Source organism: Tyto alba, unplaced genomic scaffold, assembly GCF_018691265.1.
Source record: "Tyto alba isolate M040663 unplaced genomic scaffold, T.alba_DEE_v4.0 Super-Scaffold_40, whole genome shotgun sequence".
Taxonomy (NCBI): Eukaryota; Metazoa; Chordata; class Aves; order Strigiformes; family Tytonidae; genus Tyto; species Tyto alba.
In genome coordinates, this window is record NW_024881316.1 from 40785204 (window position 1) to 40922788 (window position 137585).

At 37.5% G+C, this 137585-nt stretch overlaps 1 protein-coding gene across 1 annotated transcript; it reads right to left on the reverse strand.

Moving 5' to 3' along the window:
* Positions 1-57480: 57480 nt before the first annotated feature.
* APOB (apolipoprotein B) lies at positions 57481-95518 on the reverse strand. The gene is made up of 29 exons (XM_009964358.3): positions 95405-95518; positions 93691-93729; positions 91056-91171; positions 90066-90211; positions 88879-89032; positions 88540-88695; positions 87450-87574; positions 87177-87262; positions 86206-86425; positions 85001-85228; positions 84772-84889; positions 84503-84649; positions 83220-83431; positions 82630-82867; positions 81910-82086; positions 81420-81611; positions 80562-80729; positions 79166-79377; positions 78452-78634; positions 78140-78261; positions 77065-77275; positions 75640-75815; positions 75318-75505; positions 74907-75052; positions 71903-72279; positions 63422-71002; positions 62502-62616; positions 61488-61671; positions 57481-60393 (listed from the first exon to the last, which is right to left on the reverse strand). Exons 1-29 carry the CDS (start codon positions 95460-95462, stop codon positions 58567-58569), a joined length of 13902 nt encoding a protein of 4633 aa, XP_009962660.3. The 5' UTR covers positions 95463-95518; the 3' UTR covers positions 57481-58566.
* Between the last annotated feature and the right edge of the window lie 42067 nt (positions 95519-137585).

Consider the following 137585-nt stretch of genomic DNA (forward strand, 5'->3'; position numbering starts at 1 on the left):
ACTGAAAAAAACTTTTTGTTGATTTTCAAATGAATTTGTTATTTGTTAGTAGTCAGTTTTCCCAATAGCATTGTGAAGATCAAATAGACTGAAAGTACTAGTAATTTGTGGATCCTATATGTTCACTGTACTGATGAAGTTTAAAAGTGCAATCATTTCAGATCCCAGCTGAATCACTGCCGTCAGTTACAGTAGTCCTTAAAATTAATATCTGCACTTACCAATAAACAGGAAAAGAATTAGTGGAGAATGACTTATTTTTTTAGTTCAGGAAGTGTCATGGACATCCTATATGTTCATCTGTGGGTTTTTTTCCCAAGGTCAGTGTTATTTTTTCACTCAGTTCCATCTCTCAGGATGACTAATGCTGCGAGTGTTGTGAATCAGCTCTGCTGCTTGTGTCTCCACAATGGATTTCTTCTCCAGTGGAAACAAAAAATCACGGGCTTACTTTGACATAAGCATTGAACCACTTCTAGTTCCTCAATACGAACAAATTCGTAGTTCATTCTCATCTTTCCTACTAAAAAACAATAAGACTGAAGCAGGATCAACAAGTTGAGAGCAACCTGTATTCATGATTGCTTTTTTCTTATATTTGACAGTAGACTTATATTACTACATTTTGTCCCATCGGGATTTCTGGTGAATTTAGAATCATAGAATAACAGGTTGGAAGCGACCTCAAGGATCATCTGATCCAACCTTTCTTGGCAAAGGCACAATCTCGGTAAGATGGCCCAGCACCCTGTCCATCTGAATCTTAAAAGTGTCCAGTGTTGGAGAATCCACCACTTCCCTGGGGATATTATTCCAGTGGCTGATTGTTCTCACTGTGAAAAATTTTCCTCTTGTGTCCAGTTGGAATCTCCCAAGGAATAACTTGCACCCATTTCCCCTCACCTTCTCCATGTGACTCCTTGTAAAAAGGGAGTCTCCATCTTATTTGTAGCCGCCTTTTAGATACTGGAACATGGTCATCAGTTCTCCCCTAAGACTTCCCTTCTTAAGGCTGAACAAACTCACTTTTCTCAAATTCTCTCAGCCTTTTCTCACATAGCAGGCTTGCCAGTCCTTTGATCATCATTGTGATCCTTCTCTGGACCATCTCCATCCTGTCCACATCTTTTGTTGTATAGCGGGGACTAAAACTGAACACAGTATTCCATGTGTGGCCTGACAAGTGCTGAGTAGAGTGAGACAGTGACTTCTTTATCTCTGCTGATGATTCCCTTGTTGATGCAACCCAGCGTCCTGTTGGCTTTCTTTGCCTCTGCAACACACTGTTCACTCATACTGATCTTGCTCACCAGGATCCCCAGGTCCCTTTCCGCAGAGCTGCTCTCCAGCCAAGTAGATCCCAGCCTGTGCTGCACTCCTGGATAATGTTTTCCCAGGTGCAAGACCTTACACTTGTCATTGTTTAACTTTATAAGGTTCTTGTTAGCCCACTCTTCCAACCTATCCAGGTCTTCCTGCAGGGTGGCTCTCACTTCCCAAGTGTCCACTTCCCCACTCAGTTTGGTACCATCAGAAAGTTTCATCAGCGTACACTTGACCCCAATATTCAGATCACTTATGAAGGTATTAAACAGAATTGGGCCCAATATTGATCCCCGGGGGACCCCACTTGTGACAGGTTGCCAGTTTGAAAAAGAGCTATTTACCAACACCCTCTGGATACAGCCTGTCAGCCAGTTCCCCACCCACCACACAGACCACTTGTCTAGACTGTGACTAAAGAAAACTCATAAGTACTTTGTTTAAGGTTTCATGAATTTTTTTTTACAGTAACCAACATATTCCATCAAAATGGTCTCAGTATGTTTTAATGTGGTGACTTTAAGAAATGCTGGCTTTTTAAAAACATGGCAAAAGCAGTCTATTGTAAAGATTTTAAAATTAAAACAAGTTTGGAACTGTGTTTCTTTGTGAAAAAGTATTCATTTTTATCAGTCACTTATATCCTGAATAGATATTTTAATAACTAGAACAGACTGAAAGAGTCTAAAATTTTAAAAATGGAAAGAGATCATAATTATATTTATTGGTGTGCTGAGTTCTAGATGCTAATAGAAATTAATTAGACTGAATATTTTCCTCAAGGAATATGAAAATAGAATAAAAATAGACTCCTCCATTTATTGTAAAATATATTATAAGGATTGATACTGTAATTACAAGTCTTGTGTAACCTTGTGTGACAGTTATCTGACTGGGCTAAGCATATTTAACTGACAGAGAAGTCAAGCATTTTGCAAAACAAGTCAAAGATCTTCTCAGCTGAGCCATGGTGATGGTTAAAGTCCTGTCCTTTGGGAGAGTGGGAGCTAGTTACAAGCATTCAGCATAGACGTTTTTGAGTAATTTCCTTTTTGACTTCCATAAATCATGGAGTACTTTAATTGCGAATGCATTACCAGCAGACCATGGCTTAAGCAGGATTATGGATTTCCATTTGTTCATAAGATTAGCCCGTGTTTTTGTAGTTTACTTAAGATCCTTTCAAATGCTTTTCTCTTATCTGTAAACTATAATAATGATTGCATTTCAGGCTGATTAATTATTAATCTTTATTTAACAAACGTAGTAATTAGATATTATTTGATATAAAACATACTTCTGTTGAACACTGAGTTCATTTTCTGAATAAATAAAAAGAGAAGTGGGAGAGGAAAAGACAAATATTTGAATTTTCTCATTTAAGCCTCACTTTTTCTAAGTTCACAAAGTAGTTGTAAAAATGGATTAATTTTGCAAACTTATGATATTTTACAATGACATTTCCATCCAAAATACAACTGGTCTGCAAGCTCTAGAAATTTTTTTTTCAGCGTAGTTTGAAATAAGATGATTGGTTCAGATTGATCAAGCCAGTCATATGGTATTAATTCTGTTAATTAAGTCATTCCAGATATGCTGAATCCATATATCCAGGGGACTTCAAAAACAAGTGTTTTGTTTTGTTTTTTTTTTAGGAGTCTTTAGAATACAGGAAAGTGGAATAATCTGCTCTTCACAGACATGATGCATAGAACAAGAAGTAACCAGTTGAACATGCAGTGAGGGACAATTTTGTTATATATCAGGAAAAAAAGCCACAGTCAAGAATGGAATAAACTGTCTGGAGAGGCTGTAGAGTCCTGGTCACCAGAGGGTTTAACACCAGATGTGCACATGTCTGTCATGGTGAATATATGGATCCTGTGTGGATATCTAGATATATTAAATATTCTACTTATATACTTTTTGACCCTTTTTTGTGGTATCCTCTGATTTTATGTCCTTTTCCTGAGCCACTCTCAGATAAGCAGTAGGATACTTAGTGGTGCAGTATGGAAAGAAGTATTTAGAGAAGGAAATATGTACTGCTTCTGAAGCAGTATGGGAAAGAAGAGTAATAAATGAGAATGAGCAGGAACTCACAGTATATATAACAGATACTTCTTGTATCACTTAACATACCACTGGCAAATGTTTAGAATTTAGTGATGAAAAGGGTATAAAAACTAGACTAGAAGAACTCACCCAGACCAGTGTAGTAAGGAGGGGAGACATTCTTAACTGTTCCTTCAGACACTGGAAAAGAACAATCCATCAGCAAAAGCTGGTCCAGAGAAAGGTAGGTAATAGGCCCTTTTCCAGCATAAGACTCACCAAATGGTGACAAGGAAATGAAATTTTCTGTTTCAAAGCAGGATATGTGATAATACAGTTAGATGGAAGTGTCCTTGATAAGGGTGGTCTGCGTGGAACAGGGAACGTGATTTGGTATAGTCTTTTGTGGACTCCAGCAGCCATCCGTCATGGGATAATATTTAGAATTTAGAGATGATTAAGCTAGCTGAAAGCTTGCCTTTGCTCAGCTTTTTTGCTGTTGTTTATATTTGCTGTGCTTGTATATTTTATGACTTGGATAAGTAAACAATAAAATCTGCCTTAACTCTATTTTATAACTTTCAGTCATAAATAATATTTTGGACATATTTTGGGATCCTGCTGGGTTACAAATTAGCCTGCCTGCTGCTCTTCTGTATCAGCATTAATGCCATCTAGTTTCCATCGAGTAGTGCCAGAGGTACTTGGAGGTCATCCACTCTGATGCTAACTAGTTTTGGTTCCTGTCTCATGTTGAATACTGGTGAAGATGTTATATTTCAAGACAGGAGTATGCCTTGGAGAAGCTGTTGCTGGCAACATCATCTACAAGCTAATCAGCAAAGATCAAGTGTCTGCTGCTAAATTTGCAGGGTTTGCATTGTTTTTTTCCCTCTAAATATCCTGGCCCAAAGTTTTAATGTAACTGCTTATTAGTCAAAACAATGAGAGGAGCTTTAAGGAACTGGACGCAATACACTAAGGGCCCTGTGAAAACACTGACAATTAAGTAAAGCCGTGTGAAAGCGGAACATTTAAAAGACTGTACACAGCCACAGGACTCGCAGTATTGAAATAAAATTGTGGAAATGAGTGTCTACATGTACATGTTTATCAAAGGACATTGTAGAGGCTGAACTTACTCCAGGATTTATGTTTGGGAGAGGGAAATGTGGTCTTGCAGAGCAGTGAGGATCCTGTACCTTTAAGCTGAAGTAGTACCAATTGAAAACTATGTACAGAAGTAATTAATTGACCAAGTCTTCCTGGAGAAAATGTTCAGCTCCAGAAAGACTATTAAAAAAATCAGAGGATATGAAGGTATCTTATATCCATCTGCAACATATTACATGCATATATGTGGTTCTTGTGTGCACGTCTGTTTATGTGAATATTATGTGTATATTATATAGTAAATAAATGTAATGCATGATTTTTTATATACAATGCAGAGCTGTCATTGAAATAGATGGTTATAGAGCTGTACCTGTCTGCTGGTAGGATCATAGGGGAGTTGAGGAGGTCCTACTAGGGGTAGGCGCCAGTTCCCAGAAGGTGGTTTATTGCTCTGTAAACCAACAGAAGGTGCATCTGCTCCCAGAGGCCAGAGCTTTTGGTATTTCTTCATAGGACTAAGAATAGATACTTGTATTCATGAGCAACATAGTTTTGAATAGAAAGTTCTGTAAAGCTTCGGAGCAATCAGTCACCAATAAAATTCAGATGATATGTGCGTATGAAACATCCAGGACAGGAAGAGCTGTTAGAGTATAGGTTATTTAAGAAGCCTCATGCTAATGTTTTTTTGTTTATGGTATCTGCTAAGCAAAGTCACATGGCATCTACAGGCCAGATTTCAGGAGGACATGAAGATTCACTTGTTTGATCCATTTATCCATCCACTTCTGGTGAAATGTTCATGCAAAACACTTCATGAGTTTCCGTATTTTTCTCTCTTCCACCCGACTCACCACAATATCACATATCCTAAAGGACAAAATGACCAAAGCAGCACAATGCAGCTGTTTCCTTGCTGCATACTAAATTTTTTTTTTGCAGGTATCGACCCTGTGCAAAGTTGAGAAATGTGTTTAGTCCAGGTTCATCAATTTGGAGCAACTGTTTAAGAGGCCATTGGCCCTGAAGATATCTTCCAGTCCTGGGGATGTGACTCACCCAGCAGGCCTCAGTGGACTCCAGCAGTCTCTCCTGTTTGACTTGCTGAGTGAAAATGAGCGAATGGAGGTAGTGGAATCCAAGTCAGTGCCTCGCATGTCATTTGGTGGTCTTTCAGTTGTTGATTGCTTTCTCCATTGTAAGGTCTTTGATTTTAATCGGATCATTGTGTGCACATATGGATATTCCTGGTGGCCTAACCAGTGAACATAATTAAAAGAAATGATTGCCTTTCACTTTAAGAAAACATCTGGTTTTACTTGAAACAAGATGACTTAGCTGTTTCAGAAACATTCTTGTAACCCTGGATTCACATTTTCATCTTAAAATATATATTTTCTCTGTTCAAGCAGCATGTTAATGTAAACACTATATATAACTGACAACCAAAATTTTCAGAAGTATTTGGTGCTCTGAGCATTAGTGAAACCACAAGAATTATTACATTTTTGATTTGATCTCTGTAAATCTGTTTCAACAGTCACTCTGATTTAAACAATTATTCTGATTTATACTCCAAGAACTATAATTTGCAGAAAATGTAACCATGTGAAAACATGTTTTTGTATAGTATATCTTGGCAACCTTGTTTTGTTGTGATGTCATTGCCTTAGGTTTCATGGAAATACTGAGGGAATAAAAGGAAAACAAGGCCCTCTCTTTGAAGTATATTCACATATCCCCTCTCTCCACCCCTAAAAAGGTTTTAATGTCTTTTTTCCATAATGACACTGAGTTTTCTCTTATTGCTTGACTGACACTATAATCAGAAGTGTACTAAAGATTCTCATGAAAGGAATTTAATTCAGAGGGAAGGATTTGTCACCTTTCACTTCTTCCTATCAGGTAGGAATCATCATTTGTATAACTATTTTGAGCTATTTTGAGACCCTAGAGTTCTTTGCTTTCATGTTGTTACAGTGCCAGATTCTAAATAGTTAAACACAAGCACGTATGCAAGATACACAGAGCAAAGAAAATGAAATTTCAGACCATTTATCAACAGCAGAAGTAACATTGGGGCTTTCTCCATTAGAGCTCTATCTAATCTGGTTTATTGTAACATCTGAGGGAAGATGACTGTGCTTTATTAAACCAATAGCTCTCATTCACTTCATCACATCTGCTCTTTCTAAAAATAAATAAAATAAAATAAATACAAGGTTATTAAGAGTAGCCCTTCATTATAAAAAGCATACGTTACAGATACGTACAATAGAATGAAAAATGGCAAAAGAAAATGTCTTCATATGGAAGCAATCCATCTGGATACACCTAGATATGGTATATGGGGATTTCCAGTACTATTAAAAAGGTTATCCCTAGTACAAGATATTAAAAATATGCCTCATATGATTTAGGGATTTTAAACTTCTCCAGTGTTTTTACTGCAAGAAAGGAAAAAGAAAGGGGAAAAAAGGAGAGCATCACATTCACAGACATTCCTAACTAGCTTCACATTTTTCTTCTTTCCAGCACCAACAAGAAAACACATCAGAGACAAGCTCATGCCTGTCAGATGTGATCATAGCCTAAAACAAATGACACCACTTGCTAATTTCATTTCCCCCGCACGTGCATTGGTGCATGTCTCTGGCTGTTGTGTGTCTGAGATGTTTGAAAACAGCAGCTTTTTCTTATCTGCTTAGTTGCACAATGAACTATAAGAAATTTTACTTGTGGGGTTGATTCCCCACTCAGTCACTTTACTGTTAATCTTGAGCAATTTCATTGATTTAATTGTATTTTTTACCTGACTAAGAGAATCGCTAGAGAACTGAGCTATCATTACTGACCCTGTAAATATCATCAGTCACACTGCTTAACTACTGGGAGTAATCCCTTTAGGCACTCTCTACCAGATATGGGACTAGTCAAGTAATATGTCCTTTGACTAGTATTGAGTCTTCGTAAGATCAGACCATTAATAGATTTTAATTTATTTTTTTCTTTTTCAAGGATAAAAAAACACAAATATTTTTTATTGTTTCTGAGTTTATGTGTTTGTTATTAAGTAACAGGCTTGTTTAGTCTATCTTCACAAATCTACTTTTCAATATATTATTATATAAAAAAGAAACCCTTTCACTTTGTGAATTGGCAACTATTTCAACTCCACCTGCAAAAGTAAATGAGCAAAATGAACATTGGACATGACCTCAGCACTAGTCATATATCATGTTCTAACTATTGAAGGCAATGTTTTATAAATCTCTACAGCTATATCCATAGATTTGAGTAATTTACCATATTTCCTTCAAAATGCCAATCATGGACTATGTCTCTAGTAAATTTGTTTCTTGGTACAATAAATAAAATTAATGTTCATGTATTAAGAAGGGTTACTGTAAATTATTGCTCCCTCTTTCGGGACTATTGCTTTAGCAGTTGGTGTAGGAAATGAAGTCGTTTTGGGGAGCAGGGAGCAGCAAAGGTTGTAGAGTACATTTAAAACTCAGGTTTAAGCTGATCTCAGCCTGCCTCCATGTTAGTCGTTTCAAGGTCTGCTGCAGGTGGTCTTCACACAGAAGCTCAAAAGAGGCCATTTGTGCCAAAACATGGAGGTGGGAGGCGTAAGTGATGGAGCATTCACAGGGAACAATTAAGCTTTCATACTATGGAGAGACTGAAGAACCAAGCTGAGCAACTTGGAAAAGTATTAGCAAATAGAAAGTAAATAGATTTTAAGAAGGATGTAAGAAAAAGAAGGACAGGCTTTGTCTTTGGACAAGTGTGGAGACAACTTTCAGAAGAGATACTGCTAAATTGCTTTTGTTTTGCTAAAGTATTCTTCATAAAATAAATAGAATCCAATCCCAGCTGAAACAGCACTATCAGTATTGACAGTTTTTCCTCGTTCTACCTCACTTGAAATTCATTATTCATTTTGATTGTCAGTGCACCCCCAACTTTCTAATTTCTCCTTCTTCCCAGTCCCATCACCTTCTCCAGAGCTGGCTTTCTATCCTGCTGAAACTTAAAGCTGAGGGAGAAATCTTGGCACTGCTGAAGTTAATATAAGTTTGGCCTCTTTTGCATAGATATTTAAGAGGTTCTGTGGAAGAATTTGTGCCTTCACTCAGGCATTTGGCAGTAAGGTATTAAAGTCTCTTTCTTTCCACTGACCTACAAGGATCCCAGCTTATTATTTGATATTAGGCACTTACCTTGGATTGCAAAGTGTCAATGTTATTATTTTATTATGAATTTCAGTAGTTAAGTGCCTAAGAAGGAGCTATGAGCTGAATATGGTTGTGTCCTCCAAGCTTTGTGTAAACCTGAGGTAGAGGAGGTAGCAATCCCTCCAGATATGACAAACACGGGATGAAGGCAGAGTAGTAGTGAAGCAAAAGAGCACATAACATTGTGGTGACAAACATCAAACAATTTTCATGACTTATGAGAGCTAACGTCACTGAAAAGGGTGGGTATCATATTGGGGGTATATTTGACTATTCTCTTTGCTATGCTTTCCCAAAGTAGACCCTATCTAGTTGTCCTGGACCTCACATTTTCATGACAATGGTAGAAGGTAATAGAGTCAGGAAATCACATTTTTCACAGGAGAAAAGTGAACTCAGCAAGTCGTCCACTTTCAAATAAACTATTTTTCAAGAAAACATTTGGGACTTTGCCAACATCTTCTGGTTGGGCAGTTTGCTGTTTCTCCACTTACGCTAGGAGTCATAGTGTAGCTCAGAGCAGAATAAGAGATTAGATTTTATGACTTGTCTTCTGTGGGTAAAAACTACTTACTACATGCCCTTAGTGTTGCAGACTAAATTTTGTTACACAGATATGGCTTCATCAAAGCAAAGCAAATTCAGCAAACAATTCATCATGACTTCAGTCGTGTTACTTGTGCAATGGAAAATAACTACATTCTTGGATTTTTTCTGAATTAGGGTCTAATTCTTCTGTTGTCTTCTCAGCAGGTATTTGAAACAAATTTGGAATGAACGGGTAGAAAGAGAGCCTGAACGTGACATAGTTGATATTCCACATGACAATCTTAATGTATTTTCCTGTAGAAGTTGTCTGTGACTGACTTTGCTTTTGAGCACTGTCACTGATGTAAGTATCATATGTAGTGTCATTCCCAAGTGACAGAATAACAGTGGTACAAGGAGTTCACTTAAGAGCATCAGAACAAGTATATGAATGAAAGACCAACAGTGTCATTCACCTGTTGCTAATGGAGGCTTATTGATGCTCTAATAGAGGGACTGTCTTCACAAAACTTGAAATTCAGCAATGAGAAAAACCCCACACTATTTATAGGGCTCAGAAACACTGCTTTTGGCATCTTCAAGTGCTATTATTGCTTTGGTACAGTATAGTCAAGTGATCAGAAAATAATCATATATTGTCGGCAGGTTATAGTGTACATAGCCAAGTTTTTCACAGGACAAAAGGACACTTGGAGTACCCCAACACAAACTGAGTTTAAGATTTGTTTTACTGTGGGGTCACACAGGGAGACTGACTGCAGTATTGAGGCTGTGGGTTTGAAAATTTTCATAACATATTCTGTATGTAAGATAAAATGCACTCTTTCACTGTCTGGGATTTTTAGGCCTTCTGAAGTTTAGCAGAGCTGATCATGGACCTGAACTCTGCTTCTATTAAATAAACCAGTGAATCAGTGATTAACACTAGAACTGAGCCAGCATGGGATTAGAGTGCATGAAAACTGTTGCTGCTGCAGTAATATGTGTGGTTAAAATGGGTATGGAGTATTTGTAGGGCTCCTGGAAGTATTTGTACCATTTGTTACATGTTTAACAGCACTGGTCAAGGTAGAAGTAGAGGGCAAAAGCAGCATCATGCTCTGCAACATGTCATGAGAGAGGCTGTGACATTCTGCTACTACAATGAGCAAGCGTCAGTTGTTGAATGCTGCTCTGGCTAGAAAAATTGACATCCTCACCAGCTATATCATGGCTGAACTACACTGTCTCCTTTTCTCATTAAAGCCATATATACAGTAGACATATGCTTATACTGGCTTATTGCCCTGTCCTATAGGAAGGGGAGTATGGAAGACTGGTTTGAGACACTCGTACACCTGTGTGCATGCCAGGATATACGTATAATATTCCTTGCAATGTGAAAATTACACCCTGCATTCTTTACAAAGGAACCTATTAATGTAGAATGTCATCGAGCCATTTAATGCTACGAGGCAAGCAGAGGCTGAAAACATCACAGCTGTTAAGTACCAGGGCATCAGTGGAGAACCAGCAGGAAAGCAAAGAGAATAATTGATTATGGCCCCAGGCAGGCAAATCACAATTCCCCCACCATCCCTCAGTTTGTGTTAACCGGCACCGACTGCGTTCACAGGTCTGCACACCAAGTTCACCTTCTGGGAAGGGAACATTAATTTATTTGACAGCACCGTGTGGCAGCGGTGCAGTGGTTTCACTTTCCCCTTCCACAATCAGCCTTTTCCATTTGTATGGGAAACAAACCACTTCTTTGAAAAATCCCCAAATCTCTCAGTGAGTCTAGTCAAAGCTGGAGTACATTAGCATACCTTCATTAGTGTTAATTGGAATTTAGACAAGCTGAAGGTCAAATGAAGCAAACTGTGATCTTAAACTCCCAGAACAAAGGAAGAGAAACAAGAGGGCAGGTACATTGTCTGAAATATTGCCAAGTTATTTAATAAACTAACTTAAATTTATATTAGTATGCTTTTAAATGTGACAGCTTTGCTCACTACTATGCAAACCTAAGAATTTTGTAGCAGTGCATTGGGTGAGTCAGTCTCTTTTTTTTTTCTGATGTTTTAAACTGTCTCACCTTGTGAGTGGACAAGCCTGACACAGAGGCCCTATATCCAAGTATTCTGAAAGATATTGCATATATCCTACCAGTTTGCTCCTTCAAGACCTGAAGAGACTACTGTGACCATAATGTATGATATACTACAAAGAACACTATAAAAAATTACTCAGGTAAGGCTGAATCATTTGTGTTACCCATGTGTGAGATAAGGCATACCACTTAGAAGACCATCAGTCTTGAATCAAAGGATGGAGGGTCTGTCCTACAAAAGCTGTTTCAAACATGAGTTGTTCTGACTGTGTGAAATGTTTGTGTCGCTTTTACTTTGAATATTGGCAGAGATTTTTCAGGTTGAAAATGCATTGGCACTGAAAATATTTATTTCTCAGGTTAAATTGAACATTTCTAAAATAGACATAGCATTGTGTCCCCTCCATCATCCCTGAGATGTGCCAGTTTATATACAGTCCTTCACACCCTTTTGCTAATGTGTAATCTGACAGCAAGGACGGAGTTACATAAATAGTGGCAGCACTTAAGCTGATTTATGTTATCTGTTTAAACTTGTTTTAAATGATGAATCAATGAGGATAACAATGAAAATAAAGCTGCTCCTGGATTTCAGTACTATTCTACGCAATTCTAATTCTTGTAACTATGCATTTGAATTACATGTGTCTAATACACATATATCTATACAGCAGATATATATTTCTGTATTTATGAATTCCCTTACAAGTATAAATCCCTGTATATAATAAACTATATTTATCATAAGAAGGGCCTGGCTGATTCACATCCTTTCAGTCTGGCAGAGGAGCATCATGTCTTGGACTAAACCAGAAAACATTTCATGCTCACCTACTTTTTTGGCCTTTCTGCAGATACAGTTATTATATGTGTGTTCAGAGCTGCAGGTTCCTCTTTGTGCTCAGGATTTGGATTGGATGACTACGGTAGACATGAAGTTAAAAAATACCCTGACTCTTATTCTTTTTGCTTTAAGGAAATTCCTTTCCTTGCAGTGTGTCACAGCCTGCTCCAGTTTTCCTGTTATCATTATCAGTCCACTAGGCAAAAGGAATGAAATAACTAAGAAATTTCACAAAACTCAACAAATATCTCTAAGCTTTCATCCTTTTGACCCCCTTTGTCCCCTACTAGTGTGACCTTAAACTTATGATGTATAAAAATCCAGTCCCAAGAATCTCTTCAACTCTTAAATAATGAACTATACCTTTGTTGTCACCTATCTGATTTGGATAAATACAAATGAACTCAGAGGTAATAAACCTGATCAAAGAAAGGATTTTACAAACACTGAAGCAAAGTGAAGCCTTTTTACAGTGAATTGTTAGAGAGAAACTTATACTGATGAAAAATTAAAATACAATACAAAATTGAACTTTTTGAGATATATTAAACAGCTGCATATTTATATATATTAAACCACAAAATATTCCATAAAACAATGGTGCCCTCTTTAATGAAACTCTATTAAAGAAACAGAGTTGTCAAGGGAACATATTTTTATATCCAGTTAGGTTTTGTATTTAACAGATTCCCACTTTGTATATTTTTCTGTGGTAGCTGCTAAGTAAAATATATATACTCTTGAATATTTGCTTATTTCTGGAATGGGAAATTTCCACACAATTTAGTGAGTTAAGAACTGATTCTAATCTAATAAAAAACCCCCTTTGGGAATACTTAATGTCACTCAATCTGTGGAACAACAGCCCTTGTTCAATTAGGGCATCATCCAGTTCCCAGAGTCTTTTCACAGATTTCAAGGCGGGGCTGAACTGCACCCTGGAGCCACCAGTGTGCCAAATTGCTAATCTGACTGATGCTTGGGCTTCATTAGACCTTCTGAAGAACTGCTCTGGGAGTTTATCACCTTTCAGTGATTACTCAGTCACTCTTTCTTGCTTTCTTAAGTAGATTAATAATAGAGGAGATTAATAATGAAGGTAGTCAAAGTTCAGAAAGGACAGGAAGGCTTAGATAGATCATCATGTCACCATTCCTTGACAAGCTACAATACATCCGAGATGTTCCCGCTGACTGTGAACATACTGTTAGCACATGGAAAGGGCAAGGTAATGCAGCTTGGCTGTCATGGACAGAGCATTTAACGCTAAATTAGATTATATTTGCAATAAGGAAGGGTGCATGCATGGGGAATTGCAGCAGCTCCATCGATATCTTTTAACTTGTTGACTAGCTGTCACCATCAGGGATTTGGGCACCTTTCAGGTTCACACACCAATCCAGCCCCTCCTTGTTGATGAGAACAAGGTCCCGCATAGCACCTCTCCTTGTTGGCTCCTCTATTACTTGGAGAAGGAAGTTATTATCAACGCATTCCAGGAATCTCCTGCATTGCTTGTGCCCTGCTGTGTTGTTCCTCCAAAAGATACCAGGGTGGTTGGAGTCTCCCACGAGGACAGGGGCTTGTGAACCTGAGGCTACTCCTGTTGGTCTATAAAGGGCTTCATCTCCTCAGTCTTCCTGGTCAGGTGGCCTGTGGCACACCCCCACTATAACATCTCCTGCCCTCCCTTTAAATCCTGACCCATAAACTCTCAGTTGGCTCCTCATCCATCCCCATGCACTCCAGCTGGTCACTGGCATTGAGGGTGCCACCCCCAACTCATCTCCCCTTCCTGTCCTTCTTAAAGAGCCTGTATCCTTTTATCCCAACAGTCCAGTTGTAGGATGCATCCCACCTCATCTCTGTGATGCAAGTAAGATCGTAGCCCTGCAGGCATGCACATAACTCTAACTATTCCCCATGCTTTGTGCATTTGCATACATACTGGTAGTTGCCTCTTAAAAGATTTTGAAAAGAAGATACCCAGAATCACTAGTCATTCACACAAATCCTGACCTAATATCAACAATCATGAGATAATACCATACTTCTGAATAGCAAGTTTGATTAGGAGTTTGAAAGGCAAAGGTCAGGAAAATTTAATACATTTCTTCCCAATTAAAATAAATAAATCGCAGCAATTTATATATTATATTTTACTACTCATAGAATCACAGGATAATTTAGACGTGGAGGTCATCTAGTCCCATCCCCTGCCAAAAACAGGGTTGAATCCAAAGCTAGACTATATTGCTCAGTGCCTTTTTCTACAAAGGTTATGAATATATCCACAGATGGAAATTTAACAACCTTTTCATAGTATTGGTTTCTAATCAACAATTATCATAAATTGGCAGTGCTTTCTGAAACCCTAGCCTGGTAGATAAAATTGTTATTTTTAGTCTCTGGACTAAAACACAGAGTTCAACCACAAACCTGATATGGAGTTTAAATCAATTTTATTTTTTTTTCTGAATGATTGAAATAATTCAAAATGTCTTTGCATCTTAAATCCACAACCGGAGTTCCAATCTGGGTAGTGTATTAGGCATTATTTTAATAGTAGAAAGTGCAGAAAAGGTGTAAAATATAAGGTCCAGATCACTGTTCAGGTTAAGTCAGCATTTTTTCCTTTGACCTAGTAGATCAGCAGCTTCACTACTCATCTCTGCCATTTTTCTCTGAATTCACTTTGTCTTCTGTAATATCTTGTTCAGCTATGAAAAAAGCAGAAGGAATACCTTCACTCTACAACTTTAAACACATTTTAAGGAAGAAAACCTTTCCTGTGAGGGTGGTGAGACACTGGCACAGGTTTCCCAGAGAAGCTGTGGCTGCCCCCTCCCTGGAAGTGTTCAAGGCCAGGTTGGACGGGGCTTTGAGCAACCTGGTCTAGTGGAAGATGCCCCTGCCCATGGCAGAGGGGTTGGAACTAGATTATATTTAAGGTCCCTTCCAACCCAACCCATTCCATGATTCTATTATTTTTCATGTGTTGCTTTATCTGCTGTACACACATTAACAAAATTTCTCGTCAGTGGATTGCAGAAAGTTAGTTCCTGTTGGTTTCACTTACTATGATTCCAGACATTTTATCACCTTCGTAAATGATAACAGAAAGTCCATAAAAAGTTATCTGCAAATACCTCCCATAGTGCCTGATTCAGAGCAAGGTGATTAGAAAGAGTGATGGCTATTTAATGAAAGTCAGAAAATGTGGCTGATGCCATCAAGCATTCCTTCCCAGGTTCTTGAAATGCTTGTTCTGTAAGTAACACTGTAGGTGTGTGCAAGTATAAGAAGTAAACTGAAGTGCAGCTGCTGAATGTTCTCTATACAAAAAATGCAAGATGCCACAAACTGTAGATGGAAAATGTCATCTCATCTGTCCTCCCTTGAAGCCAGACCAGCTCTAGCTGTGCAATCCCTGGCAGATGCTTGTTCTTAAAACTTAACGGAGATAAGGATTCATAGCCTCTATGTCATAAAATATTCTATAAAATGTCTATGAAATGTTCTGGCAATGTAAAGAGGCTGTAAGACACCCATTATATTATTTCAAGGTCTTCTTACATTAGCATAGTGGATATAAAAAGCCTATAATATATATGAGAATACCTGTACCAGATTTAAAAGCCTTTACTTATAGATGGGAAAAGGTTCTTCTTTGTCAGAGTCATTCAGTGCCTTTGAGGAAAACTTACTGACTGGACCACTCCAACACAATGGCACAAGTTAAATTGTACCTCAAGCATTTTCTTCTGTTAAGTTATAGATGAATATTCGTACTTGCAAAATCCCTTTGCCATAACCAAACAGAACTTTTTCTGAGGAATGCCTGTACAAGGGGGATAAGAAGAAAGGAAAATAGTCATCTGTAGAACAATTTCCCTACTCAACATTCTCTAGTTGTGTATACATTGGTTTCATTCATCTGTACCTCTGCTGAAGCTGAGCACTTCACTGAAACATCTCATTCTCTTCACCACTTTATTTACAGAGAAAGATGAGCCTTAAACCATTTGGTCCAGTTTTGCTGAAATTTTTTCTTAAGTGATTTTTCCTTAACTGTTTGTTTTCATTTCTTCACAGAAGACTTGCAGTATGTAAGATGTTTGGTTGCCAGCAGAGAACCTCGATTATCAAAGACAATGCCGCTATAGAGTACAAATGTACATTTGTATGGCATTTGGCTCAGTTTCTTCCAGAAGAAGACAACTGAGCATTTCTTCTTGGGCTAGCCATTAAAATGGAATCCCCAAATAAACTTGGTAACCAACAAGGCCAGCACTTCTCACAGGAGTGATTGCAGAGAACTCATTTCAGCTTCTTTTTTTCAGCCCTGTTAGATGGCCAAGAGCTTAGAGCAAACACAATATCAGGAAGGGAAATAGATGTGGACCAGGCTAGGTTCAGGCAATACATGAAAGGAAGACATATGTAAGCCTCTATCCTGTCATATTCTTCACACTGGGAGTAACCATACAAAATGGACAATGAGTCCAATTTACTAACTTTTTGTGGCTATGCTTCACTGCCATTTCTTTCTACTGTCTTTCAGATTTTGTATACCTGTTACTCTGTCACAGAATTTTTTGAAGGGTGAACAGTAGCAGACCAAGCTGTATGCCTAAAATATAGCTAGCTAGTACTGTCCTTAATTGTCCGGGTGTGGTGGATTGACCCAGGCCAACAGCCAAACAACCCCCCCACATTTGCTTACTCTCCCCCAGCAGGGTGGGGAGAAAGTAGAAGGCAAAAAGACTCACAGATTGATAAAGTGATGGTTTAATAGAGAAAGCAAAAGCTGTGTGCACAAGCAAAACAAAAAGAGGACTTTGTTCACTGTTTCCCATCAGCAGGCAGATATTCAGCCATTTTGAGGAAAGCAGGGCTTTGTCACATGTAACGGTTATTTGGGAAGACAAATGCCATACCCACAGAAGTCTACCTCCCATTTCTCCTCCCTTCCCTGAGCTTTCATTGCTGAGCACAATGTCAAATGGTATGTCATATCCCTTTGGTCACCTGGGGGCAGCTGTCCCAGCTCTGTCCCCTCCCAGCTTCTTGTGCACCCCCAGCTTGCTCACTGGGGAGCAGAGCGGGAAAGAGAGAAAGCCTTGATGCTGTGCAAATTGTGTTCATGAATAGTAAAAACACCGGTGTGCTCTCAGCACTGTTTCAGCCACCAGTTAGAAGCACAGCATCATACAGGTGGCTATGAAGGAAGCTACCTCCGTTCCAGCCAGTTCCAGTACACCAGGGTACTCACAGGAGGGTGGCACATAAGACGCAGAACCTGCCGAAGCCTGCAGCCTTCTGAAGCAGCAGGTAAATGCCAGGTAGGATGACCTGAAACACCTAAGGCAAAAATAGATACCTATTTTAGTCATACCTCTGTTACGTATCACTTTGGGTCTTACCTTTGTCTCATTCCCATTAGATTCTTACCTCCCAAGAAGCCATATTGCTGCATTTTGGTGAACCCTGATTGTGTTTGATCAGGGATTCCTGAGTTTAAGCTGATCCCTGTTTACCACTGTTGAGTGAAAAAAACCCTTCAGAACACAGAAAGCACTTTTGGGGAAAATGTACGTGAAGTTATGTGCATACGGATATTTATCTATCTAGCCACAGATAATCATGTTTTAGCCCAGTTAAGCCCATTTATGAACCTGCCAGAGATGTTGTTATCCCATATTGTGGATCACTTATAGAGGCTGTGTGTCTTCCACAGCAAATTCTACCTAGGTATGAGGCATATAGGCAAAGAAACATAAAATGGTAATTTCCAGTCCTGGGACAGGATGTGGTGTATCTAGTGCAGAGGGGCAGTTTTGACATGACATCTTTATGCCTACTCTGTTAGTACCTTCAAAATGTGTGCTAGCATCTGGATAGGAGTTTAGATGCCGAAGTACTGTTGGTGTTCTTGATTTAAACTGTAAATCCACATTTCTAGTGGAGAATTTATTTGCTATAAACTAAGGAGATTAATGTAACACACATAGTCTAGAAGAATTATAACTCTTGACATACTTTTACTGGCTGGAGGGTAGCATTTCTGGCTTAGTATTGCTTCAGAAAGGATTTAAGTAAATTGTACTTAAGGAGTGTTTAATAATGAGAGAAGAGGACAAGTGGAATTTACCTGTCTAGACAACTGTATCTGCATGGGGTAACCCCATCTGGCAGTATAAAACTATGAATGCACATGAAGTGGATATCAAGATTTAAACCCACAAATAAATTAGCTTTCCACTTCAAAAAGAGGCATTTGAAAGTGTGGGACAGTCACCCTTGACTTGTCCAGGGGTGCCTCTGCTGCTGTGGAAATACATCAACTTCACCAACAAGCCTGTCCCACCCTTCCCTAGATGAGATGGCTCCTGGTGCTGCAGGTCTGGGAGATCACTGCCCATGGGCTCAGTACTGAAACTCTCCCACCTATGCAGGCCCTTGTTTTCAAACTGTTTGATAATTTATTAGCACCCAAATGCTGTTGAAAAACACATCATTCATAGCTTTAGCACCAGAGTAAGTGTTAAACAGCTGGCAGGAGGACTATCTGCAAGAATAAGGCTGGCGTGTAACACCTAATTATCACTTTCCAGTGTCCTCAGGCTAGATAATTGAGAACTGCAATATGGAAAGGTTTCAGATAGATTTTGGAAATGTAATTACCTAGCTAACAGAAAATTAAGCTGTAATAAAGTCTCTTTTTTGTCCTTTTGAAAATGTTCTCTATTTTCCTATTTTCTGGAAACATAAAATGGCAGAGGCAAGGTCAGTTGTTGTTATACAAACCAGCGACAACTGTGTCTCAGCTCTCTTCCTTTGGAAGAGGTCTTGACATATTTACTGCAAAACACAACCAAAAATAAGATCAAAGGAGAAGAGGGATTCAGTAATGTCATATAACAAATGGGTGGCAAGACAGTATGAAAAGAATGGGGAGACTTCTTTCTTGCCATCAGCTTTGTCCTTTCTAGGCTGCATGGGGGAGCTGGGTGATGACTGTAGAAGTAGTGGGCCTGTGTGAAGGAGTATGAAAAAGGCCTGAAAGAGACACCACTAAACCCAGGACTGTCACAGGCAATCCCATCTGAACACTCTTTTGATAAAATTAGAAACTCTTGAGTGGAGGTAGAAATTATTTGTATTCCACTCTCGCCATTTCAACATTGCTCCACTCCAAAGTTGTTTGTTTTTAATTTGCTACCTGAATTATTTATAGAGTTTATAATGATTTATTCTTCTGACAACATTTTCTTCAGCTTCAAGCAGATTTATTTTCCTGATGCCTGTGTTGCTCCTGTAGATTTAAAGAATAATTACATATTTTCTCCTTTTTTTACAACTAGATCAACAAGTTCTAGATTGTGCAGGTGGTGATTGTGTCTTCCTATAAAAACAGACTTTGTTTCTGTAACAACTTAGATTAATCTTACTGAACATGATGATTCTGAAAGGGTTTTAAATAATCCAGTCACACATGTCTTCCCAGCAATGTTATTGCTGTTCTCTACAGTCCTGCTGGAGCTATTGCCTGTTGCTTGTATGCTATGTCAGGAAGAAGTTTCTATGAGAAATTACCAAGAGAAATTGGAGGAAGAAGCTCCTGGAAGGACTGGTGGTCTGCTGGGATCCAGAGGAAATGAGTTGTGAGATGGAAGGTTGGATGGCTCCTCTCTCATAGTAAAGATTAATGGGATAACCCAGCTACTGATTAAAGGCAGCTGAAAAGGGGATTATCAACAGTAAGGGACCTGTTTGTGCACTTACTGTTTTCAGCAAGACACTTTCTGAAGCTGAGGAGTGAAATATGTAATATAGAAAGTCATTGTGTTGGCAAAATAGGATCTGTTACATGGAGGAGACAGATACTTTGCCATGGTGCTGTGTAGGTCACACACCTGTGCTCAGTAATTTCCATAATTATTACTGCTGATAAACTCTGTGCTAATGGGACAGCTAGGGCTCCAGATCTTGACAATTTTATGCTAAAGTCTATAGACATAGCTTAAGGGAGTTAAAGCCTCCCCACATGCATCTGAATGGCAAAGCCTTGGAATGTCAAAATCAATCCTAAAATGAGTGACAGGATTTATCACAGCCTGATTACAGAAACTTGTGTAACTGTGTCAAGTGGCGAACTTCTTTAGATAGTGCACAAAGTTTTTTTTCCGCTTCAAAAATACCTGAAACCAGACTTTTCTGAAACCTGAATTTTTACGCATTTTATTGCAGAGGTCACAGTATACAAGTAACTGCTATATAAAACAGAATAACAGTTCAGAAAGAAAGATGATACTTTAACTAAATTGTACAGTAATACTGACACTTCCAAGTCAGCAAGTCTGAGGCTATAATGCTGAATCCTAATATTTCCATTTAGACTGATGTTTGACAGCATTATAAAAAATGGTGATGTCAAAAGGACTACTGTTCCTGTGGCTGACAAGGAAACCATTTTGTATAATTGTTTCAGCCTACAGAAGAGGGTAATTCCTTTGGACATTGCTGGGTTTTATTTTCATAACGAGTGAATAAATTATCTCAGTCCCCTGGATCAGAGGATGTTAAGTTCAAATCCTGTCGCTGGAATAATCACTACAAAATAGTTCAGTGTTGATTCTGCAATTTGTGGGTAGTTTTGGTGGGAAAGGCATTTTTCCAAGTTTGCTCTCTTGATGTGTTGAAATTACAGAAAACCTGAATTGTCAAAAGGGTGGCCAGAATAGTCAAAATGGCAATTGGCTGAAATATGTACAATAAAAAACAGACTAAATTCAATAAAATACTACCCTGCTGTTAGATTTTCATCTCTACAAAAAGCTTATGACAACTTAACTAGATCTGGCTATTTTTATGATTCTTAAGACGTCTCCCTTAGAAGTCCTAGGTAAAGACACTGTCTAAATGTTAGGAAATCTCACACTGGGTTTCTGCAAAATTTAAAGGTGTTCTCTTGTGAGGTTCTGCTTCACTGAAGGTTAGGGAAAACAATGATCGGTCATATCAAAACATCTGATCCCTATTACTTTATTTAATGTGGACTTATTTTAGTCAATTCACATTTCTACAGGGTTTAAATTTCAGATTTATTAAATTTTTATTTTAGTATTATTTTTGGTCAATCAGTGATTTAGAAAGTTAAGAGTAGGTTCTTATTAGTTTACAAACACCATTACAGGGAAAATAACCAATAAAACAATGCAGAGACAGAAATAAGAAACCCCTACTTTCTAATGATTCATTATTATTAATATGTGAAGATATTATGAAAATGTCTCTTTTCATATCCTTCTAGTCTTTTTGTCTTTGTTGTTGAAGAACAAAAAAGGTTGTTCTGGGCTTTATGAGATTTTATAAGGTATTTCTTGGGTGCTGTATTAGAAGAGTAACATTACTGATCACAGCCAATGTGGGATCACCACTGTAAACCAACTATCGGCACTTTACCACTCTATCATTGTGCACACAGCAGATGGAAAAAGCATAGCAAATGATTTGTCAGTTCATTTGATATGCAAACTGGACTTCTATTGATTATTTCTTTTTTTTTTTTTAGGGCAAAAATAGGAATATATTAGCAAAAATTCTCCTAAGCAAGGTATAAAAAAAATTCCGAGAAAGTTCATTTTGCCCAGCTAATAAGAATGCAGAAAACAGCCTTTGAGTTAATCCTTGATGATGAAATGATAACTGCTGGGCCACAGTTACCCCTGGTGTTGTCTCCACCAGAAGGAGTAGGATTGTATTTAGATTAAATTTGCATTAAGTCTTGAAAGGGTGGGAACAGGTGTAAACGGTGCTCATTAATGTTGACAATTTTTTTGTATATCATAACAAATAACCTTTTTGCATCATATTAATTTGGTTGGGTTTATGTGAAGTAATTATTTTCACAGACAGTCCGTTCTGAGCAACCTGCAAGATCAATGTCAGTTATAACAGAGAAGTCATAGAGATTTGAATGGTGAGTAGCTCACTGTTTTGTTATGGTTGTGGCTAATTACTCTTCAAGCTCTGATACTTCACAGGGATTTCACTCTTAGGGTCTCTAAACAGAAATCTGTTAGCTTTGGCAGCTTTTGGTCTACTGTGTAACATTCATCAGTGTCTTTCTCTGGAGTTTCAAAGCCAACACTTAGATGTAATGGTTTTACTGTGAACTAAAACAGAGGAGGAGTATTGTGGTGTTGAAAACACATTTCACAGAGTTGTTACAGGCTTTTTGGAAGGATGCCCTTTATTTAATTAATCTTTCTGCATTTTGTTTTTGCATTTTCCCTCACCATTTTATTATTCTCTGAAGGACTTGGTCCCCAGAGCCGGCTGCGGGGAAAGGTCTGCTGGATTAGACTGTGGTGCCTTCCACCTGGTGCATTTCCATGAGTCCTTCATGATTAGTAGTGTGGCATGCAGGCCTACTGCAAACGATCAAATGATCTGTTTTCTTTTCCCTTGAGGTGAACCACATTCGGTTGTATAAGAAAGCAAAACCTCCACAGTAGACCTGAAAAGCAGCCTACTGCTTTGGAGAGGGCTCTCACATGCATTGATGTAAAACCCTGACCCCTGTTAATGTGATTCTTTTGCCATGAAGCCTCCTTTAGACATTTATTTATTAGACATGTATTTATTATATAAGTAGGTGATGCCAGCATGCTCTGCTGGATTAAAGTTTGTTGAGCTAAATGACTATTCTAGAAAGATTTATTTTCCTCTGAACATAGTAACACACCAGTCCAGTGAAATGAGCACAGTGGAAACTCTCACTCCACTGCTTTGATGGACTAAGCTGGTGCCGTCCACACTCTGTAGACAAGGGCTGAAGAAACTGGGACGTTTTCATAATGTCACTAAATGACAGCTTAGGTGTTAAGTAATTTCTGTGGTAGACAAACACCTGGAAGCAAAGAAGGAATTTGTCTTTGGCAGAGCTATGGCTGAACTCATTGTCCAGGCTGGGATCTATCCAGACACCTCATGGGTTTGGCTACATCTAAATAAACAACTTTGAATGCTGACTTAGAGATATTAATGGGTTTCTTGCATCATTTATGACTATGTGTAGTGTCAATTGTGATACAACAAATCTACCACATAAATCAGGTGTGTATTTTGGCATGGTCAATCCTGCATGGAAGACAGCTTTTAAGTAAGGAAAAGAAAAGTTGCCTCATAAATGTCAATACGATACTCACTCCATCAGACTCCAGGATAAAGAGAAACACCCCTAGCAGTACAGCAAGGTTACCATCCATGAATGCTGATGAACTATCAGGAACTGAATGGACATTAAAATTAACCTTTCATTGTCATTACTACACAGTCTGAGAGATTAAAAATTAAGTTGGCATCACTTTCTTTTATTACATATTGGGCTTATATATATCTATCTGTGCATACTTGTCACAAGGCAACCTAACTGCAATTTAAATAAACTGTTTGATGGAGATATGTATTTAATATTTGGTTTAAGCTCTATTTGCAAGCTAGCTACTGGCTGAATATAGCTATAGCATAAGATTGAAAGGAAAGTAGAAAACATGAGAAGGAGAGAAAATGCCACCATTTTCATAAATGACGGATGTGTATCCTCATTACCATAAGTGCATTGGTGGAGAGGTGGAATGATATTAACAACACATAACCGGTGACAGAGTAACATATGATAACTTGTTAAGCTACTGATTGTAGGATTGAGCTCTCAGTTGTTTTTCTCTGTGAGTATAGTCTTCATGAGCTCAAAGGCTAACAGGTTTTCGAGAACTTATATGAACAATTTCTACTTATTTTTAGAATAATAGCAATTTTGAAACGAGGTTGACATTTCAAATGATTCAGAGTTCTGCAACCTAGATCCATCCTGTGTATCCAGGTCCATTTAAAAACTAGGAGACTGTAGACCTCAAACAGACAGTGAAAAAAAGACAAAAAAGACTCTTCCAGGGGACAATTCAAAAGCTGCACCATGCTCTGGAACTTTCTCTCCATCCTCTGGCCACAGGAGGAACATAAAGACATGTCGGCTCCTCTGTCTTGGTTGCTGGAGCTAAATGCCTGAAATGAGATGTCTTGAATCTAAGTTTAAGTAATAGGAAAGATGTAGGGAGGCATATTTTGTGAAAAAAACAGACTTTTTCCTGATTTCTTTTTGTCCCCATCTTCTTTCAAAAAGATTTATAAGCTGCTTCACAGGTTTGATCATTTTCTACTGGCTTACAAGCAATTGTCTTTGAGACATATCATTTACAGGTTCTTTTTTCCAAGATCAGTCTGTGAAATGGATTTTCAGGATATTTGATGCCAGACTCTAGACCAGCTCTTTGACCAAGTTATACCGTCTTAACCAAATTGGAGCTGCCTTCTTTGAGAACCAACACTACAAATCCTTGCTGTGGACTAAATCACATTTTTCTCTTCTTAAAAACATGAGCAAGCATTCTACAAAAATTCCATAAAAATAAATATTTTACATAAATAAACCTAACTTTTCCAAATATTTCACTTATCTACAACATAGTGCTCTCAGACACTCCCCCGTTCTAGCTTCTAATAGCTGTGTGAAAAACAAAGAAAAAAACCAAAATCCAAACCACAAACTTGTCAAAAAATAACAACTTGCCACAACCTATAGTATCCTCTTCAAGCAAGAAGAGGTGACCCTCTGGATGCTATAATTTCTAACATCTTAGCCATGGCAAGCTGAACTTTAAGTTACACTTTACTACTTGCTGCATATTAAATAACATCAGCATATATTGCACTAGCAGAAGATATAACACTCAGAGTGTGCCTTTCAAAAAGCCCCCCACCAAGAAATGAGTCCTTTGGGGAATCAAAACTGTCTGTGGAAGCATATAAAACACAAGCTCTGTGATTTGGTGGCTTCACTTGAAAATGACTGACTTGTGTTTCTTTCTCATGGAATGACAATATAAACTGCAAACGCAGAGTGTGTCCACTTTGAAGGCCGTCTGACTCTCCAGTGTCTTGCCAGTTCTTGTAAAAGCTGGGCTTACGTTATGAATAGGGTACCTAGCCCTCTGCAGATCCCAGGGAAGCAGAAGCAGGTTTCTCTAAACTGCTTCAATCAGCAAGGGGTCATTTCCCCCGGCGGGGAGAGTGAGGCAGGTCTTAAGATGGACTCACTTTTTGACCTCCCTTGTTATTTATGAAGTCTTCTGGGAATGCACTCATGGAGTGAATTTCAAATGAGGAGTAGGATGAGCAAATATATTTGCTCAGCATATGGCTACAAGTTGTCATTAGAAAATAAACCTGTGGGAGGATGCAAGATGGATGTGGTAAAGGCTGGAAAAAGTTAGTTTGGGTAGGGTACACCTTTATTTCTGACTATAGCCACTTCTGATGATTATATGAATGTAGTACTCAGTTGTGTCTGTGCAATTGAGTCTAGTGTCCCATGAGTTCAGCAGGATCGTCTGGGTGCAGTGGTCCAAGCTGGAGCAATATCTAGCCTGAAAGAAAAGCACTCCTCATGGGGGGAAACCCTGTTTATAATCTAGTGAAACATGGTAAGGTATGGGTTTCTGTAACAAAAGGTAAAGTGTGAAAATAGTCCCAACTGCTCAGCAAACTATGATTTCTATTTTATGCTTTTTGGCAGCCTCATGAGTTTTGCTTTCTTCTATTACCAATATACATGAAACTCAGGCTCCTGGATTTCTGGCATATTAGCTGTTTTTTACTAAGCGTTAGCCTGAGTTGTTAGGTTGCATTTACCTTCAGTCTAGCATCATCTGTGTGCCGAGCAGACCCAAGGGGCTCAGTTGTGTTCACTGTCAGTGGGGATTGTTCAGTGTTATTATTACAATCCATCCCTGGGAACCAGTCGTGAGCTGTCTAGAGCCTTCAAACACCCTTGTCTCTCTACATGCCTCCTTGTTTCTCAGGCACTAATGATGGCAGGATTTGGCCAGGCAGGGAGTGCAGATTGGTTTACTCCAAGAGTTGTCTGTAAATGTGATACTGTTTTATCCCATGCAGAGATATACTCCTTGTCATGGAGACTCCATTACCTCTGAGTGGTTTCTTTTACAAAACGGGTTTGATATGAAAAGGTTATTAAAGTTTATATACTTTGTGTGATCTGAATGTTATTTCAAAATCTATTTTAATGATGTTTTTGCGTTCTTAAGTTTCTAAGCAGAAACATTCGAAGTACTTAAGCAAAGTAAAAAATCCATTTTTAATCATATTCATAAATATGCCAAAGCCTTTCTACTTCTGATCAACATTTATGCTTTCTTTTTATCTGCTGTTATTACCACTGGTCTTCCCCTTAGGTCATTTAAATTAATATTAGCTGCATGATATATTCCCCCAAATTTCCATTTCTCTGCCTTCCTCTAAACTAACATCTTGAAAGCTGAAAGAAGAGTTTGATTGTGAACAGAGCTGTACAGCTAAAAATCTCACCTTGCAGAAATACAGAATAAAACTGGTCCCTCTCTCTTTTATACTATTGATCCATTTGTACTTGGAATAAGGTGCCTTGAGAAATCGGGTGAAGACAGGAGAGAGGTGGCAGGCACATTGACATTGTGGCAACACTTTTCCCAGCCTCACCGTACAACATGCTGCAGCTCCGAGTGGGACTAGCCGTGCTAGGACACAGTGGTATTTGGAGTATATGTGGACCTATAGTCATTATGGCATCTGCTGGGTGAATGAACAGATACAGTGACAAAAACCTCTAGTTAAGCAGTATAACCAGCACTATACACATCTCAAGAGATCTCCTTTTACACTATGGGGCTGAACCAATTTTGCTGGTCATAATTTTCTGTTGGTTTAGTCATAGTGGTATAAAACTATTTATAGACAAGCACTTCATATTGATACACCTCTTATGAACACTGTCCTGTTCTCATTCAGAGGAAAACCACATATTTAATAACAAGCTTGATTACAGCTTGTCCCAAGTAATGATCAGATGCCTTTTTTGACTTATCTTCAGTTTTGGTGCTGAGTGGAAAAAGAGAAGTAATCCATTGTAAACTGTTGTCTTTAACCCATTCCTTGTGTCTTTGTCCTTTTTTCCCATGCTAGCCCATATTTGCAGGGAGTCAGACAGATTCATCACAATGTTCTCCTTTTGTCCATGAATATCATGAATCTGTGATCTATTTTTTGCCTTGGTTTCTGTCATGTCAAATTAATTAAGCAAATCTATGCCAAAACAGTGTTGGAAAAGAACTCTCTCAAATAATGAGTGCTTCCCAAAATCACATGCGAATTCAGTAGGAAGCCCATTAATCCAATGAGTTATTGAATGATTTAGCATTCAGTTCTGAAAGGGATGTCTCAGATGTAAGACAAACGCTTGAGCTGAACAAAACATAGTTCTGTGATAATTCTTAATATTTCAGTTTTTCACTGTGATGAAATAGAAGAAGTTAAAATCACACACAGTTTTTGAAACAGAATTGAAAGCTTGCACTGAATTACAAAAGCCTAAATTTTGGTATAAAGCAATTAAAATTTTTGGATGAAAACAACATTTGTTGCAAAGCTTTAGTGTTGGAGGGTGTATTAACAAACTGTGGGAAACAGCAAATTACTAAATTTTGTATCCTTGGCCAGTTTCTGGTTGTGTAATTGCAGGCTGACTCCTCTGTAGTTTCAGAGGAGATGGCATCTCTTCCTCTTTTTTCCTGCTTACTTGCACACTGTTTCACCATGAACTACATTTCTTTGATACTTGGGTACAATCTTGTATCACAGGACATGTTTAATGATGAAAGGCAGTAAATGAACAGTATCACCCTTTTTTCTTGCTCAGAGAAACCAGAGAAATGTTCTCAGCGTTCTCTGCTGTGCAAGGTGTAGAGTTGAGCCCTTATAATCCTCCTGAATGTGGCAGAAACTTCTTTGCTATAGAATTTCCTGCTATGTAATTGAAATGTTTGCCTCAGACAAGGAATTTACTTCCACCAGGCACCAATCTATCCTTACATGCCAGACTGGCAGCTGCCTTTGTTGTTGTGAAGAGGATGGAAATTCTTTCAGGAATTCTTTCAGACTTGTGGGACTAAGCCTACTATTTAGTTACTTTCAATTGTATCTTTGTGGGATACTGAAGGTTGAACAATACCATTTCAATAGCCCAATTCTCATTCTTCTTTTCTTCATTATTTCTTACATGCTGCCAAGTTATAATTGTGACCCTCTTGCAGTAGGTGTTCCTTAAACATTTGCAGTCCCTCTCCCAAAGAGCTTGTAATTTAGCACAAAGACTCAGTCAAGGCAAGATTAAAGGAAAACACTCAGAAGCAAATCACTTGGATGGCGTTGGCATACATTATGTCAGGCAGCACCAACTATTTACTGAGGTGTTTTCAGTTCCTCTTCAAAACTTCTTCCTGATTCCATATTAATGGTTAGAATGCTCATATTCTCATTCATACTCAACCTTTTTTCTTTCCTTTTTCTGCACAAAATCCATTGACAGATGTTTGTGGATATCACAGGCATCACACTGACTTAAATCATATGGATAATGCAAGCAAAAATACAACCTCTTGTGAAAAGGGCTCCATCTTACATCCTGTCAGGAGATTCATTCCCTCCCCTCAGCACAAATTATCAAGGCAATCATGACTGACTTCGCAGGGATCAAACCACTAAACATTTCTTGCTGTCGTATTACGAAAGGCTTATTCTGTCCAAGTCCTGTGTTCTTCTTTGGCATCTCCAGTGGAACATGGCAGATTCCCAGCTGGCCAAGTTAGATACTTGCCATGATGCAGAAACAAGGGACAGAAGTGATTTTTCAGCCTTTCTCAGAAGAGGTGCTATGGGATGTGTGAGGAACAGCAAGCAGAGATTGGTGCGGTATGGAGAAAGCAAGCTTTTATAGTTTTGGTGAAGGCTTGGGAGAGACTTATTGTGGCTTTTCATTATATAAATAGGGCTTATAAGAAAGATGGAGAGAGACTTTTTACCAAGGCCTGCAGTGGCAGAATAAAGGGCAATGGTTTTAAACTGGGGGAGGGTAGGTTTAGATTGAACACAGGGAAGAAATTTTTTATGATGAAGGTGATGAGGCACCAGAACAGTTGCCCAGAGAAGCTGTGGATGTCCCATCATTGGAAATATTTAAGGTCAAGTTGGATGGGGCTTTGAGGAACCTGATCTAGTGAGAGATGCACCTGCCCATGGCAGAGGGGTTGGACCATATGATCTTCAAAGGTCCCTTCCAGCCAAGACCTTTCTGTGATTCTGTGACTCTTTGATTCTCTGAATCTATGTCTACATATCAATTCAAAAATGTTCATCATGAAGTTCACTGACCAGGTGTAACATCAGCATGTGATGGACATCCAGCCTAAAACACAAGTCATGGTCAATTTTCATGTATGAATTAATTTCATCACAGCTTTCCTCCTGTGTTTGATCTCACAGGTGGCTGCAGATCTCAAGCACAGGAAATATTCCCTTGGTTCTTGTTGCTGCTCTCTAGCTCTCTATTTCCTTCTTTTCTGGCCTATAGCTTGGAAGAAGCAATGGATATGTTTCCTAGTGGAAAAATAAGAAGAACACTAAGCTTTGTTGCTACCTGCACGGTGGTTTCATATCTGAAGGTCAGGGCAGCTTTCACCTTGTTCTGGCTTTGGGCTACTTAAGGTTGATCTCAGATATCTCTGTTGACATTGCCTCATGCAGACACGGTAGTGCAGCGCACTGACAGTCATGGGAGCTATGCAATGCGTATTAGGAAATACGCTAGCTATGAGGAGGAGACAATTTGACTTTTCATATTTGAGAAATAAGATTTATGTTGTTTCCTTTTCTTGTACTTTTAGAATAAGATGAGTGCTAACGTTTTTTCTCTATCACCTCATAATCATCAGGTAGTTCTCCAGAAATGTGCTAGAAAAAAAAAATTCCTGAGGAACCATAAAAGGGGAAATAAATAATATAATAAGGTTTTTAATCAAGCCATGGTTATTCTGATCAATAGAAGACAGAGTAGATAAACAGTTACAAATATTACTAGAAATATAGGAATGAAAAACATGTTATAAGTGTGCTGTTAAAAAATGCAGAAAAATCTGTTAATTTCTTGACACCATATGTCTGTTTCTTGTATTAAAGGGTTCAGAAACATTGTTTATGGATATTGCATGACCATGAATGCCAAAAATAATAATCCTATTAAGTTTAGTCCAAATAGCATGTAATGAGATTCAAAATGATATGTTAAATACACATTCTAATAATGAAACTCAAATTGCTTTATAAATAGCATCGGGAGAACATTAGCCTATTTTGATTCTAATAATTACTTGCATCCTGTGTTACAAATCTATTCAATATGCTTTTTGTAAGAACAAATATTTGTTCTACTAATTGTTCTGCAATTCTCCTGGTTATTTTTAAAAGGCTAAAGGGCTACACAAGACCAGCAGTTGTCTGTTAGAATAAGATCTGGTTGTTTTTTTTACTTTAATCATCTTACAGTATTTGAAGAAATTAGGTTCTCTAATACCTCTGTCTTTTGTCCAGATTTCAGTTGTCTGTGTTTTGTATACTATCATTAAACCACTTTTCAAGTGAATCCTTGCCAGACTAAACATAATCTTTCCTTGTAGAACATTCCATCCAAACCGCATATAACCACCGTAGGTCTTTCTGGATTGTCCTAAAATGTGGATTCTTGCTTTTTAGGCTAGGTACTATTCCTAGTTTATATATGAATTCTTATCCAACTATTAAGATACTATCATCATATCATATTATCAATTAATAAGGAGTTATTGATACATTTTTGACTGTAGAAAAATGTAAACTATCTATAAAGAGACCATATGGTTTAAATGTTTTAAAATATTGCTTTTAAATAAAGACAGAACAACTACGAATGGGAAGGAACCTCAGCTTTGGTTTGCTTCTGGCTTCACACTGAAACAGAGAAGGATCTCAGTGGGTATTAGAAATGGACCAGAATTGTATAAATGCTACTTTATCCACCCCTTGAAATATTTATTCAGGTTTCTCTCCTTAAGTTTTCTACAGATGTGAAGTCAATTAGTCTTCAGTCTTACTGCTACAATCTCAAAGACCCAGTGTGTGGCCTCCAACACATGGAAAGATGACCAATGTGCAAGACACACCAGGGACTTTTCAAATCTGAAGCCAGCAGTCTGAAAAATAAAGTACCTGGGGAAAGTGTGTCTTCTTTCCACTGACAGTGAGATCAGGTTCAAGGAGAAGCTAAGCATGCAAGTTAGAGAACAAGACAAAAGTCAGTCAGACAGAACCTCATTATCTTAATTTTTCAGCACACTGTATTTGTATTTTGTTCTTTAAAAAGTACATGCATTTTGTAACATCCAAATTGAGCTTTTCTGAAGACCACTGAAAAGTTATAACTTTTTAATAACTTCAGCTCTAATTTCCCTGCATTCCACTTAAAAGAAGGAGGGGACAAACTGTTAGATAGCAAAAATGTCCATAGCAATATACTGGCCTTAAAAATATCCTATATTTCAATGGCAATTCCTTTTTTTCTTAGCTGAGTTGCGTGTAATTCTTTTCACATACATGGAATAGTTGTGGGTGTTGAGTACAGCTGGGATTTCTGAATACAAATACAACCTGACTGCATACCACTGAAACAAAACTCAGTTGCTTGGAGAGTCTATTGGCGAATTCCTTAAGTCTCATTAATCATGTATGTGGTGACACTGGAGGGGGCTCTTTACTTTTTTATTTCTCATTTGTCTCTGATATTCCCTGTTTATTACAAAATCTCTTCCTTTGCTGGATTTATAATGTGGCCTTTTTCCGATACAGTTGTATCCTTTCACTCCCAAGTGGAGCCACCCATGTGCAAGAGTTGGGAACCTGGAGTTTTTTGATGAATATCCTTATTCACCACAGAGCAAAGAGACCATGACAGACCTTGGAGATGCCTGATTGTGTGGCCCACCAGGGAAATGACAATTACAGATAGAGTTTGCCGATTCTGCTTGTATAATCTGATTCCAGGTCCCCTGTGGCTGAACGTGTCTGATCTTCTGCTCTTCTCCAAGAAATTTGTGATTTTTCTTTAGAAATATGCAAGTCTAATTCTCTTTAGAGATATGCATCTCTAATTAGGAAATTTGTTAATTAATCCTCTTTGGAGCATAGATTCTGTTTTCTTATGTTGATGATAAGATCAAAATTTACAGATATTTAAGTACCAAGATGTGTTTGAGGGTCGGGATCATGGTTACCTCATGGGGTCCAGCTATCGATCCCTTGAACTTCATCTTCTTTCCCTCTTCTAATTCGCTCGTGCACGCCAATGCATAAACAGACTGATAATTTAAGGCTGAAACTTTATTCTTAAAAGGCTCTCATCTGGATTCCTCTCTTGCCTCTGTGCAGCAGTACATCGTGGCCATATACATTGAAGTACAGTCATTGAAGGCAGCTTTTTACTCAGAGGTGATGTGCTGGGTACATGGAATGGGTTTGCATAGGCATTTCACCTTGTTTCAAAGTGCTGTAATTAACACTAACCCAGAGGTTTGAAGTATATGCTATTGGTATTGTGCAGTTGGCACACTGAAACTCCATTTGATTTGATTTGATGTTCAGGGAACAAATTTTGAAGTGCATGAAAAATATCTTAACACTTTTTGGGTGTCTGATGTCCATACTTTTGTCCAGAGAGGTGAGAGCTGAACTTGAAAACATCATTATGTGTTAGCAGACACTTAAGGTTCTTTTGCTATGCTCATAGCAAATATTGTTTGATTGGAAAAATGTGATCTTTCAGAAGAAAAACTGTGTGAGGGTGTAGGTACCAAGTCAAAGTTGCAGACATGCAAAAACTTACCCCAATCTTGGAGACAAGAAGGACTGAAGAGAATTTTCAGTTCTGTTTTAAAACATGCACTGACATATATACAGCATATGTAATGTCTAAGCATTACTCACATAAAAACAACACAGATGTATTTATAACAGGATTCATGGAGTCTGACACTTTTTCAGTGCTTTTAGATGGTGTTTCTTCTCTTCATTTGATGTAGCTAATTCCGTTTTTGTTTTCTTGGTAGGAATTTGTCATAAAAGAGGGCACCACTTCTGTGATTCCTAATTGTTATGTTAAGTAACTTGATGCTAAGAGCTACCATAGGTGTTAACAAAAAATTGCTTCCAGAACATAATTGTGTGTTGCCAGCAGAATTTAACCTCAGGCTGTAATAGTAACACTGAGACACAAGGAGGTTGAAGTAGAGTTCTGCCAGACTTCCCTGTGCAGATTATGCAGGTGTTTTCCTAAAAAGGAAGAGCTGATAATAGATATGATGGTAATTTCTTCCCTCCAAAAGATAGCACAGGCAAGTGGACTTTTGGCATGAGTTTTGACCAGAAAATAATATGTGATCTCCCCAATATTCTCTAAATACATTTTGATAGAAAGCATAAGAAAATTTGTGTTAAACTATATCATGTGTCAAAACCTCTGTATCTGGTAAATGAAAAATGTTGGTGGCTATTCCCATAATGCTTTATGAGTTAGAAACATAGGGAGGAATCAAGAAAATGGAAAAGAGAAATACTTCAAAATGAAAACATTTGAAATAGAGAATTTTTTTGTTGTTGTTGTTGTTGTTGGGTTTTTTTGTTTGTTTTTTTTTTTTTTTTTTCAATCAGCTCTATTTGGCAATTTCAAGATTTTGCTAAAACTTAACCTGCTGACTCTGCAGCCTGGGAGGGGAGATTACTTTCCATTGCCTCAGGTGCCAGGATCAGTCCAAATAGGTAAAGGACAGTCCCACCATGTCCTTAGCTACAGGAGTTTCATCCCCAAAGACACCAGCCGAAGTCACACCTTGGTAGAGAGTGCAGAACTGAAACCTGCAGGGTGGGTTTTCCTCTCATTTGCAATGGTATAAATCAGTTGTAGTCGATGGAGCTCTGAATGTGAAATGGGAATATAAGAGAAAAATAAGGGCTTTTTGTCTGTGAAAACTACCAAGTGTTACATGGACTTATTTCAGCCAGGGCTACTTCCACTGCCATTAATGGTTTTATGTCACTGGAAGTGCTAAGTGAGATCTCTGGATCAGAAAGCAGCTAGGCTCCGTTCATCCCTCGGTGTTCCATCTGCAGTGGCCCTCAGCATATATCAGATGTTGACAAGATTGCGATGTTTTATGAAGACACAGACATACCTCTGCAGGAACACGGCTGTCAAGTGCCTGGACAATCTGTTTAGTGCTGGGCAGACTCAGGTTTTGAGAGAATAGACAAATATCTGCTATGATCATCATAATCTTTTCTGCTCTTTGGTCAAAGAAGATTTTGAATTGTCCTTAACATTTCAGAGATGTCCAGGAATACACAGGAAGAAGCATAGTTGAGTAAAGGACAGAAGATTTTATGTAAAAAAATGGAACTAAATACTGGCAGGTGGGGACTGTGTCATTCCCGCATAAAACCCAACAAGGTAGGAATATACATATATGTATGAATCTTTAGGTTATGTATTTCATCTTTTGTCCAGGATTTGCACACCAGCAGTGAAGACATGGGATAACATCTGAGAATCCTCACCCCATTGCATGCACGAGCCCTAAGGAAGTCTGACCCAAATCTTTGGCAATTCAGACATGATGCAGGATTAAATAAGTAGAAGTAAATTCTTTGGAGGTAGGGAGGAAAATGTGAGAGAAAGGGAACAGAATAATATATAGGAAGAGGAACCCACTCGCCCTGCACCCAGAGTATGTAATGCCCTCTACCAGGTCAGGACTTCCCAGAGCCACAGATGGCACTGGGAGTGCAAGCAGACACACTGAGCTGCTTGTCCCGTCCTGCCAGCTGGTCCCCACTGCTGGCCTCTGCACTTGGCTGTTTTTTCTCACCTCACAAGTATTACCGCAAATGCACCACAATTTAACCCTTATAAACCTGCCCAGTTCTCTCTCCCATCTTTGTCCTTTCCTCTCCCCTGCATGCTTGCACAGCCGTCTTTCTGCCTGTTAGCACAGCTGCAATCCAGCCCAGTCTCTCCTTAGATCTCACTGAATGGGAGGTGAGTAAGTAGCAGTCTTGGAAAGGGAGGGAAATTTTTTCAACTGGCATAATTTTTTAATTCCTTCCTTCTTTTCTTTTCACAAAATGAAATCACGCAGTATCTCAATGAATAAGTGATGCACTGAAAATAACTTAAAGTGTAAGTCCTGTGAGCAAGTCACAAGTCAAACTGGGTTCTTTTTTTTTCCTTTATTCCTTTTATTTCTTTTTTTTTTTTTTTTTTTTTTTTTTTTTTTTTTTTCTTTTTAATGATGAGTCCAAGCAGGGAAGTGTTGTCAATGTGCTTATGAAAAATTAACAGACAACCCATCTGCAGAGAGAACAAACAAACCAATAACTAAGTCTCCGATCCAGGAGAAGTACATCAACTTTCACCTGGAATCAAAATAGCTTAGTCTAATCAGATTGAAAATCATGACAGTCTTGCTGAACACACAGAATTTCATGTGAGGTCAAATATGAGTTTTAAGATATATGTTTGGTTAGTCTTCCTCCCTTCCTGGCACCTGGGAAACTGGGAATATATTCCTGGCCCTACCACTGACCTGCTCTATAGGTGAGGTTAGTATGAGTCTCTGATTCTGTTTTTTCTGCTAGAAAAATTTGTGATACTCAGACTACTCTGAAATTTGACCCCTGCAGCTAAACCATTCTGCAACAGGGTAATTGTGGCAGGGTTTATAAAGACAGAATATTTTTTATTAATGCCAGAGATACAGTTGAAGAAATTTCAAGCTTCTGAGATCCTCAGACCTCCTGGAGTTTGTTATTGATCCTTGCTTAGAATAGCATGCTTGCTGTCTGCTCACATACCGTTCCTTTTAGCTTACATGATAAAAGCTTATCTGCACACCCACAGAGGAGCACAGAGAGGCAATGGTGAGGGGGAAGCCCAATCCACACCTTGCTCTGGCTCCTTGCAGGCCCATTCCAGGAGTCACCAGCCCATCACAGGCGATCTCTACAAGCTGAGAGGAGCCCAGAAGCACAAAGGCGGGTGGGAACCCAAATGAAGGACTCAGAGGAAGGGACACCCTGTCTGGGCCCCTCCCTGGGCCAGCCCCAGTGACCAGCTGTGACACCCAGCACAATGAGTCAATGCTGGAGCACCTTTTAGATTGAGGGTGGGGTTTACCCTAGGGGTTCAGGACATGTTACAGGATGTGTTTCAGGATTTCATTGGATTTATGAGGGGATGTTTAGAGGAGGAACTGAAGGTTGGGAAAGGGAGGGATTTAGGTTATCTGGGGAGGAACAAGCATGGACAAACAGGAATGAAGCATTAAAAGGGGTCAACTGCACGTAAATAGCTTCATAAAATAATAGAATCATAGAGTGATTTGGGTTGGAAGAGACCTTGAAGATCATCTGTTCCAACCCCCCTTGCCATGGGCAGGGACACCTTCCACTAGACCAGGGTGCTCCAAGCCCCGTCCAACCTGGCCTTGAACCCTTCCAGGGAGGGGGCAGCCACAGCTTCTCTGGGCACCCTGGGCCAGTGCCTCACCACCCTCACAGGAAAGAAATTCTTCCTTATATCTAATCTAAATGTATCCTCTTTCAGTTTAAAATGGTTACCCCTCATCCTATCGCTATGCTCCCTGATAAAGAGTCCCTCCCCATCTTTCCTGTTCCCCCTTTAAGCACTGAAAGGTCACTATAAGGTCTCCCTGGAGCCTTCTCATCTCCAGGCTGAACAACCCCAACTCTCTCAGCCTGTCCTCATGAGGGAGGTTCTTCAGCCCCCTCATCATCTTCATGGCCCTTCTCTGAACTTGTTCCAACAAGTCCACGTTCTTCTTATGCTGGGGGCCCCAGAGCTGAATGCACTACTCCAGGTGGGGTCTCACAAGAGTGGAGTAGAGGGGGAGAATTCCCTCCCTTGACCTGCTGGCCACACATCTCTTGATGCAGCTCAGCATATGATTTGCTACTCCGTATGCTCATCTGGCCATTTCTGGCACCTGATCAGTGCATTCTGTCCTGTCTTGTCATAAAATTCCATTTCTAAATCTTTTTCTGGGTAAGGACTCCCTGTTTGGTATGCATGTGTGTATGGGGGTCTGAGTGCCAGCACCTGGAGTCAGACTGTTGGTCAGATGGTCTATGAATCCATGGTGTCAACAACTTCATTAAGTGCAGGTGTGCAGTTGCTGGTGCAGATCAGGCTGGACTAGCTGTTGAGTAGATAAAATGGCCAGAGAGCACGGGTGGTGTGGGTCTCTCAGAGTGAGACCATGGGTGAGTTGGCTACTGGAGGGGCCAGGGGTGTCCTAGTCAGCTGCTGGAGAGCTGTACATGCATGTATGCGTGCATGTGTGTGTATTTGTGATTATGTGTGTGTTCATGAGATGGTCTGTACTTGCAGCTGAAGTGGGACTGCTGCCTTGGGGCCTTGTATGTCCAGGTGACAGAAACTGAGGAGACTGGGATCACAGGCAGCTAGTGTCTGAGCCCAGCTGATGGAGGGATATGCACTCCAAATTTGTATATGCACATTATATATTTTCCACCATCAGACCTTTATCCTTATCAGCCAGAGGGGCATCTTTTTGCATTTGTGTGTGTTTTGAGAGTGTCTGTTTGTGTACATGTTCCCACTGGGAATGCATGCGCAGCCCCGCCGCTACTCGGACCTGGGGCATGGAGCTGCTGCAACCTCGCCTCTGTTGGTCTTCCAGATTCGGCCACAGTGTTCATGATGACAGAGTCAGGTGGCTCAAAGTTGCCAAATTCAGCTGCTGAGGAGTTCAGTAAAACAAGTATTTACCACTTTGCACTGACAAACACTCAACAGACTTGAGAGGCGAAATCACAGAGTGATATTTGAGAGCAGGGTAAAACAGTTAAGGCTGGCAGCTGAGTGACCCAAGTGAGCGTGGACCTTGCCCTGGCCAAAGCTAAACTTTGTTCCGTGTCCACCAATCCATGCAGTCAGCCGTGGGAAGCCATAACAGACACCTGAGTCCATTCAAGTTGAGTTATTTTTATTGAAAGAAGCAGGATGTGATTCAAAACCCACCACAATCACTCAGAAGGCTCCCATATAGTTGCATGATATAAAATGATGAATACAGAAATGATCTGCTTTAGGAAATGGCATTAATGTATGAATGTATCCTGGAGTGAACTGTCTTGGAAAAAATAGCCTCACAGCAGTGATGTTCAAGTGGGATCTTCCTCTGCACATCCCCAGCTATTCCCCCCCTGCCCCCCTGTATATGTACCGTAAAAGACAATTGGACTCAGTGTTGAAAGCTTAGAAATATTGTGAGAAACATTATTCTTGGAACAGCATATGTATGTGCTGAGGGATGAGAGGGAACCTGTGCCAGTGTGGGGTGGTTAAGGGGACTTCAACCACATTTAGATTGAGGCCAGATTTAGGCTCAGCCCAGGAACTTGGATGGGTATTTGTTTCCTGTTTTCCAAAGCTAAAAGCTGAAACGGAGGATGACTGTTTGAAAAGAGGGAAAGAAGTAGGTTTACAATGTTAATCTATGTGGGGAATGAATGAAGCAGGTTAAAATTGTGGGACTTTATTAGGAAAAATTATACATTGAATAATTTCCGATGTTTGTTGTAAACACAATCACAATTTACCAGAATTTTGAACAGTTGTACTGTGGGATCTGCAGAGCAAAGGCAGGCCTGGAGCTCTTGTCTACGATCAGGTTTTGTCCTGTCTGCAGTGGAACAGTAAATATTGATCTGTGGCAGGGTCAAGGCATAAACTCTGGTGATTCTTCAGTATAACCTTTCCACATCACCTAGTATCTGCCTATTTCACTGAAAAACTGCTTTAGGAATATGTTAATGAGATTTAAAGATCTTGCTTATAAAACCAACGTATCTCTCCTCTATATAAACTCTGAGAAAAAGTGTAAATAGTAAATAGAGCTGTAAATCCTTCTCCCTGTTTCTGAATTTAAATTTTAGTTTTACTAATGTAGCAAATTTTATAGTTTTTTTTTCAAAATATGACAGAAGTCCTACAAAAAGGTGATTTTTCTTTGTTCAGAAAAATCTGTTTATTTTTTAAGATGTTTGGTTTATTTTTCAAAAGAAATTTTATTATAAATAATACTGTCAAAGGTTTCTTGTTTTCCATTTTTCAATGTATTTTTTTCAATGGAAAATGTTTTTCATGCAAAAATGTTGGCCAACTGTAATAATGCAATTTTTGAAAAGTTCCTCTTTTATAAAAAGTAATGTCACTGAAGATGATAAAACAGCCACTGATATTCCAGGTTGCTCCTTGGTTTGCAGTGAGTGGCACAGGAAAGTGGACTATTAAAATTCAGCTGATATTCTAGAATGACTCCTATGTCTAATCCCCAAGGTCTATAGAAAAGAACTTTGTTACTGCTAAGAGACATTTAGCTTGATTTGTATCAAGCTAGGTAACTTCAGGAATTAAAAAATAAATCTCTCAGGCTCTGCTGAAATGTTTTTTCCTTCCAATTTCCTCCACAAAAGAAAGGACAAAATAGAGTGGAGTGGAGAATTTTAACCATGCACAAGTTCAATGAAAAGATACTTTTTAGCTGTAAGAACCAGCTTGTTGCCAATTTCCGTCAAAATAATTCCCCAGGTTAAATCCTGGTCCTATTGAAGTCATTGTCCAAATGCTCATTGGCTGCGAGGAGAGATCAGGATTTGTCCCGTTCAATTCATTAGTGATGGTATGAACCCCAAGTAGTATTACGTTTCCTTTAAAGAAAAAGAAGCTCCTACTTACTGTTTATATACTAACGTTATTTCTCACACGTTTATTGTGTTGCTCTCCTTAATTTGGTGCCATGCTGGGTCCCTGTGGGATGCCACTCAAACATTATGTCAATGATCTCAAAATTGAACTCCAGTGCTTTATTTTACAAATGGCTTCTAGCAGATGTGTGGCACACTTTATTAACTTAAGTACCCATTAGTTGAAAATTTCATTAGTTTGGGGGAAAGGGATCAGTTTCGTCAATAGATCTGGTATGGGTGGACCCTTTGTGTCAACCTGACCCATATCAAAATGGATTATTGTTGTAAGTGAGACAAGTGACCTAATGTTCTGCCTATTATGCACACATGATCTATAACCTTTTAAAATACTAGTGTGGGAAAGGAGCACACTTCACTGCATCCCCAAACCATGGATTCTTAACAGGTGGCAGTCCCTCTCTTAGCAACGTTTGCCATGGGCTGTCTGCACAAGCGTATGAATTATCAGGGGGTACAGTTTCCAACCAGGTAACCAGGGGAAAACCGGGATGGAGAATGAAACCAGAATAATGAACGGCTGAGCAGACGTTTTAATGAGCGCAGAAGGCAGCCGGTGGAGCTGGGTCTGTAGTGCCATCGTCTGACTGACCGGTGCATTTCGGCCAAGGTATTTCAATCTTTTGGGCAAATAAAGCTGCAGAGGTAAAGCTGGATATGGTTACAGCAGTAACATATGGTACATTTTACTCCACAGTTTCAATGTTTTGATGCTGTTTGCTCCTTGAATGACGGCAGCAGTAGTTTCCAATGTATTTGCTTGACCTTGTTTTGGAAACCATTTTAGGGCCAACTTGAAGGCCCACGCAGAAATATTTGGTGGGACCACCCACTGAAAGGTGCACTATACAACCCTTTGGCTGTTTTGTACAGCAGCTCTCACACCTGCCCTGATTCCTTGACCTTCTGAAGAGGGAAAAGGAAATCTGTCTGGAAGTGATGAATCATTTTACACAGCAAAGGACAGTCCTTATTATTAAGTTATTACTTCATGTTTCTCCTCACCTTGTATTCCAAACTATAAGACTGAGATATAAGCAATAATACTACAGTAGCACAGCACCTTGTTTCTAGAGATCAACCACTAACCACGATGCATCCTGCAGCCTACTGAGGGCTCTGTCAATACACAGGCAGAAGTCCTCTGTTCATTGCCTGCTGCCCAGTAAGTGGAGATGAGCACATGAAAGAAATATCAGATAGTCTGATAAGTGGATCCTTAGAAAATGCTGTCGAAAAAAACAGACGGAATAGTATAACCCTTCAGACACTGTAGAAGTTCTTACAGGCTGCAGGACACTGGTACCCAAACACCTCGTTCTGGTGGCTGGCTGACTACTCTGGAAGTACTTGGAGATATCTGTTTCCATTTCTCCATCACCATGCAATGAGCAATGTGGGCATATATGCAGTAAAGCTGATCTGAGTTTGTGCCCTTGATGCAACCTGAGAGAGAAATATCATCATTCATGCATACGAACTATGGATCACATACACTTTCCTGCTGTATAAACCTCTGGAAGTGTCTGGGAAAAACCTGAGAGCAGGATGCTGTTTCAGAGAAGGTGGTACAGCTCACCTCTCCTGAGCTCTGCAAGCTGTGGGGTGGGGAACAGGGTTAGGCTGGATGAACTGCCCTGGATGGGGCAGCCCACTTCAGCTGCCATCCTCAGGGTGCTTCTCGCCCTTGCACAGACGTATCTTGGACACTAGCCTGCTGGTGATGTGATATAAATTGTGAGATAGCCAGTAAGACACCAGCTGGGATGAACTGATCCTAACAGAGCCGTTGACCTGACTTGCAGCCAATTCTTCCCAGCAGTGTCTGGGCAGCTCATGGACAGGACCAGCCAGCCAGAACTAACATGGAAAAAAGGTTCTTTTTCACTGCTGTGAGTTTGGGAGTCAAAGGGAGGGTTGATTGTGCTCAGTGTTTGTGGAGGGAGAATCAGTTGTGGAGACACCTGTTCATCTTCAGTTATAGAGACACATTTTCCTGGAACAAGGCACTTCTCTGCTGTTAATTAAAGGCAAAGGCAAAACACAGAATCAATAAACTTCAAAATCAAACAAATTAAGATGGGAAAACTAGATTTGCTAGTTTAGTGAAGAGTTGCCTTCCTCCTTCTGCCATCTTTGATTCATTCTCAAAGAGGTACATTTGTTTTTTTGTCCGTCAACTGAGCAGAGAGAGGTTGTCTAGCTTCTTCAGGAGGTGACAGGTATGCACTGATTTCTCGAAGAGGTACAAGTTGAGTATGGAAAAAGTGGTTCAGGAAATCAAAAGGATATAATATGTGCCTTGGCACACATACTCCCAGTTGGGTTTCTGAGCTTCTAAGTGGCTGTGGAACACTTAGTTCACTTTTAGTTGTGCATGCTTGTTTCCCACCTCTAAAATTAAGGTCTATTTGCCTCCTACAGAAAGTGTTTTCAGGTAGACTGAAGAAAATTTTATGAGAGAATGAAGTATGCTGGTTATTATTATACAGTGTCACATCATCATAAATTGTGTTGTGAAACAAAACGATGTTAATGTTATTGCACTTAATCTTCTGTCTAGTGCTGAACAGACAAAGAATTTACGGAGATTTAATTCTAGTCATTGTTTCTGCTGATAAGCCGAGGACATCCATCTCTCAAGTCTGTAGGGAAACATGCACTCAAGTTGCTTCTTCAGCTCAGGTTTATTGCAGTAATTTCAGTATATTTTGCTGGAAAGTGCTTTCTCACAGCCAGGTCTCCCATGATACTAATATGAAGTGTACACTATATTCTTTCCCTGTTTCCTCCAGAGCCTAATATATTCTTTGCAGCACTTTCAGCATGAAATGAAGTGTATGACCTCAAGTCTATAGAATAACATGAATCACTGGACAATAATTTATAGGGTCACCTCATAATTACTACTGAGTATAACATGACCCTATTTATTGGAACATATACAGGAGAAAGGTTATTTTTTAAATTCTTCTTCTTTATTCAAGCCATCATTGCTCCAAATCTGAATAGGTTTATTGACAGCACATTAAAAATAATCACTGTCAAAACAACTGGGAAAAAAACTTTTTAAAATGTTAGAATCTTCCTGCTCCTGAAACTTTCTTGCAGGGAGGTGGGTAGTGATCTGTGTCTCATGGCTTTTATATGAAAGGTGATTTTTTTCATATATAAAGAACTGAGATCTGCTTAGGGATCTGTAATAAGAATGAACTAACTAAATGATAACAAAGCCTGTTGCATGTTAATGTTCCAAAAAAACATGTTGTATTTGGAAGGAAAGCAGGTTAAAGCAAAGAAGAAGCCAACAGCTTAAAGGCGGAAACTTATGTTTTGGGCTTGTTTTGCAGATTCTCGGGTTTCTGCATTTACTGCTGCTAAATTATAACTCTCAGTGCTCTTCTCCATGGGAAAAGTAGAAGCAGTGAGGGGTAGAACAGGCAGTGCTCAAATCAGGGGTGTTTTTGGTAGTAAATGCAAAAATCTTTGGGCAGAATACTTCTGTGTTACTTTGATTATTTGGAAAACTTTGAGGGTCTGAGGATGAATTTTCTTCTTCTGTGATCATATATGATTTTCAGGGTGGCCAAGAGTTCCCTTGAGTCCTGAAAAGGCTTAATCCCGATCATATACCCTCCCTCAATACTTCTGTGTCGAGGTGGGGAAAGAAGAATTTTGATAATCACAATATTGTCTGTGCTCAGGATCCTCCCTGGCCTGCAAGCCAAACTTTTGTCCTCTCTCCAGGCTGAGGCAGAAAGCATGAGAAACGTGCTGGGAGTGGAGAGAATATGGAGACCCCTCACCTTTTGTTTTGCTTGGCCAGCAGCTGCAATTACAGGAGGGACTATGGTATATATGATCTTGTGTACTTTTAAAGAGCTATGGTAGAAGGCTGAAATGTCTGACTGGTGTCTGAGTAGGTCTGCGCATACACAGCTTCCTTGGGTGTACATTTTCAGAGGTTTCTAAAAATGGTTTTGCACTTAGGATGGTTGCAGAAAAGACCTCAAATTTCCAGAAGAGGTGTTGTACAAGAAATCTATCTTTGGCATATGTTTGTGGGACCAGAAACAGACACCTTGATGAATTCTACCAAAACATGATGGGTTAAAAACAACCAAGGCACTTCACACTGTAGCAGTGACCGCAGAGACCTGACAACCAGAGAAAATCAACACCTGTGTAACAAATATAGTAAGTGCTGTGCTTCAGAAGCCCAACTTTTTGCTCTTCTGGTATTCAGCATCCCTTAATACCATCGCACATTCCAGATGTGTATCCCAGACTTCTCCAGTTCTGAAAGTATGCTTGCCTTGACCAAACATGGTGGGTTTTATTCCAGGTAGAGATGTATTCATTTGCAGTCATCAAAAAATGTATATTTATGGAGGAAAGTTTGGGCGCAGCATACCAACGCACCAATTATGAGTGTGTAAAGAGGTACTGTCAGTCTGCATATGTTTTAAATATCTAAATTCAGAGACCTTTTGGTAGGTAGGGACAGTAGATGGATTAGTGACACATTCAGAAAACTATGGGTACATGAATTCTCACAAATTAAACAGTGTCAAGGCATGGGCACAAACACTGGAAGTTGCTCATCCATACTATTCAATTTTTAGAACAGTCCTTGGTGTGCTTTTGGCCCAGATCAACTAACAATCTCCCAAACAATTCCTAGGTATGTTTTGTGAGTTTGTACAGGCCAGGGACCATTGCCAGTAGGCAACATGCAGGCGGCTGCCCTGTTCTTGAGGTTAAAAGAATTTAATATTATGGATGCGATCATATTGTTCCAGATGGCTTGATGGTCCTGACACTGTTAGTTTGCTAATATAGATGTAACCTTTAGGTTTTTATACTCATCCACTTGGACCTGTGACTCACATACACCAAATAAGCAGCTGTGGTGATTTAAGATGTTATTGCACCTGAGCTCTTTGTTACTGGCTCTTCCTGGAGGTTGCTGACCCCTCTGTAGAGCTGCCAAATGTAATGTACTTCAAGTGTTTTAGACCAGTGAAGGTCAAGCCACGATGTGAAGACTGTGCATGTACTGATTATGGAGAAAAAAAACGGTTTAAGATTCTTCATCCTTGCATCCTTGTATTTATAAAGCCTTAGCTAAGGCCAGAGCTCTCACTAGAGACGTCACTGTCTTGCTCTTCAGCACAGGATGTCCTTAATCATGAGTGACCTTTTGGATAATATCCCTTTCTGAAAGCTACTCTTTGGCTTCCATGGGCTGCATTGCTTTTCCTCAATCTGTGTTTTACTGCTTGGTATTACACAAGCATTTTGCACCCTAAAAACTATATTTTCCCCAATTACAATCACACCTGCTTTTTGAGACAAATTACCTTTAAGTAGTTCGATGTCTGTTCACCTGTGCCAGGCAGATTTATTGTGAATAGAGCTTCCAACAACTATGGTGGGCTACAGAGATGGTAGGTTGTGCAGTGCTCCCTTGTCCATGCCCATGAGAAACCTCCAGCTGCTGGTAGGACTGTGATGTGGTACTGACCGGGGTTTTGTGTGTTTCCTTATATCTTAGGTCATTTTCCTTTTAGAAAGTTACAACACTCTTTGAGTGTCTGAGCAGAGGCTGTGGTCTCCTCATTTCCATATCCAGTGCTGTGGCTGTCAGACAGGAGAATCAGCAACCAGAGCAACCACCTTCCACCTCCATGAAGAGCCCTTGCCTCCTTGCCTGGAGGTCTCCCAGCCTCATTCCAAGGCTGTCCATCCTATTTCTTCTTGATAGCCAGGAGACACCCCTCCTGGGCCACCCATGTCACTCACCCTATTGTGACATGGGCCACCCCGACTGTTCTGCTTGCTGTCACAAGTCTATTTCATCCCAGGGATGGTATCAAAAGAGATACACTTGTGCTGCTGCTTGCTGTTGAGTTTTGTGAGTTTGAAGGTTGAATTCTGGAAAAAAGAATGCTGGTTATATTGACTGAAGTTGATATTTCACACCTTGAGAATTAAAGACATGTCCACTTCCAAACCCTGCATCCATGATTTGCTGACAGTAGTAAGGATGTTTCAGTGTGAACTCGCATCTTTCTCTCCATTACATGAACCAGAGATTTTGCCAGGGATTGTCTTGTGCTATGCACTTCAGCTGGACACTGGAACAAGATACAAAAACTAGCTTCCATCTCCTTGATTCACTGCAAAAGTGTTGCATCTTCTTTAACTGACAGGACTAGAGGCAAGGGACGCAACTGAAACACAGGTGGTTTCCTCTGAACATCAGGAAACACTTTTTTGTTGTGGGAGTGATTGAGTACTGGCACAGATTTCCCAGGGAGTTTGTGGAGACTCCCTCCTTGGAGATATACCCAGCCTTTTGGGCATGGTGCTGGGTGACTGGCTCTTGGTGGCCCTGCTTAAGCAGGGGGGTTGGATGAGATGACCTCCAGAGGTCCCTTCCAATCTCAACCATTTTGTAATTCTGATTCTGTGAAAGTATTTAACAAACAGCAGCATGGTCTGACAGTCACTCAATGTGCCTTTTAACAGCCAGATCAGTGACTTAACAAAGGGGACAATACAGAGAAATCCCTCAGGGCTTTCTACCAGACACTTCTAGGGCAGTATCTGGAGGGACATGAAAAGGACATAAAAAAAATGAATACAAGGGATTGAAGTAATTACAGCTCTCTGAAAAAGGTACCTTCCTAAAATCTGGTGTGCATATTGCAGTTGGTGTACATATTGCAGTGCTACAGACACTCCTAGAAAGACTTGCATGTGTGTATGAATGGTCTTTTTTGTGTGTTTTTCTCCCAGAGCGCACTATCCCAAACAAACTATGCTTCACAACCTGATATTAGAAGACAAGCTCAGAGATAAAATTAGTTGGGCATAGGCTGCTTGTCTTGCTCAGCGTCTCCTTGCTTTCCTACAGTGCCTCTTTGGTTGGAGAAACACAGAGCTGTAAATGTAATTTAAAAGGCATCCTCAACATTTCTAACATCCTTAGCATCATAGCACATGCCATTCCTATCCTCCAAAATATGTGGGGAAAGTGTGGCCATCTCACACAGTGCAAAAGGACAGCTGCTGGTTAATGGTTCTGCTAATCACAAGTACATTTTAATAACAAACAAATTCTACTACTTCATATTTTAAGCCAAGTTTATGTGTTTATTTTGAGAACAAAGGCCCAATTGCATAAAGCATCAGTGCTGGTCTAGCCAAAAAAATTGTAGACATTGCACTCCTCCCTTCCCCAAAAGAAAAAAGAAGCCTTATCTGGTTGACTGCAAGAGCAACATTTTTACGTTAATCTCAAAAAGACATCTAATGAGTAAGAGGAATGCATTACGTCAAAACAAAAGATCACATTTATTGGCCTATCTTTTCCCAAAAACAGTTTCTACATGTGTTGAAGATAAACAACAGCATCAAATCAGGGAGTCTATGACCACAAAATGTCATTGAGAACAATTTTCTTTGACTTCCAATGTGAGTGGGAAACACGAACTTCCTTCACTTACATGACACTAATTTTGGGAGCACAAGAAGTGCTGAAAGCCAGGTTTAATACACACCATGCATTCCACTGGAAGTTCCTGTGGCTGAGGAATTCATAACTAAGCTTTCCTTTGAGGAATTTCTGACATTAAATAGGTGTGAACTCACAGTCTTTCACTTTTTTGGGGTGCTTACATAGTTTAGGTCTTACCAGAAAATTGAGTAAATCCAGGTGGAAAATACCTCTGGAGATCTTCTAATCCAACACCCCACACAAAGTAGGGCTAACTTTGAAGTTACATTGAACTTTGAAGTCAGATGGAGCTGCTTGGGACTGTGCCCATCTGAGTTCTGAACATCTCCAAAGAAGGATATTCCACAACCTCTCTGGGATCTGTGCTGGTGTTTAATCACACACAGGGTGACTTTCTTTCATTTGTATGGATTTTATCTATTGCTTTTTCTTTTTTTTTGCTCTGAAAAGAGCTTAATTTGGTCTTCTCTATAACCATGCAGCAGGTCATGGAAGACAAAAACAATGTCTCCCCTTAGCCTTTTCCTCCTAAGACTCAAAAACCCCATCTATCCCCCTCCTGTTCACACCCTGTGTGCTCCATCTCCCTGGTTAGGTTGCTGGTCACTGCTGAACTCACTCTGGTATGTCCATGGCTCTCTTTTACTGGGGAACCCCAGACCAGAGACAGTAACCCAGTTGTGGTCTCACAAATGCCAAAGGGAGGAGAAGGATCTCTTCCTTGACTTGCTAGCTACAACTGCCCAGTATGCAGCTGGCCTTCTTGGGAAAAAGACCGTATTACTCCTGTTCAACTTCTTGTCCACAAGGAGAATACAGATAGGTAGATATAACATATAAATGTATATATTATACTTTGCATATTACATATTATATCTATATATAACCTACACTTTATCCCTCCCAATGGAAAAAAGTGTGCTTTAAAAAGTTCTGTTGCAACCTTATCCACAGCGGAACAAATGGGCTATCTGCTAACTACATCATGGTGGATATCAGTAATCACTATGGGAGTACTTGACTTCAGAAACAGACTGGCTGCACACCAGATACAGAGCAGAAGTGGAGACGGGGTGAAGAAGCAGCTGAGCTTAGCATCAGACTTTCCAGTATGTGCTGACTTTTTGGTATCAATCTTTTGCAGGCTGTGCTTTTCTACTTTAAACACTTTTGTTGAAATTATTTGTTTTTTTAATGGAAAAAAATGTAATGTAATTTTATTAAATAAATCATCTTCTCCCTGTAATATCGACTAGTTTGTATGCCTTGCTAAACATTAAACCAGATGAAATGGGGCTTGGTTACATATGGTTAAGTGGCATGCTTTTTGTGAACAGTAAATGAGATAACTATTTGTTATTTTTAAACAAATGTTCACCCATAAAAAGAAACATCTCTATTAGACAGAAAAGTGACTTCACAAAGGTGCATTATGTGGCAGCCAAAAAATGAAACGGGTGGCAGATTATTTCCAAAGTTAAAAGTTTATGGTAAAACCACGATATAAATTAACTGCTAGCAGCCGTTGAGCCCATTCCTCGGATCATTTATCTGTATGAGAGTGTTATATGTTTGACGCCCGGTATGTTTGATGGTTTTGGGGTGGACTAGAGTGTTTCTGAATGATTTAGCACATGAAATCAACTCCAAGTTTCTAAAACAATAAACATGATGATGAGAGAGAGAAGTCAATACATGTATCTTGATTCCTTTTTGCCATTACAGTGTGTTTATCTACTTCTCACTCAAAGAGTTGCAGTCAACGGCTCAATGTCCAAGTGGAGAGCAGTGACGAGTGGCGTTCCTCAGAGGTCGGTGTTGGGACCAGCGCTGTTTAACATCTTTGTTGGAGACATGGACAGAGGGATTGAGTGCACCCTCAGCAAGTTTTCCAATGGCACTGAGCTGTGTGATGCGGTGACACGCTGGAGGGAAGGGATGTCATCCAGAGGGACCTTCACAGGCTTGAGAGGTGGGCCCGTGCAAACCTCATGAAGTTCAACAAGGCCAAGTGCAAGGCCCTGCACATGGGCTGAGGCAATCCCAAGCACAAACACAGGCTGGGCAATGAGTGGATTGAGAGCAGCCCTGTGGAGAAGGACTTGGGAATGTTAGCGGATGGAAAACTGAATATGAGCCAGCAATGTGCTCTCACAGCCCTGAATGCCAACTATATCTTGTGTTGCATCAAGAGAAATATGACCAGCAGGTCGAGGGAGATGATTCTCTCTGTCTACTCCACTCTTGTGCCTGGGGCCTCCAACATAAGAAGGACATGGACCTGTTGGAGCAGGTCCAGCCATGAAGATCCTCAATGGGCTGCAGCACCTCTCGTATGAGGGCAGGCTGAGAGAACTGGAGGTGTTCAGCCTGGAGAAGAGAAGACTCTGGGGAAGTTTCTAGCAATCTTCCAGTACTTAAAGGGAGCCTACAGGAAAGATGGGGAGGGACTCTTTGTTGGGGAGTGTAGTGATAGGACAAGGGGTAATAATTTTAAACGGAAAGAGGGTAGATTTAGATTAGATATAAGGATTAAATTCTTCACTATGAGTGATGAGGCACGGGAACAAGTTGCCCAGAGAAGTTGTGGCCGCCCCCTCCATGGAGGTGTTCAAGGCCAGGTTGGATGGGTCTTTGAGGAACCAGATCTAGTGGAAGGTGTCCCTACCCATTGACTCCTGGACACCACGGAGACTATCTGGTTGGAACTAAATGATCTTTATGGTCGCTTCCAACCTAAACCATTCTATAATTCTATGATTCATGGTCTTCAGCACCATTAGAGTTATTAGATTATCTCCAGGTCATGAATTAGTTTTATTCTGACAACTGCATTGAAAACTAGAGAAGTATAATGCCCATTTTACTGCTGGGAAACTAATATATGAGAAAAAGAGGTGACTGAATCATGCAGTGGATTGAAAACTGGCCTGGGAACCGAACCCCAATCCGGAACATGAGATATTAAAACTAGATTCTGTCTGTGCAATGGTTAATATGTAGTAAGCAGAAACAGTCATGGGGTATATATTAAGAAGTTTTGTAAAAAGCAGAAAAATAGTGACATTCAGTGGAAACATTAAGAGGGAAGACATATCAGTCCAGATGACACACACATACACATTGCCACAAATAAATCACCAGGTCTTTACTGGGCTATCAAAATATCAGCAAACTTTTTTAAAACAAAAGTGTGTTTATAAAAGGACTGGAAAATTTCTGTTCAAATCTTTTGGAGGAAGAACTGGCCAATGTTGAATAAGATCAACTGTATTGCTTCACAAAATTCTGCATCAAATTCATCAGCCCATTGCATCTAAAAGGAGAACAAAATTAAGTCAAACTGCCCCACTGCAACATTTTAAAAATATAACTTTCTGATTTTGTGTTTAAACAAAAATTGAAGCTTTAGACGATGAACTTGGTGGAACACAATTGGTGAAGCTGCTGAATTAATGGGACCTGAGTGGGAAGAGTTATGTCAGCTAACTGCTGACAGGCATGTTGGAAAGTCTTGGCTGGCTCAATGTGCTGAAATGAAGGGGATGACCTAAGGATTAAGGATTAGCTTTAGGCTTTTAACTTGACAGTAATGTACATTGTATGTGTGAGTGTGTTTGCATGGATGTGTGTACATATAGACAGATGTGTCTGAGGGAGAGATGAGGCGGGGTTTGTACTGTTGTAATGCATTTGACTTCATAGCTTTGCATATATGGGCTATGTGTGAGGGATGTGTGTTCCTTCAAATTTGGCTGGTTTTCTGTTCTGCAGCTTTAAAATTAAATGCTTTTGCATAACTTTCCATATTGTTTGTAAGTAGTTGTAAGCCAGTCATTACCATAGAGAAAAACAAAGGCTTATTAAAGAAACAAATACAATAACAACTGAGAAGGACAATTATGGAAAGACAAACAGCCTGCCAACAATGTGAAATGTCGGTCTGAAGTGTCTGACAACACAAAGGTAGAATGTGTTTGTGACAGTTTGTTTTTTTTTTTTTTATAGTGTCTTTGAGAATATTCAAAGGTAGTAATCTTGAAATAAATTAAATTAACACCTATGCTGAGCTCCAGAGACAGTGATACCACCTCTCCACATTTCTTCCTTTTTTTTTTTTTTGCAGCATAATGTGATGCAGAATCAAGGGGAGTGTGAAGTGTGAGAGAGTGAACATGTACCTGTGAAATGGGGATTTTCTGGCTGAATGCAGAAGCTTGGTTCGATTGCCTTAGCATAGGGGTCTAATATTATCTTGTTACTGGCTTTGGATCTTAACTGCCTTTCAGGCGAGCCACTGATTTAAAACTTAAGAATATTAAAGGCTTTAGAAACAAATGGCATTTCAGAGTCACTGGTGGGTGCCACGTGAGGATGTTTAACACACTGGTAACAAAACAGTGTGTTAGTAGATGGAGTGATTTCTGGTGGTTCCAGCATAAAAACCTTCCATACACAAAACATACCAATAGAGCTATAATTATCAGTGCTTTCGGAGCAGTGGTAGAGCTGAATACAAGGGCATCCATGAAACACTTTCTACAGAAAACAGTTCTGAATAAAAGCACTCTCAAGCTTTTTAGAAGTAAAGTCCTGTAATCATAGTAAATACCAGAAAAGGTACTATTGCAAAATAAAGAGTAGATGTATGAGGTGTATGTTCACTTTTTTCCTCTACTTGGAGATAATATTGGAATACATCTTAACTGGGGAAGAAGTAGTGATAGCAGGGGAAATGTGTGGTGAAAGAAGGTATGTTATGGAGTCTAACTATTTGCTTTCCATTCTTAGCCAAAGCTGTACACAAACCAGAGCAGAATACTACCTCTGTAAGAATAACCAGGTTGCCCAGAAACCCAGGAGTCTCCAGCATCTCTCAGTATACCTTCCATAGAGTAATTATAGAATTGGCAGGCAGCATTCAAAGAGTTGCAGGTCTGTTACTTTTCCCCATATGGCTCCTTAATTAAAACCATCTTTACTCACTCCATTGGCTTCCTCTAAGTATCTAACCATGTCATTTGTAGGGTAGATGTAGTGAGCATTTTCATTCTGTGTGCTCTCTCTGCTGTCCATTTGATTCACTCCTTGCTTCAGACTAAGTCTCAGGTCCCCCAGACATCTATACAGCATATGGCTTTTGGCTGCTTTTTTAAGGAAACTTGGACACTGAATAGAGAGTTGTTCCAAGTTCTGTTTCCTACAGACTATATAACGTTTGAGGTAGTTCATATCACTTGTTCAGAGACCAGAACTTGCTCCTTGAGTCCCAAAAGCAGTATAGATTTATCCATAAATTCAAGATTGTTTCTAGCATGTCCTCTTGAAATCCTTTGCTAGGAAATTAAAATGAGGCTATAACTTGTGGTAGGTCTCCATTTACAGCAAACACCTGGCAAATTCTTCACAACAGAAGCGTGGTGTAAGCATCTGACATGACCTTTGTTACTTCCATAAGTTGGTGGTGGTACTGCTGCTCAGTGTGCTTAAGCCTCTCATCTTGCCAATGCTCAAAGTAGCAGATGACCCTTCTCCAGCCATTCTGAGATATTATGTTGCTGTTTATTCTCCTAACAGCTACCAAAATCACACTGTCAGAATATAAATAGTAGGAATCTTAGCATGCTTTTGTGATCAGTTCTCACATGCTGGGATAACATCTGCATTTTGGTAAGGCAGAGGGCTACTTCTGTCTAAAATTACATGAAAAACACAGAAGAGGAAAGATGCAGAACTGGCTGAGATTTAAATTGCTAGAATGCTTCAGGGAAATTTAGGATGCTTGCGAAGTGAGTATGGACCAGATAAAGAGTACAAGTTGTGGGGAATGATAGCATTAGCTACGAAGAATTTGTCCTACATTGTTACCTATACTCCCCACTTGGTTTTGAAAACTTACACTCATGTAGGTACATACCCAGTATTATACATCTGACTGGCTGGTTGTAAGCATAATTACAAATCCAAATGCATGGCAAGCTCACAGGGAAAAAATACTTTAAGAATGGTAAAGACAAGGACAGTTCTTGGCCCATCCCCGCTGAAGAGACATTCTCATCAGAAACAGTGATGTGTTGCTTCTAGTGAAAAAAAGGTTTCCAACACTATAGGTTAAAGCAGGTTTGAAATCCCCTGAACTCACAAATTCTGGTAGGCCTGGAACACAGAAATATTAAAGAGAAATTAAGGAAAATTTCTGCAGAAGATGGTCCAGGTTGATACAAGTATCACGGGCATTAAGCGTCAAAGGATATTATGTATTATACCAAAGAATAATATCAAATAGTTGGCAGGTATTAGCCTGGCAACCATGTAGTTTGCTAGAGGTTTTGTGTGGTTTATGAAACTATTTCCTGGAGAGAAGACAGCTGGCATAGAAACACGGTGGGAGAGCTGTTGTAATATCTTATTGTCAATCTAAAGACAAGTTCAAGCCTCCTAGCAGACTTGCCTTGACACATACTTCCCCTTAGATTATCAGCTTACTTGAACTGGAGATAAAAGATGGATGGAAGTGATCTAGTTTGCCTTGACCACACTATTTCAAATTCCTGCTGTTGAAATGTGCTTTTGTCATATCAGTTCAATAATATTCAAAACTTCTGTCTCTCCTCTAGCTGGACTGCCAAACAGTGGATATAAAGGTTTTATCAGAAATACACTGGTACACACATGTGTGGTGTTCGATGCTGCCAGAAGAGTGGTAGGCTAGTGACAGAAAGTATTCAGGTTGGTGGTTGCTTCTGAGTTTGGCATTGGGGCCTATGCCTCATGGTTGCAATCAGAATGGTAATGAATTTATATGCAGGCATGCCATAAAACTTCTCTTTGTGTAATGATGTATTAAAACAATGATGAGGTCAATTGCTCATAAACCATCTACTAAAGTACAATGTTAAGTATGGTAACCTAAAGCCAGATTAGTCACAGAGAATCACAGAGCAACTTAGGTTGGAAGGGACTCTGTGAGGTCTCTAGTGCAACCTCCTGTTCAAAGCAGGGGCAACCTTCAACTCAGACTGGGTTGCTCAAGACATTGCCCAGTTGGGTCTTGCAAACCTCCAATGTATATTTTTGTTCTGCAAGGTCCCAGTTTCCCTTAGTGCCTTGGCTGAATAATGAAATGAGGGAAAGGGTGATGAGAGGTGTATGGATATTTCCATGTTTAAGGCATGGGATCAGAACCCGTGATTCTTGACCCTGGCAGACTTTCTCTGTAATACTAGGTAAAGCTGGGTAAAAATATGTAAAGAAGCTCTGATTAGTGTTGCAGCCTTCATTCTGTCCTGTCTTGAATTTGTTAGTGATTGATTTTCCTGTCTTCATGGCTTTTCAAAGATACTTTTGTGTAGATTTTATAGATAATAATATAGCCTTTGTCCTACAGGATCCCAAAGTGCTTCTCAAGTTATACACCTAACTGGCCAAAGCCTACTCCTGCTGAGACCAATAGACATTTTGCCATTGATTTCATCTGGGCCAGGATTTGGCTGTGTAGAAATGGAATACAAGCAATTCTGTATATCCGTATGGACTTTAATAAATTCTGGTTTCCCACCCGAGCAATAAATCTGCCAGCAGAAGAGTAGTACAAAATTTGGTGTCACTTACCGAACAAATGAACAACTAAATATTTCAATATAAACTTTGTAAGGTATCAGTAGGTCATAATGACAGCTTCTCTAAAAGTATTCATAGCATAATTTAGAGTCAGAGGTGGATGATGCAATGTATGGGATGTGTGGATGCATGTGTAGAATCTCTGTATATGCAGCAAATTATACATGTATTTTTAAATCACTTAATAAAAGATCTGCTCTAGTTAGTTGCATAATCTTAAATTCTGGAACATTTTTGCTGTCCTACGTCTGCAAAAGTTTTTCATTTAGGAACACACACGTTTCTTGTCAATGTTATTTCTACAATCACTTAGCTAGAGCAGGGCATATTGTTCTCTGAATTTCTTGTTAAAATGTTTCACTTAATTAAACTTTTACAACCAGTTCTGCTCTATGTCTGATACTTGCTATAAATTATAAAGAAAAGCCCCTCTGGCATTTATGAGAATTCAGATGATGAAGACTATAGGAAAAAAATTAAAAAGAGAAAAGAAACAGTGTCACTGAGTCCCAGATAGTTGCTGATTCCCTGTTATCTCCCACACAGTTCAATTTAATGAAATATAATATTTCTTATTGTAAAACTAGACTGAAAAAGAGGCTAAAATAGAATTCATAATATTTCAAATTATTATATTGCAAACATTTCATAAGTGGAGTGAATTGCAGAATAATTTGAATAATTGTGGTTTTGTCTACACTTCTGAAACATATTACATGGAAAATAAGGCTAAAATTTGCTAGAACCTGAGAGAAAAAAAAACAACAAACAAACAGGAAAAGTAATAGAAATTAAAGTTACACCTGGTCGTATGTGCTTGTGGGCCGTACCTATGCACACATGCAAACATACACAACCCCTTCCTGTGTTAAAACATTGCCAGAGTCTCAAAGGGATGATTGAGATGAACTCTCTGTTGTGCTGATTTAACAACAGCTAAGTTACAACAAGATCTCATTTTTGAGAGCAATGTTCTGCTTCCAGGCCCTCCCAAAACCAACTGTGGGATGACTGCAAGATGGCTGTCACATCGATTACAGGATTGAGAGCTTTAATCCAATTGGCGGCAATGCTGCTATGAGACTTGGAAATCTCCTCTAACCTCTAACCACAGTTTAGTGTGCAAACTATTGTGTTTGCTCTTGGGAAGCTTCACTCTTGCCAAAGAGAGCCAGTATTTATGCTATTTGGCATATTTATTATTCAGTTAACCCATTCTTCATATGTAAATCTTTTTTTAGAATTTATAACCCTCCCAAGAACTATAGATGATGAACAGAAATAAATAGCCATGAGGGAGAAAACAAAAGAAAACAAAATTTTAAATCTCTCTTCTCCCATAACTTTTATAATTTCTTCTATTGTCCTTTGTTTCACGGGGCTATTTGTCATGATGAAGGGAAGCAAGAATCAGACAGTGTCTGACAAATCTGGTTGTGCTTAAACATTTGTGAAATTCAGGGAAACGAGTTGTGCAATCTGACATCAAATAAAGATCAGATGACCCATAGGCTTCAGTTTCTTTGTGAATGAAGGTGAAAGGGCTCTGCAGCCAACATCTTTATTTACTGGGATACTCAGTCGGACATGTAAACAGGGATCTTTATACCTCTGGTTCCCCCAGGCAGGGTGACATATTCAGATTAGTTCTATTCACAATGAAAACTCCTTATTTTACAGTTCACAGGGGACTACTCCATCTCTTTATCTAAGAATTATTGCTGTAATTGTGATGGCTGAAAGCTCTAAAGAGAAAGCAGGTTTCCCTTGCTTTCTAAGAGATGCCTACTCTGCTGACAGATAGATAGGTGTGTGTGTGTGTATACTACTGTGCTTGTTGGATTCTGATTTTGGGGTTAATGTAGTTCATATGATAAAAACGGTTACTGGTAGACTTACTTGGCTAATAATATTATCTGGTAATAGGGATTTCAAAGTCATATAGCCCAACTGGCTCTGAGATCTGGCTAGATTGGTGTGGACCAGCTGCTGATGTGAGAGCTGCATAAACTCAGCACAAGGACTGGACTCTCCCCTTTCCAGCACCTGAGCCTGCAGCTTTGCGTGGTGCTGCTCTGTGTTGTAAATACGTATCTGCTGCCACAAAACATACTTGAGTATTTGTAGACTGGTGCTCCATTGCTTCATATATGTAACCAATCATACCATGGGATGAATCCAGACGCTCTTTACCCATCAGTGAACAAGCAATCACCATATTACAGAGTGAACTGATCATATCAAAGCAGACATGTACACAAAATTTCCAGTGTCGTTTGTTAAAGAGTTTATTCTCAAAGAGGCAACATTATTTCAGCCTGAGCACACCTTTCTCAAATACTATGTATACAGTATTCCAACAGCTGAAAAAAACCCATAACAGGTCCACACATTTTCCACTCAAAAGTAGTTCTATTTTGTAAGTGAATTCTTCAACATTACTTAAATTCATCTTTAAATCGAGAATTCATTTAAATGAGGTCTAGGTTTCAGCCTAGGAGACTGAGGGGAAAACTTTTTGACTCCCATCATACACAGTGATGTCAGTGAAACTTGACAGTTAACTAAACTTGTGATAAGTTAGACCATTTGATGTGAAACCAGAAATATCATGGGGAAACAGGTAAGAAAACCCTGTATTTCTGAATCATAAATTAGCCAGTAGAAAGAAAACCCATCTAAAATTCTTGGCATAGTTTTCTGAAAACTGATACATGCATAAATTTATTTTTGTTAAAAGAACATTGACATTATTATCTGCAGCTTTCCAGAAGTCAGATTTCTATATATTTTTATATTTCTATGTTCTTTTTCACTTTTTGATGCAATTTCCAGATTTCATTACTTTTTTTTCCTTCATATTTTTGTACATGCTGTTTTCCTCTTCTTTTTTACCCAAAGTTATCTATGGAGGTATTTCTATGCCAGGAAATAGATGTGTTTCCAAGTCGTTCTTCAACTGGCGTATGTATGTGACCTTTATCTTAAAACCTGTTTATTCTATGTATTCCATAGCTTTTGTGACTATTTACAATATGTATTGCACATTATTGGCTTGATCCAACATATGATGAAATCAAAGCAAAGACTTCCCATTGACCTTGACAATTGTTGGATTAAGCCCTATGGTCCAAGTAAAAGTAGCTGTAATGAATGACACAAAAATGTAATAAAGAACTCATTTATTGGCTTATTAAGCTTATTAAAATAACCTAGTGTAGATTATTCAGTTTTCGTTTACAAATTCAGATTCAAACAGTATCTACCTGAAGCTCCAGTATGCTGATTGCTGTTACTTTTAAATACATTGTGGTATAAATGCATTACTTCTCCTCTTCTGCATGTCCATTCAGGTCTTCATGCGCTGCTGTATATTTTCCATAATCTGCTGAAGACTCAGTTGGTCAGTGGCAAGTTGTTCATCAATGAATCTTTGCATTTCTTCCCATTTCCTGGAGCCTTGCTCAATGCCTTGCTGAATCAGTGTGCGTGTTAGTTCCACTTTTTTTCTGAGTGCCTCTCTGCTTTTTTGGGGCATTTGGTAAATGGATTGCCAGTCAAATGGCTTGGGCACATCTATTCTAAGCTCTCCTTGACGAATAGCTATATATGGTTTTATGCTCTCTGCTGTTATTTGCTCAAACCAATGAAGAAGCTCTGAGATATATTGCAGGAATGCAGAGTATTTTTCTATAGTTAGATCAATTAACCTTTTGGCCTCACTGATTAGCTTTTCTTGTGAATGACTAAGCTGCCCATATATCTCCTGGAGTTTTCCTTTGACTTGCTTGTTATGTTCATCAATTTTCCTCTTAGCAGCTGCAGACCAATATTGGATTTTTTCCTGAGCAGCAGATGAGAGCTCTATAAGCTTCTGTTTTCCTTTTCCTTCAACATCAGTTATAAGGTCATAATATTCCTGGCTGTAGTTTTCCACTAATTCTCTTACTTGGTCTGTCAGGCGTGTAACTGAGTCAGCAAGATCTCCAACATACTTGTTGTGCCAGTCCACTACTATATCTATTAGATTCTTCAGCCATCCTAGTACCTTGTCTTCCACCTCATAGTATTTCACTGACCATCCAAGTGTAGTTGGATCAAAATATTCCTCACGCAATGCCCTTACATAGAGGAGCAGCTGGCGCAGCTTTTCCGAAAGGTCCCGGACTGTGTTCTGGCTAAAATCTTTAAACTGAGAAATGTATTTTTTAACATCTTTTGCCAAGGATCTCAGTTTCTGTGCATAGTCTGAAGCCACTGCATCTTTGTACAGCTGTTGTGTTTGGACTTTGATGTCTTCAAAATTTTTGGATTGCAAGCTTCTAATCACTTCTTCTACCTTCTGAAAAACTTGTTGCACTACTTGTTTCAGTTGTTTAAGCCTTCCTGCAAAGTCAGCTTTCTGGAGAGTAGCAAATGTCTGCCTGATTTTTTCCTGAAAATGTTTCAGCATTTCTTTAATTTGATCAAGTACATTATGACCTCTAAGAACTGTTTCAGAAGCAGGAACCCTCACTTCCAGCTCATTGATAGCTGCAATCAGGGCATCAAAGTACTCCTGAAGTTTTGAAAGGCATAAATCAGCATTTTTTGCTACCTTCTCTGTAGTCATAAGGTATATTTCTTCACCAGTGTACTTTTCAGACAGCCCAGGGACATGGAATTTTGTGGTCTTCAGGAATTCAACGGCTGAGTCAATTAGGTGTTTTATTCTCTTGTGATACTCTTCTATTATGTCAATTGTAGCTTCCAAAAACTTTGCTTTTATTCTTTGATAGTCAACCTGTTCAGCTTGATCTGCTGCTTTTTGATACAGCTGTTTAGCTTTGACCTTCATCTCCTGATATTTGCCAGAGGCCTCATTAGCAGATGTGCGAAGCTGAGTATCTATTTGATCTATTTGTTTTGCAGCAAATGTGTATGCCTTATCAGCATTATTCTGCATGATATTCTTGATCTTTAAGGTGGCAGCACTAATTTCCAGTCCCATATGCTCCTTATGATACCGATTGACATACCTATAGACTGCATTTGTAATTTTGGGTACTTTTTCTTTTAGACCCAAAAGCAAGTCTTTGGTGGCATCCTCTTTCCAGTTGAATTTCATTCGAATCAGGTCAGGTTTCTTGAAGGATATCTCACTTTTTAAGATGTCAATGTCCTTCTGAGGAGCAGACTGAAAATATAGAACAGGATAAGAAAAAGGTTGCTTGTATATAAAACAAATCTGATATTATGAGTGTATTTCAACATTCTCACTTTTCACCTTTAATCTTTTTATATATTAGGACAAATACACTACAATTTTTTTGTCTACTCTGTGTTTTCTCTCATCTTGAAAGGTTATTCTGGATGAAATTATATTGTATTAAGCTACTTTGTGCCTCTTCAAACAGCAGGACCAGAACATAGTTTATTTTGGTCTTTTTAAAAATCTGACTGCAATAAGATTTTCCCTTCCTTTGTATTAAATCCCTATCACGTCTCATAAGGCATGTGAATTACTTGGTAAAATGAGCCTTCTAATCATTCTTGAAATCATTTAAAGTAAAATCAAAAAGCATTTTATTCATATGAAAATATAAGAGGATTTAATTTTGTAATGATTTAAATCAATGAGACAATTTAGAGAGTTACTCAGAGTAATTAAACATCCTTCAATGAAAATCTATTTACATAAAATTTCTAGTATTAAGTAGTAAATAGTGAATTATGAGTTGCTTTTGATTACTAAATTAGTATATAATTTTGGAAGGTAAGGGTTTAAGTTTGAAATTATTGCAGCATCCCAATAATAATAGCATGTTTATTAGCAAATCCAGTAAGGCTTTTAGTTCTCGTAATGTATTGTGATATATTAATGGATTTAAAAAGACACTCTACATATGGTGTGACCTCTTCCAGTGTCCTGAATCCTATAATGGCTACTTTGTAATAATTATAAATAGCCTAAAGGTTATATATTAAACCTGATGGGTGGCTTATCTAAAACTGGCTTTGTACTTCCTTCACTTTCAGTGGGTGTGCCTTCTTGATCATAGGAGAGGGCAAAAATAACTGTGTGGAGGAGCTGAAACAGCTTTTTCACACAGCTGCTACTTTCAGTATTGGAAAGGACAGTGTAGGAAGCAAAAATTTAATTACTGATACTATACTATTTATTTGGTGGCTAATTTATGTCTTAACATAAACATACATAAACTTTAAAGGGGAACTTTTCCTCTGACCACGCTCAACCTTTTTGCTTTTTTTGGCTCATACCAAGCTTACCCGAGTTTGGTAGTAAACTTTTGCTGTGAGAATGTCAGTATCCATTTCAATGACATAGCCCAAGGTCCCAGCAGAGGGTGAAGATACTGAGCCGGATAAGCTCCTGTCAGTCTCTTGATAACGCATATGAACATCTGTAAAAGTTGGGCTGATGATGTCTAGTGATGCAGTGTTGTCCATGACTCTAAAACAGTGAAAACACAGCTATGAAGGAATGCACAAAGCACAAGCCAAATGCAGTATGTCTAAATACAACACCACCCATTATATATATATATATATATATATATGCATGTAAACAGTGCCTTTGCCATTAAAAGAAAATGTAGGGGTTTATTATCCACATTTCCTAGGGTTTAGCCTAACACATTCAAAACTTCATGTCACTCCAATTTTCCTGGTTTAGATAAAACTATATTGAGCTCTGTTGAGAATTTTCATTAAATTAGGGCAGCAAAAAAACCCCTATAGCTGTACCACTGTCAGCTTTCTACAGACTTCTACAAGCTGACTACAATTTTTTCCACCAACACAAGTATAAGCAGTATTTTTTATTTGCATTTGTACTTGTCTTCACAGATTGTGCCTTGGATATATCAACTCAACACTTGCAGATCAAAACAGGCAATCAGAAAGCCAACTCTGTAATCTCTAGTACTGGTACTTGTGAATAAAAATTCCTCTTTAATGGCTTGTGGTGACAGAGGGATCCAGTGAAAAAAGCCCACTATGTTGATGGTCAGATCTAGAACTGCTCTGATTGTAAAATACTGTGTTTATATCTCAGCAGATTTCTGAAATGGGGCTGCTGAGAAAAGCTATTCTAGAAATGCTGAGAGGGAACAGTTGTCCAGTTATCTTGAGTGGGGAAAAGGCACAGACAATAATGACATGGTAGCTACATAGGTTCTTATTAATTACAGCAAAGCACTCTGGGGCACTAGAGATCAATGCAACAATACACCATTGGCAATTTTGTCTATTATAAATTATATTATTGGAGCAAATCTTTACCTAATTCCTGAAAGAGTAAGATCTTCCTTGTAGTTTGCACTCAAGTCACGATGTGAAAAGCTGCCAGTTGTCTTCATAACAAACATGCCTTCTTCATATTTGTAGTTTGAAACAACTGTGAAAAAGATTTCAAATGTGTGTATTTGCAGAAATTAGCAGCAAACAATAAAAAATACATATCCAGTTGTATGTTAGATGGCCAGCTGTGGGGTGTTTCAGTAGTATGTAAAATTATGCATCAAGAAACCCAATGCCCATAATATTTCAAATAAAAGGATATGAAAATATTTGTGCAATCAGACTATTTTAAAATTCATTTTTTCTCTGTATTTAGAACAACATGGATATAACATTTTGTATTAATGCAGATCACAAATAGGGATTCTAATTTCTTGAGAGTTTAGAATTTTATTCTGATGTATATTTTTAGTATTTTAAAGTCTAGAGCTCTGAGTTAAAATATTTTTTTAAATCAAAAACACGTAGTTCCTAAGGAAAAAATATAGGTATGTCTTTATCTGAATTGAATCAGAGAGTCAGCCTGCCTTCCCTCCTTTACATGTATTATCATATGTAATGAAAGAATGTTATATTGTTCACAATTTAAAATAAGGAACTACTATGCAGAAAAGAGAGCTTTTACTTTTTTTTTTTTTTTTTTTTTTTTTTTTTTTTTCACAGTAATCCATTAGTTATACATTTAGCTAGTCATTAGCCTTCAGGGTGACTGACTGAGACCGATAATAATTTATGAAAAAATGCTGCTGATGATAAAGAAGTATAATCTAACAACAACACTAAATAGACAGTAACAGCTTCATATGCAAAGTCCTGGGGGGGGGGGGGGGGGGGAAATCTGAAAAAACCTAGCATACAGTATTTCTCCCTAAATTATGGCATATAGAATTTTAATGTCTTACCATTCAAGTCATATTCCAGGAACTGCAATGTTGAGCTGCACGTAGAGTCAATGGACTGTTCAAAAGAATCCTTGTTGTTTGTTAGGTCTGTTCTCCAGGTGACATTGTACAAAGGGGAAGCAACTTTGAAAGATCCAGTCAAGGCACCAAATGATGGGATGTAAATTCCAGCAGGCAAGGATATTTTGAGGGGGGCAATCACAATTTTCTGTTCAGGAATTGTAATTGTAGGCAGATCAAAATCTGCAATCTTATTAGCTACTTCATCCAGATCTACGTGGAAACTGCCAAGAGAAATACTCTTTGGAAGAGTGAATTGAGACACAGTTATTTGGTATTCAGGTATTGTCACCTCAAAATATGGTATTTTATATTCTTCTAATGTAATATAATTGGCTCCTACATCCACTTTGGGGAATCTTAATTTTGGCAGTGTGGGTAAATTGACATCAAATGGCATTGTGTTTAGTGTCTGTGGAATTTTTATGTTGCGCAAGTCAATGGTGTATGCTGGGACCTGAAGAGTGGTGAAAGGAACTCTGAACTCTGGAGTGCTGAGAACAGGGCTGGGAGCCTTTAGGTGTAACTCAGGAATGCTGAAAGTGAAGCCATCAGTCAGCTTATTCACAGGTATGGGGAAAAAGTAACCGTCATCACTCTTTGTGTACACAAGGGATGCTGAACCATTTAAGTACTGTTTTCTGTCAGTACTGGTAGTGACATCCAACTTCAAGATATCCCATAAGCTCTTCTCAGAAATGGGACATTTCATGTTTTTGAGGAAGTCCATGTATCCTTCCAAAGATCCAGAAATATCAAACTTTGCCTTTGATTTTTCATTCAATAACTGCATATCATGACTGAGAGATAATGACTGAATTTGGCCTTTACCCTTCCAGACAACTTTCTGGTTTGCAGTATTGATCTTCACTATGACAACTTGATTAACAGAGGCTGTATCCAGGAAGGAATTTGGCTGAGTGGCTTGAAGCTGAACATCTGCTGATATAGCCCAAGGAGCCATCTCTAAGGTTGCTTTGCATCTCTGAGCCCCTGTTGTTGTGAAAAGAGGTGTATATCGTGCATAGTTCTTACCATTGTGCTCCCAGATTGCATAAACACGATGGCTAGATGCTTCAACTGCAAGTATTTCTTTAATTTCACTGTTCCAGAGTCCATCTGCTTTGGAGTGGGCCTCAAGCTTGAGAGATGACCGAGCTCCATTAGCATTCAGATAGGTGTTTGCCTCATGGTCTAAACTTCCAGAAAATGCATTTCCAGTATAAAATACTCCATCAATATCTCCATTTGTAGAACTTTCTACTGCTATGTAAGATGTAAGGCTCTCTAAAGCAAGTTTGTGAGCAATTCCTCCCTTAGCACTGGTGCCGTATTTAGGAGTATTAAAATCATACATTAATTTTAGTCCTGAGGAAAGAGTGGGTTTAGACTTAGTATTTCCAGAAAGTTCTTGGCTGAAATTAATTTTTAAAAGAGCTGCGTTGATTTCGGCATTTGTTATCACTGAAGCTTCCATGTTCCTCTTTGTGAGACTAATAGTGCTGTCATGACTTCCTCCTAGAAACTTGTTATTACTCAGGGACAATGCTGTGGCCAGCTTCAACCCCCTTTTTCTTGTCAAACTTGTTGAACCATCCAGCTTAAATTGCAGTGCATCAATGACAGAAGAGGATGAGACACTGAGTTGCCCAGCAATATCTGACTGATTGAACAGCCCAGCATTTGCAGTTAAAGTGATCACACTGGATTTAAATGAGAAGTCGTAGGTAATGTTTCCCATGGCAGGAATTAAGATGTGGTTTGATGGGCTGTTGATTCTGAATCTAGGAAGCTTTAGAGTGCGTAGATCCTGTGGGACATGAAGGACTGGAAGCTCCAGAGAAGGTAAGACTAGTGTGTAAGATGGTACTGAAAAGCCAATGAATGGGACTGTGAATCCTGTCGTGCTTATTTCTTTTGGGAGCATGTAACCAAAGGCTGGCATCTCAGCAGTAAAAGGAGAAACCTCAATATTCACAACTGGAATAGTGTATCCTGGAATCCTGAAGGTCCGTGGTAGTTTGTTCAGTGATGTCTGTATTTTGTATTTATCAAATTTTGTTTTGGCTTCATTATATGACTTTGTGAGAAAATCTAAAGCGGTGTTTCTTCCTCTCTCAAAATGCTTATTGAAGAAAATGATGTATTTATTAAGTGCTTCATGTACTGTTGCTAAAGGAAGTGGGATTACATGCATATCTTTGTTTTTCTCATACTGAGCATTCAAATTTAAATCAAAGGATTGTCTTGTTGTCTTCAATAAATCCTTCAGGCCTACCTGTTCCCACAGTGAATAATCTTTTAGCTGAGGAGTTTTGATTGCAGTGTAGGGAACCTGAAACTGAGGAATAGTTAGAGGAATATTTAGGAAGTCCAGGTTGGCATCTCCATTCATTTCAACATGAGCTTCAATTCTGTCATCATTGTTGCCAGCAGACATATTATGGGAATATCTGTACTGATTGAATCTGCCAGTAGCTTGCCAGCTGACCTGCTGAACAGAGGAACTGAGTGCAAAACCATAGTTATTCAGGAAGTCAATTTTGCCAGTCAGTTTCATTGGGAAGCCGATTTTCACGTTTCCATCATTGTTTGTTAGAAGACGAATTTCAAAAGGCTGTGCCAAGAAGGAAAGCTCATTATTTACAGTTCCAGTAATCCGTCCATTGAGCCGAGCATTGTGCGAGCCTGTAAATTCTACTTTCATTCCTCCAAGCTGTCCTGTGCCTTTTACATTCAAAACACTACGTCCCACACGCTGTGACTCAATTTCAGACTGAATCTGAAGTGTTGCATAATTTAGGAAACCACATTCATATCTCATAGCTTGGTTGACTTTCAGGTACTTATCATTTATTCTGTTGTTGGCAGAAAATGTAATAATGGGGCCCTCAACCCTGAAAGTGGCATGTGAATCATGAGTGCCTTCATCGGAGAAATTAGGAGAAGCCCATTTCCAGTTTCCTTTACCAGTGGAGGTAAATGATATGTGTCCTGCTTCTACCTCTGTAGTCATATTATTGACCAGATCAACCTGGCTGGAGAAATCAGCTTGTGGAATATTCAGCCTGTGGGAATATGCTGTTCCACTCTGCATCCAAATTTTTCTTTGCAGCTTGAGCATTAAATTATTCTGTAGTTCTACTGAATTTCTTGTTGTATATAAGTTTGCTCTAGTTTCAGCTTCACCTTCTACTGAAGTCCCTAAAAATACAACTTCATTGGTGTGATCAACTTTAAAGAACCTGTGGTTGACCTTCATGGAATTTTTAAGGTTCAGCTGCTTCATCTCAGGGGCCAAGAGACGTGAATCCGCAATAACACTAAGAACTAGGAAGTCTAATTTGGACGTTGTTTGAGCTGAAAGGGAGGTCACGAATTCTGGACTGTTTGCAGATGTTGTAGTATTATGCACCTCAGCTTGTGTAGACAGCGTAAAGAATGGAGAGGTGACTCTGAAAGCACCAGACAGTTTGCCAAATGTAGGGACAGTCACAGTATGTGGGATACGTGGAAGCTGGAACTCTGGTATCTTCATGTTAGGAATCTGGAGCTCATTTAGATTTAGCTTTGGAACCAATAATTCTGGTACTTGAAACTGAGGCATTTGTATTTCTGGGAAAGAAATGTCAGAAAAAGGCATATCTCTCATCTTCAGATCTTTAAAATACAAATCAATTGCTGGCAACTGAAATTCACCAGACATGAGTTTGTCTATTGTTCTCACAATCTGAAGTTTAATCTCATTCAAGTCAATTGTATAGGAAGGAACTTTAAAGGCATTTAGAACTGTAAATTCTGGGGTAGTAAATTTCATTTTGACTTTTATGTCCTTTAATCTCTTAATATTTATCTCATAGGAGGGGATATGCAAATCAGTCAGTGGAACAATGAAGTCTGGTGTTTGAAATGTTGCTTCCTGAAGACTTCGGAGACTAACCTCAAAGGCAGGTATAGTGACTATAATAGTTCTGATTTCAGGGACTTTAAATCCTGTTTCAACAAACTGGCCTAAATTTTCAGCCCAATTTTTCAGATCATACTCTTCAGCCAAAGCAACAATTTTCTTAAAAGTTATGTTCCACTGGTCAGAAATGTATATGACAACAGAATTGTAGAATTGGCTTATCTTCTGAAGATACCACTGGAATTCCTGGGAAATATCCATTTCAGAAATCCTCTCTCGTAGGTCTTCCAGATGTTCATTCACCTTGGCTTTCAGATTAGCAAATGTTGTTGAGTTTATGAGCTCCTTGAACCAGTTTATTATTGCAGCAAGCTTGGTGTCCCCTAGTTGTTCCACGTATTTTGAAATCACAGCTCTGAAATCTTTCATATACTGTTTCAATGCTTCTACTTTCTGTGGAAGTTCTAGATTTCCGAGTTCCTCATTTATTTTCTGGGTCATATCTCGGATTTTGTTATTTGTGTCATCAACAAACTGGTTATAGTCAAAAGACTTGAGATTTTTAATAACCATGTCAAGGAACTTGTTGACTTCCTTTATCATCATTTCATAATCAAAGGTTTGTACTTTCTTGACAGCATCATCAATAAAAGCAACAACTTTATCAAAGCATGACTTCACATCAATATTTTTCAGGTAGATGGTCAGTTTCTGGACAGTTTCCTTTATTCTGTACTGGTTAAGCAGTTCAATCATTCTGTCCATTAAAAAATATACCTGCTTATCAATTTCATATTTTACAATCAGTTTGCGCATATGACCTTGGAAAGCATTGATCTTCTCAGACACTTCATACTCCTCCATCCAGTTTAGAATAAAGTCTTTGATTTGCTCAAGAACTTCATTAATTTTTTCAATTGGTAATGAACGTTTCAATTTTTCTAAAACTTCTTTAGCATCAAACATTTTAATCTGCTGTTTCAGTTTTTCTGCAATGCGTCTGACATCTATATTCTGAATCTGTATCTTGAGTTGTTCTAGGTTTTCCTGTATCCCACCTGTAATCTTGTACTTGTCATCTACATTTTTAATCCAAGCCCAAGTGCTGCTTCCAATTTTGCTAGGATAATACTGGTGAAAAAAAAATTGCAATTTTTGAATAGTGTCAACTGCAGTCATTCTTATCTTATATTTGTTATCTAGGGCTGTCATTGTTTCAACTATTTGGTCAAGAAGCTGTGTAATGAGTGCTTTAATGTCATACTGCTCATAATGATCTTTGATGTATTGCTCAATATGTATCAGATAGACCTGCATCTGAGACAATATATCTTGAAGATTGGCCATGGATTTTTCCAGCATAATTTGGAGATCATCAGATGTTATTCTGTAGTCCTTTGTGAAAGCAATCAATTTATTTTTCATGCTGATAACTCTGCCTTTCATATTTAATTTGTCCATGTAATCATTAATGTGCTGTGGGAGTTTATCCAAAGTTGCCTTGTATTTTCTCATATGTTGTTCTATGTTAATGTTCTTCAGGTAACTTTGTATGGCCTGCAGTGTGGAGAGAATGGTGCCTCTGATTTGTTCAAAGTAAACTGGCAAATGTTCCAAGAATGGCAGGTTAATAACATGCATATCTTTATTTTTGTCATACTTCACAGAGCCAGAGATGCTGAATTCTTGAGGATCTGACACACTGTTCCTGAGGCCAAATACATCAATTAAATTAACTTCTTCAGATGTGAATGGCAGTATGACTGATATATCCATTACAGAGAGATCTGCTAAAGCTCTTCCACTAAGTTCCACACCGGTCTTTTCTGCATCATTGTAGGCACTGAGATCTTGTGAATATACATTATTGTTTAGCTGACTTTTCAATTTCCAAGCACTTGACTGCTCTGATGGAGTAAAAAGCATATGAACTTTGTTATCAAGCAGGGTAGTGTATCTTCCTGTAGACTTCACACTATGACTCGTAGATCCTCTGTAATCATGGGAGAAAATGAAAGCAAGAGGCTCTGCTTTAAACAGGAATTTGCTGTAAAGGTCTCCTGTGTGTTCGCCCATAGCAATCAGCTTTCCATTACCATTGGTATGTATGTCAGCAGTGATAGCAAATGGGGCCATAGTGGAGCGCACAGCATTGCTGAAACGTAGAGATCTGGAATCACAGTTTGTATTCATAGTAATTGAGGAAGCAAGTCCTGCCACATTCACATTAACTCTGTGACTCACTGCTGTGCCTTGAACATTTGCGACTGTATCTGTTTTAAAGTTTGCAGATAGATCAGCATATGTAATCGTGTAGGTATGCCTTATTTCATCTACTCCATAGGCTCCTCTGACATTGCCACCCAAGTTCAGATTCAAAGGCTCGAGAAGCAGTTCTGCTTTGTTGGATACTTCTGTTTTAGTGTATTTAATATTATTGCTCAGTTTAGCCGTAAGTGAGCTAGGCTGAAGTTGTAGGTCAAAAACATGCTTGTGGAACTTGTCAAAGCTGAAGCTGTTGTCTAACTTTGAAGCAAATGTTAAGGATAAGCCAGGAATATTCAAGTCATTGGTGTACTCCAACTTAATCTCTTTGAACGATCCTTGCAAATTATTTGAAAATTTGAGTCCTTCTCTATTAACTCTGAAGTTTAAAACATGTTTGTTGTCCACACCCAGAATTGTACTCTGATATTCACTTCCCAGAGTTATTTCCATTAGGCTCACTCTTCCACCTAGATTGAATTTTGCATTGTTTTTACCATAGCGCCCAGAAGAAGATAGTGACATGGAGCCTCCAGCTGTATCAAGTTTGGCATTCATTTCACTCTGCATTGTCAATGGACTAAACTGCACATTTGTGGTAGCACTGCTGGCTAGACCGTACTGATTTACATTGAGTGATGATTTATGTGCAGCTCGATTCCTTTGATCAGTCATAGAGATATCAGTGTTGAAAACAAGATCATGGGAATTGAGAGAACCTGCAAACAAGGCATAATACTGGGTTTGCTTGTAAGTGGCTTGGTACTCAGATCGAAGTGCTGCCATCTTCTTTGACAGAATTACTTCAAGCTTATTGACACCTGCAGTATGTCGATACCTGCCATTTGTTTCAGATGTCAGTTTCAGCTGGCTGTTTTCATACTTCAGTGAAGCTGTGTTCTTTAATAGTCCGCTTTGTACATCAGAAATTGAAGTAATGGAAAATAAATCATCACTGTATCTGCTGGATATCTGATTGGTAGCCTGAAGGTAAGAAGAATCCAACTTCAGATTTGATTTTCCTTCTAAAAGCCGTCTCTTTTCATTGTATGAGCTTGACAGAGTGTAGATGCTTCTTGCAAAGACAGAAGCCACTTCCAGCTGCCCTTCCATCTTGACATTATTGATATTCACGTTATTTGTCTTTTCAGAAACAATGTCACCAGAAAATGAAAACTGAGGACCCAGAGTACTGGATGCCATAAGTGATATGGTGTAGTTTGCAATTGGACTAGGTTCATAACTCTTTGTCCTGGACAACTTAAAAACTGATGTTAAGAGTCTATGCTTCAGGTGATTTTCATATACACAGGTGAGTCCATTTCTGTTATATGATGCTTCTCCAGAACCTGAAATAGGAAAAAGGAGACAAAAGACAACAGTGTAATTTATATATTTTTCTCTTTAAGACTTTGTCTGATGCCACTAAGCTTTTATGTTACTGCTTGAATTGCAATTAATATTATACCATTTTGCTATAAAGGCCAAAATGTTTTGGTAAGTTCCAAATATTTCTGTAAAAATTGTTATTATTTTGATATTTGGAGCTAAAGTTTTGAACTATGAATAAATTAAATCTCTACATTACTAAATATAATTATGTGAAATGACAGGAAGTTATGTCATTATTTAAAATTAAATTAAGAAGATGGACTCTCAAGAATAACTCATATCTAACATTCCTGGGTTTTAATGTTTTCTTTATCATGCTTCATTTATGGTGGGGAGTTTAGAAAAGACTGAAATTAGCTTGTCCTTTTGCAATTTGAGAACTCAAACTGCAATTTTAGAGGAACTAACTTAAAAATACCAGTCTGAGTCCAGGATAACTGCTATGTAGTTATAGCAGTATATGGACATATATAAATGATTAAAAAAAAGTATATCTATATATCTGTAAAAATAGAGCTAGAAATAAACTGTGGGCATATCTACACATGCACATGATTTTGAAAACACTTGACTTGTCAGATTGTAGAATCATGCCTTCAGGTTTGAAGGACTTTTTCTTCAGCAGGGAATATCTAGGAAAACATGGACCTTAAAAGTCTTTACTGAATTAATCTGACTTCACCTTTAATGCCTGAATAAACAGACTCACATAATATCTTTAAAAACAAAGAGAAACTGGTTTGAGATTATACAACATCTTTCTTTAAATAAGCAACAGGAAAATGTGCTGTACCTGATACATGAAAAATAATTAAAATAGTTTTGCCATCACTGTAGTATTCATCACACATTCTTACCTTTCACACTGTAGGAAAGTAGCTCAAAAACTGAATCAGCGTTTGTATTATAAGTAGTTCTTATGCTGGATGCTTTCTCTGTGGTGCTATTAGCCAAAGTGTATGCTGCTGTCCAGTTGTAATAGTTGCTGTACACATTAGCAGAGACCTCTAAAGTGCCAAGTAAAGGCACACGAAGAGGGTAGGATTCTGGAACTGTAAAAGTTGGGATTCTGTATTCCTGAGATGGCACGCTTATTCCCATTGACTCCATTACCAGAGGAGGTGTTTTAACAGTCTGTGGCACCCTTATGTCACGGGATGATCTTCCACCAAATGGCAATGGGATATTAATCAGAAAACTATTCTTATTTAAGCTGTATCTGATCCGTCCTTCACTAGAAAATAAAAGTGACTCTATTAGAAACTGTAAGTCCATGAACCATATACATAAATTTCCATGATTCCTAATATTCCCATGATACTGATCTTACTTACATGATTATATTAATGTCCCAACTTTAGGTTTAGAGAGAAATGTAAAGATCATCTATTATTATCAGCATTTTTTACACACTCATCTATCAGAATTTACTGAAAGCACTTTTGGTATCAGTGAATTCTGTCAATGTTTTTTCCCCTTATTTCATAAGCATGGAGACTCATAGATCAAGTAGTCCAGAATGACATTCTTTTCGTAAGACCTTGTATTAGAATTCAAAGGTTCCTGATTCTTTGTTCAGAACTTAACTAACTTTAGCTCACAGACAGAGAGCATCATTCAAGGGGCTGAATACACAACTGTTGTGAATCCTGTGTTTGATTTGCTACTCTGAGAATCCAAATCTGCTTTATGAACTTTTATGACAAGATGTATTGGCATGAAAATGATTCTCAAAATGAAGGTATTTGAATGAAAATAGCTCACATACAGGAAAAAAATCCTCAAAAAACTGCCACACTTGTGCAATGTGGCATGCTGAGTACCAGAAAAAGAAGATTATACTCTTCTTAAAAAAAGTGAAGTATTCTTTTAAAAATGCATAAAAAGTCTTATTAGTATTACAAGTTCTAAGAAACTAAATTATAAAGAATTTATATTTCTGATAAGTGTTTCAAAATTTCACGCAAATATTCAGCTTTTTTTTTTTTTTTGAATAAAAATAAATAAAAATCTAACCATTTGACCAGGAGCTAGGACTGGAAAAAATGGATCGCCAGCTGGAAAGCTAGTGGGGAAAAAGTGTAATTATGAAAAGACAAAACAGGAGGGAATTCGGCCTTAATTTGTGCATGAACAATAAACTGGCAAAGATGCTTTTTTTGTTTGCCTAACTGGTCTTTTATATTACAAAATCTTATTTTTTGGACTTAAAGCTATATCCTAAAATGAAAATTAATGAAACATTTTTGAAATTTATTTCTTTATATCAAATAGTTAAAAAAGCAACATCACAGAGCAGTAGAAATTACTATTAGTATTATAATATGTACTGCTGAGAAGAATATAGGAAAAAAAACATTTTTTTCCTAACTTGGGAACATAATGGAAACAATAGAGATGTGTATCATTAAGATACAGTTTCATATTACCACAGTGAAAGATAGATAGTACATAGAAAAACAGTGCTAAGAGAAAACATGCAAGACTGTTGTCCATCTGTTTTCATAATCCAATTTTACACTAGCTTCTGTGGTCATTTACATCCATTTTAGCCATCAATATTTCCCTAGATCATGGAAAAACTATACAGACATGTTTTTATTTATCACAGTGTTAGCTCTTGGTGTATTCTGAAGATACTACCAAGCAACACTGTTTCTTGAATTCTTATGCACAGAGCAGCAATGTGATATGAACATTAAGTTGCAAGAACAATATGTGCTAGGAGCTGTAATGAGAGCAAATCCTGGCAGGTGCATGAGCATTTTAAAGTCTAGATCCACGCTGGCAGACTTACAGTCTAATTTCCTAGAAACTGAAGAAATACACTATTTATCTGACTTCCAGTCTCTCTTTTTGTTTGTCAAACCGTTTTTTAGAAATGTTTAACATACTGGATGATTTTTATCAAATTTGACAGATGGGTAAAAGCTTCAAGGGTAATTACATTCATGCAAGTTTTGTGAAACCTTCTATTAGGTAGAGGAGGTGGGCCCAAACTAGTGCAAGAATCCAGTCCATATGGGTCCAACCATATCATGTGTTGCCTTTGAGCAAGTGACGGATGGAGTCAGACATAGTAAGAGGTCAGGGTACTATAACGGTGGAGGTCAACCAGTATGTGTAGGGGAAGGGAAGAACTGTCCAATAGAACTGCACAGAAAAAAAGTACAGATATTAGGGTTATGGACAAAGACATAGGGTCTGTAGGGATGCAGGACACAAATCTATGGGAAGCCTGGCTTCATTAGCTCTATGGCTTAGAGTTAAGATTGCTGAATGCTGTATTTTTTGAATTGTATTTTATTGAATGCTTTGAATTGAAAGAGGGTAGATTTAGATTAGATATAAGGAAGAAATTCTTCATTATGAGGGTTGTGAGGAACTGGAACAGGTTTCCCAGAGAAGTTGTGGCTGCTGCCTCCCTGGAAGGGTTCAAGGCCAGATTGGATGGGGCTTTGAGCAACCTGGTCTAGTGGAAGGTGTCCCTGCCCATGGCGGGGGGCTTGGAACTAGATGATCTTTAAGGTCCCCTCCAACTGAAACCATTCTATGATTCTATGATTTTTGTTCAGTTCTCATTACTATATAACCCAATACTTCACCAATACTTCAGGATATATTAATATACTGCAGGAATGACTGCTATAAAGTCAAATCTGTATTAAAGACATATATAATTTCATCCATATAATTTTATCTGTCTGATCTTAAAATACTCTTCTGTGATTCCAATTTTATGCTAATGTTCACTGCAACTCCATGCTGTTTTATAAAACAAAGTAAAATAAGATAACACAAAAATATGAACAAATATCTATTTTCAGTTTCCTGTGTGACTATCCTAATTTCTCTCCCTACCTTTTCATGAAAAGTTCTTCAGGAATGGTGATAACCGGCAGGTTAATTTTCTGAATATTCAGTTCCTGTAATCCATTCAGTTTGTCTTGCAGACTCTGGGCATAGGGGACATCTTTTGATGCCTTTTGCAGCCAGGTGTTGGTTGCCTGCAATGAGGAGACAAGTTTTTCAAAGTAAATAACTAGTTTCAGGACTTCCCAGTAAGTTATCTGAAAGCCATTGTAACTATCCATATACTGAGCCCTAGGCATCTAATAAAATCACTGGTTCAATCAAAGTTGAAAATATACATCTTATTCAATCTGATGAGTGCTTTTACAAGTAGTTCCGATTTTGGCCTCCATGGGGGAGGGAAGTATTCACCAGGGCTATGTGGTCAAGCTGCAGTATCTACTGTAGGTTGAAACATACCACGATAAATTGTGACACAATATGTCGCAGTGTCATATCTGTATGAGCCACTTTCCGATCCAGCAGTTCATTGGCATGCTTCTCTAGAGTTTTTGGGTAGTCTGAGAAGTCAACTAGAAAGCCAGAAGACATTCTTTTCACAGCAGCACTGGCACCTGAATTCCACTCTAACTCAACTTTCTCTGGATCTGGAAATCATGAATATAAAAGAAAAGGGTAAGATTATTAATATTCTTATTCTGTTTCGGAATATACTATAAACTAATGTAAGAATATATTTAAATTGATAGATTGTACACATGAATCATGTTTTTGCCCCTACCATATCTGAGAAGAACTCTTTCTGAAATTGAGTTTTCATCAGTTGTTGCTGCTGAGCTTATTTGAAGATATCCTTTGGTTGGTGAATAATTAACCAGTGCTTCAGTTCTAAATTCTGTTTGCAGGCGAGGAATAGAAATGGTGCCTCCTAACATTATCTCTTCCATTCCAGCATATCTGTGAAAGCAGAAAGTAAATGTGACTATAAAACATTTCACTCTACTTTTTCACATATGTTTCAGGAGCAATTTCAGCATTTAAATCTGTAGTAAAGGCATAACAGATGTTATAAAAAAGTAGATTGAATCAAAATTGTAAACTTTGTTCCAATTCAATGAATGTTTTCAGCTTCTGTTAGATACTTTGGGAAATCTATGGCAAATTATTATAACACTACTGTGCATATACACACAATAATAATTCTGTATTAATTTCATAATACTGAAATGGATGGAAATATGTACCTGTCTTGGTAAAGTTGTACCTGAACCAACATGTGAACTCCTTACTCAAGCTGAATTCTCTACTACGGATACAGACTGTGGCCATGAATCACATAAAAAAACACTTGACAAAATATATTACACCACTGGGCTTCATTTTCCTTTATTCACATTTATTTTATATCTCTGTAGCTTTGTTGACTTGAGCAAACTTCTAATATTATGTTAGTGCAAATGAAAGGGAATTGAGGTCCCTGACATCTGTCCAAAGCTCCCACTGATATCAGAGGCAATTCTGCATGAACAGCAAAGACAAAGACTCCCTGGGGCACCATCAAGATCACAGAATTCCATGGAAGATTGAGGTTTATTAAAGAATGTGATCAGCTCATTTTGTTATGGGCTTGTGAGGCAGACAATTTTAGAAACCCTGGCAAGCTGAACATTTTTGTTAGCTCCCCTGTAGATGTTCCCGGAAATATTCTCATCATGAAGCGTGGGAATTTTTACAGGAAGCTCTCAGTTATTTTTGGTTTTGCTGCTTATTGAGTGCCATTAGATTTCTTCATGGTGAGATGTAATAACTTTTTTTAGAGCTGAACGTATCCAGTAAAAGATAATATCTCTCTGAACAAGCCTTGCCTTGTTTATGTCCTTGGATTATCACACCTGCAATAACACTAGCACAATGTCATTCTTGTAGTCATGTATGTGCAAACATGGAAAAACTATCTCAAGAAACTTGTAATACAAATTATCTATGTACATATAGTAGGAAAGATCAGTTGGTGTATTAGATGTATTTATTTGATGTATGCATGATGGATTGCAAATAAAATACTTCAAGAGGTTTTATATGTCTCTATATGTAAGCAATTTCTCCAAAATGGAATAAAATTCCCCAAGATTTTCTACCTTCAATAAAACCTTCAGCTATCTTATTCAAAGGTATCTGTAAAAGTCTAAGTGGTTTTCTGAGTTACCTTATCTGGCCACTAAGAGTAACTTCAGAAATCTTCTTGTTGTTAAAGTCTAAGACAAAGTTATATGCTTTCTTCCCAGGAATGGATTCATCAGTAATTCTGAAGTTTGTACCAAAGTCAACATCAACATCTGGAATGCGGACATCACTGGTCAAAATCTTCCTGTCTCTGTTGTACCTGAAAGTCAGTGTGGCCTCATGCTGCTTTACACCTGGAAAATACAATGCACTTTGGTTATTCAGCACTATGGAATCTGTTTGGACTTTTCTTGAAAGGAGACTAAAAAAGTATCAACTGGAAATTTTATCACCCTAAAGATCTAACGCAACATTTGACGAGGGAATAAGAAACTGGGTCATCTCATTACTCCTCATCTTCTAAACACACCACGGGCTGGTCCACTAATCCTGTCACTACTTTTGTTATGTAAACTTGCCATCCCACAGATTCTGCCTTTGAAAAATTTGGTGTTTATGCAGTTCTTTCTAAATCTGTATGCTTCACTTCCATATTTCATCAGAAATGGTATTTTAGAAATGGTATTTTTCTCTTGTTTATATAGAACCCATTAAGTTCTCCTCTTCCTTGTTTCCATTCAGTAACATCACACTCATTTAAATCACGGGGAAGAATTTTTAGGATACCAAATCAGTCTCTGATCATTAAAATCTTGCACTGGGATTGCACATATGAAATAAAATTGAGTTAAAGTGTTGGCCTGCTTGGGTGTGAAAATGATATTCTATTGTATTGGTATTCTATTTTATTTATTTGTTTGTTTGTTTTATTTATCTATGTATCTATGTATCTATGTATGTATGTATGTATGTATGTATGTATGTATGTATCTATCTATCTATCTATCTATCTATCTATCTAATCTATCTATCTATCTATCTATCTATCTATCTATCTATCTATCTATCTATCTATCTATCTATATTTATTTATCTATCAATTTACATGGTATTCTACTATAAAGAATTATAATCTGATTTATTCATACAAATCCTTTTCTAATCAAATGACACAGTTCAAAACTGAGATAAACCATATGGGTTTTTCAGACTCTTACCTTCTGCCTGGACAGCAAACTTTAAGGTGTCTATTAGGTCATTTCCCTCTCTCTGCAGGTCATAGTTTGCACTTGCAGAGTATTCCTTTACTTCGCCTGTGGACACTATTTCAACTTCAAATCTAAAGGTGGAGTAAACAAATATCTTGTAAAGAACTATTTTGTCCGTGACCACAAACAGAAGAAACCATACAGTTTTCAATACCTTTCTTTCTGAGCTCCTTTATGTGAGAGGGTACTGTAAATACTAAGCCCTAAGCGGGGAAGGTTAGTTAACACAAAATAAACATACTTAAAGCTGATATGACTTACCTGGATTCTCCAGTCAAGGGATAATATGGAGCTGCCTCTGTGGAACTGGCATTAGAGTACAATAATTTGGTGCAGAAATTTAGACCAACAATGAAAGGCTTGCAAGAAGTCCAGGTTTCTCGGTTCTCGATCAGAGGTGGGATCTCTTCAGTTTTGGCTGGAGACACCAAATGTAGCGTATTGCTGGAACAGAAAAGTGAGCCATTTATTCCCTGGACAGGTGTTCAGACATTGTCCTATTAACAGACTATTTTCTGAATAAAAATCACTTATTAAGGTAGGGGCTTAATGAAATAACATTTGGTGGTTAAATTATCAATTGTCTTATTATTATAAGTATTATTATTGGTAATTATAATTCCGTGTATTGAGCCTTCTCTAAAATGTAAGTAGTTAATTTAAATTAAATCTAAAAATAGGCATTGCTATTTTAGTAATATTGTGCGAAAGAAAGCAAAATAGTAAAAATGGTTAGAGTCTTCTTGAAAATTTCAAAAAAAAGTGACAAATTAAAGAATCTGCAAGCCCAGTCTCCACTTATCTGTGCTATTTACTTATCTTAGAAAAGAAGTTATCCCAGTTTTACAATGTCTAGGTTTTTTCCGAACTGAAAATTTCTTCATACATACCCTAGCCTCTCAATTCCATCACTATAAAAACCAAGAGGAGATGGGAAAAACATAGCCTTGAAAGTTCTCATTCAGTTCTTATTACCTGATACTGAGGAGCTTTGTTGGAGTCTTCGGGGCAGGAATGCTGAATTTCAGCTGTCCAGCTTTCATACTAATATGTGCTTCAATTCCAGACTCATGGAATATATTAGAATTCATCTCCACACCACTTCTAGCAAATTCAGGCATGTTTATTCCCAGGTGTGTTACAAACTCAATTGCTACGGAAGGCTTAGCGATGAGTTCTGCTTGCATCTATTTAATAAATCAAAATGGTGTATTTATTTGCCCTGTACACTTTGTACTGGTTTTATAAAACAAATATAACACTTCTGATAATCTAGAGGAAGGTTTTATATATTTGATTTTGCTATTAAAAAATTTTGGTTCCCAAGTCACATAAGTAGAGGGACCACATAGCTGTCAACTGTTATGTGACAAATACAGCAAGATGATAACACCAAGGAAATTTACTTTAATGCAAAAAATGCTCATGTTTCAGAAAGATTTTGTACATGGAGCTACTTGCATGTATTTTTAAATCTGAAGACAAGAGCCAATTTTCCATTGTAAAACAAAAAAAGCAGTTTTCAAAAACAATGAGCAAACTATTTGACAAAAAAGAAATGGATCCAAGATTTTAATTTCTCTAAACAGAAAACAACTTACTTTCAAGCTTTTGGTTTGGCCATTACAGAAAGAAGGGACAGAATGCAAAATTCCAGAAAATATTCCAACGGTAACTAAAATGCAACCAGTTCTAACTTTAAGGACTTATCACTTTATTTTTACTTAAATCATGTATATGGTGGAAAAGTAAAAGTTTAGGTGAACTTAAACTACTGAGAAAATTACATAAAATTTTGACTAAATTAGAGCAAAATAGTAATTAAAACTGTAAAGAAGAACAAAATATTTAATGTAATTTTTATTAACTGGATAATTAGTATTGTGTCACATGCTCTTTAATTGTTTCAATTCTAAAATGTTTCCTTTCAGATCAAAAAACATTTAATTCAACTCAATTTTCAATATTTATTTTAACTGAAAATCAAACTTTTCACTTTGACTTGGCCACATCAAAATTTTTTATGAACTGTTTGGTTTGAACAGCAAATTCACATGCTGTAGCTTTTGTATTATTCTCATTTGAGAGCACGAAGAGAGAAATAAACAGAGATTAAAAGGTTTATTTTTGAAAGAGTGACTAAAATACTTTTAATTAATAAAATTTATTATGTCTCATACTTTATTATATGTATTACTTCTTACTTTAATGTAAATGTCAACCACAAATTAACTGGAGACCTCTTGTAAGTTGTTTATTTAATTTCAAGAGTATTTTGTAGTCTTTAAAATTCTTCTGGTGTTACAGTTTTATCCCTAAATGAGATCACAGATTATTAGGAGACAAAATAAAGATAGCTATTGGGACTTACGCTTTTTTGATGAAGCTTCACAGCTACTTTGGCCCCAGGGGTTGCTATTCCAGACAAGGCAAACTTCAGTTGCAAACCTGCTCCAGTTGGGAGCTCAAACTCATTGTCCATGAACATGTAGTGGACAAACAAATCCCTGTCAACACCTTTTGAGATGGCTTGTGCAATCTGTGAATCGAACAAAGAAATGAATACTAACAAATCTACACTTTGCAATATGTACATTTTGTACTCTAAAAATTGATCATGGAACAATTGTTACTGTATAATCCAAAAATTAATTTCATATAGAGTACAGAATCTAATTCTACAGATTCCTTCTGTAGATCCCTTCAAAAAATATACAGTAGAATTTTTATCAAAATCTCAGCTTTAATGAATACTAGATTTCATCACCTGCCTTGATACACAAAGATCATCTACCTTGACAGACATACAAAGGTGAGTTGGTTTAGATAACATGTAACATTCTGGCTTCCCCAAAGTCAATGGCAAAGCATTTTTTTACTTTAATGAAAGAGGGGTTTTACCAAATATTCCTAAACTATATTACATTCTCTTTTCTTGACATGATTTTTGACATTCTTTGACATGATTAACAAGATGAATTATTGCTCAACAATAATATAAATTTTCATAATTAGAAATTTAGTAGTATAACATAAGGCCAACACTAAGGTTATGGGCATTGTTCCACTAGATATCTCAATCATACAGTAAGATCTGAACCTTCCCTTTTTCCTTCGTTTCACCCATCTTGGTTATTGAGGAGTCTTCATGGGTTTCTCAGAGTCCTTCAGACAGATAAACACAACCTAAATCTAAAAAAAAAAATGCATTGGTGCATCAGAAACATACCATTTCAGGAATAGTCTGAAGAGTTTTGACACTCTTTAAAATCATGCTTCCCAGCAATTTGAAATCATTGAGTTTCATGTAACCAAGTTCTTCTCCCAGGATTCTCAGATATGCTCTTCCTTCAGGAGCGTCCTTGTTGTTCAATTCTTTTATCAATTTTTCAAGGTTAAGCATTATTCCTTTCATGATATCCTGAAAATTCAGTCAGAAAGTAGTAAAACAGATTTACGAAAAATTTGTAAGTTCATATATCCAGAACAGTTACTTAACGAATGTCAGCTATTCTGCACATGTACTTCTTATAGGTTTGTATCCAGACAAAGGCCCATTCCACATAGAATTAATAAAAAAAGATTGCTAAATAGCATTAATGATTTCTATTTTAGCTAACTAGAAGAGGAGAAGGTTCATATACAACAGAGGGAAGTGCTATAATTATTGTGTAAAGATAGGAATGCCATGCTGTGCAGAGAATGTTTTCAAGCTGTACCTGATCCTGCTTGCCATCCTGGGAGTAATCAAAATAGTCCAAGAGCACCTTGGAAACCTGCTCTGGCACTCTGCCGTCAACCCAGTATAAGGCCTTGCTTGCAGTGTCTGGGAAAAATCCTTTCTTTCCAAACAAAGCTTCCAGTGTTGGTTCAAACCCCTTTCCCTCCAAGCCAAGCTGAAATGAACAGGAAAATTCAGTAACTGAGACAGTTTTGCCACTTCTTTGGAGCTTTATAACAGACTTTCTGAGGAACAAACAACACATTTAAAGTGTATACTATAAGTCTATGATTATTAAGGGAAGATACAGAATACAGGGTCTTACAATCAATTTTATCTCTGTGGTGAGGTCCAACAAAAAACCTACACATAGGCTGTGTCTTATTTAAAATCTACTATGAGTACTTCAGGGTGCCAGTAATGATTCATTAGTATGAAGTCAATTTTTTACAGATGGGTTCATTTTACCCTAGCTGAGGCCTTTAATAACTCCAACAGGGTCATCTATCCAGTCAGTGGCAAGTGACATCACATAATTGATGGCTTGCTCTAAAGCCCATTGAGATTAAATGAAAGTCCCCTTGTAATCATACTGATCTTTAAATTTCTCCTAAAGCTTGTAAAAACAATACATTATTCAGAGAAAGTTGTTATAAGAAAACAGAAATGAGAAAGAAAACTGTTGAATACTAGCAAAAGTTTTTGATAATTGTTGTACCTCGAAGATATCGCTTGGGCCAAATCCATACACATTCAGGGTGGTTTTTAGCATAGTCTCTTTAGGAACATAGCTGTTTGGATCAAATATCACATTCCCCTCTACTTTGGCAGAGACAGGATCAACTCCAGGTACAGAAACTCTTTTGGAAATCTGATAGTTTTGTGAGAATTTTCTGAAATCTTTGGCTGTTGGAACCTGGTTTCCTTTCAGAGCTTCTTCAACTCGGCTTTTTAGTCTAGGAAAGAGGATAGCAATGCAAATATGATTACTATAAATTCCAAAAGCTCATTTAGTCTTAGTTGAGGGATTTGTTGTGTCACTTGTAGACATTCATACAACTGAGGTGATTTCAAATGGCTAGCTCTCTGCACATAGTAACAGTAAAAATAAGACTTAAAGGAAAGATTGTAAGCTGGCGTTTCTCTGACAAAGACATATTTACTCAGCTGATGTGCTTGTTCAAACAAAGAGAAGAAACAAGCAAACAAAAAACAAGAAAAAAATGGACTGCTAAATAACTACCACTGCAATTATGGTCTGAACTTTGTTCTTCCTAAGAGAACAATATATAAGTATATTTCACTTACTCTTCAATGCCTACTTCTTCAGAGTCTAGGATGTTGGCAATGTGTGAGGCAATAAAGCTTTTCACTTGTTCATTCTTCTCCTTTGTAAGGACTCTCAAAATCTTTGTGAGATCACTTGGGGAAGGATTTTTCATCAGTATGAGATAGGCTGCTAGACGTTTGTCTGCAGGTGCATCCCCTTCTTGGAATGCTTTCAGAAATACTGAACGGTCCTATATAAATAGAGACAGATTTGCACTGATGAGATAGTTGATGATATTGCTAAACCCTTTGGGGAATATAAAGGGTGAAATAATTTCCAGGATATAATTTTTTTTAGGACCACATAATTATTTCTATATTTATTTCTATAACTGACCAACAATGCTCCATTGAAGTTACTTTGATAAAGTTTATTTTGATAGAAAATGTTATAGAAATTATGGTTTTATTAAAACTGATGTTTTTAATCCTATATCTGGCAGGTCAATTCTTTGTTTAGAATACTGAGTTTTGATTGTTGGGAATAACAAGTGTTCTGGTTTTCAGACAAATTCTCAAATTTTAGAAAAAAAATCATTCCACTTAGGAAAAGAAGGTGATCAAAGTCTTCTGCCGTAGGAAAATTAAAAATAGAGTTTGAAAATAAATAGTAATCAAAAAAATTAAATTATTTAAATTAAACTGAATCTGAGGACATGAGCTCCAGGTCTTTCCAGACTCCCAGACTCGTTAAACCCTGTCTGGAAACAAGAGCATGTCTCTTAGAGTAGAACATTTTTGATATTGAAACTGTTTTATTATACTAGGCTCAAGTGCTCTGTATAATGACACTCATTCTGTAGGATGTGCTTTAATGTCACTGTAATGTAAACATAAATCTAACCAGTACTTTTAATAAAAATTACAACAAAAATGCCAGTAAAAAATAGAGACCTGATTTTTTCTTAGTTAAATCCATTTAAATCTGGAGCAATTAGTTAGCTAAAAACACCTATAAGTAGAAGTCTATTTAAGACACTCTAACAGAAACAGATCCAAATTTCCCATTTTAACTGAGAGTATCTATACAATACAACTGTATTTCAAAGTGGCAACACCCACTAAATCAGAAGTTTGCAGAACCTCTCAGATATGTGTGTGGAAACTAAACTGACTAAAGGAGTTCTAAAAATTCTAGAGACAGCTAAAAGGGAGATAGCAAAATTATTAAATAATGGGAATTTTTTGCATATTTAATAACTTCTGTGAACAGTCAAGGTGAACTGAAGACAGTTTATGCTGGTTCTTGTGACCCAATTTACCTCTTCAGTAATAGTCATTTTCCTGAATGCCTGGATAGCTGCTTTCTGAACCGAAAGTGATACAGCTTCATTTCTGATACATGTTTTAAGAAAAGATTTCAGGTTGGGTTTAGCCTTCTCCATCACTGCACCCATGTTTCCAATAGCCTGTCAGTGATGAAAACACAGAAGGATGATAAACATTTTTTCTCCACTAAGAGAAGTAGGGTAATATATGTGCTTCAATTTAAAATAATAGCCTGCATAAGGAAAGAAGGAAATATAAGTACCCGAAGTGTGAGGTATGTGAGTTCATCTTCTGCAGAACAGTCAGTGCCAAGCAGTGATACCATGAAGTCTGCAATATCTATTATTTCCTCTGTCACAATCATCTTCTCATTGTAGAACCTAAAGCAATAGAGAACCACATTAGAAAAAAAAGGAGAAAATGGGTTTACTCTAAGCACTGCAATGTTTGCTTGAGTTTATTTTGTACAATTACATGCCATTGTTACTTACTTAGTAACAGAATGACTCAAGCCATAAAAAGAAGCTCTACTTGGTTGATACTGGGCCATGTTAAGAATTTCCCGTATTCTTCCTGGAGTTGGAGAAGGCAATAGTCCCAGGGTATATGTGACCAGGTCTACCACAAGCGGATTCACATTTCCAGTTCTCAGTATTTGAAGGACTGCACCATAGCACTCTGGAGTCCCACACTGAGTCAGGGCCTGAACTGTGATGGAACTGAAAGGAAAAGAGATGACTTTGTTTACTTAATTCCCTGTTTGCAGTTATCGCTGCATGGTGTATGTTTGAAATAAACATCTGACAGGTTTATTAAGGTGTTTTAATATAAATGATGTATGCTTATGCATGACTGAAAGCAAATCACACAACTACTTATCAAAAAGAAGCTTCTTAGTTTTACAAGTTATGCTAATAACATGATTAGCTATGAACAACAATAAAGTATTAACAATACTATCATTACAAAGACGTATCTTTTACTTCTCCACAACAGACTTTCTCACAACTCTAAGTATTATAATATAATATATTGAACCAGACTGAGGTTCTAGTTCCTGTACAGACTGAGGACATAAAGTATATATGTGTAAATCTACTCAAGTCCAGCTAGGACAGAAGAGTAAGGGTGACCAAATAATTGTGCCCCTCCATGTCTTCAAAAATCTCACTTCCAAAATGCTTCTTTGCTATAAATCAGACTTGGGAGTTTGCATTTACAGTCACTGTCCTTTAGCAAAACCGCATGAAAGATATTTGGCTATAATAACTTATCCACCGGATTGCGTCTGGCATACATGCTTGGGATGGTGATTGGGAGAAAAACCCTGTACTGGGCTGTGCTATACTCCAATTTATAGTTCAACTTCTCCAACAAGATTTGATGGGAGAATGATTATATTAGCTTTTCATAGAAGGCTTTTATATCTATTTGAATTCTTATACTGTTCTCATATATTTAATGCTGAAGTTGCAATTTACAGCTGAGCATTTCTGATGGAAAATGTGAAATCCACAGTTTTTACTCTCTCTGCCTTATTTCTCTCTCGAGATAATTCTGATGATACTTATCTTTCTGAAAGACACTCTTTACATCTAATTAACCTCTAACTTAGAACTACTTGCATCAACTGTAGAATGGATTTGCTATGGCATTGACATGTGGTGTACTTGCACAATGAGCTGTTGTAACATACCTTGAAGTTTCCATCATCTTTGGTACAAGAGACCCAAGAGTGGTGTTATGTAAACTTCTAAGTCCAGAAACAAATTTGTAAAAGAGTCTTGCTCTCTGCTGGTTCTGCTGGGAGGCTGTCAGTTTCTGCAGCTCCTGAAGGGTTTTCAGAACAGCATCCTCCTGTCTGGGAAATTTGGCATCTGTACTTTCCAGTGCAAGTCCCTTCTCTTCCAGTTCATCTAGCAATTAAAAAAAATTGCATTCTTTATGTCTTTATCAGGGAGCTATGTTAATTTTTATCTTCTGTCATACATTCAGTATAAAATCTGTACATTATTCTATATGATAAATGTTAAACAGCTGAACAGTTTCTAAAAATAATGGAGTGGAATTTATAGGTAATTGTCCCAAAAGTTGAATACCTATTTGCATAAATTCTCTTAAATTTTCATGAAGATGATTCCTTAACACCTGTTGTATTAGCAAAGTTTGCTTTTTTCAACTTCTAATGAATATACCTTAGGAAAAGTATGTTATGTCTAGGAATAACAACTGCATGTCAAAATGTGTGTTTCAGAAACAAATTTATAGTAATCATTGGACTATTTACATTTGGCATCTGAAGCTAAATGTTGCATAAGAAATGATGGTTAGTTAATAAGCTAAAAGGTTTAATCTTAATTTCCAATAAGATTAAAATTACTTTCCAAGCAAATTATACATTTCTAATTATAAATAATAATTTCAAAATTAAAATGAAAATAAAAAGATTATTTAAAATTAGTGGTTTTAAACTTTTCAGGTTTACCCATTTTATAACTCAATGTTTTTCCTGACTAAATTGATCAAATTTCATTAAAAATTCTGTATTGTTTTGGAGCCCTCAACTACATCTTTGGTTAATTCACTGTTTAAAAAAAAATGCCCCTGTATTTAACCTGTACTTATATTTTGTCCCTATGTTTGTATTATTGAGAATTGCAGCTATACCTCCATCAAAATTTCTGTTATTGATCTTTGGGGTATCTTCAAGCTTCAGTGTCTGGTTGACTTCTGTCATCACACCATAGCGATTTCTAGCAAACAAAGAAAAAGTCAGTGCTTTAGTTGAGGCTAAGTACCTTTGAGGGTTCTTGCCATGACTCCTGCCTTCTTGAGAACAAAACGCATATTTCAGGATTAAGTCAAGGCAGAATGTGATACATTACCATTTAAAATTAATATTTATAAATAAAGGGTAATGATAAATAGTGAGCAACATACTTGTATGAAGAAGGCAAAAACAGGTGTTTTTCACTGCAGACAGCATCTCTTATATGCCTTTTCTTTGCATCAATATTGTAATGACAGAATTGAGTGCTCTTTAGAAGGGTAGATAATGGGATGTTCTGTAAAATAAATAGTTTGGTAGGCATTTTACTAAATAGTACCAGAAACAAACATAGTTTTAAAGGCTGACACAGTTTTACTGTAATATTAACAGCTGCACTATATTGGGAACATAGGTCCATAACTGGAATCATTCTCACACAAATACAAAATTGTGCCAATATCAGTCTTTAGTCTCTTCACAGGCAAAAATCGCACTCAAATTTTCCCTCAGGCCTTATTGAAGTGTTTGTTTGGCTTAGTAGTTACTTCATGATTGATCCCCTGCTGCATAGAACAAAGGACTCCTTCATAGAAACCAGTTTGTAATTTTCAGAGTAGCTCAGGCCTCTCATAGCAGCTGATGCTTTTTTAAATCTCACTCATTATACAAATTTTAAATCTTTCTACAACAAACTGTAGAAGTTTCAGAAATTATATAATGTGTTTTTAGCATGATATGAAATCCTAATTATTTTTTTGAGGGAAAACACTCAAAAGCACAGATGTCATGATACCAGGAAGAAATCTGCCAATATTCATGCACGCAACTGCATTTGATCATTGTGGATTAACAGGTAGCCTCGACAGCATGTCAAACCATTTACTTCAGAGCATTTAGAGCCCTCTCCTCCTGCATATCATATATACATCAGTGTTTTCGTGGACTACATGTTTTACTTGAAATTGGAACATCGAGAATTTTGACCCATTTGGATATGATCTCATAGATTATCATGTAATCAAGAGTACTAACTCCAGATATGAAAAGCTCTCCTTTAAAAAATAATGAGAAGAACATGGAAAAAGGTAATTATACTCTTTCTCTGTATCTGTTTTTCTCTATTACCTGCCAACAAAACCACAGTCTGATCTAATGCAAAGGTACAGAGAACTTATTTAAGCTTTTAGAAGATGAATACAAAATGTAGTTGTTGTAGTAGTTTATCATTTTAAGTGATGTAGTGAAGAATGTTATACTTACTAGTCCCTTTACAATGGCAATAGGGCTGACATAATCTCTGATGGGACTGAAGTTGTCACAGGCTTTCAGGTCCCTGTTAATTGAAATATCTTCTGCAACATTTCCTTTTCTAGATTTGAATTCAACTTCACTGTCACACTTTCCATATACAGTATCCTAGAAAGAAGAATGAAATTAATGTCTTTGTTCATGCTGTCAGACATTTTCTATCTAGCTGAAAGGCACCATTTCTCATCCGAATTTCCAGGTCTTTTGAAAATGACGTTCAGGAGTAACTCTACTAGGTGAGGCTTCTTCCATTTGTTAAGGAAATAAAGTGAATGCTTTCAAAACACCTACCATTGAAATTGTTTTTACATTTTCTACTGTTTCTGTTGGCACAAGTAGAGCTGAGATGATCCCTCTCTTGAGATTCAGTACATTCAGAGGTTCATCCTTCTCTGGATACAGCTTGACTTTTGTTCCATCCTGAATGCTGAATTTTAGCTCATGCCTGCCCCAAAAAACCCCAACATTAGTAGGAAATTATGTGAAAGCCACCCAGTAAAGAACATTATCAATAAACTCCTGGGCTATAGCTAAAGCAACATGTTTATCTTGGTCTATCATTATTTTCTATTCATTGTTGTTACTGTGAGAGAGTATTACTATTAAAGCAGCAAAATTCTAACCAAGGACATTCTGCTATCACCAGACTACGTCATCTAAGGACAAGCAAATATCAAGAGCAATGGCTGGAAGTTGGAATTGCACAAATTCAGAGAGGAGATAAGTACATTTTTAGAATGAGGTAATTATTAACTACTGCAATAGGCTAAAAAGTGATGGGAAGTATTCTCTACTAGTTGTAGTCTTTAAATAAGACCTTGATTGTTTTCTGAAAAACATATTGTAACACTGTCTCAAGTTGTTTTGAGATCTATGGCTTGTGAAACAAGATGGAGTGGACACTGAGGCATTGAAACAAGCATGAAGGTGCACGAGTAAAACATGCACTGATAAGCACTACAGACTAGTTGGGTGGAGGGACTGGTAGCAATAAATTACAAAGCAGATAAGGAAAAGATAAGTTGCACAGGTTATTAAAGATCAAGATAGGAAATCTGGACTTCAGTATCAAACACCTTTCTATTGCTCAGTCTTTGTACCATGTCAGCAACAGAAAATTATCTTAAAATGGCTACACACAGCCATCTGAGAATTTGCTTACAAGAAGAAACATTCCACTTGCAATAATCTTTTAGGGGACTATGCGACAGTTTCCTGATATAGATGATATAAATGAGAAAAACATTTCAGGTGAAAATTCTGCATGGAAAAAAGCTTTTCTACTAGCAATTGAGAACTGTGCCAAGTTAGCCCTAAATTATATCAGTGAGAGTTTTGCTGTGGAACCAGCTTATAAATCTACTTTGTTATCATGAAATGGGTTCTATGCCTGGAAAAACATAGTCAGGGTGGACTGTAACATTGCAGCCTGTTCCATGTTAAGGCTACAAGTATTGATGATAATTGATATTGCTTACTTGGACATGGCATTCGCAAAGTCCTCAGAGTTCTTTGACTTCTTCAGCATGGCCCTTCCCTCAGTGTCAACACCAAATGTCTCTCTCAGGGAGCAATGCATTGTCCTCAGGATGAAGTGGCACAGCTGTGGCACCTCCAGTTCAACCTGAAAACACAAATACGATGTGTTTATCCTTTTTTCATTATCAAATTTCCAGGATCATCCATTTACAGTTTTGAAAATATAGTATTCCTTGGGTTTTGTAAAGCATCAGAATCACCCTGCTAGAAGCTGTTGGGAAAGATTCCAAAGTACTCTAAATAGCTTAAGGTAACTTAGAGAAGATATGAAAGCAGGTATTTACTTGGCTAATGTCATGAAGTATACTACATACACAGTAAACAAGCAACTCAGGTCCTGAAAATTTATAGTACTAGAAGAACTGTATGAAAACTTGAGTCATTACACTGGCCAATGTAATGACTCTGTTATAACAGTGTGTGCTAAATAAAAAATATTACCTCCAGTTACTCCATTTCAGAAAAAAAAAAAAAAAAAGATGGGAAAGTTTTGGGCAAGGTGGAGGTACATTGGGTAGTTTAATGGCCTACATGACCTTTTACTCCTACAGCCCTGATCCTGTCTTGACTGTAACCATCAATAGGTCATCAAGTGGTCTTCATGGCATCAATTAGCTGGTTTAGTCCAACTTTTAGAATGGTTTGATGGACATTAGTAGACCCAGCCTGGGAGCTAAGGAAAACTGAACTACAAGGTCTTCCCTCTCTCTTGTGTAAAAGTGCAGCCAGATCAGGACTGAAATTCACTGGCACAGTGATATGAAGGACTTCTGCCATCCTCAGTGTCTTCTGTTTTCAGACGTCTCAACATGTGCCTTTCAAAAGAATCAATGTGTTTGGAAAAACATTAAAGGATGCTTCCCAGCTGCCAGCTCCCATGTTACTCAGAAAACAGTCCCAACTGGTTATACTTACTCCTGTTTCCCTACCTTGCAAGTGATCTTTGAACCGCTTCGAGAATCTGCTGTTCCTGTGATCCCATTTGACGTTTCTGCTTCATATAAGTAAACATATTTTCTGAGGTGTTTAAATCTGGTTGCATCTTCTGCAATTTAGAAAACAAGATGACTTGGGTAGGATATGCATATGTAGATCCTTACAAAACATGCTTAGTGTGGTCTAACAAAAATGAATGACACATATAAAGAAAGCATAAGGACCCTGCCACTATTTCCTTTTACAGGATAGCTTTCAGACAAAGAAGTAATGCCTTCAAGTCAGCTGGATACTTTCTGAAATGTAAGACAAAACTTGTGGGGGGAAGTTTTGGGGTCCACTGCTCTGTTTGATGAGATATGATGATATTACCACACCCAGCCTTCAAATAATGTCCCATTAAAGTTAATGACGAAAATGGGAGAAAACTTAACATGTGGAACTGTTTTAGTTTTCAGATTGCTAATAAAATTATTCATTTCAGCTCAGATTTTTCCATCATAATTCAATGCAAGAAGCTGCTTTATCTAAGTCACATGACTGAGACTGAAAGCAAATAAACACTGAAAGATCATCAAAATTAGCACTCCTCAATACCATTACATCTGAATCCACAGAGAATCTTTCTGCCCCAGACTCTTCTGAAACATGATCTCCTCTAAATCAGTTATTAGATCAGCATACAGTAGACCATTTTTAATGGAGATAAACTTTAGTTACATGGACAAGGCAAAAGCATGAAGTTATGAGCAAGAATAAGGCAGGAGGAAGTATTTGCAGAGGTGTATGGGCTTCCTCAAAAGGATGACTTTCACCTGCATTTAATCTGTCCCTGTTGCTTTCAGAGGCAATTAATCTATAATTCTAAACCCTAGAAGCAGGAATGAACATGGTAATAGAGATATATAGAAAAAAAATATTTTGTCTCTGTCAAATACAGGGATATAAGATCTTCTTCTGGTGTCTGGAATGCATAATGTAGGCCAAACAATATCCTCAATTACAATTCATTTCCATTATAACTGCAGGCATCATTTTAAACTAAACATACTATGATCAGGCATTTTAAGTGACTGTTAGAGCTGTTTAGGTCGATTAGAACCAGAAGTTACCGTTCCCTCTGTTTAGACTGAGCAACTCACTGGGATTGTGACACTGTTGTGATGCTGAGTGAAAAGCAATTTCCTAAATTGCTCCTCCATGGTTATTTGTGACTGTTTGAACATGTTAGACTCCTGATATATTTTTATAGAAAAAAAAAGGTAATCTTGGTGTAAACGCACACACTCACCATCAAAACTGTATGATTTTGCCTGCCTATACCTGCCATGAATGTAGCTTATTCCTTCTCTTTTATAAAATATTTGTCATGTCAGAAACCAATGGCAATTTTATCTTTCCCTTTATGCCACAGAATTGCATACTTAGAGAGAACAGAATAGTATTATAAATCTTGTATTTCCCCCTTGGACTATCACTTGTATAAGCTTTACATAGTTCAATAGTGTTTTAACTGAGATTACTTTCATGTAGTTGCTAAACAGAATTAATATAATTAACACTAGCTATCATACAGTAATCATCATTTTACAAATACTTGAAAATGAATTAATTATCTAACGAACCTTAAAATTACCTGCTATAAAAAAAATTCAGCACTATCCCTGTCACTTTTGACAATCCTGGACTATAACATTGCTTAACTGTACATTCTCAGAAATTTTTGCAACATCAGTATCTACTATGCTACAGAGAGGCAAATTGTTACTTCATTTCCTGCTTTTAAACAGAAATAAATGGCGAAGGAATAGGGAAATGATAAGATTAAAAATGCAAAATCCAAATATTTTATTGTATCAAAAATGCACAGTAATTTGGCAATGAAGCCTGTAAGTCTTTGAGTTGGTTCAGGCAGCTGAAATAAACCCAGCTGCCTGGAGATGGTGCTAAAGCATCCAACAAGGGGGAAAAACAAAGACAAACAAAACAACTCTTTTGGTACTTTGACCTTGTGGTGGAACATTATGTATCTAACCAAGCAGTCAGGGCCAGTCAGAGTTCATTATAAAGATAGGGCATAAAGTCAGCATTTCCCGAGTCTTGACTTGTTTAAAGAAATTGCTGTTGTTGCTGACAGAGTTGATGATTTATTCTAAAGGTATTTAGTTAGATATCCAGTGCAATTCTGTGGGTTTAGAAGCTAATGTGAAAGGTAAATGAGTAGTGAGCTTCAGCCCACAGTAGAGTGTAATGTACATAACCTCACTGCTAAAGCTTCACAACTGATAAACAGAGGTTTCTAGATTAAGGAATTTGCACCTGACAATTAAGAAATCAATAAAACTATGGAAAGTAGTTTCTTCATGGAAACTTTTTAAAAGTTTAGAAACTCAATCTCAGCTTCTCTGATTCTAGGAAACTTTTGAAATTCTTTGAGCCTAGCCTTACGGATAATTAAATACTTAAAATAAATGGCAATAAATACCTCAGAATATTGCCATTACTTTTGTTTCAATTATTTTAGAGGAAAATATTTATTTATGGAATAGGAGAAGTCAAGCTTTGAAAGATGTATTCAATTAAAATAGCAACATAAGATAATAAAAGCAGATGCAAGAAATCAGTTACTTGAACATCCTGGATTTCCACTTTCAGGCATGTCTTCTTCTGTAAGGAATAAAAACAAGAATTAAATGCTGGAAAAGAAGTTTATAGCTATAAAACAAGGGGTATGGAAATATAAATGGAAATACTATAATTTTATTGTGTGATGTTTTTAATTCATACCAACTTTTGATGTAGTTTGGCACACTGATGTAAATCACAAAGCTACTATTGACATTGACAATACAGAGTCAAATCTAAAGGGAGTTACAGTAGTTGCCTTGATATTGTGAACTAAATCCTCAGAATAGGTTCGTTAAGTCACTGCATTATATTATTTTGATTTAAACTGAGAAGGATCATCTTTTAGGTTAACAAGTATTTTTAAAATCCTTATGACATGAAATAGAAAGTTTACAAATGATGGGCACAAAATGTAGAGGTAAACAGATGAAAAGTACCATATTACATGGTTTACTTTAGAATTTTAGTCTATTTGAGCACACAAAAATACTGCATAATGGATGAATGGCTCTATTTTGTTTTTTGCACATGTAAAAAATGACAACTTTGAAAATTGCTACTACAATTCTCTGCTATTAAATTTCTTCTGCATATTTAGTGTTAATTCTTTGGAGGAAAAGAACACTGATTGGAAACCTATTAAAGTTAAGAAGAATCATTTACTCCAATTTGTCTTAGGTATGTCCCATAAGACTCTATTTAAAATAAAATAAAATAAAATACAGTTTAATTTAGTAATTTTTTTGCATTTGTTTGATGCTATGTCATTCTTTAGGAGATCACACAGGAATCCCACACATTTCACAATATTCTCTGAACACCTTCAAAGTTTTAATTCTGGGAATTCTAAGGCTGACCACTATAGAAATATAGTGTAACATTAGTTACAGTAACAGCAATAGCAACAGTAACACTGCTATTACTATACAATAGTAACAATAATAACATTAATAACCAGTAGAAACAAGTGCAACCTTTAAAATCGTATAACATCAGTCAACAACAGAATATTAGATCAACAAAGGTGTATTTATGATGAATTTGATCTGCAAATAAAACCAGACCTCCACAACTGGCCCCAGACTCACTTTTGTCCTTAAGGTTCCTGAAGTCATAACTAACACTACAGTGTTATATTCTAAAATGCCACTTCTTGGAAAGCAAGGACAGTTCACTATCCACAGCATCATATTGATTTAGGCTATCTTTTCTGATCTTAGGAAAAAAATCTTTACTGGCCTACTTCTTTTACTTCTACTACTGATGACTATGTCCCTTTAACACAAAACTATTTCAAATGTCAGTACTGCCTGCCAAATACATTTTGCTTTATTGCTCTCTGTCTTCACCTTTGCTTCAGAATAAGTTAGCAACAGCTGGGATAAGTATGTATGCTATCTCCAAGCTACAGTATCTCCATGGGGGTTTAAAAGGACAGCATTATAGAAAAACAATTAGGCCAAAATAAATTTTGTGAATTCCTTACAAGTTACATTAAATCTGATCAAAATACACCAGGTGACATTTGTGACTTCTTCTACATTGGGATCCTTCTATAATAACACAGTCCGACAAAGGGAAGAGGTGGTATCTTTGCCACATTTACCCTCTCTAATTCTATAAGCCACTGTCCCGTTGATTTTTGCATTATTGTTGTTTTAACGGGTTTATAAATAAAGTAGCAAAGAGCACTAACATAAAAGGCAGTACTTACGTGTGAGAACACCACTGCTGAGCAGCAGCAAGAGCAGCAAGAGCTGCACAGGGCCCATGATGAGCCCCGAACCCTCTTGCTGCTCTTTCTTTTCCTCTATTTTTCCTTCCCTCCCCTCTTTACCTATTCCCTATCGCCTCAGAGGGAGAATGAGACTTCTGACTTGGACCTTCATTTATATAGTCTGTAGCAAGCAGCTGAGGCAAACGGTTTAGAAAGCTCCGAGCAAATTGCCAAAGGTCCAAAGGTGAGAGTCCCAGATCCTCACTATGCTCCAGACAGTGCTCTGCTTTGGTTGCTGGGAGTCCCTGAAGGCAGAAGACAGCACATACTGGAGATAAGTCACTCTTCCAGTTCATTGGTTTTGTTCTTTGACAGGGTTTTAAAAGCAAAATCCATCAGCTACAGATTCTAATAATTTATTCAAATAAACCTCCCAGGTCTACACTGGAACGATTACAAAGCATAAATTATAGTTGGAAGAAATGATCACTGCAGCATGCTTTTAGTGTAGATGTTGAGAGGCTTAAGTGTGTGAGTACTTGAGAAAATGAGAGTATTGTGCAATTTAAATACCTTCCCTTTACAGGCAGCAGAATTAAAGTTTCAGATTTTTTTCCTTTATTGTACCAAAATTTGTCGTATACCTTTTTAAAAATAATTTTACACTTACATGCAATATTCTGGTAAATCAGGTCATGTTCATGTTGAAAGATCGATCTGTGTAATTATTCTGTTTCCTTATTTTTAGAGATTAAATTTCTTTTGTTTCTAATAATATCAAAAATATTAAAATGATAAAATTTATCTGAATGAAGATAAACCTATGAAGAATATAAACATGATTAAAAGACAAAAAAAATTATGAATAAGTATATTGGTAAAAAATACCAGTTTTTATGTCATAAGAATTTCTAGTACTTTGAATTCTTTTTCTACTCATATCTATCAAAGCTAACAGTATTGAAAAAAAAAAATGACTATGGGAATAGTTAAGAGAATTTTGTTCAGTAAATTTAATTTTCATATATCTGATCATATGGAAATGTTTTGACATTCCCCAATCAAAATATTCCCTCTTAGTTTGTTGAATCAAAAATAAAATTTTGTCTTCGCTAAGTGGTAATTTCTTTTCCCTTGAAATGTTACCGTGTTACATTACATCATAGTAGTTATCTCTTATTTCTTCATATCCTTTCTCTCATAGACTTTATAGTTAGGTTACATTTCCCAGGATGCACTATGATCATATAAGTCCTAACATCCATTCAACCAAATGGTAATCATTGATGTACGATGGGGCATACTTTCCAATAAGGTAGACATCTTCCTTGTAAGTACGTTTTTGTCTGGTGACATTAACAAGAGCACGCTATTCCAGAGAGATTTCTTGCAGAAATTTATTTCTTGGATTCATCAGCATTGGAGTCATCATGAAGAAAGCATTTCTTAGATTTTCTTGTTTAGGTTTCTGTCCTTTGCTTATACCAAACACGGATATCATAAAACAACCAATAGGAGATTATTATTTTTTACTTCCAAAAAGCAACCTAGGTTTTTGTTTACTTTTGTAAACAAAGCCACTTCAATATATGTGGTGATATGTAACAATGATCTTCCTTCATAGTATGATTCTACCAAAAAGACTACAAAAATACTTTATTTTTGCCCATAGTATTTGATCCCTTCCTATATTTAAACACCAAGAGACTTCGACTATTACTTAAAATGTATTTATTTGTTCACTTTAGCACTGAAGATAAATAGAGCTCTAGAATGCCCAGCATTCAGAGATTTGTTAGCTATTTCACTATTTTGCCTGTGTCTCATCACTGCCCACAGGTGGTTATTGGGCTGAAGCTGAGGCTCACTGATTGTATTAATATGATTTTGCATGAACATAAACAGATTACAAAAGTTAAGTGACCAGCCCATAAGCATGAAGGTAGCATGGATGCATCATTCAACTGTGACAGGTTTAAATTGCTGTATTACCTATTCAAAGGATGTCATTTTTTTTACAACAGGTGCCACAAAATGTCACACACTAGTTTTATCTATGCAGTTATCAAGGAATCCCCATGTTTTCAGCTCGTTGTAAGAAGTCAGCATTCACATGGAGTTAGACAACAGAAAGTTCTTATTTCAGCTCTTTCTGTCAAATTGTAGGCTTTGACCTCAGAACACAGTTTATCTTCCAGACCAATCTGTTTAAAATCATATTATCTCATTTCATTCTTCCTGCTTCTCAATTACTTTTGGCTAAGTCCCACTCTCCTCTAAGTGCATCTCTTGGAAGTGAAATGAAGACTGTGGAGATAGAACCATTACAAAGCCTGGTGACTGTATCTCAGGCCTTACATCTTTGCATTGCCTGCATACTATATGAGAAAGACAGGCAGAGGGTATTGGTGCAGATTTGAAAAGAGAAAGGATGACAGAAAAATCAAACTTTACTCCCTGATGTTCTACATGGGAAGTACCTCCAATCTTTGATAAATGCTGTTCAACTCCAAGGTGCACAAATTTGGTCCTGTCGTGGTTTGGGCCTGGTGGGCAGCCAACCCCCGCAGCTGGTCACCCACCCTTCCCCCTCCCCACCTGGGAATGGGGGAGGGGATTAGAGGGGTGAAGGGAGACTCGCAGGCTGAGAGAAGAACAGGTTAATAATGGCAATAAAATGAGAACAATGATGATGATAGAAAAAAAAAATATATATAAACAGGCAACGTACAGCGTAATTGCTCACCACCCGCTAACCAATATCCAGCCCGTTCCCGGCCAGAGACCCCGAGATACCAAGATCCCCCAATTGCAATCCCAAAAGCAAGAGAGCTCCTTCCCAACCACCCCTCCTTTATATAGTGAGCATGACGTTCCATGATATGGAATACTTCATTGGCCAATTAAAGTCAGATGCTCTGGCAGTGCTCCCTCCCTGCTCCCTGTGCCCTTGCGCATGGGCAGGACATGGGGATTCGGAGAGTCCTTTAAGTCTCAGTAGCAGTTGAAAACATCAGTGTGCTATCAGCATTCTTCCCATACCAAACCCAATGCTAAATCCAAAACACAGCACTCATCTAGTCCCTGAAAAGGAATATTAACTCTATTTCAGCCCAAACCAGGACAGTCCTGATCTAAAAAACAAACACTTAAATGGAAGTTCTCCAGCTGTCTTTGGATCAAGCAATCTGAGATGAGTGCTGTGTTCCATGTTTCTTTTCCCTTAAGAACTTTTTTTTTCCTTTAGTCCACATTACTTGGAAATAGGGACAGACTTGGCCTTGGTGCTCATCATGGTAAGGTAGTATTGTTGAAGCACTAGGTACTGCCAGAGACCATTAAGTTTTTCCATGTTTCCTTTCAAAAAACATAAATACCAATATTAAAAATTATTCTTAAAAATTATGAAATTATATTTAGAAATAAATGATTTCTGGACATTTCATATCTTTTCTCAGGAGAATCTAGTAAGAGGAAAATTCCCTAGAGGAGATAAAAGTGTCATCAGCATCTGGTAACTAACCATTATTGAAATGAAGTTTCATGGTTTACTGAAGAAAATGCATAATGCTGATGAAATAAGCTAGCTGGAGCTGTCATACATTTAATCAATTTTGTCAATTATGCCTTCTTTCTTTCCTAAAAATCTTGCCATTAGTTTAGGATGTTCCACATGCTTATACGCTGGTACTGCCTAAAAATGAAGAACACAGAACACACAGAGATTCTTTGTAGAACACGAAGTGCAGTTCATGTATGTAAAGAATGACTGATAAACTGAAGGCGTCACGTGTACATGCATGGACCTGGTGTTCACAAAGTCCACTACTTCATGCATTCATCAGACATACTGTGTAAGGACTGAATCAATGGTCTTGAGAAATGTAGGAAGTATGACAATACTTCTGATATGCTGAATTAATTTTGTATGGAGATATAATTTGTACATGTGTATCATGTATATGGAAAATCTCTGACATGCTGTGGAAGCCTTAGCAATCACAGAATCATAGAATAAACTTGGTTTGGAAGGGACCCCTTAAAGTCATCTCATCCAACCCCACCCTCGAAACAGACCTTACTAGATTAGGATGCTCTTGGCCTTGTACAGTGGAGTCCAATCAAATGATGAAGGCATGATCATTCGGTGTTCTGTCCTTCATGAACTTCAGTCTATCTGCAGTATTAACAGGGTACTGCCTCCTCACACATACATGAAGGAGTTGAGTATTTGGGTGCATTGCTGTACTCTAAATGACTGGAACAGCTGCATTTCCATTGGAACTACAGCACTTGCTTGAGAAATAGAATGGCAAATTTTCCTGCTTTGTCATCATGAGAGAGGATTTGATCCTATGTATGAGTGTCCTATGTATAAGGCTACATGAAATTCTGGTTGGGAGCAGCCCTTCTGATGAACCTGAACTACTATGTGGCCACGATTTGAAGTTTGTAGAGACAGGAAATTGAACAAGTAACTAATGTCCTGTGCATACTGGGACATCTACCTGGGAGTACAAAGTCCTAGCTTCGTCTAGGTATGCATTGCACATGCAGATTAAATGCAAACATAATGCATGTAGCAGCACCAAGGCTCACGACTGAGGACTGATATTGCTTATTTTCAAACTGCTTAACTCTCTCTTGTAAGCCATGGGACATCATACATATGATTATATCACTTACAGTGAAACTGGATTTAATGGTCACAGTCACCTGTAGCATCTAGAAAAGCTAAGGAAACTGAGTACAGTAAATTAATGCCAGCATATAGCTGGGAGTTAGCAGGAGAAAGTATTTTTAGTAGTTCCTATTCCATAACATGTGCTATGGTGTCCTGTATTTATGCTACATATGGCATGTCTTGGTGGCCTCCACAGTGCTATAGAGGTATATTCACTGATCCCTTTCTTTTCAGCATAAACGTGTGCATCTATGTAACATTTTTTCTGTTGTACTCAGGGATTGTCATATGAATACTGTTAAACAGAAAGTCCATCTAACACGCAAACTTTAACTCAGCCTCTCAAACTGATAGGATTTGGGCTTCAAATTTTTTTCTTAGACATACTCTGCATTAATATATTTTCTGTAAAGTCTTAGTTGTAGGAGTTCTGACATTTAGAGTCTAGATCTGATTCTAGAAAGAACAATTTAGTTTATCAAATTTTGTCTTCAGACTTCACTTCACTACAATTTTTTCCACAGCTGCACAGAGGAAGCTGCATCAAATCACTCATCTGAAACCGAATGCCCTCTTTCTTACACTTGTCTTCTCTATTGAGAACTAGTTTTGCCATGCCTGTTTTGGCAATGACAATGGCTTTGCTAATACTAATATAAATACAGAAAATCCATTAACCTTTAGTTATATTTTCTGTAGTTATTATATATATTATTATGTATATATTATTTATACTAAGTTATGTTATATATATTATAGCATATAATGTATAATATTTAGTATACAGTGTATAATATATAGCATATTATATATTACATTACATATTATACACCATGAACTTTTATTCTGCTTGATGATACTGATATTTTCTTTTTCTATCACTGAAGACTGGTCAAATGCTTTCACAGTACTGTTAAGAGAGGAATGTGGTAACGCCTTCACTGGACACATCCATCAGAAATTTTATCTTGTGCTTGTCATTGCATTATTTTAGGATAATGGCCTCTTCAATTAACTTAGATTCTTGATTAAGTTTTGCATCACATTTCCACTCTTTTTTGACTTTTGCAAGACAAATATAGAGACAGTTTATGGAAGCTATTACGCTTTGTACTAAGTTGCTTATATTCCAAAGAATCCTTGTGTATCTTCCCTTCTATCCCTCTGTTCCTTCTCTTTTTCTTTCTTCTTTTCTTCTTTCGTCTTTCTCTGCTTTATCTTCCTTCTTTCTTCTTTAACTTTCTGAGAAATATATCCACTGCACAGTGTTTACATTTTCTTTGTTATTACTCATTCAGGTCAAAGCCCAGCACTCCTGGTTCTTTGGGACCTCCTTGGAAACATTGGTCTTAGTCTTCTACTGTGTTTCCCAGAGCAGTGTCATCTGTTTAGGTCTTAGTATGTCCCTCATCAGAGAAAAATGGTTCTATTTTCTGGCAAAACACCTATGGTGTTAACTATAACCTAATGGCACTTGGAGGAAACTGTGTCTCCCAAAGGAGGTGTTGGAGGTGCATAAATATACACTCTGTTTGTCTAAGAACCACTGCCAGAAGCCTGCTGAGGAATCAAGAGTAGAAAAATATTTGGCATAAGCCATCTCCTCCAGAATTTCTCTCCTTGTAGGTAGTGGAAATTGTTTCCTTTTTACATATTTATTTAGTTCTTTTGAGTATATTCCTGGGCAAAGGGTCTGTCGTCCTTTTGCACTAACAAGAAAAGGTACTGATTCTGTTGAATCTTTCATTTACGCCCTCCTTTAAAATATTAAAACTCCCTGTTTCCTTCACTTTGTTTTTCCTAGGCAAAGAAATGTACTTTTGAACTGTGGTGGGTTCTCTACTGAGGTGGGACCTCTAAATTCAGTTTTGAATTCTGACAAAAGATTCTTACAAATATGTTGCAAACTTCTACTTTATTCTCTCTCACCAAAATGGTGACATGGTGAAGTGTTCAATGCCATTTTATTTATTTAGTTAGTTATTTTGTTTTGTTTTGTTTTGTTTTGTTTTTTTTTTTCCAATTTCTTATTTATCTATACTTCTATACTTTCTATTCAAATGCTCCCTTCTATGCTCACCACTGGAAGATTGATCTTCTACTGTCTCAGTACTAATAACACTGTTTCTGGTACAGATGTTCAGTGTATCTGCAAAAAAGTTAAGACTAAGAAATAACCCATTTACTTTCACAATGACAATCCAGGGATTTCCTGTAGCAAAATTACATGCTGCTGTTATAGTAACTTTCACTGAACCAGTGTCATTTTTTTAATTCATTTTATTGAGGTTGTAATGTTCCAGTATTGCCAGTCCTGCCAAAATATCTTATTCCAGTGGTCATGACATAAGTGGTTCAGTGAACCATGGTTCTTGAGAACTCCAACTTGAGAAACTGTGCAACTTTTTGCTTCATCACTCCCATGGTTTCAACACTCCGTCACTGTCGTGGTTTGGGCCTGGTTGACAGCCAACCCCCGCAGCTGGTCACCCTCCCTTCCCCCTCCCCACCTGGGAATGGGGGAGGGAATTAGAGGGTTAAAAGGAGACTCGCAAGCTGACATAGGAACTGTTTAATAATGGCAATAAAATGAGAACAATGATGATGATAGAAAAAAAAAAGAAATATATAAACAGGCAAGGCACAACGTAATTGCTCACCACCCGCTAACCAATATCCAGCCCGTTCCCGGCCAGCGACCCCAAGATACCAAGATCCCGCAATCGCAATCCCGGAAGCAAGAGAGCTCCTTCCTGACCACCCCTCCTCTATATAGTGAGCATGACGTTCCATGATATGTAATATTTCACTGGCCAGTTAGGGTCAGGTGCTCTGGCTGTGCTCCCTCCCTGCTCCCTGTGCCCTTGCGCACGGGCAGGTCATGGGGACTCGGAGAGTCCTTGAAGTCTCGGTAGCAGCTGAAAACATCAGTGTGCTATCAGCATTCTTCCCATACCAAACCCAAAGCTAAATCCAAATCATGGCACTCTTCTAGTCCCCAAAAAGGAATATTAACTCTATTTCAGCCCAAACCAGGACAATCACCTTCATACTGCCAAAGCTCATGCTGTCTCACAGGCTTCCATGTACACAGGATGCCACTTCTTTCTGCAAAATTCCAACTGTTTTCCCAAAACTAATTCACTCCACCCCTGTGCTTTCGATGATGCTTTTCCTCATCTCCGTGACTGGCCACTTCTCAGACACTCAACTTGTTTTCCAGACTTAGAAGTTTAGTTCCTCAACATAGAAACAGTTTCTTTCCTTTTTTTTTATTCTTTCTGCTTGAATATTTACCTGTCACATGTTAATTTTCTAGAGAATACCATATTCCTCAAATAAGCACACTACAGTTAAATACTTAGCCTTCTGCACTTCAATTAAACAGAAGCTTTGAATGTAAGAATTATCATTTATAGAACTACTGCCTTGCTGTTTTTCTTTTTGCTGGCTTCTGCTGATCACAAATACGCTGAGGAGTAACGTTTAAATCTTTTCCAGTTGTTTTGGGAGTTCATTTTTCCACCACTCTGAGTAGTTAATTTTTCTACCACTCTGAGTAGTTAATTTTTCTTTTTGCTCTTGAGAGCTGTTCAATAATCATTCAAAGTCAAAGAGCCAACAGGTTGCCTTCACTCAGTGTCTGAGCCATCAATTTGATAGATTTAACTGATTGGTATTGTGCAACACAAATTTCTACACAATATTGCATGGAACTTTACTAGATCATTCCTGAGCCTTTTCAAGGCACTGTTCCCCTTAGGAAAAAAAAAATCTGTTTTCACATTAGCAATAGGAAATAGAATCACAAATGGACTAACTTGCCTTACAGAGCACAGGAAGACCTCATGATTAGCTTTCTCCTAATATTAGATAATTAATACGGCAGAAGAAGCCCCCTGTGACATGCTAGCTGCTTGAAGGCCACAAGGAAGGCTCTATGGACTAAGGTCACACATGATAGTTAAGGAAATTGTTAGGTTTACATAACGTCTCATCTGAGGAGGAGAAAGAGATTTTTTTTTTTTTAATTTTACTAAGGTGCTGATGCTATACAAGGAATAAAAGAAAAAATGAGACAGTACTTTTTCCATGACATTACCAGAAATGATAATGAAACATATGAAGCCACATGAGTGATAGTAGATATGGCTGTCAGGTGGAGACTGAACTTTAATCTATATATGGACCAGGTTATAAATTTCATTACTGGATGATGAACTGCACCTGTTAGGCTTGAGGTTCTGAAAAGTTAGAAAGGAAGGGGACATGTCATTCATCTTATTGGTATTGACATCAAAGGCTTTTCACTTCCTGGTCACCTTCGTAAATATAGCCTTAATGAACAGTGGGTTCAGTTTCCTTCCCGGGGTAAAAATATTTTCAAAATTAGAAACTTTACTGTAGTGGTTGTGATTTTAAATTCTAAAACAGGCCAATAGTCACTGAGATTTGAGAAAAAACACTGCCTTTTATCCCTAAAGAGGCTTTGCATTTTATTATTGAAATATCTTCAGCTTACCCACGCACCTGAGTATTTTGCTGATTAAACAGCACAATTCTACTGATGATAAGAAAAATTCTTGATTTTTATAGAGATCCTTTGAGAAGAAAGGTCTTTTTACCCTCTGCCTGGGTTCCTTTCTAAATTCAATGTAGCAGCCTAGATTAACATACAACTGACAGGAATTAAAATTCTATTTTAAACAGAGCTATTTGGGATTTTTTTAATTATTACATTAAATATTATATCCTTACTTATCTGGGGTAACGCACTGCTGAAAAATACTATATACTTCCTCTTTGCAGGTACAACTCATCTAAAATTTGCTGCCAAATCCTAAACATTTTACATGTATTTTTATAAGTAAAGCATTTGTCTGTACTTCATGAATTTTTCAGTTTACTGGTAAGTATCCTCTTCCCTGTTCTTCATTAAATTCTTATTACTCCTTTTTTGTCCAGCAAAATCACAGTGAGAAACTTTATCTTCTTCGTATATTGCTTTTATTCCAGAAAATAGCTTTTTGAAGCCACCTTATTGTCAGTTCTACTGTATTATCTTTTTAAGGACTTTATATCCCTGTATCATAATTCAAGCTTATATATGAGCTCTTCTTTCTTTCTGAGTGCTCTTTCACTCTTTTCATTCAGTTAAGGATGCAAATTTTCAATACTAGGTACCTCTGTACTTGATAAGGCACTAACAGATAATGGCAAAAATACAGTATTAATAAGCAAATGGGAGGGAAGGAGGGTAAAAAGGAGGTAAAGGGGGAGGAAAGGAGGAAGAAAGAAAGGAAGAAAGGAAAGGAGAAGAAAGGGGAGGAAGGAGGCAGGAAAGGACGAAAGGGGGAAGGCTATTTTTGCCATCTATACTTTCTGCTCTGGGTCTGTGGTGGGTCAGTGAAGTATGTATACCTAAATCCACCCTTCTATGTGGTCCTAATCAAAAAAGAATTCATTGTTTTCAGCAGAATGAGTTCAACAGCTTGCACTGGGTATATGGAAATTATCAGTTTGGATTAAAAAAGAAAAAAGTATCAGTCTTCTAACTAGGATGAAACTTTATTTTTTTTTTGCTATTGTATTGCTGAAGAAGGAAATGTGCCTCCTAAAATCCACATTAGTAAGAGTTATATGTTTGCAACTGAATTTCAGCTTTGATGGAATATGACCTTGGTGGAATATAAATCAATATGAGAGAAGTTTATTTATTCAGAATTCTAACCTGTCCCTATTATTTCACATAGTAAATAGGAGTTTTACTGTGAACATCTTGCACGTGGAATGGTTATTTCATCTCTTGTCTATAGATACATACTTCCATGCATTGGTTAATATGGACTTCTGTGAAAATCAAGGGGTTTCCAAATCTAAAGTTTTGGTTAAAACTTATTTCCAATACTAGTACATTTTTATTAGTAAAATCATGTTATTTTTGTTAACTCCACCATACAGTCAGAAAGAATGGTGTTGGAAATAAGCATGCTACCCCTTATTGGCATTGTCTGTACATTTGATGATGTGCCAAGGGCTAGAGTAACATCGTAACATGATTCCAATTTTAAGTATCAAATTATGTGGTCAGATTCTCACATTGGGCACTGTAATCCTTCTTTATACAGCTTCTGTTTCATGGTCTGAGGGTTTGAAAATCAGCCCTTGACATCTTTGAAAAATGTGTGTCTCTGTATAATAATGGGTCGCAAACAGTTGCCACTTAAGCTAAACCCCTTTTACATAAAGGGTTCAGTGAAGATGAAGCATTTTGGTTTGTTTGTGTATGACTGTCCAATTGTTTCTGCTGTCAACAATGTAGTAATTCATTATGCTGATCACTCAAATGAAACCAAACCTCATGTAACACTAAGATAAGGTATAAACTGCAAAAGTACGTTAAAGTTCATCTTTCAGTAGCAGCTGGGGCTCAGAAAAGAAAAGGTAACATCCTGTTCAGATGTTCTTTAGTTCAGATGTTATTTAGTAACAGAAGAAAACTTCCAGAAGTTATTTTTTTTAAATGTTATATGAAAACATGCTTAAGCAAGTTAAATAAAACTTCTAAATCTTTGTTTAGTCAGCAAGAATTAAGATTTCTGAATTACACTTTTTGGCACAAGACCCCAACATATCAACATGCCAATTATGACATAGCTTAATTCAAAAGGACAGGTTTCTTAGAGAAATATAACACTAAGAGTCACTTTATCTGCAGGAATTAATTGCTTGACAATGATGGAGTTACGTTACTCTAGCTGGTATGAGGATTTGGCTCAATTCTGAAGCCGCTTCTTTGTTCTTAGTTGATGCTCTCAGCAGCTACTTCTCTGCTGACTGCTCCACCATTTGCCTCTCTATTCCTTGACCCTTCACCACCTTTCCCCTGGTAGCTGGTATCTCTGTTTTTTCACTGCCACAGTTGCACTTAAAGAACTTTATTTTCTAGTGTTATTCTTTCATTACTTCTTCCTATTTTCTCTGTTTCAGCACATCACCTATACCCCACACTATCCCAATGTGACCTTCACTACCTTCTTCCCCGTAGTTAGCATTTTGCTGAATTTTGATCTGGTGGCAAACTGCTGAAATCTTCTCTTCATCTTCCCGTTCACTAAGCCCCTGTAATCCACTAGCCTATCCAGAATTCCTCTGCGAGAATAACCCAGCAGATACTCATCACACACCAGCCCCTTAAAATAGCCACTTCTGTTGCATTAAAACATGCCTAACCTCAGAGTCCTTTACTGTGTAGCTTCCTGAAACAATCCTCTGCCCATTTCCTAAGCTCATGATACAATGCTTGTGCACTGTTTCCTAGTCAAGTGTAGACTTCAGGCATACAATGTTCAGATGGTAAATTTAGATAATACGTATTCCAGTGTAACGGTAAGGATTTGGCGGGCAGAGAATGTGCACAAAGTTGTGAGCAATTCAGAATTGCAGTCAATGTGTAGAGTTGGGCAAAAAAAACAAAGCAGTAATGTAATAAAGGAAGACAATGGAGAACAGTGTCAAAATATTATAATGGCATTACAGTAATGCAAACTTATGTTTGCATGTTCTCAACAGCAACGATAATAATAATAGGAACAAACAAAGCTATTATTTAGTTCCTGTAGTTCCAGTTCAAAGAAAATATAGTGGAAACTGAGAAGGATCAGAGATAGGGAGGTCAGAGCCATAGAAAATATTCCTATCTGAGAGAGACTGAAGAGACTGCAATTGTTTCCTTTGAAGAAGAGATAAGAAGGGATAAGATAAAGGCACACAAACCAATTACAAATATAGAGAAAGATGAAAAGCACTGAGAGTCTCCTTTCCTTGCAGTACTAGAAGACATTTGGGGGGTGCTTGTATGTGGAATCAGTTCCTGAAACATAGCCATCCAGTTCTATTTTCAAATCTTTGGTTATCAAGGACATCTGTATGGTGGTTGGAGATAAGACACAGATCTTACAGGAGATCTGTACCCTTCTCGGTTGGCAATTTAAGGTCAGAGAAGATAATCCACTAAATAAAAAACGATACTAGATGCCCAAGTCTGTTTAATCTTGTTTTTAGTGATTTTGAAAGTTGGCAATAAATCTGAATGTAAAACCTAAACTAATTAAAACCAAGTATTAAACATGATCCACAGATAGCTTTGGAGACCTCTGTTTTAAGTCTATTAATTTATATACCTCTTGGTTTAGCTTATTTCCTGGATGTGCTGTTCAAGATGGACTGGGATCTTATCACTTTACAAAGACAAAAAAGAATACTTATTTCGTTCACTGAGCTGGTGATCTAAATACAAACAAAAGAGACTGAAACAGGCAGATACAATAATACAAGAATACAGAAAGTTTGTAATTTATGTATTTGCCAAAACTTGAACATCTTAATTCATTTCATATACTAGAATACCTTGCCTGGCTGTCAGCTGCCTCTTCAAAAGGGTAAGAACCTCTTGTAAATGCTGTATCGTAACTGCCATTACCTCACTAACATAAAGAAACACAAATAGTATCAGACACTCTAGGCATCTGATTAAACATGTAGATCTCTACTGATTGTAATGGAAACTTAGACGCTTAGAATACCTACAGACACTTACATCACAGGCAATGTAGTTTTGAAATGATCCAAATTTTCATGCTTAAGCATGTAAGCTAAAAATTTTCCTTCAGAGGAGGGTAATTCTAGAACTCCTCCTCATAGCTTCTAGCATTTCTCTGTGAATCACCTGACATTACTGGGGAAAGAGTGTAGCTGTTTCTGTATGTCTATGTTATATTCTATAAAAATCCATCTTTTAGTCTGAATACTAATTAAGGAGGCATCATTCCTCTGGGGCTAGGAAATAAATTTCAAAAAATCAATTATGTTTTCACATAAAATTTTCTCTCAACAGACTTACAATGATAGACATTTGTTTTCCTGTATTGTAAGTGAAACAATTCATGATGCATCCAAGTAAGAGTGTAGAATGTAGGTTAAGGAGGAATGTGGAGTGAAGAATCAAGTTCCTTGGTGATGGCTGCTAGAGTTTGAAATAGGTAAAGCTAAGGATGTAAAATTTCTCCAACTCTTTGAAATGTCAGTTGTGTTTAGAAATTCACATGTTAGCATTTTTATTATTCAATTTCATTGGAATAATATCAAGCCTAATGTTGAATTTCAGTTATCTGAGATTTATGTTAGGAAAGTGTTTGAAACTTTCCCATGACTTTACAGTTTGGTAAAAAAGTAATCTGAAATTAAATTACACATGGGCTTAACATTTCCATGTCAGATCTTAGCTGAGGCTCTGCAGGAAGCTTTCTGCCTTTAAGCACTGCTGATGAACATCTAATTCAGCCACAGTACAGAGGTAGGATTGGACTGAAACACCAAATGGTCAGCAGTCAAATAGACCACAAACAGGCTATTTTGAATGGGAATTTTTCCCTATTTCTTTAAAGTTAGGGTCAAGAGAGAGAAGATGATGATGGTTAGGAGAGAATAGGTCCAGAAAGCTAGAATGCATATGATTTTTGGATGAGAACCTGACTGAAGCTATGTATTTTAAAAGGTAGAATATGAGAGGAAAAAAAGTCTGAGGAATGGAAAGGTGGTGTTCAAATAGGGATGGAACAGAGAAGTCAGGAGAGTGAAGGGGCAGCTCAAATATTCACACACCTAAAGATGCCCAGAAATGAAGATGTTGCATTGTATTTTTCATGAAGAGAAATTAAGACACCCTTTACTACAGAAAGACTGATACGACAAACAGATTTGCTGTAGTGAAGAATAAGAGACAGAAAAAAACAGAAAATGTCTAGCAAAGAAGAACAGAAATTAAACTAGTGCCAGGGGGAAAGGGTGATGAGGACAATCAGGTTTGTTTGTACTAAAAAATTAAGTGGGCCAAGGATCACTTTCTGGCTTTGAGGCCAAGGGTCATGGTACAGTCCATGTCCGGTAAGTTAAATTCTCTCATGTCACAAAACAAGGTGCTCACATGCAATTTATGTACTGGGAATGGTTCCTGACTTTAGATAAGTCTGAAGCAGTGCCTGGGCATTATTTGGGAAAGGACTGGTCGGACTGGGCTAAAAGCGTGCTGTTGACTGTGCTATTTAGCTGTGAGAAAAAGTAAGGCCCAATTGCCATAGCTCTGTTTAGTTTTCTAGTGTAGGTGTAGCCTGGGAGAGTAGAGTCCAAGGAGACATAAAGATAATATACAAAGAACTGCAACCTTAAATGGAATGCCAAGACTTGGGGATGGAAGAAAAGCAGAGAGGAATAACACTGCGATTCCTCTCAACTCCAGGAGAGGTCAGGTCTAAACACCTGGGAAGCATCTTACCAAGAAATATTTAATAAGCCATCAAAGCCATTATATTTTGTCATCTAAGTGTATCCAGTGAACAAAAGTATGCAATGTTTGCCAAAAGTAAGGATATGAGATATGAAGCTGAGGAAGACTGAACAACTCTCTATTCATTTTTAGATACACTGGAAAACAATGATTCTGCTGGTTTCATACTGGAAGAGGTCTAGATTATGTCAGTTTAAGGAAAACATTCAGGAAAATGGTGTTATTTCCAGTGATTCATCTAGTGGAATTTCAGAGATTTTTTTTTTTCCAAAGAAGGAGGATAAAGATTTGACAAGGGAAGGAAAATACGTAGATTATTGATTAGTATGCCTAGGAAACTGAGAAATGTTCAGGCACCAACAAGCATTTATGAAAACAGAACTGTTCTCAGGGGAAAAATTCAAATGAGGAGCAAGACCTTAAGTATGTGGAAAAAGAATGTAGCTTCTTAACTGCAATACCACTTTGTAATTTCCATATTAAACGAGAGGAAAAATCTTGAAGGGAAGAACTCCAAGCCTAACCGAATAATTATATCAGAAAATACTATTAAAACAAGCAGAACATTAACATGAATAAGAAAAAGGAACAGATCAGCAAAGAAGTTAGATCTTGGAAGGGTTAAGGGAGAACTGCTGAAACTCCAGCATGAAAGTATGAGTGTTGTAAAAAAAAAGAAAGTAAAGGAAGGACAGGAAGAAAGGAGTTGACAGAAAGATATTGTTAAGCTTGGTCTGAAAATTAAACTGACATCAGTCTCAGTTCTCACTATCAAAGCTTGGGGTACAGGCAGGAACAGAATTGCTACAGTACTTTCTAGTGATACAGAGAGGTACTTAGCAATGCAATGTCATCAGAGATAGTGAGCTACTTGGTAAAAAGAGCAAACCTAAAAATTTGATGGAATCCTCTTATTTGTGAAAGTGTTTGTAGTAGTGATAGGGACGTATTACTCATTAGACTATGACAGTAACTATTAATTATTTTCCCTGGTACTGCTGAGGATTCTTGTAGAACATTCTAAGAACTTTTTGTTTCTTATATTCAGCAAACATAAATTCAAACTAGATTGGAATGGAAGGACTATTTCAATCAATATGGAAACAAAAAGTGTTTTTTCAAGAGAGGACAAAGCAGCCTGATACTTCTATCTTAGAAGGGTCTGAGAGGGCTACGACTGATCCCTGTAAATCCACAGGAAGAGAGAAGAGCCATACAAGCTTAAGTTTGATATTACAGTCCCAAAATAAAGCAAAGGTAGGCCAAGCCTGAAGACTGGAAATTATGCATCAGTCTATGAGCCTTCCAGAGGAATGGTAGTATCTAAGGGACCAAAACTAAACATTTTTAGAGCCTATTTTAGTACATTTATGACTAGCATAAGAAAACACAGTTGCTTGTGATAGCAGGCAGGACTATGGTCCTAAGGATTTCAACAGTCCTTTCCAGTTTTATGCTTCAGAAATGATGCAGAACTTTGCTAAGCAGAAATGAATTAAGAGAAAAATGAAAGTACACTGTGATTACTTCTTTGACAAGATCAGTACACTAAATCTACAGAGTTCTTACAGAAAAACTTTTCTGTTTGCATACATTTACACCTAAGGTTAAACATTACCCTGAAAGGTGAAGCCCCTCATTGCAACATCAGATGGTATTTTTCCTCAAACATTAATGTTTTTTTAAGGAACAAAAAGACAAAAAATCCCACTAAAATCCTACACAAAGATTTCAAGAATGCTTTTGCTAAAACAAGAACTGTGCCTAGTGTCAATGGCTGACAACTATGCAGAAAAACACAGGTTATTAACCTGTTATGACATTGAAATGCTCAGGCCCAGTACTGCACTTTTTATGTTTTCTTATTATATTAATGATTATGGCAGAGAATATATAAACAGAGAGTAAGACAAAAAGCAAGATTTTGAAATGCACCAAGAACAGTTTATCAATGGAAATTAGGTGCCTAAGGGGTACTACCCCTTTACATATAGATTCCATAATCTCTGCAATTACTGATGTACATAGGTCTACCAATATATGCAAAAATACATGCAATCATAGTAATAAATCTGGGAGTTTTGCCAGAGGAACTGCTCTACAATTCAATACATTCTTTCTCTGAGAGATTCTTTCTCTTAAAATCTTTAGTCAAATTTGCCTTGACTAGAGAAATTGGCCTCATCCCACCTTAGATAAAAATCCATGCTTTTATAATGCAAAAGAATATTAAAACAGACCTGTTTTTCCAGGGTGACTGGAACTGGTAAAAAATATCGGTTTTCAAGAAGGTATCTAGTTTAGTGTGACAATGTTATTCTTCTAAACTATGTGATAAACTGAAGTTAGTCAGCCTGCTCCCAAGAACTCTGCCTATATAAACCACTGTTTTTATTAAATACTCCATAGTATTAATTAATATAGAGGAATGACATTTAAAATAATATCCTCTAAACTATGTCATAAAATCTGGAGTAAGTGGTGGACAGGATTTAAGGAGAGTCATTCCCACGGATATAGATTCCAACACTGTAAGTAGACACCCATGGATCATCCCAACTTTCTTTACAAGGAGGGTTAGCCACCTCTATTGACAGTCACACCTTGCCAGGTCCCACTGTACCCTTCACTTGCTTTTCTCCCAAAACACTTGTAAAAATTTTTTCCTACAGTGGGGCTTTTTATTAAGAAAACCAACCTTTTAGATCACTCTTTATTAGAATATGCTTGATAATTTGTACCATTCTGTGGCAAGAAAAGAATTATGAGGAATAGAAGGCATTTCAGTGAACTGCTGAATGACAGCAGAACTTATCTTTCTGTTATAATTTGGGCAAAGTGATGGACATGCAAAGGGCTTCATAAAACATTTAGTGTTGTAAACAAATGTTGACACTTGTAGAAAGTAGCAACCAATCTCATATTTGCAGGGGGGAGTCTATTAATCTATTATGTTGTCACTAGCTATAATAATTCTTATGACTATTTTAAAGATCTCCTTCCATTGACTTACAGTCAGCTACTGGTCACAGTTACCTCAGTCTTCACTGACAAGTGCTCCAGCCTCCTGAAAGGCAGGGACTGGGAGAATGAAGATCTGACCAAAACAGGAGATCAGGTTCGAGACCACCATAGGAACCTGAAAGCGCACAAATCCATTGGACCTGATGAGATGCATCCATAGGTCCTGAGGGAACTGGTGAATGAAACAGCTAAGCCACTATCCATCATATTTGAGAAGTCGTGGCAGTCCAGTGAAGCTCCCACTGACTGGAAAAGGGGAAACAACTACCATTTTTCAAAAAGGAAAAAAAGGATGACCCAGGGAACTACAGGCCCGTCAGTCTCACCTCTGTGCCCACCAGGAACATGGAGCAGATCCTCCTGGAAATTTTGCTAGGGCACATGGAAAATAAGGAGGTGATTGGTGACAGCCAACATGGCTTCACTAAGGGAAAATTGTGCCTGATCTCTTTGGTGGCCTACAATGGGGCTACAGCACTGGTGGGTAAGGGAAGAGCAACTGATGTCATCTACCTGGACTCATGCAAAGCATTTGACACTGTCTCGCATGACATCCTTGTCTCTAAATTGGAGTGATGGATGGACAGCTCAGCGGATAAGGAATTGGCTGTATGGTTGCACTCAATGTTGCAGTCAACAGCTCTTTGTCCAAGTAGAAAGCAGTGACAAAGGGTGTTCCTCAGGGGTCAGTATTGGGACTGGCTCTGTTTAATACCTTTGTTGGAGACATGATGAGTGGGATTGAGTGCACCCTCAGCAAGATGTGTATTGTTGTCGACACACTGGAGGGAAGGGATGCCATCCAGAGGGACCTTGACAGGCTTGAGAGTTGGGCCTGTGAGAATCTCATGAAATTCAACAAGGCCGAGTGAAAGGTCCTGCACATGGGTTGAGGCAATTCCAAGCACAAATACAGGCTGGACAATGAGTGGACTGAGAGTAGCCCTGTGGAGAAGGACTTGAGTGTACTGGTGGATGAAAAGCTGGACATGAGTTGACAATGTGTGCTCATAGCCAGAAAGCCAACGATATCCTGGGTTGCATCAAAAGAAGTGTGGCCAGCAGGTCAAGGGAGGTGATTCTTTACCTCTCCTCCACTCTCGTGAGACCCCCCCCTGAAGTGCTGTGTCCAGCTCTGGGGCTCCCAACATAAGAAGGACATGGGCCTGTTAGAGCAGGTCCACAGAACGCCACAAAGATGATCAGAGGGCTGGAGCAGCTCTCCTGTGAAGACAGGCTGAGAGAGTTGGGGGTGTTCAGCCTGGAGAAGAGAAGGCTCTGGGGAGACCTTCTAACAAACGTCCATAGCCCAAAGGGGGCCTACAAGAAAACAGGAGAAGGAATTTTTTCAAGGGCATGTAGCACTATGACAAGGGGTAATGGTGTTAAACTGAAAGAGGGTAGATTTAGATTAGGTGTGAAGAAGAATTCTTCATGGTGAGGGTGGTGAGGCACCGGAACAGCTTTCCCAGAGAAGTTGTGGATGCCCCATCCCTAGAAGTGTTCAAGGCCAACTTGTATGGGGTTTTGAAGAACCAGATCTAGTGGAAGGTGTCCCTGCCTGTGGCAGGGGAGTTGGAACTGGATGATCTGAAGGTCCCTTCCAAACTAAACCACTCTATGATTCTACTTTTCAGCCAAGGAATGATTTCGAAGTGATGTGGGAGGACAACATGTACATTGTGTTTCACAAGCACAAGCATAAATTCAGCAATGAAAAACTCATGATGTCATGAACATAATTAAAAGAGAGATGTTCTTAAGTTACATATTTATTGGTGTTTTACATAGAGTCATAAAAGTTAATGATGGATAAGATTTTGAAAAATGGTGATTAAAATGAAGCTGCTAACTGTGCTAAATGTGACTGTATATTTAACCAATTAAAATAAATACAGTGGAGATTTTTTCAGAATCTAGTATCCTCCATTAAATTTTACAAAGTTGATTAAGAAGTTAGCTGCAATGAAAATCAGGCTACTAGTTTCCAACACAAAATACAGATGTGGGGGCCTAACTTTTTAAAAATATTTGGCCTTGTTAGAGTAATAACTTATTGCCATCCAGTGGTACCTTTAATTCTTTTTTTGTGGTGGATTTTTAAAGGCACTAGTGAGATGCTTTGTGTTCACTAATGTATTTGGAAAACTGTGGCATAAGTTAGTTCTCAAAGTTCTTGGACACAGCAGTGAAATTTCCTCAAATACCTGAAATTGCTTAAAGGTAACAATTCTTGACATACCATTCCACTGCATGTGAAATGTGTGCCTTGTGTTGACTGGGAATTAATGTGAAACCTTGGAGAGAGGCACAGGCTCAGAACAATTGCTTCTTGGACAGAGCAGTAGCTGCTTCCATGGAATATCTCCAAGAAAGTAAGCAGTGCCATCAAAAATACTTTGTCTTTCAATTCGTATTCATTTTAGTACAGTGTATTTCTGCAATGATGACCTTAAAAAATGCACAGCATTAATTATTTATGCATCAGTAAAGCTGTTAAGATAAGAATTTTGTAATGCTTTGCTACAATCCAAGTATCAATTTTGGGTTTTAACAGTAAAACAGAGGGAAGGGAAATTTTAGATTCTTATCAGTCATGATAACAAAGCTGAGAAAGCAGAAAAACCCACCTTAGAAACTGGTTGAATGATTGGGTAGCGAAATTGCACTGTGGTCTGCCCTGCTCTGACTCTGAGAGCAGAACCCCTGTTACCAAGTTCAAGATCATCTCCATGCACTGCAGTCCTTACTACACAGCTGTATGCCAAACCAAGCTTGGTCTAACTGAGGAAGGGGTCAAGGAGCAAGGTGCATGGGATAAAAAGAATAAAGATCAAAGTAAAGACTCAGCATAAACTTGTTAACCCCACAGATAACAAAGGCATTTAAAAAGAAGAAACTAAATAAATAATACTTTGATATGAGGGAGCTAGCCATGATATGGTTGATTGACAGAATCTATTTTACTAGATAAAAAAAGCCAGACCTGATGGAAAGAATTTAAATGGATATCAGGGCAGGCTTCGTTACATCTAAGCATGGTCTCATCATCCTTAAATGGCACCACGAGTATGTTTTATCGAAGTAGAAAAGGATGTTTTGTGTCCTAAAAAAACTGGATAACTAAATGCCTTATTATGGTTCTTCCTGTACTAATTTTTGTCAAATTCACTGCAATCTTTACTGACGTTTCTGGACATTATTGGCTTTCTGAACTACCAGGTTGTCATTTGACAAAAGCATATCCTGAGGACATAGACAAATCAAATCAAACAAATGTGAACACTGCTGCCATGCCGATTATTTGGTGGCCCATCTGAAGCCAGCAAATGATGTTTTGATAGCTGACGAGTAAGCAAATAGTCATTTGAGTAAATGATGTTCAGCATCCTGAAAAGTGAGACAGGCACACAAAAACTCATGGAAGATTATAGCCTGTTTTTTAAAAGTATGTGTGGGTAAGGGGATGCACTGGGCCCATAGTGAAATAACCTGATATGGAGACAAAGTATTCTTAATTGCTCAGTTCAGTAAAACCTATGCAAGATTGCTGTACCACACCTCTTCCATTAGGATAAGGTTTGCAAGCCATATCATATCAAAATTTCCATTATTTTTCCTTTTTTTTTTTTTTTTATTCTTTTCTCTTTTTTAAAGTATATATTTCCTGTTTTCTCAGTGCCATGAGTCCTTGTGGTCTTCTAGTTAGGGTAAAAATAGATCTCCCCCAGCATTCCAAATACAGCCAGAGTTCACTCATCCACAGGTAACCAGTTACTGGCAGACCAGTCCCATTATGCACCTTATGGCCAGAGAAAATGATGAACTTCATACAGAAGGAACAAAATGAAGATTCCCATTTTTAAATGACTCCCTTCCTCATGATGAGCACACAAAATGGAACAGATGCAAATGAAAAGATTAAAATAAATGTGCTGCATAAGCCTGTTGGTTCCTCTGACAAGTACCAGTATGACTTTTTAAATCATTTTATAAGCAGAGAAGGGAGCTGAATGCTTGTTTCCAACAAACCAAGTAGATGCTCTAATCACAGTGTTACAAGTAGAAAAAGGAGTAAAGCAACGCATAGAAAAAATTATGTGGGAAATTACTGATTTACCCACCTCATTCCAAAAAAACATTTAGATATACACTAGATACTAAATTTTGTCCTTGTCTGTGAAGTCTACTCCCGTTTAACCTGAGAGGGTATTTGCCTACTGAAGTGTAAATATTTTACTTTCAACTACTTGAAACTTCCTAGGCTTATAGAGGGATACCCTATACCAGAAGATTCCATATTATAACAAGATGCTTTATGTTAAAACACCTCCAGTTTGCTGTTGGTTTTGTTTGCTCTTGATTTACATCCCCAGGTGACATTTTAATGGCATTTAGTTACCTACAGGTAATTAAAGTGGGATTATTTTCACCTAATTTTGGGTATCTAATCTTTTATTTGCCGTTTGGATTAATCCAAGCAAGCATTTCGGATACAAATACATGTATTTCATCCAGAACCTAGGTTCCTCCCATACCTAATGGGAGCAAAAGGGACCTCTAGACAGAACTCATTTAATTCTAAAGTTAAATCTAAAATAGAGGAAGTGACTTGTGCTAAACATCCCTACTTCCTTCCACTGAATATTAAGGTATCTTGGACAGCTGGTTCAGATTTTAATGCTACACACTAAATATTTATAAAATGCACTCTCCTAAATTCGAAACTATAAAGAGATTTTATAAAATCTCAGAAAGTACTTATTTTCACATTTTGGTGTCTAAGAATTTTTACAATACATCCCTCAGTATTCTTAAATCTTGCTGATATTAAATGAGATTATAAAAATTGTTATTACCTAGGAATTATTTAATCTAATTTTGTGCATCTAACCTAGTCTAACTTTGATGAGTCACTTAAAATAGATGCCTAATGATTGTGTGTTTACAGTTACATAAGCTGAGCTGAAATTCACCCTCTGGGTGTTCTTAAATGGTCAAAACATTTATTACTCCTCCTCCTTATAAGAAAAGCTATGGAACATGAGATTAAGTTACTGCTCCACAGATATCCAAGTTGTTTTTGTATATGCTTTCTATGTTTATGTTGCCATTCCTAGTTCTTTCTAAACCAATAATAAAACATTTACTACTTGGGAGACTGAATAAAATATAAATTGCTGTTTATAATCTGAAATGGGATGCTTTACCCATTCCTTCAAGAAAGCAGTTTAAGGGAAATTGCACTGCTTGTATCAGGGACAATTAATTCACAGTAAACAACTATTCAGTTCATGTGTAAAGTTTTTACCTCTTAACATAAATTATAATAGAGAGGATGTCAGCATTTGCTCATGTTTGATACCTACAGTATAGAAATCAGCACTGCTCCAAGCTCAGTGTCACAAGCAGATCTGTGAATTTCAAGTAGCAGTCTTATACATATGTACATGTGTTATGATTGTACAAACTGGGAAAAACAGTTTTTTTAAACTAAAAATAATGTAGTAATGAGTGCTAAGAAAAATTTTTTACTGAGTACCTCCCTCCCTGACTTGCAAATGTTTTCAGTATAAGACAAGGCACTGGAAAAGATTAGACAAAAAGTAATTACTTCACAGACTTATCAGACCTCTGTTAAAAGGTTGTTGCTACAACCCCTGGCTAGGGTCACCAGTCCTCCTAAGATAGGATTCAAAAACCCAGAAAAAAACAACTTACATAAAAGACCTCTCTCTCCTCTCTTTCTCTCTCTCTTTTAAGGTATGAAGCATCTTTTCTGTGTTCCTTAAAGGCAGGAAGAATGATTTCAAGACTCCTCTTTGATAAGAGCCACTGAAAAGTAGCATGCAAATTCAACTATTATATAAAACAATTTTCTCATTTGCACCAAGTTAGTTAGCAGAGGTGTTCCTTTGCAGCACAGAGAAAATGAGCAGACCACTGCACTCAGCTACAGTTACACTGCATACAGGAAAGATGTTCCCACACTAAATCAAATCTATGCAACACATATTACTTGGGGTTTTTTTAGAAAGCAGTCGACAGTGGGATACTCATCTCTAACTCAAACATATACACAATTGCCAACTAATTTGTAGAAGTAGTTATAAAATGAAAAGCAAATTAATTAAAATCTCCATCTTCTCTCATGTTTTTAAATCACAGATTCAAAATTTCCTGACACTTTCATATGCACTCTGTTTACTCCAGTTGTTACTTTTCACTTTCTCTTGGAAAAAGGTGGAATAAGGACTGTACAAAAAGAATCCAGCTCCCACTTACTTAAACATTAAAAAATAGCTCATAATCACTACAGAGTCCTGTGCCATTAGATATATAGCACCACTCTGCCGCTTTTTCTTTATTAATTATTTCCTTTTGAATAGCAATCAGTGAATCCAGATGTCTGAACGTGAGAGATCTTAGCTGTGGCATCTGGATCCCTCACAGATTCCAAAAGTAAGTCTGCTATTGGCATTTAAACTGAATCACACTCCAAGTATTTATACTGCCTTTGGCTTGCTGTGTTATTGTGCATTTATTAATAAGCCAGTGTGCTTACATTTTGATTTGGGAATAATCTGTGCATTTTGGAAGAAATCCTATCCTCAATTGAAGTCAATGGGAGTTTTGCCATCAACTACAGGAGAGCCAGGATTTCATCCTTTGAGTTTTTGTTCACAGAGAGGAATAGAGCTTGCCTTAGCCAGGCTCTTCAAAAACCTTTCACTCCTGTAAGCCTTCATTACTTACCCATTAAAAAAATCTGCTAAGGGAAGAGGTTAAGCTAAAAAATCCGAGTTGCTCTGTCTTTATATTATCAGCACACTCAGAGATACCCAATTTGGACAAGGGCTGACACAGAACATGCTCAGATTGAGACTCTCAAACAGCTCATAGAATGGATGACAGCAGGTAAAGGCTACTGAAATATAAAGTTTTCGCATAAAGTTACAGTCAGGGTCTATTGGGTTCACAGGTCTGTTAGATCCCTCTTGCTAAAAGCAGTCATGTACCATGCTGCCATGGGACCTCCCAGTGGGGGGGTTGCACTTCTGCTCCCTTCCAACATTATGGAAACCACAAATATTTATCGTTAAAGATCATCATTAAAAAAAAAGAAAGGAAAACCACTGAACCCAGAACTTTTAAACTGAGATTCATCATGCATTTTGTGAGCTTTTAAAAGCCTTTTAAATACAGAAAACTTTTGATAGAAAACCTTCCATGGATTTAAGAAGAATTTCTCATGAAAAAATTCTAAAAGAAAGCAAAGTATTTTGAGAATGGAGCTCTTTTTCTTTTACTTTAAACCATTGTTTTCCATGAAAAGGGGATGAAAAATGCTGGGAAAACTGTGTACTTTTCAGTGTCCTGGATATTTTGCCAAAGAAATCTAGGGCAAATTTATTTTAGTTAAACATTTATTTGGTGGCCACTGTTTCTACAAAGACTATTTTGCTATCGTCACCATTAACCATTTGTTTCTCTGAATGCCAGCAAGTGCCACACTATTCATATACAAAGAGGTGTAAGGAGGTATTGTTTGTTAAAGAAAAATTGCAGAACTAGTTTTCATGGTTCAAAAACTCAGCTTTTGCAGCTCAGTATAATTTAGGTCATGAACCATTGCCATTGCTCTATGGTGAATTATGAAACATATCAATCCCTATTACCCCAAAGAAAAGAAATAATAATATGCAAGGTACATGGCTGTATTTTTTTTTTCATATGGCTGAATGCTTATCCACTAGGAATAGAATGAAGGTTTAGTTGAACAGCCAAGTTACCAGAGTAATCCTCCATGTGCTCACTTCTAGCTTGCAGCAAATGAAATTCAATGTCAGGTTAAGTTCACATCTCCTTAGAATTAAGCATATGTATGTCAACAGCTAGATCAGCTTAGTTGACATGAAATAACTTCTGAAGCAAGAATGAACTGAGCTTATATCTGAGTTGAAAGTTGAATGCTAATATTTAGTTTTTATGTATATTTATTTTAAGAAATGTAGTATTTTGGTTATGGATTTCTGAAATGGACCAGGATTTGGTTACAATCCTTATGATCTGTCTGCACTTTACACCTACTGCTCCTCAAAGATGCGTAAGTTATAACCTTTTTGGACTACTGGTATAGTCCAAAGCTCTGTCTGTCTATATTTTTTAGCTTTCTTTTTCTAAGTTACAGGGTGTTCTGATTACAGAAACGTTTGACTCATATATTTTAAAATTCCATTAAAAATTGCCTTTCTTGTCAGTTCTCTCTGACATTGCTTCAAACATCTTACAGACCTTGCTTTTCTCTACTTTGTCCACCATCAGCAGTTATCTAACACTGGTCTCCTATCTTGTCATAAGAGGTTATTAATTTGAGATGGCACATTTTGTCCACTTTTGCATTCCCTTCTGTGTATCTTCTCTTTTGATCAATATTTCTCTGGGGATTCATATGAAAAAAATGCAAAAAAAAGGCAGAATGGATTCTGAGGAAACTTTGGAAGTGGTAACAAATGGTCAACACATTCCTACCAGGAAAAAGATTATGGAAGTGAACAACAAATGCTGAGGAAGGAAACAACTTCATATTAATTTTCAAATAATTCCTAACTATGGTACTCTTTTGGAACTGAACTTGGGCTTTGTCACACATTGACAATAAGGAGCTGGAGCTAGAGGCTTAGCTGGTGGCTAATGGCCAAATGAGAAAAAAAAAAAAAAAAAAGAAAAGAAAAAAAGAGATTCACTGAGCTTATTTGGCCACTTATTCTTAGGCACTGACCTAGCAAATCTTTCCAGATTCAACTACAGTCAATAGAAAGATGTACTTTCTTTCTGGGCATTCATCATGCTATACTTTCACCAGCAAGTACTGCAGATCAAAAGGAGTGGACATGCAGAGCAAAACTCTTCATGCTGAGGACCTAGCAGCCAAGGTATACACTTTTTGAAGACTTCGGGCTACTTTTGATCTGGTCCCACAGACAATAGAAGTTAAGACTGGTGCACAACTAGTTTAATCTCATTTGAGAGGAATCTAGTTTGTGCACTCCAAGACAGCTTCATAATGTGAATCAAAGCAGAGTAAGTGGGACGTTTGCTTTCAGAGCACATTTTGGATCTAGATTAAGAACTGAATGCAGTTGCATCTTTAGATCATCTGAAATGAACTCTTTTTTTTGAGAACCTACCTGCATCACAAACTCCTTCTCATTCCTCTGACTCCTCCTCATAATAAAGATAGCTAGATAACAACGTAAAGGAGTGTCTTGTATCTCCTCTTACCACTGCAACACTGTCAGCTGTCATTAGGAAAGTACAACTGTTTCTCTACTTCCTTAATTATTCAATGACTTGGTTGCTTCTTTTTTCATTTATTTTGGTTGGTTCTTTTTGTTTTCTTTGATTTTATTTTGTGTACCTTGGAAAGCAAAAGGTTTACAGTATCTCTTCCACTAAAGAACATGTCAGATTAAGCATCTCTTCTCAGAAAGGGGTATTTTAAACTGAAGTTAATTCAAGGAATCAGTATGATATTGCTATTATTAACATGTTCCTAGAAATTAAAAAGATGGTGTTAGCCTGTCAATGTTACCTTTGTAAGAAACACAGCTTAGCCTTGTATTCTTTGCTTGCTCAGGACTTCTTATCTAGCTAGGAATTTTGACTCAGCATGAAATGCTGGGCCATGCTACACAGATAAAATATCGGAGTAAAAGTAAAAAAAAAGTTCTTCAAATTTACTTACTAAATTATCTAGTAAAACCAGAGGTGATGGTCTCACCTTGCATTTTTCTCTATCAGCCAAGGGATAAAGCAGTCACCTGAAAGCTGAACAAAGTCAGAACATGTAGGGACTGAGGAGAGTCTGGAAACCTTGACTTCCATTTCCTGGATAATTAGTTTAAACCTCTAGACTGTTATACACAAGTCTGATACTTCCTCCAGCTGTACTTTTGGATGAAACTGTCTGTGACTGACTGCTGTACTTTATGTTGAAATAAATGCTGTCCATGTGTTTTAGAGGTGCCAAGAGACCACTGATTGAACTGACCTCCCAAAGGAGCTGATGCTGAAATGGCTTGTTTGTAAATCATAAACAACGTTAAGGGAGAGAGCAGCACTGAGAAGCCAAGACAGTGATGCTTCAGGGAACATAAAACATTTTGGCACCAAATCAAGTTTTCACTAAAATAATAAGCACCCACAAAACCTTGGGTGCCCAAATAAGATTTATATAAAAAACTCTAGTGAACTCAGTTGCCTAAAATCCTAACTGCACTGAATTTCATGTGCCCAAAGGTCTTTTTTTACCTTGCCTTTTGAAAGCAAATGGATGAAATTCAGGCTTCGTGTTAGTCCAATGTACTTCCATGCACAGTATTCTACACTATCTCCCTGTAAAACATGTATGTTAAAAATAACCAGATAATTTTGAACACTGGGAATTAACAAAATATGAATATTTCTGAAATTTACACTTGAATTGCTTTTTTAAAGAAAAAAAAAAAAGAGTAGTGATTTGAGAATAGCTTGCGTTTCTTTTTCTAATCTAAAACAAATAAAACCAATGAAAATAGAATAATGGCTAGAACCAGCTTTCCAAAAGCATTTAAGAATCTTGTGATACATAAAGACACCTAATGGGAATACCAGTTTATTTTTTCCATTTATGCCACTACCTCAAGCAATCCCATTTATGTCACTTGTACTTTGCTGCCTGGATGTTTTAAGAAACTCTCTTCCAGGCCCAGTTCCATTAAAAATTCCAACTCTTAACACTATAACTATAGGTCTGTTTGCTTGACTGAAAAATGCAAAGGGGAAATTTGTGAAAATATCATATGTATTTTCTTTGCTTTTCCCAGGGGAAAAAAAAAAAAAATTAGGTGAAAACAAATACAATATGAGTTATTTATCTGGTTTTAGTTTTCCAAAAAGTGTATCAGAGTACATCTGGCATTACAGTTGGCACATGCTAAATTGTTTTTCTAGTCAAAAGGTACCTTTTTTTGTTTGTGCATATCTGACTTCTATGTCTGAGTTAAATTCAAATATTGCTATAAAACTATGATTAATTAACAGTACTGAAAGACAAAGACTTCTTTCCTCTATTAAGGTAATTTCTTTATTCAAATAAGTTAGAGCACATGTTTGCTGTAAAGCAGTGGTTCCTTCTGCATTTGAGAGTATTTTTACATGACTAACTTCTAACCATTTCTTTGTTTTTTGTTACTAACTCAATGAGCTCACTGCCACGCAGCAGACATATTTATGGTGCTGTGCAAAGGTTGCAGCCAACATAGATTTGTTATGTGCAAAGTCCAGGAATCTGGGATCTTAGTAATTAAAGCATGGTATTTCTTGTTGCTTCTTTATAATCCAAATGGGTTCAGCTAGAACAGCTTCTTTATAACTTCTCTGATAAGGACCGGGGTAAACAGGAGGTACAAGCAGACACTGGTTTCAGGTTTGAGTTCATTCACTCACTGACACCAGTTTTAACCTACATGCACAATACTGATAAACAGTGGTAGAGTCAGCACGATTGATAAGACTCCTGCTCCCTGTACAAATACTGCACAGGTGTTGCATCTGAAAAAAATCACAAGGGTGCCTGTCAAAGTCGGTTTTAGCTCAGAATCTACTATACTGTACTTGCATCTACAGAGTCTAACCTATCTGAGCTCCTCCAAGTCCATACAGTAGACAGGAAATATCAGGAGATAGTGTTGTAGTCTCTTCAATGAACCAATCTGGGCCATTACATCTAAAGCAGTGTCATTGTTCTACCATTAACTACGGACCATAAGTACTCCTCCCACCTCATTCTCCACTGGATGATAAAACTATGAAGAGGAAAAAAAATCACAGAAGGAATTATAAAATCTAGCCAGAAAAGCAAGATAACCAAGTGAGCAAGTATACGCTCATCAACAACTGTTTAAATACACACACTCCTGACTAAGACGGTACCGAAAACAACTGACTTATGTTTCACTCCCAAGATAATGGTCTTAGTGTTACCAGGAAACCATCCAAATATATTAAAATCTCATTATTATTGTGTCCAATAATAGTTTAGTTTTCAGAGCTGCCACTGTGATACTTGCTAATAACCCACAAGACCACCATACACTATAAGCAATTGGTATTGAAGTCTTTCTACTTCCAAAGAATAGGTTCCTTTTAATTTCTTATGACAGGTGGTGATACAGTGCTGGTTCTGCCCAGTTTTATAGCTCAGATATGTGCTGATGCGCAAGACTCTGATAAGGCCTAACTGGATTTCAGTTTTGTTTCTTCCGCACTGCCAGTTTTCTGGTGTTACACACAGATAGGTTCAGTGCATGTTCATTTCTTTCATCCCCTGGTGGGAAGGAAATAAACAGAAAAAACACAGTAACAAAACCTTGGCTCCACCCTAACAAAGGATCAGGCAATAGACTGATCCTGGAACAGGCCAAAAGCAAATTACCTCCTCATCAAAAATCCCTTCATATGATAGGTAGTTATTTATCATTTCTAGATGCAACTGGCAGTTAAGAATAATTGATGTCTGAAGCACTTAAGAGTTTTTGTAAAGATACACTGCAAATATGTTACACTGGATATTTCACTTATAAAGCACCAACATGAATGACAGTGCTGTCAGCAATACTGGAGTTACTTCTACTTAAGGTGAGAAGGTATATTCAAGGGTTTTGCTCTTAAAGGAAACATTTTAAAAGCATTCAATTGAGATAGCTTAATAAGGTTTTCAAAAGGTGCATCTTTCAGATGTAGACTACCCAAATACCTCAGTTTGGTTTCACGATGCTATGAAACACTATTTTGAAACCTTGCTATAGTCTACATAAACAATGACACTTGTTGACACAATGCTAGCTTTCCTCCAGTCCTTAAGAAGTATCTGAAGACTTATTAAAATCAGTATTAAAAGTACAGAGGTCTCCTCTGGCAGCTTTAAAAAAACCCAACCAAAACACATTTGGATGCAAGTTATTCCTATATGCTTATTTTAAAATATGCATTATAATGGCTGACATCTAATAGCTTCATTAGTTACTGTTTGAGTGGAAAAAATTTGGGCATGACCTTACTGTAGAGTCACTTAATATGCTTTCCTAAAATGAAAATAACAATATTTCTAAAAGACTTTCCTCTATTCTTCATGATTATTGGCAGCACATATTTGCATTCCTAGAAATAGACAAAAACCATTAACAGAAATACTTTCATTTCTGATATAGTTAAGATTTCTAAAATTGCCTTTAAGTCTTCCAAACATGTTTTTCTCCCGATGTCTTTTCACTTTCCTTATAACGCTTCTTCACTGTCTAACTTCTCAGTTAAAGCCATTCCTGTGAGTTCCCCCTTTCTGTATATTTGATCCCATTATATTTGTCCCCCCTTGTATCTTCAGTCATGTGTGACTGATTTTGGTCTTCCAGAACCTAGTACACTATCAAAATAATGTCATTTACCACTAAAACTCTCCTATCTAAATTTATAATTAATTGGCTTGTGATTGTTCCATAATTTTAAGATGTTATGAGGATGCTTTAATGCTGGTAAATGATGTCTCCAGTATTTTGCTCATACTGGAATTTCCATAAAAGTACAGCTTGCTTTCTTCTCCTTAAGCAATTCAAAGAAGAGAAAGATGGGTTATTCCTTTAAGCTCCACTGATAGCAGAAGTTCTGTGGAAGGCAGCATTAGTCACTGTCATGGTTAGACGAAGACATCTTATGCTGAAAACAAATGCTGTAACAGCTTTACGGGATTATTTATCTGGTCTGCTTCTACTAGCTTCTCTCAGGCCTCACAGAATCAGCGGGCTGGATGTGCCTGCAGTAGTGGCCAGCTTTTATCTGCTTTTTATTGGAGGTGGTTGAAGGTCTCTTTCCAGTCACGTGATAGGCATCTAGGTAGTCCGATGATTGGTGAGGTACTGAGACACTAGCAACTGAAGGTGAGAAAGAGAAATGCTGTCATCTAAACGGTTCATGCAGACTTCTGCCTGTATCCAGATTTTCAGCTGAGCTGATGGAAGCCTTCTATTCCCTGACAGCATCTTTCCAAGTTGCTCTTCTGGCATAGGCAGGAGTAGATTATGGGCAATGTATGTGTGCCTGTGTTCTACAGATGCGGTACAGTGCAATTCATCACAAAAATCTGCTGTTTCAGAGAAGCACTCAGAAATACACTGGACATGCATTTGTTTTCCATGTTTGCAATACCTCTCATCATGTGACAGAAAAGAAGTAGCACCATATAGCTGGGGACATTGGGGGAAGAAGTATCTGATCATGACATTTAAGCAGAACACAATCAGAACAGTCATCTGCAAGCCTTCCTTGTCACTTGCCACAGAGCTATTAGAAGCACAGATAGTTGTAATTACTTTATATACAAAATGCTGCTCCCTCTTCTTTTGCCTAATGTTATCCATTGTCCAGAAAGCAACAACCCACTAACTCTAACCTTCTCAGGTTTCAGTAATGTCAACTGATTAAATTCAGTTCTTTTCATTATTCTGACTCCTGGAATTAATACTGGCAAATAAATATATAGGCCAAGAAATCTGGCATTAGTAGGATAAACTGCATGAACAAGGAGCACCCACATACATAAAGACAGGATCATGATATCAATGTCTAAATTTTTTAGAGCAATGTCTGGTTTTTAGCTCCATAATACCCAGTTGTGACAAAACAGGAATAGTGTATTGTAATTAATAGAAATTATTTAGCAGTCTGAGATTTGTACCAGTGCTCTTGGTAAGCAAAGAGCAAAAAAAATCAAATTAAATGAATGATAAAAGACAGTATCTATATCCTTGACCCAGAAGAAACATGCAAATTAGTGGTTACCAAGGCCAAGGATTGTAATGAATGTAATTAACAGCATCATTATTTGCATGGTAATCTGCAAGCAATAGCAACATAGCAATCTTCACAATAAATTCAGGATTTGCAATTTCTAGGTATGCACAATTTCTAGTGAGATTGTTAAGTAGTTAGCTCAATTAGTTACAGTGTTTGAGTTTACCAAATGCAAGAGACAGTCTCCCAAGTCTTAGGTGCTGTTTTGCAGATTGAACAATCTTAATTTATTCTGCTTTATCAGTAGATCTGGTATACCGTTTATCTTCAGTGATTTACTCCCTGAAATTACCGTGACTCTGACTTTATTGATTGTTTCCAAGGAAGGGTTCATGTGAGAAGTCACATAGCATAATTACCCTTTAGCCTATTTTCCGTAGACCTGTTTGTGAAGCCTGACTGCAAAATATTTTTTTTTTTCTTGAAAATTATCAATACATCCTTACCTTTCAGGTTTCTTTCAGGAGCAATCTAACACCTTCTTCTCAGGTGTTAGATTGCTCCTGAAACGTGTCCTCAGTCCACCTGACACAGACTTAATTAGCACACATGAAGTTTCACCATCTCCTATCAGGGAAAAATAAAACAATCAGATAAATATATACTTCAGAAGCAGGTATGAATTTCTTATGCGCTGAGACCTTCCTAGAGCAGGCATATTTAAGAGATGCCAATTATCAAGTTTTCAATTCTGAATTAGCTAGAAACCAAGACGTAGAGTTGGATCTGCCCATCCCAAGATTGCTTTAAGTTTGATAGAAAATGACAGTCACTGATTTACATGTTACTAAGTATCACTTGTGGTTAATGTTACCAGGATTTTTTCCTATTCATAGTGAAACAAACCTTTTGAGACACAATTTCAACTCGGCTAGTGAAGGTGGAAGCCTTGTGAAATGAACTGATCTTAAGAGAACCATTGGTGTCACAGCACTGTCCTACCCCTCATTTAGCACTTCTCAGATTTCTGACACAATTTCAAGTATAATTAGAGTTTTTCAATTTATATTAAAACTCTAAATGAAAATAAATTTATCAGGACTGGGCTGTCTCCACACCTGTGATTTCAAAGGCATCTATGCAAATACTCTTATTCTCAAGCAAATAACATGGTAAATACATGTTAAGTTTGATGTGGCACTGGAAAAGAAACAAAACATTAGTCTGCTTAAAAAGAACTAAGAAAAGATACCATGTAGACAGTTTGGATTTAAAATGCAAACCAGGCAGGATTTCTTTACTTAAGAGAGAAATCTAGAAAGTCTATGCAACTTCAAAACCCATTAAGTTATGCAACTTCAAAATCTGTATCAGTGCATGACGTACATTTTGGTCCTGAAATTTCCTGGTCTCACTGTAAGCATCAAAGCCAAGGACAAAGGCAGATCAGGACAGAGTTCTGAATGAGTCTCAGAAGTTCATAGTTAATGTGACAGAAACATATTAAGTGGCATTCATGGAAAATTTGAAACTGGAACAAAAATTCTATTATGACTATCTTTCTTTTATTTAGCAGAAAATTCCTCCAATCTGTTAAAGCTCCTAGCAAGATTCTGGATTGTAAAGAAAAGTTATTTTTCATACTTGTGCTTGATTTTCAGTTTTAATAATGCTTTATTTGCTCTGAAATATGGTGTTTTTTTTTTGTTTTTTTTTTTTTTTTTTTTTTTTTTTGTGAGGGGGAAGTCCCGCAAATGCCAAGACTGTTAACAAAACCATAAGCCTTCAAAACAATATTTTGTATCTATTTTTTTAATATTTTTTTCTTTACACTTTTGTGAATACTGAAACTCAAAGAATGTGGTACATAGTCTGACTTTCAGTGTAGCTACTTTGTGAGCACTCACAGCAGTTTTTCTCTGATGTTTGTTGCACTGCAGCTGAAGGTGTCACTGCAGTGGAGAATGGTTTAAGCAAGCACCAAATACATTATTTGAAGGCTGAAGATTTGAAGACTATTATCAGAGCAGAATAGCAACTAAAGTGTATGCCTAAGGTCCCCAGTGAGACTGCACAGTCCATGGTGAAGTCTGTGCAATCGCCTCTTTCCTGCTGTTTACCCATGGTAGCCAGTTCAAAGCTACTACGTTTCTAAACTTCCTTATATTTAATAAATATTTATATTCTGATTTTTATTTCGCTGGATATATACTCCCAGCGGTATCTAGTTCTTGAATAATTGTATATTTTGTCAGTTACAAGCCTTTTAAGGACTGACTATTCTTGCTACAAAAGATTCCTGCTAAGACCTTTTAGAGGTATTGCATATTGTGTAATTCATTGGTGGGGGGAGAGGGGAGGGAGGGAAGAGGGAATGATAAGAATTATGCAAAGCAAACACTTTAGGGCTCAGATCAACAGATAATGCTCAATTTCAGACCACACTGACCTGTTCAGCTGAAGGATCGCCCTGACACAGAACACATGAAAGAAAACTAATCACTTCCGTGAATCACTACGACCATTTGAATGGATGTGACTCTCAAGTCCCTCCTACCTTTTCCAGTCCCTTGCATTATCCCATGTAACAAAGAAAATTGCAGTAACAACCTGCCTGCTATGCTTCAAAACAATTTCTTTTGGATAAAATGAAAATTGCTTGCTGTCTTCTAGTAGGGATGTGCTCTCTGCAGAAGCAGAGGAGACTGAGTAACTTCTACTTTCAATAGCCCTTCTTTTACATTAGGGAAGTGACAATGTAGTTTTTCCAATGAAGTATCTAGAAAAGTCACTGTGTACCCTTTTCAGTGAGAATGAAGTCAGGTTCTTAGAAATCCACACAGAGAGGCTACATCTGTGCCCCAGGTGTGCCAAACAGGAGTTGGGATTATTCTCTACCCCTTCACCCAACTGGTATAAGCCAGTTGTACCCTCGCCGTTAAACTGCCTTACTCTCCAAAACAAGGTGATTGCATCCAAACCTTCTACTGTAAAATAGTCCCTGACACAAGCTGAGTCTATAACCATGCCCAGGAAGTTTCTGAGAGTGTTTGTTGTCTCATGACAAAACCATGACAGGGAGTACTCTGTATATACGAATTGTCTCCCTTTTGCTCAGATCTTACACAAAATAGTCAGACTTGCCACTAAAAAAAATCTAGACTTTCCCAAATTCAATGGTAAATCTGTCACTGACTTCCATAAGGGTAAATTTTCCTCTTCATTTTGAAAATAACATATGTGCATATTTCATAAAACATTATCTAAATTTAGCCTTGAGATAACTTCTTAATATTAAAACATAGTAGAGGTAATAAAGTATTCTTTCTGTTTGTGTCTTTTTTTTTAATTGACAAAGTTCTATCCATATATTATGGAGCTTGATGCATGAATTAATAGGTAACATTTTATGAAGATTGTCAGGGGTCAATTGTGACTTACATATCGCAAATCTACAAAGAATTTAACAACTTGCCTCACAAATACTAACATCTGATTAAACTCAAACAAGAAAAAGAGCATTAGAACTTAATTTTTATTTTAACTTAGTTAAATCATTTATTCACTTTTTAACCTACAAGAAACATCTGAAACATAAACTTCACTTTCACAGTAGCATTATTTGGGAAACGAGATATTCAGGAAAGATTTGGGATTATTTTATTTGCATGTGAGTAAGATTCATATGAAGTATAAAATATTTGTAATTTGTGGTAACATTGTAATGTTACATTCCTCCTCAAAAATATAAAATATCACAGTAGTTATCAATGATAATTTGAAGGAGTGAAACCTAAAAATCTCCACTTGTAATAAACATAGTCCTGTTTTTCCTGCACAGATTGTCATTAAATTGTGTGCTAATTTACAAATGCATTGGCCAAGAGAACGATTTAATGTGGCTTCTATTAACTGGGAGCTCTTAATAATGTTGATAATATATTGCAACCAAACACAGGAAAGTACAATTTCCTTCTTACAAACTTCACCTAAAACCCAGAGAAAAAAGGTATAGTTAAATTATAAATACTATCATATTTTCTCTCTGATGGAAGATTGTTTTGTATCAGTGTTATAAATGTGTGAGTTTTCTTTAATTGATAATTAATTGCAATCATACATTTAATTTTACATTATTTATTTTCTATGTTTTAAACAAAAAAGAATTTAATTGCTCCATACATGAAACAATCAAGTAGGGTAAAGATATTTTATTTCTCACCAAAAATGTTTGTTTCTGAACATTCCAAAAAGGATAGAAGAAGGAAAAAAAAAATCCTCAAACCAAATAAATTTAACATGAAGCCTGTAAACTAAGAACTGAATCACGTGTAAGACAGCTGGTGAAATCAACAGACTAGAATTGATGCGTTACGAGATTCCTTTCTATGACATGCCCTTATTTTCAAAAACATTCTGGTTTTAAACTAATTATCAGTACTGTATTTTCTTCATACAAGAAGAAAGAAAAAAAATCTCTGTAGAGTATAAATGTAATTTGTACGTGAGGACTCTTTTATTGACCTCATATTTACCTCCATATATTGTAGACACAGCAGTAGCAATCTTAGCAGGTCATCATCATTTATTACTTAAGAGCATATCGGTTATTTTAAATACTTAAGTATTTCACGGTAAGATCATGCATGACATAAAACATGAGTACAAGCACTTTGGTGATCCACATGTTCATCAGTATGTGGGAATTAGAGAGTTAATTTCATTTTGTGCACACACAGGTTGTGCATGAGCTGTGCATAACTGCCCCTTAGAAATGCACTCATTTTGGAGATGACTGGCTGTCTCAGTATTTGGAAACTATTCTTAACATACAAGTGAAACACTTTGTTAACAACATCCAGTAATGCCTTATGACTTCTTAGTTTAAAACATTCCCTGTTACCATATAAAGAAATCTATATAGAAAAAAAGTATTGTTGTAAGAATTTATATGTAAATCCAGAGGGTAGTATTTGGAACCATTTTTATTCAGAAGTTTTAGCCACTGGTTTAGTTGTTGCTGTTTTGAAACTAAGGTACGATGCACTGGTAAACCTCAGAGCATATCTGTGTAGAGCGTAAGAGGACTAGGTTTTGCACTAAGACAATTGAGCTGATACCAAAAACCTACTATGTACAAGGTCTGGACGTGTTTTATGTGGCTTAGACTGCAAGTAAAAGTAATGTATATGAAGCAGAAATCTCCACCTGCCCAGAAATACCACTATACATGACTGAGAAGGGAAAACTTAAGAGTAGACTGAATGCTGGGAAAAGAGCTTAGCACAAAGTCTGGATTGGGAGGTGCGACTTACATAATTTCCTGAATGTGGCCAAGCTCTGGGTCAAGCAAGAATGGATTTCAAATGAAAAATCATGCTACTGAATATGTTCTATCTTTGAGTTGTAGTACCATCATCTTTGAAGTCTTGATCCTACAATCAAATTCACAGATTAAAAACTCAGTGAAATGCTGACAGGCACATGGATGCACTTGTGCAAGTCTGACAGCAAGAAGATCCTTAAATTGAAAACTATCTATGTATCATTTTTGCTCTAGGGGACTTGAGAATCAAAACCAATCTGCTGCACAAACAATGAGAAGGCAAATAGACACTGAAAATATTTCTGTCTTACTTTCCACACAGTATTAGTAACACATGTAATACTTCTCTTGTTGCTTAAATATATGGAGTGAAATCCTTGCCCCAGTGAATTCAATAGGAGTTTTGCCACCGACTTCAATAAGGACAAAATGTTCTCCCAGTGCTGGTGTGATTTTCAGCCTGCCTTTGCCCCTTTAATACATATGATGACAAAATCCTGTACTTCAATTCCAAGGATGGATCAGCACCCTGCAGCAGCTAAAATTGCTGTAGTATATCATACTTTTCCAGTATATTGTCTGAAAGACCATACTGCAGAAATATTTTTGCTTTATGCTGTATAAATAGCTAAAAATTACCACAAAAAAATAGTCTTAAGATATTTTAACTTAAAATGTATTTCTAAACTCATCTTTAAATGGATGAAATTATGTATGCAGGTATCTCAGTACACAGTAAACTTCCTCTATCTGAAGGCAGGATTTGGTCATTCATTAAAAACAGAACTAGTGCTAAAGGCCACACACATGCATATGAACAGCTGAGAGTGCTAGTATGAAAGAACAGGTTGTACTGGAAGTATGAAAAGCAAGTGTATGTTGTAACGAACATTATTATTGTTTGCACTGTGATTTCAAATTTCATATAAATGGACAATGACAAATGCCAGAAAAGAGTTTTAGAGAACTCATTCTGTTTGTAAACAGACAAGATGTAAAATATTTAACAAGATGGATAGAATCATTAACACTGAAGTCTAACATTGTAAGGCTTTTAAGAAAAAACAAACTAACATGGGACTAGCTTTAACCACAGACATCAGCTTCAAAAAGATGCTGAGCACTGCTACAGTGGGAAACAGAGATGCTCAACATTCCTAAATAAAAAGGCCTTTTGCAGATTTTAAAACTCAACTATGAGATGGAGAAACTTAAGCAGCCAAAGCCTTTTTGTTTTCTGACATATGTTTTTACATTTAAATTAAAATTGTGCATCGATATTCCAGGTAAGACTATGTTTCTTAAATATTATGCATCCATTGGACAAATGCATAGACAGTGTCTGAGAAAAAAAAAAAGATCTCGAGAGTGTAGGAGATTTTTATTTGAATGTGTAAAATTCACAAACAGGTTTGCTAAGATTTTGAGTATGAATTAAGATCACACAAGTGCTGTCAGAGCTGCATAATCCAAAATGTTTACCCCTGCAGACACCTACAGTGTTCATTAAACTGTGGAAGAGGCTGTGGGTCTTTCTTCACATACAGCTTGTAGGGTTGGGGCCAGAATTTAGTTAATTGATATGGACCATAGAAATGAATGATGTTAAAAACCTACTAGATCATTCAGTTTGTCTCTTCAGAGACAACTAGATGATTTAACAGGTCTTTTCTCACCTCCTGGTTTCTGTGATTTTATGAGTCACAATACAATTAAATCATCCACCAACACTACCTGCAATAGTTTCTTCCACCACTCATCAGAAATATTATTCAGTATTTCAAATGACAGAATTGCCATTGCATATGCAACCTTGTTTCTCCACTCAGAATAAACTAATCTCAGAATTAAAAAAACCCCTAAACTTGATCTATGTATCTTTAGAAATATAGTATTTGCTATGCAAAATGCAATTATTTGAATCTAAAAAATTTAAATTATTATATTCTGAAAATGGTTATTCCTTTTCCTGTATGGTCACTCAACCTCTCCTAGTCTTCCACTGTCATGCTGAAGAACTGGGAATTCATCCACAGAGTACCTAAGTCTAGCTTCCTTCTGGGTGCTTTTACATTAGTTTTAGGTTGGAACAGGAGATGAATCTCCCTACCTTTCCCACTTACCCTGTTGACCTACTCCACAGTGCACAAACAGATTCTTTGGAATGAAATGAAACAAAAAATGCTTTTCAAATGCTAGCAGACATCCAGTCCATGTGACTACACTACAGATGGTCTTTAATAATCCTCCCTCCCTTAAAACCTGTTGACTTGGATATTGGGTCACCAGCACCAATCAATTAACTTTACAGGTCTACCCTCATTGTGCCACAGGAATTGCTAGTATAAATGGAACCTGACATTCTCTCATCCCATGCAGCAGACACAGGTACCTGGGGTAAAACTGCAGCGCAGGTTCTCCTTATGCACAGCTCTGCACTATGGGCCTAATTGATGTTTAAGATGACACAGTGGTATGGCCTTATCACACAGCACCGTACAAACTGCACAGCAGAGAAACTCAGCCTCACCACTGGGTCTGTATCTGCACAGCTGGACTGGTGAGGTGTAGTCCATATGGCAAAACTCATCTATTTTGGAAGGCCCCTACTGACAGAAATCCTACCTTCTGCTTTCTCCTGCTGTTTAACAAGTCTCAATTTGTTCTTTCACCTGTAAAATGGGCATATCTTCTCTCTGCTCTGACACTTAATGCCACTGAAACATGCAATGTGTATTTTAAGAAGCAACAATAACTATTGTTTACTGCTGAAAGTATTTTGTAAAAACTGTTACTATCCTCTGCTTTTGTATATGTAAGCTGCCAAGTTAATGAGTAATTTCATATAAGTGATAATATTAACATAATTTAAAAAAGTATAGTGATGGTAAGATTGACATGTGTTCCAGTAAAATATATAAAATGAAATTCTGACTGCATATTGTGTAAATAGGCACTGTAAATAGATTGAAAATATTTCAAGATTTAGTTCAGGTTACGTGAAAACACTTAAAGAGGTTTCAGACGGTGTAATAAATGTGATGACCCTTCTAGTGAAACTCTACAGCACATACACCCTTGTATTTGATTACAGGTCAGACTGAAATAATCGCTCCTGTGCTACTTCCTTCTAGTGAAGTAACACAACCGTATTTCTAAGCATCCAGCTAAACTTGCGGTTGTTCCTGACACCTAGTGGCTACCACTCAAGTTAACAGAAACACTAAGAACACAGTCAGAACACACCTTCAAAGACAAAATAGGAAAAAACTGCACCAATCTTTGTTTTGAGATGACTATTTAGAGTCCTGTTGTTTTTCAAGTTTGTTGACTACTACAAAAACCATCAAACCTTTTGGACTGACTTCAGGAAAACAAAAAAGAAAAGGTGTTAGGCAGATCTTGTAGTGTGAAAGGTTCTAAAGAGACAATGATTTTTTTCAGGAAAAGCTAACAGAATGATATTAGTGGTTTTTATATCCCCTATTGCTAATGTAAATGTTGTTTTTAAACTAGATCTGGGCTTACCTAAGCTGGAAAAAATGATCCATTTATTGTGAGATCTATCTTAGGTGGAAGCACTTTCACTCTTCGCTTTTAGAACTTTGAAATGTCTTGTATTTCTGATGTTGCCACTCACTTGTACCTCTGTGTTATCTTCCCTTGCAGAGCTATTTATTTAAAAGACAAACAGACATGCTATTACAAGGAATGTTGCAGTGCCTTTTAGAAAAGAAATTTGATTACATGCAATAAGAAACATTTCTGGCAATCAAAAATCACTGATGTACTTTCAGGTATGCACAAGACTCAGGCTGGAGAGGGATGGAACTAAATTACAGAGTGTAAATTCCTCTGCCCATACAATTTAGCATGTCACGACCTAATCAGATCCCATGGGAGATAATTTCAAAGTACTTTGTCGTGACTATCCTTCCTGAAAATGAAAAAGTTTAAGTTTTCTACTTTA

Excerpts from the sequence above, each read along its gene's own strand:
- APOB (XM_009964358.3), bottom strand. The coding sequence starts at position 95,462 with ATGGGCCCTGTGCAGCTCTTGCTGCTCTTGCTGCTGCTCAGCAGTGGT. Across the intron at positions 84,650-84,771 it reads TCACATACCTCACACTTCGG|GCTATTGGAAACATGGGTGC; the intron begins GTACTTATATTT and ends CATCACTGACAG. Across the intron at positions 75,816-77,064 it reads ACTCTTAGTGGCCAGATAAG|ATATGCTGGAATGGAAGAGA; the intron begins GTAACTCAGAAA and ends CTGCTTTCACAG.